The following is a 128496-nucleotide window of genomic DNA, read 5'->3' on the forward strand; positions in this document are numbered from 1 at the left end:
AAACACTCAAAAAGCATTACGTGCAGGATATGACGGAAATCCTGCGTGACGCTGAAAATGTGCAATGTTTAATTTTGGGGCTCCGTGAGCCCCAAAATTAAACATGCATGAGCAGTTATTACTCTTAAGTCACGCATGAGCATGAGCAGTTACTACTCTACAGTAACGCATATGCAGTTCTTTCTCTTAAGTAACGCATTAGCATGATTAGTTATTACTCTTGAGTAACACATGAGCATGAGCAATTATAACTCTAGAGTAACGCATGAACATATGCAGTTCTTTCTCTTAAGTAACGCATGAGCATGAGCAGTTCTTTCTCTTAAGTAACGCATTGGCATGAGCAGTGTTTACTCTTGAGTAGCGCATGAGCATGAGCAGTTCTTACTCTTGAGCAACGCATAAGCATGAGCAGCTCTTACTCTTGAGTAACGCATGAGCATGGGCAGTTCTTACTCTAGAGTAACGCATAAGCATCAGCAGTTTTTTCTCTTGAGGAACGCATTAGCATGAGCAGTTATTACTCTTGAGTAACGCATGAGCATGAGCAGTTCTTTCTCTTAAGTAACGCATTAGCATGAGCAGTTATTACTCTTGAGTAACGCATGAGCATGAGAAGTTATTACTCTTGAGTAACGCATGAGCATGAGAAGTTATTACTCTTGAGTAACGCATGAGCATGAGAAGTTATTACTCTTGAGTAACTCATTAGCATGAGCAGTTATTACTCTTTAGTAACGCATGAGCATCAGCAGTTATTACTCTTGAGTAACGCATTAGCATGAGCAGTTATTACTCTTGAGTAACGCATGAGCATCACCAGTTTTTTCTCTTTAGTAACGCATAAGCATGAGCAGTTTTTACTCTTAAGTAACGCATTAGCACGAGCAGTTCTTACTCTTGCGTAACACATGAGCATGAGAAGTCATTACTCCTCGGGGGGGTACTCCCCTATATAAGGTATATAGGTATGTGCCGCCCCGAAGGGTATGGTTTTTGAGCCGTTTTGGTCTGAAAACGGGTGTAGATTTTGACAATTACGGTCTGAAATCGGGTCGGGTTTTTGGGGCGGGGAACATTTACGAAAGCTTACAAACATATTTTTCTTCTCAGTACGTAACTGGAACGACTAACTGATAGCGAGAAAAAGAAATAGATAAACTATGTCATTCCAGCTTACTTTCACTCCTTGCGTCAACTTCCGTTCGGCACTGATGCATAATTATCAGGTCTGAAAACGGGTATGAATTTCAGAGGTCAGGTCTGAAAACGGGTGTGGGAAATGGCATTTTTAGGTCTGAAATAGGGTCGGGATTTGAAGACCCGGGCGGCACACCCCCACCAAGAATTCCGAGGAGTACCCTCCCCCCCCCGGGTCATTACTCTAGAGTAACGCAAAAGCATGAGCAGTTTTTTCTCTGGAGTAACGCATTAGCACGAGCAGTTATTGCTCTTGAGTAACGCATGAGCACGAGAAGTTATTACTCTAGAGTAACGCATAATCATGAGCAGTTTTTTCTCTTGAGTAACGCATTAGCATGAGCAGTTCTTACTCTTGAGTAGCGCAGTAGCATGAGCAGTTCTTATACTTGAGTAGCTTATTTTTATGAGCAGTTCTTACTCTAGAGTAGCGCATGAGCATGAGCAGTTCTTACTCTTGAGTAACGTATGAGCATGATCAGTTCTTACTCTTGAGTAGCGCATGAGTATGAGCAATTATAACACTACAGTAACGCATGAGCATATGCAGTTCTTTCTCTTAAGTAACTCATTAGCATGAGCAGTTATTACTCTAGATTAACGTATGAGCAGGAGCAGTTATTACTCTTGAGTAACGCATGAGCATGAGCAATTATAACTCTAGAGTAACGCATGAGCATATGCAGTTCTTTCTCTTAAGTAACACATTAGCATGAGCAGTTCTTACTCTTGAGTAACACATGAGCATGAGCAGTTCTTTCTCTTGAGCAACGCATGAGCATGAGGAGTTTTTACTCTAGAGTAACGCATGACCAAGAGCAGTTCTTACTCTTAAGTAACGCATTAGCATGAGCAGTTCTTACTCTTGAGCAACGCATGAGCATGAGCAGTTTTTACTCTTGAGTAACGCATGAGCATGAGCAGTTCTTACTCTTGAGCAACGCATGAGCATGAGCAGTTCTTACTCTTGAGTAACGCATGAGCACGAGCAGTTCTTACTCTTGAGTAACGCATGAGCATGAGCAGTTCTTACTCTTGAGCAACGCATGAGCATGAGCAGGTTTTACTCTTGAGTAACGCATGAGCATGAGCAGTTCTTACTCTTGAACAACGCATGAGCATGAGCAGTTCTTACTCTTGAGTAACGCATGAGCATGAGCAGTTCTTTCTCTTGAGCAACGCATGAGCATGAGCAGTTCTTTCTTTTGAGTAACGCATGACCATGAGCAGTTCTTACTCTTGAGCAACGCATGAGCATGAGCAGTTCTTACTCTTGAGTAACGCATGAGCATGAGCAGTTTTTACTTTCGAGTAACGCATGAGCATGAGCAGTTCTTACTCTTTAGTAGCGCTTGATCATGAGCAGTTATTACTCTTGAGTAACGCATGAGCATGAGAAGTTATTACTCTTGAGTAACGCATTAGCATGAGCAGTTATTACTCTTGAGTAACGCATGAGCATGAGCAGTTTTTTCTCTTAAGTAACGCATTAGCATGAGCAGTTATTACTCTTGAGTAACGCATGAGCATGAGAAGTTATTACTCTTGAGTAACGCATGAGCATGAAAAGTTATTACTCTTGAGTAACGCATGAGCATGAGCAGTTATTACTCTTGAGTAACGCATGAGCATGAGCAGTTTTTACTCTTGAGTAACGCATGAGCATGAGAAGTTATTACTCTTGAGAAACGCATGAGCATGAGAAGTTTACTCTTGAGTAATGCATTAGCATGAGCAGTTATCACTCTTGAGTAACGCATGAGCATGAGAAGTTATTACTCTTGAGTTACGCATTAGCGTGAGCAGTTATTACTCTAGAGTAGCGCATGAGCATGAGCAGTTATTACTCTTGAGTAACGCATTAGCATGAGCAGTTATCACTCTTGAGTAATGCATGAGCATGAGAAGTTATTACTCTTGAGTTACGCATGAGCATGAGAAGTTATTACTCTTGAGTAACGCATTAGCATGAGGAGTTATCACTCTTGAGTAACGCATGACCAAGAGCAGTTATCACTCTTGAGTAACGCATGAGCATGAGAAGTTATTACTCTTGAGTGATGCATGAGCATGAGCAGTTATTACTCTTGAGTAACGCATGAGCATGAGCAGTTCATACTCTTGAGTAACTTTTAAGAACCGCGCGTCTGAATTTCGCAAAGGCGTTTAAACAGGTCACTGCAGAAGATTGGGAGGATTTCCTATATTCAGATGAATGCCCTAATTACCTCGTTCAACTTCCAAACCCCAAAAATGACATCGTATGGGGCTCACAAGAGGACAAAGTACCGCCAGCTTACCAAGTTAAGAACAGCTCAACATTTATGATCTGGGGTGGAATTACCGGACGTGGCTTGACTGCTCTTCATTTTGTACCCCAAGGGAGAACTGTAACAGTCGATTATTACATCGAAAACATCCTTAAGAAAGAAGTAAAGCCTCTGCGATGACGCAGAAGTACAACAGAAGCTGTAGACAAGCGAAAACTGTTCAGCTCTAACAAGCAGATGACGCTGGTACAGGACAGAGCACCAGCCCACACGGCAAAGGCTACCCAAGCATGGTGTGGTAAAAACCTGCCGAATTTAGTCGCTAAGACAGAATGGCCAGCCAATTCGCCAGATCTTAACCCTGTAGAGAACCTTTGGAGCATCATGGATAGCGAAGTCTACAAGGACCCTTCTCCTAAGAACATGGATCACCTAAAAAGACGCCTGAGACAAGCCTGGAAGAACATCAAGCCATCTACGCTGCGCGATTTATCGCATTCAATGCCACGCAGGGTTTGTGATAAAAAATAAGGGGGTGGTGGCACTCAGGATATTAAATTTGGAAGACTTGTACTTAGTTGAAATATAATTGCTTTGTTTCAATTGTGTATAGAAATAAAGCTGCGTTCTTGAGATATAACCATTTAAAATAGAGGAACGAACTTTTGGGACACCCTGTAAATGAATACAAAACGTTTGTGATCCTTCATTCGAAATGTAAATTACATTTATTGATCGCAAAGAAATGAGATCTTATCCTTTGCACATAAAGGCAGGAACAAAATCTCCAGGTGTTTCCTTACGTACTTACAATAAACCGAAATAAAATAAATTTGCCAGATTCTAATCTGTTGGCCACCATGAACATGACCACTATGTGCACTTAATGATAAATTGTCTGCTAATTCATTGTTGTCAAAACTGGACGAAGATAAAAAATTACAAACTTAATTGCTAAACGATGAATGTGTAAACCATGCAGGTAATTCACCGAATATTTACTGTAATAGTTGTCACATTTGTATCTTGTGGTGAGTGGTAAAAAAAGTGAGATCCTTTCCCTGCAGCATGTTTAAGAGAAGGAGCATTTTCTTTTCATTAACAGCCTTATTTTCTGGGTTTAAAGTCGTAAGGAAGCATACATTTGTTGTTAAAATTTGTTTGTGGGAACTTTCTGATGCAGGGTTTGCAAAACCACCAAACATTTCACCATTTTGAACAAAGTGGCCTCAGTTTCCATAGCGTATCAAAAACACCTACGGCTGAAACTACAATGGCTACGTCTGCAATACTGAATAATTTTTAGTTACTGATTAAACTTTTCAAACCATCGTTTGAATTTTCTTCTATCAAACTTGTCACAAACACTACATTCTAATTCGTCTTCCTAGCAGTTAGCCTGCATATACAGCCGAGGATAAGCGGCTGCAATTGCAGAGTATTTCCAGTCTATGAAGTGAACAGTTGATTACAAACCTGGACAATTCAATAATACAGAATTTTAACACCACTATCGAATTTTTGGCAAAAAGAAATTAATACAGAGAGTAGATTTCGAGTAACTTGACATCATTAGCCCTCAACTACATAACTCAAAGTCCTATTACGAAAAATAAAGGAGCAAAAAAAATGTCTCAGCGCAAGATTTGGTCGCTGAAAGAGAAGTACCTTTTTTTACCCTTTAAGGCTACCACACAGTTCTCTCACAAGAAGTAGCATTTGGACAGGTGTTTACGAATTTGAAGAAAGTTTCAGCAAATTCTCCAAACTAAGTCTCGTGAAAAACAACGCAAAATTAGAGTGTCGTTAAGACAAAAGCTTCAGAATGGATAGCCGAATAGTTATGTCTAGTGAAGTAGTTCGTAAATTTTAATACCCTACCCTGTAACCCCAAAATACTAATTGCAATTTTGTTTAAAGTCATTCTCCCTTCCTGTGAAAAATGGATAAGAGAGAGGAAGTGCGGTGTCAGCTCTTACAGCTTCTCCTTTTCTTCGTTTGCTCCTGGAAAACGAAACTGTTCCAAGCTGTGCTGAACTGTACGCACAATCCTCTCAGTTTCAAGGCGGCCAAGGTTTTTTTTCCTGATTTGGCGCAGTCTTCAGAAGTACGTTACAATTCTTGAATCCAGAAATGTAAGATCAGAATAGTTTCCTTCGCTTTTTAAGCTACACTGTGTCCTGTACTGAAACTCATTGAGATTTTCCTTAATAAAGCAGATCCTTCCCTGAAACAGTAACAACAAAACAACAAAAAGTTACCATAGGCCTGAAATTATCTCAACACAAAACGTGCACGTTGCTAAGCAAGTGTTCTAGACAGTTGGCCGTCGGAGGAATTTACCCTACGCAAAAAAGAGCGCAATATTGCTAGCATTCCCTTTCTTGATAGCCTAGAGGGATAAGGAATCACTTGGAGGAGCAAAACACACTCAACGAGGCCCGAGTTCTCTCTCGAGATTTCTTTCTCCTTTATTTCTTAAGCTCGCTGTCCAGACTATCAAGAAAGGCAATAGCTACGAAAAGAGCATCTGATCACAGATGGCACCACTCCCAACTGTGGCCAAGCTCAGAACTAAAAATTCTTACATTTCTCCTCGATAAACAGTCATAGTAGCACAAGTTCAGGGAAGTACTGCTCGATAGCTCTCATGGGTACACTTCAGGCCCCAGTTGTTCAAACAGTGGATAATTTTATCCACTGGATACGTTGCTATCCGGCCGATAAAATGCGTGTAAACGTTTCCCCAATAGTCCTATACTTTATGAATAGAGTAGAAGCATATGTCAAATTTAAGTATGGGATTGGGTGTAAAAGTTGCCAAAAGCGTTGGTTGGAGTACGTTTGCTCCTCTGGATAGCGACTTATCCAGTGGATAAAGTTATCTGCTCTTTGAACAATGGGGACCAGAATTGAATCCAAACTAAAAATTAGAACCACATTGTGCAGCGCATACCGCTCTGTAGAAAAATAAAAAACAGCTGCTCAATAGCACTCGTTTGAATGGCCAGAACCACTTTGTAGGGCGAAGGACATTATCACAGGAAAGTACTGCTTATAAAAATCTATGAAATATTTTTGCTTGCCTGCGATTGGTTGAAATCCGTCACGTGAGGCAATATGCGCCCACTTAAATTGGCAATACAAGATGATATTCCCCCGTTTTTAAAAGCTAGAGTTACTTCAGTGCAACAAAGCTGTTGGAACAGACAAGGAGAGCAAACTCCTCTAAAGTGTTTCTGGAAAACTCCAAAACGTTAGTGCAGTGGTTCAAGAGGTTCGTTATCTAAACATCAAGACTGAAAACCACTGAACAAATAAGAACTCTGATACCTAAAAGTACACCCAATGCGCTTTCAGCCAAAATATTGAAGTATAATAAATACAATAGCTCTCATACATGTATGGTATTGAAAATTAAAACTTTTGCGTAATTCTTTCGCTTTGGAAAAACTGTTTGCTTCTCGGAACAGATAATGTGCGGGGACAAATACATGTGATATCTTCGTGCCAAATAAAGGTTGCTTTTTAGTCTCCGTTTCAATGGGAGAAAACAATACTGCACTTTTGTCTCATGGATCCTCGCAGAGTGCCAAACTTGTTCTTCAGGAGAGGTTCAAGCTGTTCTGTTAATTTTGTGTAATTCCTTTCCAACTCTTTCTGATAGGCACGCTGATCAACAGTAATCAGATGTTTGTTCTTCTGCAGTGCATCTCCGCATCTGAAATGAACGATCAACAAAAGTACACTAAGAGAACATTTTGGATTAAGAGCAATTAGGTGATACACTTGGATATGTGTTTGCACTGCTTTCATTAAGGACGGTAGCTCCTACTCAAAGGTATTATTGCGGGGAAAGCTTAGTCACAAACCGACAAAGGGCTATTGGAACCCAAAACAGAAATTTGGGGGGAACCACGCGATATGTAACGTTTAGCCGGAATAAGCCTCAGTTACCCCAATTTTCGTTTTGGACTCCACTAGCCCTTGTTGAGCTCTGTTTTCCCAGTGAAGTCATAAACCATCCTCAAATAGCTCAAGTTTGTCAGACTATCCAGTGATGCGCAGAACGTACGCACAATAACAAGTGGAGGTACCAGTTCAATAGTAATTTTTCCATGTCTTTTCTTAAGCGTAGAACATGTTTGACAAACGCTCATTCGTCAAACAACTGCGATCTTGTTAACATGACGTTATTGCTAAAAAGAAGTTAGCGAGATTCCGCGAGACCAGCTGTCATTTCTCGCCAATAGTTTGTCAACATGTTACCACGTTTGATGTTTTTCGGTGTCCACACAACGGAATTCTCAACACGTGCTTGCAAACTATTATTTGTGTATGAAACACCCTTCTTATTTCAACAATAAGTGTATGTGCAGTGTGTGTGTGTGCTGAGTATGTATGTAGATGTCTACATTTAAAACGTAACTAAACAAGACTAGTGTCTAACTAGGAAACTATATGGTTAACTTAAGCACTACGACAATAAAATACCCATAAAACTTTAAATTAACTAAATATACATATATAATATTAATATGCTTTAAGGAAATGTGAAATAACTTCCCAACTATCGTTTATAAACTTGGCTCAAATCATGGACCCTTATGCAACAAACTGCCTATGTGTAGAGTAATATTAACCTTTTGACAAACTCTTTGAAGCAGAGTCTCAGTCTGTGATGGTGTCTGGTGAACATCTGAGATTCGCCTTCTTCGCTAGAATCCTGACTGTGACAAAGAAACACCAGAGCTATCTCCAATGGACCCTGCCGCCGAGAAACACAATCAAATATTGCAACCAGACTATAAATTGACACCATGAAAATGTTACCAATTGTCTTAATTCTTGCGAATATGCTGGACATCATTGGTACTGACAATGAAGTGCTATTAGGACAGGGAAATGCTATGTAAGACAAATCGGCAATTGCAACTGTGACATGTTAGACGGGGGGGGGGGGGGGGGGGGATGGAGTTTCAAAAGCAACCTAAGGAGAACAAAGACTATAAATATTTAAGGTAAATTAACCGTCAGCAAGATGAAGGCCTGAGTGGGACTCAGGATGAGAGGGAGAGCGGGTACCCATGGAGAACGACCACGAATAGTAAGATCAAGGAAGCTGGTAACGGTTGGGAAGCCGGGACAAAAATAATGACTCCGAAAAGAGTAGCCTACAGGAATATGTACTAGGCATGAGTGTGGGAGCGACGAAACGAGCTACTAAACTTCTGAGTAAATGAGTAAATAAAAGTTGAGGTGAAAAAGAAAAGTAAATTCACCCTTACAGAGTGAACAAGTAACACACACCTGGTTAACTGTAGTACCAATAGAGCCCTGTAGTACCATCTGTAGCATCTTAGGATCAGGAGGCTCCTGTTGTATTGCACTCAGAAGCTCTTTGGTTCGTAACTCCATATCTTCAATGGCAACTTCAATTGGACTAAGCACAATCTACAAAACATAAAACAAGCGATATAGAGCAGTCAAGTTTGAGAACAAGAGGAGAAGAGGCATGACTGAGTTGGTTACGGAGAAGACTGACGAAAAGCCAGTTTAGCCAGAAAACTGACAAGCACACATCTGATAAATTAATACGCAAACTATGTCAAAGGGTGATAAACGTTAACAGCTCTGATCCAACCACGATGACAAATGTTACGCCTCGCTGTAAAACGATTCTCGTCGGTGGAGTCATGAACCCATTCCTCATTCCCACAGAATATCGTCAGTCAGTCCCCCCCCCCCCCCCCCCAACCTTCAACCACTACTCTTTGCCATGGCGCACGCCCCCTTTCTTAGAAAAAAAAAAACAAGTTAGCAACTACCAACCTGTTCACGATGTACAACATTGACTCGGGTCTTGACATAAGGGAATGAATTGGCAGCTGTCAAGATGGTCTTTCTCTTGTACTGGGTTACTAACTCGCCATGCGCCTTACCGCTTGGTGTGAATGGTGTTTCGTACACGAACCTCCCTAGCAATACAACAACAACAACGTATTTCATTTCATCAGAACGTAAATTTTTTAACTTATCACAGCTGTCATCAAATTTAGACAGTAACGAAAGGGAAGTATAGGGAGTACAGGAAACAAGCAAATTAAATTTGGCCAAAGCGTGACTAAGATGCAGTTTATGTGACTTAAATTAACAAATTAAACATTGATGAAGATACGACAGTGTAGCACTCACTTTCTCCATATCCGCAGTGGGTTCGGAGACAATTGTTGGACTTTTACAATTCGCATGTCGCATTCTCACAACTCACATGCCGGAGAACACCTACAAGCGTCCATACTAATGTTGCAGGGATTGACTGTAAGTTAATCACACAGTAGCCTTTACACAGCCGGCCGCTCTCTGAACAAAAATTGGTTGAGAAGAGCGGAATATTGAGCACAGGCTGAGCACACAGGCAAAAATTTAATTAATATTTCACCACAGCATAAGAAACGTACAAATTCAGTTCACTCGCTCCATTACCTAACAGCAAGTTAGCATAATTTCTACACTAGAACTATGCTACTATAACCTATCCCGTTAAGTACCTAGTGCACAATAAAAAGAACATACTTAAGTTGAAGTTCTTGTCAAAGTATGTAATACGGTCCTTCAGTTCATATTCGTCGAAGTAAGGATCCACAAATGTTAGCTGAATATACGCTTTATCTGGATCAAGCTTGTCCTGTTCAACAGCATTGGAATCTTTTATCACTTCAACGACATCTGGTCCAAACTTTTCTCCGTAAAAAGCCTGAAAACAAAAAGTTGAAAATTGACAGTTGCAAGGATAAGCGCAAAGGCAATGGAACAATTTCATTCCCAACCGTGCTCCAAATGTTGCAAAAACAAACAGCAGCATTTGACTGGTGCTTCCTACACAGAATGAAAAGTAAGAACCATCTTAAACAGCATAGGTGCTGTTATACCAATTACATCACATGTGTAATGAGAATCTGAGAATTTAAATTGGTTTGACTGTCATATGTGAGATACAAGCATCAGGTCTGAACGCCAGGGAATCAGAGTAGACTGGCGGTTAGTTAAATTCTGGATGCCCCAAGTTGAAATCTTACCCTGACCACTAGCCGAATAGGCCATTTCCGAGTTGCTGTGAGCCTCATTATGAAAGGGAGGCTAAGTGCAAAAGCTTTTCATGTGAAACTGATTATTTTTGTTTTCATATGGATGACAACTAATTTTTATAACAAAAACTTTGCACTTAGCCTCGCTTTCATAATGAGGTTCACAGCAACTCGGAAATGGCCTATTGTTTCATGGCAAACACGTGTTCAACTCTTCAGTCACACTTGGGAATAGTTGTCAAACGGCCAACGTGATATTTGCATTTGTGTTTTCTTGAGAAAAGGAGTACGTAGATTAGAATTGTACAAAATAATTCTGGCCTTTGATGATTACCCAAACTACTCCATTTTACTGAGAAACTGGAAACAGCGGGCGGCAAATATAGGACAAACATGTTCACATGGCCATTTCTGCAATTTGCCGTTTGGCGCAAACGTAATTCTAAATCTTTCTATTACGTTTTTCTTGGAATAATTTAAGGATTTACAATTGAGTCACCCCAAAAAGTATTTTTGGTAGACTCTTGTTTTGTTTTTTCTTAAGTTCTAGCTACAGACCGTAAGCAAACCTGCAAACGATGTGAAATTTCTGGCAGCTTTGTGATGGCCGGTTCTTTGTAAATGTACTCTTCACCATCCAAGTCACCAAATCTTGATCCGTAAAATCCAACTCTGAAATATGTCCCTAACATGCGCTTTCCTTCCTATGAAGTCATACAAAAACAGTCTACATAAATGAAACTACTTTACATGGAGGGAAAACTCTCCTGGCTTACAGTGGTCTAAGGAACTTCAACAGTTGCATCACATTCAACAGTATTTATCAAATCGAGATAACATGTAAACTCAATGCGAGGATTTGATTTCTATACTCTACAGTCTCTACACATTAGCATATTAACAATGGATCACAGAACTATTTTGGAAAAATTAAATGTGATTGTTGTATAGATCTAGATATAGTTCTTAGTCGAGAGATTTTAACATGAGCCTCCGGTTTGGGAGACTGGGCGACCACTCCTTATGTTTTTTTGACTTTAAAATAAAGTTACTCTGATTACTATTAGTTCCCACATATCACCATTCCATACATTCACATTTAACGCAACTGCTTCTGTTACCAGACACGCTCCTTCAAATGCTCTTTGTATACACCTGTGATCCAAAAGCATGGTTTTCTCAAAGTTGTATATTTTAATACCAAGCTGAACTATAAAAGGTTTTACTTCCTTCAACTTTGTAACAATCTCGTTCTTATTTTCTATTTACACTTCGTAAAGCCAGAACATCTGCAAAACAAACACATTCCAACGCAAATTCAACTCCACTGGAGGTCTAAAACCATAGAACATGTCCTTCACAAAACATTCTCGCATGACCATACTTTGTCAGTTAATGAGATAAGTACTAATTTGAGGGAATCAACAGGGAAACAGCATTTGTAACAAAAGGTACGCAAATGTATAAATTGTGTGCTGGGGGTGGGGTGGGATGGGGAAGACCACTACAGAGGAGAGGGTATAGGTCAGATGAATTAGAATCCCTTACCGTTTGTATAATCTTACTGAAGGCTTCTGAAAGTTTCTGATGAACGTGTGTTAGCTTTTTGTAGTTACGTCTGGCCTCTAGTATAGGTATCAGCAGTTTGTAAACTTCATTTACACACTCAAACAGCTGAGCACGGAAAAATGTAGTAGCAGCCTTTTCCAGAAGGGACACCAAACCATTTTCACAAAAGTACTTTCCGGTACAAATGCCCTCCTCATCCTAAAAGAAAATTATACAAAAAGAGGGTAAGCACACTATGGAAAATTGAACAGAACTACAGTAAATATGGAGTATCATGAGCAATTTATTTTATACCATTGCACTCCCCGTGTTTCTCAAATAGGAGGTTTTGTAAGTAATTCTGGTTTAGGGAAAAACACTAGGCCCCTCGGAGGGGATGGGGGTACTCAGGTATATTGGTGGCGGGGATGTGTAAATGAGGGCAAATTGTTAGACGCAAAAAAGGTTCAATGGTCCAGAACGCAACCCAAAAAGTCCCTACTCTCTTTGCACAAAAAAGGTGAAACCATGAAAACCTTAACCAATTCTTTTTCCCAAAAAATTCACCACAAATTGTTCAAACCCCAAAAGACTTGACCTTCCCTCCACCCCCCAACACTTCTCTTGTCAGTCTAAACAAAATAATATAGATATTTTGGAATCAGCGTTGCTATCACTGCTCTCTTAAAGATTTGCGACAGCAAAGCTTATTTTTTAGTGACAAGTGTGCATACTACGGGGAAGAAAGTTTGCATGAATTTGGGGGATGCCACCTCAGAATTAGAATTTGGGTGCCCTTTGACAGGTCAGAGAGTGGTCACTACGCAATGAAAACATAACGAAACTTGGTAAACTTACTAAATTTTATGTGATATTTCTGGCGATGGGGTTCATTTCTTCATGACGCAATTTGAACAATGTGTAAACTAGAGCCCAGTCCCTTTATGAACTTTGAAACAGGCAATACACTACTCTTCCCTGTTTAGTCAAATTTAACTTTAATATTCTTTTGCCGCTCCAAATTCCAAATTGTCACTAATGGCAAATGCAATCAAATACACAGGTTTTCACCCTTAAGCGTGATATCTGAGCTGCAAGTATACTCTGTACTCGTGCTGCTAATTTTAGGAATCGGTTTAACGCAAATGACAGATGAAACCAGTTAAGTAATTTGAAAGAAATGTTTCTAAGTTAAGACAAAGGACGCTAAGCATCATTCTTGGATTGGTGGAAGATTGCATTATGTACCTGAGTAACTGCGTGGAAAGAACATTCCTAAAGCGTGCATGAGATGTGTACAACATAAGGAACTATATTTGCCCCCACCATTGGAATGCCCTTCCACTGGAGCTAAGGATGTGCGATTCCGTAGGTAGTTTTAAGAGAAGCCTGAAGACTTTCCTTTTTAGAAAGGCTTATTGTTGAGATTAATTAGGAAAAAGTTTTTAAACACTGAGAATTGATTTTCAGTTTCTATTCATTTTTGTTATATTTTAATTTTTAAAGCAATTTTGATGTGAAGCGCTTGTGGACCTTTTAGGAATGAGCGCTATAGAAATAAATTATTATTATTATTATTATACGGATACTCACAGGCGACACAACATCATCTGAAATAGCGCTCTCCTCCAAAACATTCGGTGAAATCTTCTCAAATGAGACACATCCAATAGGAAGCTCTGGTTTGTCCTCCAACATACTCAGATATTCAGACACCAGACCAGCGGTATGAACCAAACACATGGCTGCTTCAACATGGTTATTAAGCTACCAAACAGAGTAAACAACAACAAATCAACTCTCGTCACTCAAAACCAATGCATGCAAGACTCACCCACAATGTTGTTTTCATATCTTGAATTTTTCAAACTTGTCTTGACATATCAGTTCACAATGGCGAAGGAGAGGAAGTCTCATGATTGGCACTTCTTACTTGTTTAAACCTGTTCTCTCCTGTCCTGTTCTTTTTACTAAACAAGAAACTTTGTTCCATAACTTGGACCTGACAAAAACCAGTTGAAGCCCACCTTGGGACTCATTTTAGCCTTAAGGTGCGTTTTAAGGTCATTTTGGCCCTTTTTTACTGAAGACAAATTAGATCCCAAAATAGTATTGTTTTTATCGTAGGGGAGTGGGGGGAGGTATGAATGCTTTAAGTCGCTTTATAATTCAGGAACTTCAGTTCCTAATGGATGATAACGGAAAATAAATAATAATAATAATAATAATAATAATAATAATAATAATAATAATAATAATAATAATAATAATAATAATAATAATAATGAACCAATCAATCCTAGTGTTTCTGGCGCACTGCTGACTTTATGGCTAATGTTCAGCAAAAACTGTACCTCGCCATGCTTGGCAGCCATGTTGTATAGCCAAGTGAGTCGTAAATCTGGCGAGTTTTGATATCTGCAAGGTATAAACATCATTTAGAAAACATAAGTATTGTTCGAAAATCACGACTCAAAACAGCAGCGCATCTCACCTTCATTCACACTCTTAAAGATTGCATCCAAAGCAAGCACACTCAATCTTAGGCGCTTTCCAATTGTCAGGTCTGGATGGCCAGACCGGTCAGTTTACAGAGGGGGCTGCTTATATGCCACTCCTTTGAATTACGCGGTGCATGCTATTTTGGAACGTATCATTTTGAAGAATGTTTTGAGCCAGTCCTTCACAAATGACACATTTTATTAACAGACTGGCCAGCCCTACCAGGTCTGATGACAAAAATGGAAAGCGTCTGTAGAATGACCTTAATTGTACAGCATTACAATAAATAAATAAATAAATAAATAAATAAATAAATAAATAAATAAAGCAGCATTCAAAAACCTACTTTCAATGGTCAGACATTAGGATTTTGTCGTAAGATTAAAACTTAGAACTACCTTGTGCAACAAAACAAACAGTACCACTGGAGAGTACTTACCCCAGTTCCTCAAGGAGAAGGTACGCTTATCAAGCGGATAAGTCGCTAAAAAACGAAGAAAATGTACTCCAACTAATGCATTTTATCCGCTGGATAAAGATGTCCACTCTTTGAACAACTGAGGAAAGTTCAATAAGAGTTCCAAACCAGAGTGGTTGGGGTAGGGAGGGTGAAGCATATAATGACTAAATACTGCACACCCAGGATACCCACCCTTTGGCAATCCTGTACATCAGATCAATCAACATTTCTGGATCCTGCATGAATACAAAAGTTAAAAAGAGTACCACTTAATATCCTTATATAATTTAATTTAATTTAATTTAATTCTATTCAACTTGATTTAACTCTATTCCATTCATTTTTTCTGTAATCAAGATAAAGGAAATACAACGCAAATTAAACTTGTCATTTGAGCTCATTTTAATAGCAACACGATAAATAAACAATACCTCCTGATATTCCTTCATCTTCACTGTATCTGACAGAATCATGTGCAGGTTGAACACCAACTCTCTGACCTGTGTGGGTCACATTCAAGAAAAAAACAATGCCGTTCGTTACACAAGATTGATGATTATTGCACAACTGAATCCAAACGAAACACAACTGGCCAATACCAAATAATGGACACAAAAATATTAAGTGGTCACAGCTTACCAACTAAGCAACTTGGAAAGCACTTTTGATTTTGGTAGATATGTTTTTATCAGTTATTGACACAGGTCAACTCGGGACTCTCGCAACAGGTGTCGACCCTATACCTTTCCGAGTAGTCGATTACTAGTTCGGATGCTCTACCGCTGAGCTACAGGAGACTTGTGTGAGCTAGTGCAATTAAACTACGTTAATAGGTTGATAAAGTATGTTCACCAGTCACAGTATTCACCAAGCCTAAACATAACATCACATTTCTTTCACAAATACCACTCACCAACATTCAAATTTTAGTTTTTCAAATCCTAGCAGTATGCAAGATGTTTGTCACATGAACCTAGTTTAATGGCCTAGAGCTGTATGCAAACCATTCACATGCTGTTTCTGTACCTGATCCGAGAAAGTACTTGTTCTCAGCTCCTGATCAGATTCAGCATAAGTTATGATCGTCTTCAGTGACCGCCGGAGATGTTCTTCACTAAATGTCTGTAACATTAAGTCAACATTCAGTCAACCTTCACTGTAGTTTGTATAAACGCACGTGGTGATGCAGGTTTTATGATTTGAATAATTTGCAGACAATAACTGACGAAAATTACAAAAACCACGAAAATAACCAGCTCAGGCTCTGCTCTTTCATTTTGCGATATCTAAAGAAATAACATCACTCAATTTAGATCTCTTATAACGAACAATATGGTATATTTTCAAGGGGTAATTTTTCAGTTGTAACAGTGTTTCTACAAACAGTCCCTAAAGGTTTGCGAGAACAGCAGCGGAAATGTGAAATTTGTTTTTGGTTCAAAAATTTTCAGTTTAACTAGCTAGTTCAATTTTAATTTCTTCGTCTCAGGTTCATTATGAAAGAGAAAAAAAATGAGGGGGGGGGGGGGGGAAGAAAGATAAAATCAGACTGGTTTATAATACTTGAAAGAAAAAACAACCTTAAATTACAAGAGAAACATCAGGCTACGGTTTGTGTTTCAACAACTCGTCACTCGAGCCAAACTCTACAAGTACAGAGTGCTGCTACTACAATTGAGCCTGTGGTCAAATATTCTTTTGTTTAAATAAGAATACAAACGAGGCACACAGTAATTCAAGCAAAGTAGAATGATCTAACTGCCTCGTTTGCACATCTAACGGCTAAAAACTGTAATGACAGTTATTTGATATCAAGATATAGTACAAACTAACGTGTGAAGTTCCAACAAGTGTAGACAGCGACATTGTAACCTGCATCTTGACACGAGCAAAGTTCTAAATAACATAAAAAAAAGAAAGGAAACTTTAGTACAGAAAATTTAAAGTTCAACAGCTCTTTACACAAACTTGAGCCCTCAAGTAAAGGCCGGTTTCCATATGATCGCGGATCGCAGATCGCAATAAGGTCTGCGATCGTCTGCGATCCTACGATCGCAGAAGATAGAACCATGTTCTATCTAAAGGCTGGTTTCCATATGATCGCAGACGATCGCAGACCTTATTGCGATCTGCGATCTGCGATCCGCGATCATATGGAAACCAGCCTTAAGTTTTATGCAACTAAATTATATGAATCTGTGTTAAACCTTGGAAAAATACCTTAGCATTTAAATTAATTAAACTCTTTTGTTTTTTTTTTAATAAATACAGTTTATTTAAAGAACACGGACGCTACAAAATAACATTGGAAGAAACTCAGTGGAAGAAATGTCTGTCAAACCAACTCGTTTCTCATTGACAGTGACGAATGCAAAAGTTCGGATCACTTTATGAAGAAACTTCAAATGCTTATCGCGACATTAGGTTGTTTTTTTTTTTGCGTGAGAGGGCATGCTTTGATTCAATCGGTGATACTTATTTCCACTTATAATTTTACTGCAGACTTACATTTCCAATTTCAAAGTTCTGTCTCATCAGAAGATAAAGAGATGCGCTGGCCTGGGCTCGAATACTGCTGATGGCCGAGCTGCAGTGGTTCAGGAGCCTGGAACACAAGTCTGCACAGAGCTCTGTGTCATCTTCAAACAGCAGTTCAGGGAACTACAAAGAACAATCACTGGCTGTAAATATTTCACTTAAACAGTTGTGATACACCTTGGAATGACATATGCACCAACATAGAGCACTCTGCTATTCAACAGCTGATAAAATTTGATGTTCCACGCACTTCAGACAGAGCGAATTTATTTATTTTTAATTCATATCCGTTCAATAATTTTATGATAACTAAAGCTTTATCTACATGTATTTGAACATCAATTTTATTGTAAACAGAAGCTGTAACTTTTATTCTTACAGCTTTTGCGTTAACCTTAACCTCTATTTTATAAACAGGCCCCCATAAGCTTTGTAACATTTATCGTGTTTAGATAAAGGTCACAATCATTCATCCATTCAATATGTAACTTGTGACACAGTTGAAACAACCTGTTTTGACGTTTGGATCTTTATTAAAGAGATGCTGTTATCGCATGTTCTGATTTTTAAGGGCCGGCCGGTATCACCTAACCTGTGAAAATAGGGATTGAAAATACAGTAGGCACCCACTTATCTGGAACATTGGAGGAAGACAAAAATTTATGGGAGAAAAGAGAAGTTTATGATAGGAAACTAGTTCTGTTCGAGGGCTCAGATAACAAGCTCACCAGATAATGAATAACAACCTCATCAATATTAAAAAAATGGGTGTCCAGATATATGGTATTATGACCCACTGATTAGTTTATGAGTTTATAAACTGACTGTTGTACATAAATAAATAAATAAATAAATAAATAAATAAATAAATAAATAAATAAATAAATAAATAAATATGGTAATTTTGTAAATAAATCTGTCAACTATATATCATTTCGTGCTTACCTTGTACACAATGGATCTCTGTGTTGCAAACATGTTTTGTAGCACTCTTTCACTTTGGTTGCAGTTTAAACAGTGTAGCAGCACTCGGAGAATTCCACTTAGAACCACACGCAAAGAATCCGATGTTGCCACCGTCTACAGGACACAAAAAAATGAAATAACAATCACTTATTCACTGACACTGAGGTGAATACTTGTTTTAGTACATACCAAACCAGTGGATAACCAGCCCCAATGAACCACTTCAAAGAAACTGTCAAGGGCATTAAGCAGGGTAGTCTCCAGTAAAGGAGTTTTTACTGATCCCTATATTCATGGATCCATAAAGCGAGTCATGGTACATGTGCCTCTATCATTTACTGAAATCTGTGGATGAAAACCTTTACTGTGAACACTAAAAAGTTGTTCATGATGGTGATGGTGCTTTTCTCCTAGTGAAAAGTTAACAAAAATGTGAAAAAAGGAAAAGTGAACTTTGCTAAATGCACCAGCAAGTAATCATGAGTCACACACCTGGACCAAGTGCTCCAATGAATCAAGAACAACTGAGTTGACTTCAGCTGCAAGAGCACCTTCAACCTGTGCATTCACCTCTGCCTCGGGACGAAGTCTACCAAGAAGGTAAAGGAAATACAGACTTAGGTCAGTATTACATTGTTTTATTTAATCTCTCCACGTTCAGTCTAACATGCCGGTTTACTGTTACATGATTCAGCGTGAAGATAAGCGCAAAATATTTATTCTTGTCCATTGTAATTTTATACTAACACATAAAGTCTACCCACAGCTTGCAAGCCCACACAAGCAACCAGCACACAGCTGGGTAGAATATTTATAATGCATTCTTACTGTGCATAACTCCCTGCATCATCGGTGTGCACTTAGAGCGCACATGATGAGTTTCCTTGATGTTAAGCCCAGCCAATTAATAGATAATAATTTCCTCCTAAATGAGCATGGTGACCTATCTTTTTTTATCTCGTTATTTCAACATAGTTATTACCCTCTTTATGTTTAAAGATTTTTAGAAAAAATTTACGACAGAAAAATGATGAGTTATCGCCAGAGATACTAGTTTGCCCACCACTCGAGGGCAGAAATTAAAATAGAGCTTTTTTGTTGCATATGTAGAGTTGTGTAGAATAATCACACATGCACCGTTTATGTCGGAATCAAACCCTACCTGTCTTGTTGTTCAGTTGCCTGTCTCCATTGTGTTTGATCTTTACGCCATCTTAATCTGGATTCTGTGCCTGGTGACTGGCCTTTTTCTGTTTTTATCACAGTAATGGTTGTTTATCAGGTAGAAATACTTTATTTCAGGTATCTACTCTGTTCATCAATGCCTTAGTGTTAAATCTCCCAGGGAACGTGAACGTAAAGAGTCAAGGCTACCGACAGGAAATTTGGAAAGGAACTCCTAACAGATACCGGCAGGGTTACCAATTCAGGAACAATCTTTATTATTTCATCAGTAAGTGTACACAATTGCAGTTCCTCTGTGCTTGGCCGCATTTTCGTTCCTTAGAGGTGTCGCTAGCACATAAACATTGCGTGGTTGCGGGGATTTTGAAATCAATGCGATAAATTTTCAGCTTACTTACGGCACTAAATGCTAACGCACACAATCACCCATAAGACGTACAAGAAGCACCCTTGTTTGGGGAGTCCATACTTCATCATACAAAACTACGCTGAAAGACTGCTTTGAGCCAATACCTATGACGACCGTAATGCCTGTACAGTCCACAGCTCTAGGGCACATTTCTCCTTGGTGACAATATTACTAATCTTTTCATCACATTAACTTTAAACTTTGATACGGGCCAGCTAACAAAACTCAACTGACACTGCTGGCCAATTTTGAGAGTCTTGTCTTAAAAAAGTGAAGATATACTTCAGACAAGATTGAGAATTTTACAGACTTTTGTGTGTGCTGTTCTTCGCACAAGTTTATGAATTGACGGAACTACGTCTTCGCTATTTTATTGACATGAATCTTGGATGATTTCTCGCAGTGTCATCGGCTTTTTGTTACCTGGCCTACACAAAACTGATAAATTATTCTGATAAAGGTCTATTGGATAGTGAGAAGAGGAATACATTACCTAGCATGACTCTGCTGTGACGCTGCATCATTTCCTTTGCAGCTCCCTTGTTTCCAAGCATCATCTCCTCTAGTTTGGCTTTCATCTCTTGTTGTGCTTTTGGCCTTGGTGCAGTTGGATACTGTGAGGACTTTTGAATCTTGCCGCCATACTCAAACAGAGTAACACACAGCCGAAGAACATCCAGTAACAAGCCCAATCTAGATAAAAACAGATAGCTTTAGACTTAATGAAACTAGATTTCGCTGTTCCAGTTTTCAATGTTGTCTTGTCGAAAATGGTTTATCAAAGCCACTGCAACGCATTTACTTTTCATGGGGTTTAGAACTCACCCAAACAGTCCAAAATTGACCGGTTAAATTTCCGAAGAATTTCAAGATCCGCAAAACTAAAACTGAGAAACTTCAAAACGTCAAGTACAGAAATTAAAAGTTAGTTTGATTGCGAAAAAAGTCAATGATAAAAAAACCCAACAACTATTGGCTAAGTGTGGGGCACATTACTACTCTAAATTTGTGTTATGGCTTGTGTTCTCAGTAAGACCGTTTAAATATGTTTTCTGTGGATTAATTTGCAGATGTAATTTAACAATACGTTACACAGTCAACTCCCTTTATTTCAGACACCCTCGGGACCGTGACTTAGTGTCCTTAATAGTGAGAGTCCGTAATAGCGGGAATTGATTCCAGTCAAACGTCTGTAATCTATTCTTGCCGGGGATTTAGCCACTGTCTGTATTATCGGGGGATCCGTAATAGGAGGTGTCTCCAAGGCGATAGTTGACTGTGATAGGTAACCGAAGAAAAATTAAAAGGCATCAAATATCACCTTAAAGTTAAGGTGAAATTCAGTTCAGTAATGTTATTCTAATCATGCCTTGAACACCCAACCTACAGACATGCTGAGCACCTCACAACAGAATAAATAACTGTCTCAAGATGAATTGCAAAGGACAAGGATTGAATAAAGGAGGTTAGACTACACCAGGATTGAAATAATGCCGAGAGACTTGGAAAAACCCCCAAAAATTACCGGGAGCTACCAAGCAATTTAATGTACTCAGGAAGTAATCAAAAGTAAGAAACAGGCCTTGGGATGCCTTAAGCTGACTCAGCCCTTAGTTAAACAGACCTTGAGGATGGCTGGTCTGCCCACCAATCCTTCAACACTTCACTGTCCACGTTCTTCAGCACCCATAACAGGCACACCAGAAGGTTCCTTGTAGTCTCCAGACTTAACTGCTGTGGTTTACTCTTCTGGGGATATGCAAAAGAGAAAAGCTGTTTAATGCTTTTTTTTTCCTCCACTGTTGCAGAAATTGCTCTTAACATCGCACTGTCTGCATGCTTCCTGAGCAGCGAGAAGGCTGCAAACCAAATGTTAGCTTACACACACCCTTGACATACGGACACATCGTTTATACAGATTTTCCTTTAAATTACCTCGCTAAATACAAACAACAAACACTTTTCAGTTCTTGTTTAGACGTAGAAAATCACATACAATGGTATCCTTATTACTAATTTCAGGCACTGAAATTTGTGCAATGCGCCCTGTCAATTAGCTACACAATATATATTATTAGTGTACCTTAAAGAAGTTGAGGGGATTTTGTCAAGTCGCTATTTGTTATTGATTTGAAGGGATTATACGTAGTACGGTAGGGAACTTACCTAAGGCGCCTACATTGAGTAAAAAATAAGAACCTACTCAATAGCAACATCCATTAATATTAACAATCTATGTGGTTCCTATGGGGTATAACAAGGGCGTCAAGCCAAAAACAGCATTAACACTCTGACCAGTCTCAGCAGACATAAACAACAGAACGAACCAATCAGATCTCGAAGCAAATACATGCACACGGCACCAAACGCAGGAAAACGTGTGCAAGCAAATCACGAGTGGTTTGGTTTGACTTCTCATTGGTTGAAAAAGTGGCGCGAATTTTTAAACCAATCACAGAACGAGGTATAGCAAGACCAAAATAAATGCAAAATAACTTTTCACAACCAGTTGAAAACTACTCTAGAAGGCAAGTGATCAAGTAGTATCAAGCTACAGACCTGTGAAGCCATGTCACCCTTGCTCTCCTCGGTCGCCATGACACCTGTTATGCTGGAAGTAGCTATGGCCATTGCCACATCTGGAGTGATGCTGGAGTTTTCCTCGCTGCCATAGCCATGCAGTTGCTGTAACGCTCCAACAACTAAACCAATTATGGGCAGGTAAAGTGCAGCCACAGCAGAACGACACGACAAATCATCATAACGAGTGTCTGAGTCGTGACAGGCAATCAGGTCTCTTGTGGTGTCTGTGGCTTGGTTTATCAAAGTCATGTCCCTAAAATAAAAACAATGAATTGTCATGCACTGTATTACCAGCTTATTAAATGCCATTCCATTCATTCTAAAAGTTGCAAACAGTGCATAAAATGAATATTTAATGATTTCCAGAATGAAGTTTACGTTCCTACATGTGTTGCATTTGTACCCTGCTAACAGAGCGTTTCTTTCTTTCTTTCAGCACGTACGAAGTAGTTCGCTTCTCTGGTATTTCGCATAATTGGCTTGTTTAGCGTTCCAGAGAAAAACGATAAAAGACTTGTCAAAAAGAAACGCTCTGCTAGTAGGGTACTACATTTGGAAGTTGACAGCAAAAAACTGTCAGGAGACACACAGGAAAAAATACCAGGAAATTAAAGTAAAGTTGTCATTTAACCAGGGATTAAACCTTTCAAGAACTGCTTTTAACGGCACTGTTTAAACCAGTTTTGCAGCCGTTTTTGGATTCATTTTTCATCAATCAATGTACTATATTATATGGCATGACATACCATTATATTATATATTATTATAAATAATATTAATTATTATACCAATCGCAACAGTCTTCTGCGTCTGTTGGGAAATAAATTGCAAGAAATTGACTATTGACTATTGACTATCCTACATATTTGGATTTTCCAAATTAGGAACAAAAAGGTCTACCTTAGTAGATTGTTAAATCTTACCCTCCTTCCAAAGCCAAAGCCAGTTCAGATAAGACCAAGCCAGCCATGAAGTGCTGCTGTCTAAAGGCAGTAGACAGCTCCGCCATGCTGTTACCAATGATCACTGTGTACGTAGAGGCCGCAGAGCCAATCGACGAGACTGAATTTGTAGGGGAGGGGGGTGGGGATGGGTACAATGGAGATGGGAAAGGCAGATTAAGAGTTACATAATGTTCATGACTACAAACAATCCTCAGGAACTCGAGTCTGAGTTGCGATGCTTCTGGATCAATGGTACCTTGGTAAAGCATCTGAAAGGGAAGAAAATACACCAGTTTGATTTAGATTACAGCACAGCCAAACCCTGTTCTACAGACACAGCCGGGACCAGAAAAGGTCTCTCTATTAAGAGTGGTGCCTACTTTTGCTACTATGCATACGTTCTGCGCATCTCGAGATGGCCCGAGAAAGTCGGGTTTCTTAACAGCGATGCCTCCTAAAAAAGACAAATTTTTGCGCAGTTTATAACTACAGCTGTATACAGGAAAGGCAGATCTTGGCAAGGGTTATTGGAATCCGAAAAGAAAATTAGGGGTAACCATGCATTTTTCAGAGATAATTAAGCTCCAAATTTTCGTTTTGGAGTTAAGTAGCCCCCATTAAGATTTTCTTATTCTCATAGTCAAAAACAGCCCAACAATGCCTCTGATTTAGGAATCATCATCCTTAATGATCCGTTTTTGGTGACCCTTACACCGTGGAGCTTTATATATACTGATAATTATTTGAGTAAAATGAAGCATTTTTCGTTCTAAATGGTCTCATAAAACACAAAGGTCTTGGAACTACTGTACTTTTGTTATAGATTTATGTGGATCTGCACTTGAATAAGAATACATTCTTTAACACTGATTGCCACAGCACGAATACTATGATATTAAAGGGAATGCTAAAAGGTTTTTTACATAAATCTAAGTCAATGTTCATTCCATCTTGGTGTGTGGCATTTACCATATCTTTAATTTAATTTACACTTTTTTGATGCGCATTTTGCCGAGCCTCATGTTTCTATCACACATGAGCCCTGAAGTTTAATACTTAACCAGTGGTTCCGTTTTTCATTGCCGTCAGTGAGTCAGTACAGAAAAAGACTGACAAAACAAAGACGTTAACCTGAATGGGTTTAAAGGTCGCACTTGCACCCTGTGATTGGTAGATACGGATCCGCACTGTCAGTTTCTGCTTTTCATGCTCCACTAGTTGATGATTTACTTACGACTTTGGAAGGGTTTGAGGTTCAGAGTTCACATATTGTTGAAAGGCTTTGTTTCATACCTCTTTACAGTAATGTCTGACAAGTTCGAAAACAAAGCCTCTGTCAATCAGTGAAAACAGGTCATACAAGAAGAAGGCAAGACTGGAGTTTAACCTCTGAGCAAGAACAAAATCCTGAAAAAACAACATTGAAAATATCCGTTAGTACTTACACTTTATTGTCCAACTCTGGAAACGAGTACAAATATATAAACAATAGCCGCCATTTGGCGCAAAAATATGCTGAGATGTTTGTCCGCAGACATTATATGTTCCGAGAAGTGAACAGTTTTCCGAGAGCGAAGCTCGAGGAAAACTGTGAGCTTCGAGGAGCAGATAATGTCCAAGGACAAATATCTGAGCATATTTTTAAAGCCAAATGGAGGCTATTGTGGTTATTATCCTTCAAATATTTTTCGCAACATGTAGCAACGAGCTTGAGTATTTGAACATTTCGTTTAAGAATAGTTTACCGTCAAAAACGTTAGAGCGTATGTTGTTTTCTGATACTGCTTTATCGACCATCAGGTTTATCTCTCCTTCTGTCACAAAAGCAAACCGTTCCCCCATCTTGACATTAATTTTAATTGTAAACTTGACGCTCCTTGAAGTTTTTGAAATTGGGGCATATCACTTGGGGAATATCCTCGGATATTCCCCAGTTTTAGCTGGGGTATATTTGGTCACGTGAGGCGTTTAGACAAATCGCGCGCGAGCGAAAATATTTGATGGATTATAAGACGCGATATTTGTGCAGTCAGTTAGTTGTACTGTAAAAAACCGGTTTGGTTCTTAGTACTGTAAAAAAGAAAAACGGTTTTGCAACGCATGCACGCGCGCACTCATTTTGGTTCTTATAGTTTTCTTTGCTACTTATCAGAAAAAAAACTTAAGTTGAATAATAAATCTCTTAAAAATATACAGCGATCAGAGTTTAAAAGTGTTGACGGGCCTGCACGACTCCTGCAGTTCGCTAAAAGATTGGTCTTAAAGCCTTTATAGCGTATCTCTGCTTAATGAGATGTTAATCTTGATCATGAAGGGAAAAACTCAAATATACTGAATGGAGATTTTCTTTATGATCATTCTGAGCCGTTAGGAGAAGTTCTTCATATGCCATTGGATATGCTAGCTCTGTGGCATTTGTTTAGGTTCACCGGCTCGGATTATTAAAACTGCAAGATATCAGATAGCGCTAAATAAATGCTATCTATGAAGACATAGGATCCGGGGATTTCTTAACTGACTCGTGATTTCATGCTTATCTGCAGTGAGATTGCAGGCTGTTCGTTTATCACGTATATGAGAGTCTAATAGATCCGTGTCTTTAGGAGACAGCGCTAAATATATGTCATCTATGAGGACATAGGATCCGTGGAATGCGTTACTCGTGATTTCATGTTGATGCTATTAACTGCAGGGTGTTCGTTTATCACGTATATGAGAGTCTATCGGATCCACGTCTAGCCAGGGGCACCCAACGACAGTTTTCTCTCAGATCCTCTGAAACGCAATTTTAGGCTATCTGGAGTGCCTTTAAAGGTCTGTAGGTTCAATTCAAGCCGCGCTATAACATTTTTATCTGTTCGGTCATTCTAGGGGAACTTGAGTCTTTTCGAAATTATTAGGGCATTTTTGTCCATTTTCCGAAAACCTTAGGTCTTATTTCGTTCCGAAAATCTTAGCTGACCTTTTTTCGGTGTCCAAAACGACATTTTTATGAATTCGAAAACATTAGGCCGTAAATATCCCGTATCACGAACATTCGAGGTGAAAATTCCCTTCAGAAAATTGTAGGGGATTGAGGACCTTGCGAACAGATAATTTACCGAAAAGATCCGTTGGGTGCCCCTGCTTAGCTCCCGCGAGTCTCCCGTGGCTCAGTGGTAGAGCATCCGAACTAGTAATCGAAAGTCATTCGGTCAACTCCTGTTGGGAGCACTCGGATAATTTTTCCGAGTATGCTTGTGTCACTGACTAAATAGTACATCATTCTCAAAATAAATAATTTTTTCATAAAAGAAATAGTCGGCTGGCACTTTGGATATGCTTAATTGTTAATTATCTACAATTGTAAGATGTCATAACTTAAGAAAAAATAGAAATTGGCCAAACTTCACCTACTTAACTGAGGTGAATAATTGTTTTAGTATATACCACACAAGCTGAGTAACTAGTGGACCAAAAACTATTTTATTTCTGACAATATACTGACAAATGGTACAAAACTTTAAATCTCGCGTGCCACGCAGTAAGCAATTTCTTAGGGACGGACCATTAGAAAAGTGATGGGGGGGGTGGGGGATTTTCAGTTTGCAGGAATTTTTTTTTTCGCTCAGTGCTTGTGCAGGAATTTTTTTTTCGGTTGATACCCTCTGCACGAATTTTTTTTTGTTGTTGTTGTTTTCCAGAAAAAAAAACTTTAACTAAAGGATTTTTTAAAAAAGTTGTACATTGTGGGCTTGGAATGATTACCTTTAACCCATAAGTGACATGGACAAATAAGTGTACTCTTAATTATACATAAGTCATTTTCTTAATACGTATGTGTATGTGTTAGCCATTTCTATAAACTGAATAACAGTGCCATCATGTAACGCCCCACCATTATAAAAATAAAATGTCAATAATCTATTTCAATAGCCCTTTTCACGGTTGAGTTTTTCATTTGCATTACAATGTTAATTATCCAACGTGGATGCGAGGCAATTTTGGGCTAAAACTACAAAATAGCCCGAAATTGCCTCACGTATATGTTAGATTTCATTGTAATACAAATGAGCCGTGAAAATACAAATAACCGTGAAAAGGCTATTCCAGGTTATCCAGATCTCTGTTTCTTCTTATACGTTTCAGTTATAGTCGCCCAACTATGTTCCCTAAATTAACTTTGAAGGACTGAATTTTATTAGAACATACTTTTGCCATTCTTTTTCGTTGTATCATATATAATTGTATAAAGCAATTCCAGAGTACCGATTGCCTTAGCTGCCATGGTCTATGAACTATTGTACATGCTCCGCAAAAATGGCCAACGTATGCCCCAGCAAGAAAAAAAGTGCGAGCCAGATTAGGCAACATTTCGTGTTTGCTTTTAATAAAACTATTACTATAGAGCACTTGTGCGGATGTTAGATATAATGAGATGATTGTGCACCTCAAAAACTATCTAACATCTCATCTCAAACCCACGCTCTAAGAAATTTTTATAATAATATGTTGCAATTTTATATTGTGCATGTGCATGTACATTTTAATTAACTTTATATTTTATTAAGCTTGTTAAAAAAATGTATGTTATATGATAATTGACATGATATGATTTGATATGTTATAAAATTAAGAGAATATTATAATTGTCTTCTTTAATTTAGTTAATCACTTATTATCACGTGCAGCTGCCTGAAAACTCGAAACGTACATGTGGCATGCATGGTCATGGTGAATAAAACCATCGGTTCGTTTCCTTCTTATAAAGGCTGGTTTCCATATGATCGCAGACCTTATTGCGATCTGCGATCATATGGAAACCAGCCTTAAGATTAAAGGTTCTTCGCAAAAGAACTGGTTATTCTTCTCAAAAGATTTCTGGTCATGACTATTCTTCCCAGAAGATTTGCATGTAATCTATTCTTGCTTGAAGAATTCATTCTCGTCGCAAGAATTTTCATTCTTTTAACAAGAATAGCATTCTACTCTATTCTTCTGATAAGAATTACGTTTCTTGAGCGAAGAACATTTGAAAAAGGCAAATTAAGAGTGCCATGAGACAATATCTAAAAATTACAGCATAATGGTCAAAACTAAACAAAAACAACGAAATTAGTGTCTAAGTAGTATACACAGCAACTGATGAGATTCCAAGGATTCTAACGGCTCAGAATGATCAGTAAGAAACCCTCCATTCAGTATATATGAGAATTCCCCCTCACGATCAAGATAAACACCATTAAGCAGAGCGGTAGCATCACGTTTTGATCAAAAGGGAAGAATCTCTTATACAAAAGGAAAATCGCTTAAAGACATGCTTGTAAAAGCAAAACTGAAAAGGCTTTTATCAAAACAACGGACACACAGTGGGAGACGCCAGACAGTTGGAGTCGGTCCCGACGATGTGCGTCTTTAATAGAAAGGGTTCACCGTACTATATTCAAAGCAAATTTGTCCTACATCCTGATTTTTGCAGTAAAAGCTTTAAACATAAATTATTTTAAAACTATGTCGATTATTGACCGCCTTAATCCTTCAGTAAACAGCAAGTCATTCACAAGATACAAGGTACTTTCGATCACCAGATCACAAAGCACTTTGTGCGGTTTTAATTTGCCTACAGGGCACTTTGTGGTATTGACAATGAGCCACAAAGCATTTTGTGGTGAATAAAGTGAACACTTGCCCTTCAATCTAGATGCTCCTACAAGCGTTTAACAGGACTTCTTGAAAATGACTCAGTTTTTTAAATTTTGTAACCATGAAGCACTCTGTGGCCCAACGAATAAAACTACAAAGCGCTTTATGGATAAGCAGATATGCTGGAAGCGTTTTACTGACAAAATCGTTTTTCTTCAAAACTAATTGACCTATTGCTCGTGATTATTGGGTTTACTACCAGTTACAAACACAAAACAAAATACTGAGTTGTAGTAAGGGTAAATTCCAGCCACGACACAAAATGTGGGGTTGGTTTGTTGTTCATACAAAACAAACTTCCACAAAAAAATTTAGATTTTCAAAACATTAAAAAGGCCATTTTGGGGCATTCTGGAAGAAATTTTCTGTCATTAAAACACTAAAAGGTATTTTCTATAATAATTCCTTAATCTCCTTCTGCAAGAATTTTTTTTTCTTCCGTCTCGGCTTGCAAGAATTTTTTTTTCGGGCATTTTGGCTTGCACGAATTTTTTTTTTGTATTTTCCCCACCCCCCCCCCCCCCCCCCCATCACTTTTCTAATGGTCCGTCCCTTATTGTAGAAAGTTCCGACTCGCTCTCTTGCAGACAAATAAAACTTTTGGAGACACTTGTTTAGTTCCTACAACGTCATTTCTTCATTTTTTTTTTTGTAAAATTCGTCTTGTTGTTGAAACCATGCTGAAAATTATTAGATGTTTAATTGCTTTCATTGTAATTTTAGTGCTCGCCAGTTTTCGTAAACAAGGGATTGTATTTTCATTTTCACCTTGAAATATGAGGTTGAAAAGATTAAATAACTTACCATTTGATGCCGTCAAACCAAACTTTGTTGCCATTTATGTATTTTTTTTAACAGCCGGCTCGTTTATCGAAATAATTTCCTCTTAACTAACAGTAGCGAGACGGGAAGCCATCTTGTTTTTCTTCGGCTGCTCGGAGGTGAATAGTACTTGACTAATCACCTCCGAGCTAGCCAATCAACGCGCGCGAAAAGTACTATTCACTTGTGTGGTATATACTAATTGTGGATAATCACTGTATCTACAGGTGTCTAACGTACCCACCTCAAGTTTAGTGGTGATTTCATAGACTGTGGAGTTAACCATGGCTCGTATGTCACCCAAGAATTGATCAGGAAAACGACTCTTTCTTGTCCAGAAGAACTTGTCTGTGTTCTCAAGGTGCTGGGCCATACTTTTAAACTGTGAAGCAACAATTCAAATTTAAAAGAGCATTTAATATCGGATGCCTTCCAACTGCAACAAAAGTCTGAAACCTGCTCCTCACAAATAAGATGTTTATACCTTACCGAGTCAATCAGGGTACGCTTACTTGGGGGAAATTTTTTTTAAACTTTTCAAGGACGTTTCAGGACAAAAGTACAATTTTAAAGGGTACAACAATGTTTATTTTGTCTTTTTAACTCGAATTTGGCCATGGAGTTAGATTTTCATATTAAAGAACTTTCAAGGTACACTCCAACCCTGATCAACACATACCGATCCAGTTTTTCCGGAAAATAAAATTACAGTTGAACAAAATAAAATTACTACTGTTTCTGGTCTTGCGGAGAGGTTTTCATTACGGAGAGGCTTTGTTAGTCACAGTGGTGGTTAGGATGTACTGTAATCACACTAAGTTGCCAGTAAATTTCAAATCTGAACCATTACCATGAGGTCAAAAAAGAACCAAGCATGTGCCATTGCTGTTTCTCTCAGAGGTCCACTGGCCACTGCCCACTGTAAAGCTAATTCCTCATGCACTAACTGAAAAAACAACAATACCATTGAAAGCTATACATACTGCATCTTTTCCCACACATTTTACCAACTACAGTACATGATCATAAATGCTTCAACTAATCTCGGAGATGGTCTATTAACTCTTGGACAACAAAGAAGTGCCCGACACCACCCCCAGCAAATGTAAATAAGAGGGAAAAATCAAGACACAATTTTCTGAAGTTGCTTAAGTAAGGGAGCGGGGACATGGACTTTGTACATACTAAAAAACTTGCCAAAAGAAACACTCTACTAACAGGGTGGGGGGGGGGGGGGGAGTCGGGAGACAAAGGGATGGGAAGTGTATGGGAAGCACTCCCAAGATGGGAGAAATGGAAAAACATTTTGCAGTAGTGTTTAATATTTAAAAGTGGTGCAAGCAGGCAACGAAAGATACGAAACGCGTAGGGGAATAAAACAAGTTTTACAGCTTCAGTTCGCAGAGTGCTGCTCACTAGTTTAGTTTATAAAAAAATAAAAAAAACAAAAAAAAGGGGTCATTTATATAACTGCAAGTGACAGCTACAAAGTCACTGTTCAAAAGATATCAATACCAGACCAAGACAATGGCTAACATTTTTTATTATAGTCGTTGTTGTTGTTGTTGTCGTTGTTTTTTTTTTTGTTTTTTTTTTCAAACGAATGCAATTGCTCACCAAATTCAGTGTACATGGAAACTGTATAACACTAAACTAGAGTGCATGTAATGAAAACAACATAAAAAGCATTGAATTGAAGAAAGAAAATTGTCATGCAATAAGTAATTTATCCACCAGAAATAATAATAATAATAATAATAATAATAATAATAATAATAATAATAATAATAATAATAATAATAATAATAATAATACAACTGGATGTTTTTGCTTGTTAGTTTTTTTTCTTGGGAACCCAAGAAACTGACATGAAAATACCCAAGTCATTTTGCATAACTTTCTGCTACATATTAACATCTTTTTTATTGGAATGAGTACCTTTCTACTGCTGCTGCTGCTATGGCCAAGACCAGGGACAGCAAGTGAGCTTGACCGTGCCTCTGCCATGCTGCTTCTATTGCCAGGCATGTTCAAACCCTCACATATCATAGGCTCATCATCACCATCAACCCATTTTCCAGACCCATGTGACTCTTGCTGTTGATCAGCCAATGGTGCGTTGAGTTGGGGATTACTGCTTGAAAGCTTCTGCCGAATTTTACCCTGCAGGCCTATTGGGATACTTGCTGAACGTCCTGTCTCTCCTAAAAAAGGTAGATTAAAAAAGTAAATCTCTATCCCTGAGAGTTTGGAGGCAAAATAACCTTTGGACTACAGTGACTTACTCTACCTAGGACACTTAATATAAGAAAATGAGCTCTGATAATTATTCTACCGTGTGGCATGAAATTTTGGGGGGAGTATAATTTTGTGCATTACCGATTTTTTTGTGTTTCGCGGGAACAAATTTTCATGAATTTGAATTTCAGACTTTAATAATGGGAATAAATTGAAGACTATTACAACTGTAAAGAATACAGGTTGTCGTCATTATATTGTTTGCAACCAATTAAATTGAAAGTAATGTAAACAAAAGGGGTGAATTTTTGATGACTTTTTTTGACAGGAGTTTATTTTCACGGAATCATGGAAAATCCACAAAAATTTCAAACTACAGGACAAGTATTAGTCATCTGCCTTGATTAGTCTTTGCTACTTGCAGATAACTGACTATAAGATCTTGTTGTGACACGAAATACAGTGTTGTTGTTGTTAATGTCACATCTTTACACTGCGGGTGAAAGTATTAATGAGAGGCCTACACAGTTATATAATTATGCAACCAAAGCCTGAAAAAAACCCAGGCTTGAATCAATCTCGTACCCAGAGTCCTCAGGCTCTTTGGACAGCGGTTAGTCTCCAGGAGAGACTCTGGGAACATCGAATTTTATTACTGCAGGATTTCTGTGGTAAAACAATGGAAACCATTACGGAACAGCCAATAAAAAAAATGGGAATTTTTTCGATGTCCCCAGAGTCTCTCCTGGCACCCACCCGCTGACCAAAAAGCCTGAGGACTCTGGGTACAAGATTGGGCTTGAATGGGATTCGATCTCATGACCTCTGTGATGCCGGTGCAGTGCTCTACCAACTGAGCTATCAAGCCAACTGGGAGCTGGTCATTCTTTGAGTTCATAATATACCAGTGAAGGATGAAGGGAAGGAAGTAAAATGTATGAAAAAATATGTATGAATTTCATGAAAGGTTGAAAAGTGCATAAGGCAGCTTAAAATGATTGAAACAAATCTAACCTGTAAAGTGTTCTGGTGACGCTGTTGGTGAGTGGTTATAAGGTGCAGCAAACACATAAGTGATGTAGGATGCCAGTAGCTGGTTACGGCCATGTTCATCCTGGCTGTTCTCCAGCATCTGATGAAGCCGGTGAACAATCTGTGTCAGTGACTCAAACGCTGCTTGGCCAATGTTCACTGTTAAAACAAGTACACTCTGTCACCTATTAAACATTCACTTATTTCTACCAAACTACCAATTTTCAGGAAGAAAATTGAAAAATGAACAGCACCACTAGAAAGCTATCAGCTTTTGAGTAGCTTACATTAGAAATATCACAACCCAGAATTTCCTTTACTGACTCTTACGATACAACCACATTGTACAGTGGTCATAAAAGGCAACAACACTGTGTACATGTAGTACTGATCAGTAGCTTTCATGTGTGTGAATGGTTGGCCAACATCTGTTGGACAACGGGATTAAAACAAAGGCATGCTGAAGACAGGGTGGGGGGGGGGGGTACTAAAGTGTATTAGTGATGGGGAGGTGCAAATGAAGTCAAGTTATTAGACACAAAAAATTCATTTTAGGGCTTAAACTGGACCTTCAAAAAGTCCCAATGGTTTAGAGTATAACATTATTATATTATTTTCTACAGGAAATCCATCAAAATGTCCCAGTCCTAATCCCTCCACCCAATAAAAAGTCCTACAGAATCTGTCTACCCTCAAAAAAGTCTCCTATCACTAATTTCAAACCTGTTTAAGGTCTTTGCACCACCCTGTCACTAATGTACCTGAGTAGAAAACTTCATCAAGTGGATACATCCTTATCCAACAGATAAATGGATGGCTTGGAAGACACTGTCTGCTGAATAGGGATGTAATCACTGGATTTACATGTAACTTGTCCTCTCTTCAAACAACAAAGCTCCAACCAAAAGACAATGGGAAATTTGCAAGATCAAAGAACTTCTTGAAATCTTATTTCAACTGGAATATCCAAATGCAAAAGTAATTTATGTGTGTTCCATCCCTTGCTATCACCAGCCATGGCCATGTACCAATCAGTCAGACGCGTGTAAAATGCAGACTGCAGGCTAAAACTATATTGGTCACTGGTAGTTAGAGATGTATTGGATCTACCTAGGCCTAATACCATTATATAGGCTTGTGCTGGGCCTAACAAGGTCTAAATCTAGTCCACTGCTTGTGAGCCACGGTTGGACTATTTGAACCAAGCAGCCAACCACCCTGTTTCCTGGCAAATAAAAAGTGACTCACAGCTTTCTCAAGGACTTGGCTGTTGACAAGACACCCAACCACCCAGTGAATGCATATGGAATATAACAAGGAAGATTAAACACATAACTTGAGGTCTATACCTACAGTTCCTGATATAATAGGTGGCCTAACTAGAAGCAAGATAAGCTTGTCCAAAACAAGGTACAGAAACCTCACAAGAGGCTCCTCCCGTGCCTTGGACAAGTCAACAATGCTTTTTCTCAATGCAGTCTCCAAATTTCCTTCAGTGCTACGGGTTGGTGATGATGTTATCCGCCCCTCAATTTGATGGCAAGTCTTCAGAAATTTGTGGATATGTAACTCCTGAAAGCAAGAAATAAAGGTTTATCTAGCTAATGTATTTTCTAGTAATGCAAGTTTTCTCTGCAGTTGGTTTTTAGCAGTTGTTTATTAATTTTCTTAGCAGATGAATGCTGGATTATTTTATTCAATCGTGTGTTTCAAAGACATCTTGGATTTGTCAATGTTTTATTGTTTGTTTCTGTACATGCCCTAAGTTCATCTGTTTTCGTAATCCATGGAAGACTAAATATCAACCCTTCATCCCCTAAGAATAAGTTCTCACAAAAAATAAGCCTTTGAAATCTTAGCCGAAGCAAGCAACTCCAACACTCCATGGGCTTGTATTGTATTATTTATTAGCCATTCATAAATAGAGGCAAGTCTTGATTCTAAGTCTTTCAGTCATTTTGACACCCTGTAGGCCAGTAAAAAATCCAGTTATCTTTGTGTTGATTGTGGTCCAGATAAGAGTGGGTCTAAGGTCAAAACTCTGACAAACTGAATAGTAAACTTGAGAAGATTTGGAGAGATCCATGTCTATTGACCCCTTAAAATGATTCATTGACTTCCTGACTTTGAAAGTTATCTGGAACACTGACTTCAGTGTGGTTGCCGGCTGTGATAGCCAGACCCTGATTGCTAATGACAGGTGTGGTGATTTTGTTATCTTGGGTTCTTTTGGTGTTTGTTAAAAGGATTGTAGTTATGTTGAGGGATGCATGGATTTCAAACTGGCACTCACTGTTTTTCAAGAGGCAAGTCTGGGGACTCAATGAAAGCAATAACAATAATTTTATTATCATTTGTAACAAAATCACTGTGACAGCTCTGTTTGAAGTGTACAATTCCCTCCAATAATTAACCCTCCCCTCAAAAATGAGCCTTTGAAATATACTTTCAAAAAAACATCAGAATTATAGGTGGTAAGAACAGCTAAATGTTTACCTGTGTATAAATGGAAGACACTGCCCTAACAGCAACATGGAAAACTCCTTTGTGGCCCTCCACCCATTTCATGCCAGGAAGTGGAACCTTTAAAGAATTAAAGAACAAAATAATGATACCACGTCTACACAGATGAAACCACAGGGTGAACTCAAACATGGCAATTATGAAGACTGCTGTTTTCTATCCCCATTCACATTTAGATTTGACGACTTGATAAGTAGAAGGAACCTGTACGAAAATTTACAGCTAGACATGGCAGAATCTGGCCGTATCCTAACCCATAGTAATTTTGGGGGCGTGAATTGAACAAGACAAAGTGAGACGCCAGATTTGTCTCAGTACAGCAGTAGACCAAGATGTTAAATTTGCAAGTATTAAGGATTTAATATTTGGAGTTCAATACACACAGAGTTAAGCTTTTTTACGACTAGATGATGATTTTTTTAATATGGATAATTTTTTTCCAAGATTTGAGTTGTTCTGTGAGTGTAGCTTTTCTGCTAGTGTTTCTTTCTTTTTTGTTTATAGTACCAAGATACAATCAGACAGAGTGAGTCCGTACGGTACCTCTGGGGAAAGCATACTATAACTTGGGGGTGGCTTCTCCAATGAAACAGGAAGATGAAATTCACCCAATGACAACCGGCCATCCTTCACAGCAGGGATCCACTGTAAAAAGGTTAAGAGCAGAATTTCATCACATGCTAACTCATGGTAACCTCATTACATAAAAACAAAAATTAAGGTTAGCAAACACAAGGACTGAATGTTCCACGCATAAAAATCAAGGCAGGTCACGACACAAACTCTTGAGATAAAAATATAATCAATGATTCTTGGAGGTTTATAATATATGGAATCCAACAGGGTTTATTCTAGAGCGTAGCTTTGTGGGATTTACGCAATTTGAAAAAAAAAGCTGCAAAAACTTTATGTTGGTGTGTCAAACTGGGTGCACAAAATTGTGCTCAAGGATAAGCATCATACTTATTTCTCAATAAAGTATTTAAAAACACCACTGACAATACAATTGACATGACCACTGCTCTATACTTAAAAAATTAACAGCCTCTTAATGTCTCTATTGCCTTTCTTTTCTTTCTTTGTTTCTATGTTCATATTCTGCACTTTCTTGAATTGCTTCTGAGTAACTCTTTTCCTATAATTATACATGTAGTCACTATTCCCATACAAATTCATCTTTAAACACCCAAACTTACCAGGGTGTCACATAATTTAAATGCATTATCAAAAATTGTGTGGGTCCAGAAAATATCCATACCCCCCCACCACGGAGGGAATTTCACACAGGTCCCCCCCCCCCCCCCCCACTCCCCAGGATTTTCCATTTTTCTAGGTAGTTTTCTAAGCAACACCCCCCACCCCCCTCCCCAACCCTTTTGGAAATTTGTCAAATATAAATACACCCGTCCTCCCTCTGGAAGATTTTCATTTGACGAAACAGCCCAAAACTTAATCCATTTTCTGCAAAGAGTTGCAAACCTTGAAAATCTGCATTATTGAAGAACCATTCAATTTCATTGGCAGAGTTTGTTTAATTAATACTCTTACATACTCTTGATACTTAATCAGAATTGTGTTTGATATTTACTCATGTTCACAGACATCAAACCCTACGTCTGTCAGTTATGCCAATTTTTTAGAGACCAAACTGACTGTCCCTTTAGCTCTTCTAATCAATGATTCTCAAGGTAATCACTCAATTTAGTTATTTTAGTCAATAGTTTTCACTTTGAATTGGAATACCTCAAGCAAAATCACCGTCTTCAAGTGCCTTCTTTTGTTTTTATCTATTTAAAGTATTGATATTAGTTTATTGGTGTCAGGCACTATTATGTATTACCATCATTAAATAAAGACTACTACTACTACTACTACTGTTAATACTACTACTACTACTACTACCATTACTACTATAAAGATCTACAAAGTTGTTTATAAATGTTACATTACCATTTAATAAGACATTGATTTCTCACTGAATAGACTGTACAAAGAAGTTCAAATATCTTTTTGGGGAGCCCCCTTTCTTGGGCCCCATTTCTTGAAAAGGGGCCCTCTTAAATTACAGAAGAGGGCCCACTGGGCCCTCACTGGCCAATCTCTACAGATGTAGAATGAACCCTTATCCAACCAAACATACCGTGTATCCAATGGGTGTTTCAATAGGTACTTTCTCATCAGGTTTCTTGCCTGTTGAACAGCTGATGTGATAAAATGTGAAAAGCAGATGGTGCTCAGCTGTCATGTTAACTGGTAGCTTCATCTTCACTTCTTCATAAAAGTCTGGAGCCCTAAAATCAAAGACAGCAACTCACTTAAATGACTGTTAAAAAATCAATACCTTAGTTTTCTGAAAACCACTTTAAGGGATAAGGCATTTTGTTTGGACCACAAATGGAGCAGAAAAATAGATAAATATCATTGTCCACAAACAGCAACATTTTTCTAGTTGTGCAATGGTTATGTTTCACAAATTAGATGATTAGTATTTGACTTAAGAAATTATATCCCTCCTTGCATACTGTCAGGATCAAAAGTCCAAAAATTAACCCAAAACAAAAATCCTTGATGGTACATAAATCACACAAACTTGAAAAATTTAATAATAACAAGTAAAGCACAAATAAAATAATCCAAACATGCCATACTTATTGTGATAAGTCACTGCAGACCAGACTTCTGACTGCATTGCAGCCGTACTTGATTTGCCAAACAAACACTGAAAACAAACACAACAAAGCCTGTCTCACAAGGTTTAAATTACTCTTTCAATATACTAAAAGGAGCACCCTTATTCCACATTAACTTTTACCACAAGGTCTCAGTAGCAGGAGACAAGAAATGATTCTCAGACTGATAAAAAGCACAATGCTTCTGAGATTTAAAGTTTTATATAAGTTTAAAATGAGACATGTTTTGGCTTGAACATAAGCCATCTTCAGTTAAATTACCTTTATATAGCCATTCATTTAGCTTTGTAATTTAACTGAAGATGGCTTGAACTCAAAAAGCGTTGTGCTTTTTATTAGAATCATTTATTCCACATTATTTTGATTCACATCAGAGAACTAATCAAAGCCATGGCATTAGATGTGAAGTTGAAGGTCCTCGGAAAAGCGCTGGTTGAGAATATAAAAGCAGTTCACTGATTGGACTGTTTTAAAGCCTTGTTGCTCCACAGTCTACTGTCATTCACAATACGCTAAACAACCCATTACACCAGAAGAGCCAGTTAACATTGCAGCTGCTGAATCCATTGTGGAGGACCATGCCAACATGGATTGTTAAATGGACCAAATGCATAAAGAAATGAACTTTCAACTTGAAGCTTGAGCTAGCTTTTCAAAAACTGTTGCATTGTCCCTCAGCAGCACCACCGACTAAGGTTTAAGACATTATATAATCAAGACCTTTAGATATTATATGTATTTTCAGTATATGCATGTCCAATCATTGCTTCTATATGCCTTCTTTTAACAGTAAACAATGTTTAACTATTTGGCTTGGCCACAATATATTATCATTTTAACCATAGCTTGCTAAACCCTGTCTGAACTTCATTTCAATAATTGGCTGAAAGTTTTCTTTTTATACTCTGACGAGGTGTAATTTATAATTTGGCATTCCCTTGAATTTGCCACACTGATAGGAGGCAAGTCCTCTCATTTTTCTTCCATTCCTACTCCCCTGGGAAGCTTTCCTAATTTCACTACAAGATATCCCTCAGTCCAGCACAGTTAATTTTTACTTTCTCGCTCAAAGATGGACCCTGACATTGGTCAACTGAGCTTACCTCAAGAGGAGCCATTTCTTCTCCAGCCAGAAACTGTACCTTCACTGCAATGTTCCTGGCTGATGAACTGCGGCTAGTGTAATTGACACTCAACGGGTACACATACAGCAAGTTCCTGAAAACACATTCATTTGCAGTTGTTAGCAATATTGGTAAATATCCATGACTGGCATTACCAAGAATTTCAAGATGATGAAGCCATGAAGAAGTTCTCCAAACATTTCAAGTCACTACCACCTATTTCTTCTCATGACATTATTTTTTGTTAACACGTTAACACACAGATGTCTTACTTGTACGTGAGGTAAGGTGTAAACACTTCTCTGGGGGCAAACTCTTCAATTTCTTTGGTTGGTCTACCCTGTCCATCAGGGTATGGGTTTACCTGAGGACAAATAAAAAAAAAAAAAAACTTTTATTTACCCTCGGCAGTGTCTATAGCACAAGTGCTAGTGGGGCCGAGCATTAAACTTCATAAAGAAATAATACAAATTGAAAATAACATGGTTAAAAATCCCAACTGGCAGGAGGCAGCACCAAGCGCGGCCGAGGAGTTGAACTTGGGGCTACCGAGAAACAAGTCCAGCTAGCAGTCAGAGCGGGACTTGAACCCAGGACCACCGGATTTCAAGTCCGGCGCCCTAACCACTCGACCACGCTGCCTCCCACCCAAAAAAATAATAATATTTTTTATGGCACTGATGTATATAATGAACACAATATATTTTAAATATTGCAGAGAATTCAGTAGTCACAAGCCCCCACAGCTACCAGAAACCTGCCATTCAAGATAATGTTAAAGGAGAAGTATCACACGGATTTTCAACTTTTGTGGTGAAAATGGTGCTAAAGCACCTTCACTTGGTTACAAAACAATTCTAGAACATCAAGAAAAAGAAATCAAGTGAATTTTTAATAGGAGCAACTCATGACCTGCTCTGGTGCATTTTGGGAACAAAATTTTGACATCTTGAAAACAGTTCGTCTAACTTTTTTCAAGTTACAGTCCACTCTAAACTCAGTCCATCTGTGGCCAGAGACACTCATTGATAGTCTTAGTACACTTGGGTGACAATCAACAACAAATTTGAGCGATACTTTTAGGTTCTGTTGATACTTCCCCTTCAAGAAAGCACTAAAACAAAAAAAATGAAAACTAGGAAGGAAAATCATACTACTTGACACACCAATACAAAATAAAAACATGGTAATTTGTAAAAGGCAATATTTTGATAACAAGATGTCCACAACATAGCAACAAACTTTGACGGTTTGGTGGACCATTTATCATATATTTTGCTTTATGTTAAGTGTACAATGCACATTTCAATAAAATCAGATAGTAGTATATATTGCAGGGAACAAGACTGTAAGGAACTTACAGTGCAACGCACCTTACTGGGCCACCCAATAAACTTTTTTTACAAGTTAGCCAATCATGTTGTTTTGTATTTTATGAACAAGGAGAAAGATGTCCTAATTGGCTAACTTGAAAAAAAAAATTTGTTGGGTGGCCATGCTAAGGTGCGTTGCACTGTAAATGCAGTTTCCATCTTCTGATCAGAAATACATTTATTTAATTTTTAATTAAATTTCAATATTGTTTTCTCTTCTTGTCAAAAAAAAAAAAGAGCAAATAAAACTTGATGAATACCTGGTGTAACTCAGAAGTTAAACAGTAAGGTGGTTTGTCTCCAGGAGGAGAAATGTCCAGCTTTAGTGTACCTGTAACATAACAAAGCTAATTGGTAAGACAATAATAACAAAACACAGTACACTCAAAATTAGCCAGCAAACTATACAGGCAGGAATACACTACATGTAGTTACTCCGGTTGGTGTACCATTTTAAACTTTTCCTTCTAACCTCTGAGGGTTCTTAAAATTAATTTTGGGATAAGTAACTAATCAGGTTAGTAGACAGACAAGTATCCAAAGCTTGATTTCTACATGCATCCATTTAATAATAATGTATTAAATAAATACAAAGAGAGACATTACATCTCTTACACAATTAAGACATTAAACAACAATTTTCCAAATATGTAGAAACTGATGATAAGGCACTAAGGGGCATGCACATCAATATTTGGTAGAAGTTAATGAAATACTTGTCTGGATAAAATACAATCATGTAGTTATCATTTTACGGAAACTCCGTTTACCATTTAGTTAGTGTTTGCTACCACTTGGATTGTTTAAAATTTAATTACCACTTTACGTACCCTGGTACCTTTTAGAACACAAACCAGAAAACAATATCTCTGGGTAGGAAGCAAAACTACTGTACTCATCAGAATTGGTAGCCATTAGAAGTGAAAATGAATTTGACTTACTTTGCCCACAAAACACAATAATGGTCTACTAGCTACAAGTAACTTCACCAAAAAAAAAAAGGTTCCAACAAGCACCCCAGACATTTTTATACGAATCTGAGGTCCACCCTGGTACTTGAAGGACTTTCTTAGTATTATCGTTGAGATGTTTCACTCAGTAAACAAAAATTACCTGGATTACACAACAAAAGGACTACAACACTAAACATAAAAATCACCTGGAATGCACTTGAGACGTTTTAATACAGATGACGGTCTTTTCAGGTCAGCTAAGAATTTGTACAGGTCATCATCTTTCAATTTATCTGATTCCTGAACAGAAGAAAAAGGATGATATAAGCAATGATTGCCTGAATTATTTTTACAAATTATACTACAGTTTAAATAAAAAAAGAAACATTAATTTAACAAAAGTCAGGTTTTCTTCATGAGACCTGTACCATAACTTGAAGCGTTATGGCAGAATGAGAGCTACAGTCAACTCCTGATAATGTGAACCTTCAATGGCAATTGAAAAAGGTTTGAGTTATCAGGAGTTGAGGACAAATGACCGAAAATAAGGAAAAACGGTGTTTACTGCTTCTTTCTATTCACACAGTGTACATTTTAATCAAATTTAATTGTAGAGAAGTCGAGTGAAAATGGAACAATATTTCTAGATTATAAATCAGAACGTAACCGAAATTCAATGTAACACAAAAAAAAGCAAAGCAGACTAAGTACCACGAAGTTTGCAGGTTTTAAAGAGAGCAACACGGGGCTACTGCTACAGAGTTCATCATTTAAAAGAAATATAGTCAGTTAATAAGCCCTGGCGCTTCTGAACTAATCTATTATTATTGATTGTCTTCGAGAAAGTTATAAACATAAACTACGCAACAACAAAGAATTAAGCCATGTTTTACTGGCGTAAAAAATCGACCATTTTAGAGCATTTTCCTATTTTTTTTTTCCAGATATAAATTTAGCAAAAGGATAAACAAGTAAAATAGCGAAGTGTTGTAAATAGCTGAACTAGAGTAGGCGACGTTGCCTCAATAACAAAACAATTGATCGTAATAGTGTGAGTCATCAATTTTCTTAGTCTAAATGGATTTTGTACTTCCGAGGGTTTCAGGGAGGAGGGTTTTAAAAACCTGGAAATTCCGCAGGGGTGGAGGGAGGGGGGTCATCATAAACCCTTTGGAACGGAAATTCCGAGGTAGTGGGGGGTTAAAATAAAAAACCTTCCGTGGGGAGGGTATGGATATTTTCTGGAACTGCACAATTTAAATTGGTTCAATTAATCGGGAGGTTCGAGTTATTGAGGGTTTGAGTTACAATTAAGTTTATTGAGATTAAAATTACAGTAAATGTATGATGCAAACCCCGGGGAAATCAATTTTGGCTAGAGTTAGCCGAGGTTCAAGTTAGTAAGGGTTTGAGTTATCGCGAGTTGAGTGTACTTCCTGTTGTACTGCTTATCATCTTGTACAAGGTGGTTTTAACTTTTTAAGGCTTTGGATGAAGTCCTAAGGCATGATCACTCAAATGAAGGCAACTGAGCATGGCGGTTCTTTTGTGTGATGCTGAGAAGCATACCTGTTTGAAGAAACTGCTGACTGTAAGTGTGACAGGTCTAAAATTTGTAAGATCAGGAACTATGTCTAATTCAGCACCATCACCCAGATGAACTGACTTCCGTGCTTCATAAATTGAACCTCTGCTGGAACGTAGCATTGCAGATGGTGCATCTACCATACCAGATTGCTGTTAAACAAAAAAGAAAAACTTAAACCCAGAAGTAACAAAATACACTAATTAAAATTAAATGTGTTCTTCCCTATGAAAGGTACTCTCAGATAATAATAATTATTAAGATATTAAGATCTAACTTTTAAGACTGTGGATTAGCTTAGTTGTAAGCTACACATAGCCATTAAAATGACAGCCACCATACAGCAGAGTTCTTTTCTGTGCAGGGTTGCAAATAATAAAGAACAAAAATCCTGAGAGAGTTATCCCTGGCTTTTTATGGATCAGCAACAAGTTTCCACTGACCTTGCATGATGAATCATTTGGCAATAAAGCCCAAAGAAAATATATTCATAGACATATTTCAATAACAATACCTTCCCAACAAAAAATATTAAACTTTATCAAAAGTGCATGCAACAGTAAGGAAAAACTGCAATATTGCCTGAGTTTTCACTGTCTTTGAGGTAGAATTTAGCTTGATACAAATTTCCCTGATCCAAAAAAAGAATTTGCTTTCCCAGACTGCAACCCTGTCATATTTGCTTTGAGTCTGGTCCTTGTGTTGTTTAATTTGTTGTAATTGGCTGGGGAGACTACAGAGGAACAGTTCAGGTAAAAATCAGGGATATTTTTCCAGGACAAGTAAATGGCATCAAGCAAAGAGAAACAAGCACAGGCAAGTCATCATTACTTTTGGCTTGACTCCAAATTGGTTAAAAAAGTGAAAAAGGTTTGTTTTTTAAAGCAATCCCAAAATATACAGGAAGCAAAACAACAGAGCCAAGGAGGGCATTGGGAGGACCCAGGTGCACAATTCTGCTAAAAAAAGTGGAAAAACCCAGTACCATAATTATCAAAATACTGACAATTCATTTACAAATACCAGGTTGAAACAGTATTAACTGTAACATCACAATTACTGAAAATACTGTAAGAAAAATGGCCCGATGCTGCAATGCTCATGTCCCCCTCACTACAGCCAACTCTCACCTTGCAGACACCTCGCTATTACGGACAACCCGATAATACGGACAGCAACTAAGTCCCTGGCGAAAATATATTACAGACACTTGACTGAAATAAATTTACGTGGTCCCAAGGGTGTCTGCAATAAAGGGAGTTGACTCTATATAGCAAACATGATTAATTCAAAACATCTTTATGTTAACCCTTTAAGCCCTAACAGTGATCAGCATCAAATTTCTCCTTGTAATATCACTGCTTATTCAAACCCTGAGGTCAAGAGAATTAAGGATATGATCACCCAAGGTGAATTTTCTTGATTTTTTTTAATTAATAAGTTCTCTCCAGTACTTTTAAAAGAAAAGTATTGGACCAAGATAGGAGAATTTGTTCTTTGGTATTAGGGGTTAAAGGGTTAACTGCATGTACCCTTCTATTAGGAGCAGTAGCTGCTGGACTGTCTTTCTCCTGAGCAGGTCCTGTGTCAGTGTTCTTCCCAGTGATAATGTCCACTAGATGTATAGCAGTCCATGCAAATGGCATGCGATACTTGCCAAGCCTGTCACAGTTTGACACAGCTGCTAAACGCATCTTGTCTCTATGCTAGTGATTAAAGACAGGGCAAAATAAGTTTACGAAACCAATGCAAATAGACGTGGGTGTCCATTTTGTGGGCCAAACTGAGTAATATATTGTATACATTTTGTATCTTTTCAGTTTACCTGTTTCAAATTCCAGCACCCTGACAAATTATTCTAACTGGTTCAGACATTCATGTTTTTTATTAAAATCATTGAGCTGCGTGATTTCTTTTGATGTAACCACCATCACATTCTCATAGTTTCACCAGGTTTTAAAATTCATTCTTTGGTTCACAATTTGCATGTGCACGTGTCCAAAATGTACACCAGAATGGCACCATTCAAAAATTTTTGATCACCATTGTAAAAGATAAACGAAACCCAAATCTTTCTTAATTTTTCAGGATTGTAACTAATGATGTGAAGTTTTTTATCACCAGCTATTAACCGAGACTAGTATTGTATTGTATTGTATTGCATTGCATTGCATTGCATTGTACCCCATCTTATCTTATCTTAAATTTAATATTGTCCTACTGTATTTTATTTTATTTTATTTTATTTAATATTTACTTACTTTACCCAAACTAACCTTAGGGTTTTCAGTATCCTTCAGGTATGGTTCAGCACATTCGCTGATGTCTCCTTGTTGCAAAACTTTTTCTAATTTTATGACAAGGAACACATCTGTTGAGGGGTATGTGATGGAAAATATTGCCGAGCGACTGAGAGTAGAGATGTCAGTGCGAGGATTGTGCTCCTTCACCAACTTTCTGCACCACTCACTATTCATGTCAAAGTAGAAGTTTTCTGAGATCTAATACACAGTAAATCAGAGAAAATTGATAATTAATAATAATTAATGATGATGACCATCTAAATTGAGCACAAAGAGAATAAATAACAATTTTATTTTCTTCTTTTATTTTTTTTATTTTCCCAAAAAAAGAACAAACATACATCTTGAAGACTTTACAGATCTAAAGATCACTTTTCACGTGTCTTTCAAATGAATCATACTTGTCTACATTCTCTCAATTGAAGGATTGGGAGTGTAAAGGGCCAATGTCAAATTAAGGTTGATTTTTGGCTTTTTATCTAATTTCAATTTCTCAAATGAACTGTTGTAGGTTGATTTTTTATTTTGTGAAAATTTCCAAATACTAAATTCTGTGAGAAGAATGGGTGTGAGTTTGTTAAATGAACTCTTGTAGGTTATGTGCCAAAAATGAGGGCAACCCGAAGACAACAGGAAACAAAAACACAAGATTTGACAGTAAGGGTAGTTTTATTTTCTTTGGATTGCCCTTAATTTTGATATGACCAGAACCTCAATTAAGCAACCACCTGTCATCATCAGCAACATCACCATGATAATCGTTACTTTAATCAGGGTGTCATAATCATGTGCAAGGTCTTACGATGAGCCCAGCTAATTACTTTTAGCTAATAAATATAACTTTAAAATTATTTTAAAATAGGCTACATGTCAATATAGGGCCAATCAAAAGATTGACTTGGTTAAACAGCCTCGCTTAACTAAGCACCACCATAATCAGTCTCCAGTGAGAAGAAGTTAGAAATTAAGTACACAAGGCAAGAGAAGGCTGAATTCACTCCATATTTTACTGCCAAGGCAATAAGGGTGTAAGCCAGTTTATTGCCAGCAAGGGTTTCAACATTTCTGGGGATTGGAAGTATGGCTCACCCAAACTTTGAAAGAAATGAGTTTGGGGAGGTGTTAACTTTGAAGGATGGTGAATTTCTTTTAATTCAAGGTCAATGTTCACTGCATCATAACTACTGGCTATAGCTGCATCACAACTACATGATTCTTTGTTATTTAACACTGTACAGGCGACCCATAGTGAGACAGAGTGAAATTGAAAATAATCAACATCAAGTGCACCTTTTTCTTCACTCTTCCATCATACAGAGCCATTGATGCAAATATTGGTTCCACTTCCAACTCAAGCCTGAAATTAAAAAACAGAAACTTGTCAGTTAATTAATATTTCATGACCATGTTTCATATGGTGGACTTTGGATACAACCACTTTTCTCCACACAGACCAACACGGGCCAGATAAAAAGGTCAAGCTAAGGAAAATAATCACTACGTTTTTATTTAATTAGTTTGATTTTGTTTGACAATAAAATATTAATTTTTGCTTTGTATGATGTCAAAATGCAACGAGACAACAGTCATATGTAGGTGAACAATCAAACTTACTTGAGTTGAAGACACTTGACCAAAATTCTCTGCCCAAAGTGTTCTTGAGGAATAGTAGCAGGAACTCTCTTTTCGATCCCTTCTTCCTGTACAAATATGACCATAAGAACATGAGGGATCAAAAGAACAAAGGGTCACACATGCCAGTGTTTATTTGCTATTAACTAAAGGTACATGTAGTAATTACTGTGTCAAATCTAACAGATTAAACATTTCACAAGTTACGTCATTAATTAATCTACAAATTTTGTATCCACGCTTATTTCTTTAACATGAAGCAAGTAGGAGTGATTTCTTGAACAGGATGCCAACCTATCTTTATTAAAATTTACTTATTTAATTTAATTTGTCGATACCAATAATATTTATACATCTTGCTGGAGAACTACAATGTGCAGTTAATTATTAAATTTAAAGCAACACTCAGCTCAGTAACAACACAGTAATGTTCATTTAATCTGGATTCCAAGCAAACAATGAAATTTAGCTTACTAGAGATAAATGACTTTGTGACCTTTTATCAACAAACTACTAACTAAAGCAAAATCATAATCCAGGAAGTCCACGATATTAACAACTACACTGCCGGCTCTGAGTCATCTTACCTGTTGAACAGAATAGATGGAAAATAGAGAGTGTATTCTGTGTTGTTGGCGATCCTCTTCATTTGCACGGTCCACCTCATCTCCAGGAGTGCGATCAAGAACAGCAGGAAGCAAGGGATCAGGGTTACAGGACTGCAGGTCAAAAATGCTAAAACAATAAAACAGCTCACTGTTATGAATGCATAATGATTGGAAAATTCTAATATCAACCAAAATCATGCCATAAAAATGGTTCACTCAAACAATAAGAGGAAATGAACTTGCCCAAGATATATATTAGACATTTCTTATAAGTTATTAAAGGTAAGCAGTAAATAAACCCCTTTTGGCATGTGCTAGAAGGTGTACCAAGGAACAAATGTCTGCAGAATACACAGCTACACCTGTAGCAATGACACAAAGTTTTGAGAGAAAATGTCAGATTTTGGAACAGTCTTGCAGCCAAAGGTATTATCATTCAATAAGCCAGCATGATGGAGCAAGGCAAATGTTTTTTATTGTATTTTACCCTCTAAGAAAACAGCTAGTGTTGGTCAAAGTGTGATTGTAGGAAAATTCAAATAATTTGATTTTTTTAGTTGATTTTCGTGTTCTCTAAGTAAAATGAAAAATAAAACCACAACAACACTAAAGAGAAATAGCCTGACTGTTGTATCCCAATTACATGTTCACTTACACTTCAAAGCCTCAGACTGTGAAATGTGAATGCCAATCGGTTATAACCCTGCTTCAAAGTCTTGCTTATTAACTGATATCTCACACAGACTCCACTGTACCAGTTCTGTAACTGAATGGAAAATTTAGAAGGAATATTACCTTGATGCCCAGCTGCCCCTGGGTAAACTGTCCTCCTTTTCTTTGCCTGTATGTGTTAATTTCTGCTGTGATGCACTCTTACCCTATCAATAAAAGTTTCTTTGTGATCCATCATTCTAAAGAAAACACTTTATTCCCAGTATCTTCTACTCCACTGTGTCCAGTTGTTAAGAATAGGGTTAAGCCAACACAGGATTAGCATCAGATTTTAATTTTGGTTTACACATACATGTACATTGTAGCTGTGCAATATGGGTCCCTGAAAAAATTTTTTTTGGCTTACATCTTACTGTGTTACTTAACTGTAAGTTGAAATTAACAACAGAAATGCTAAAATAAGAGAGGTGAAGGATGTTGGTTAACTTTTGATCCAAGTTAGATCAGAGTTAGCCAGCTTTCAAACAAGCTGGACCTTTTCTTTCTTTGCTTCTTTCTAAAATTAATAGAGGTAACAAATAATCCTAAAATTAATAGAGGTAACAAATAAAACAAGTGAAAGACCGGTGGCTGTTTCTATTTGGCCTATGCAAAAGAAAAGGAGTAGAAGAACACCACTCTGACAATATTTATGTTAAAAAACATCATGCAAAACCCTGAATTAAGCCTCACTCTGGACAGAGTAAAGACCAATTTAAACAGGTCATTCAACAATGTTGAAAGCTTGCTGAAAGCGTTTTGAATCAAATCTAAATCGTTTAAACTTTTACTCAACATCCATGCAACATTTCCTTTGTTCTCAAAATTGTTGAATGTTATTGGAGCTGTTTGAACACTCCGTTCAGCATTTGTTCAACATTTGCCCAACATCCGATCAACTTTTGTTAAACGAATGTGAGTCAAATGTTGAAACCATTTAAACGGACTTTAAGAAACTTGTACACAAGGTAACAATAAAAAACTGTATTTGACAACTTATATATATATAGAAAAAGTGTTTCCTGTACACATGTTGAATAATTTCATTCTCTTACCTGCTCTTGCAATTTTCCTTTTTCGTCTATTTCATAAACTTGACTGGAGAGCGATTTCACAAAACTGGGTGACCGCACTACCTTACGTCTTGAGTCTGGTCTCCCTTCATCAGAACAACGGAACTGATATCTGTTTTAACAGAAAAAAAACTGAGAGTGATGTATGATGTCTTAGTAGTAGAAGCTAGAATAATTTTGTAACAAAAACAAACATGTATTTTATTTGTCAGAATGGATACCTCTCAAAGTGAAAATGAATTGGACTCACACCCACAAAATGTGTCAATAATAACAGAAAAAAAGTCCATATCCCTTCCCCTCCCCCACAGAAGGGATCCAAATTCCTGGGGGTGGGGTTCGGAAAGGCCAAAAAATTTTAAAGGAAAGAATGAACGAGCTAAATTGGAATTTCCAGAGGGGTGGGGAAAAGAAACCCTTTCATGTGGAGGGGGGAGGAGAGAATTTGGATATTTTCAGGATTACATCATGATGACATTTTGATGTCTTTAAGGAAAATATATCATATGAAAGTAATGTGTGTGCTTGCCATCAAGTGGGCTTTTAGTCTCAGAAATTGAAAATTTTTATGTCCAAAAGGCATGTATCCCATAAAATCAAAATAAGGGTACAGTATCTATTTAACAAATAGATTCCATGTTGCCGTGCGTCTGTTGTTAGTAATAGATCACAGATGACGTCAAAATGCGGTAAGAACAAAAAAGTGGCGCCTCATGTATCACTGATGTTCTTACCACATTTTGACATCTTCTGTGATCTATTACTAACAACAGACGCACGGCAACATGGAATCTATTTGTTTTATGTAATAAAGAAGCAAAACTTGTTAATGGTGATATCATTGATGCGTCTGTCCTCCAATAGATCATAAGTAAGAACCAATCACAATGCATACAGAATTCAGCTTGTTATGTAAAGGACACTTGAATACCAGTTCTAACCAAAACCTGCCAACAAGCACCCCCATAACTTTCATATAGGAGTCTCTGCAGAGGGGGGTTCATTTCACACAGTCACTCACCCTTTTTAATAGGCTTTTTCAGTATATTAAAATTCAGCTTTATAATGAGGTTTAGAGGGCACAAACAAAGGAATAATGACGTTTATTCAGGTCTGTTGTTTGTGTCATTTAGGCCTGGCATGCAAGCTGAATTTTAATATTTCGAAAGGGCCCTATTATATAAACAACCTTGGAAGCATCTTTACAGTCCAGTCCACTTGTCTAGTACACAGTCTTGTCTAGTACACTTGTAACTTACCTGCGATTAACAATTGCCCAGTCTGCAGAGTAACAATGGATGCAGTCTTTAAGCTGAGGGTTATTTTCAATCCTGAGGAGAAATTAATGATTAAAATGAAAATCATAATTCATGTTATTGTAAACACTGGAGGACTAGCTTATCCAAAAGAACATCTAGAAATGTTTTGTAAACTTTCCAATTTAGGCAATCATCACTGTAAGAGCCCGGAGTTCATGAAGCAAAGAATTTAAAAAGTACAGTTTTTATTAATAATAATAATATTGAGAATGATGATTATTCAAGAAAGTGACGCAGGCATACTCGGAAAAAAGAAATCCGAGTGCTCCTATCAGGAGTCGAACCTAAGACCTTCCGATTACTAGTTCGGATGCTCTACCACTGAGCTACAGGAGACCTGTGGGTGCTAAGGTCATTAAACTAGGTTCATGGGACAAACATCCTGCATACTGCTAGGATTTGAATGTCGAACGTGTGGTATATGAGTATACAGGAGACTCGTGGGTGCTAAGGTCATCCTAGCAGTATGCAGGATGTTTGTCCCATGAACCTAGTTTAATGACCTTAGCACCCACGAGTCTCCTGTAGCTCAGTGGTAGAGCATCCGAACTAGTAATCAGAAGGTCTTAGGTTCGACTCCTGATAGGAGCACTCGGATTTCTTTTTTCCGAGTATGCCTGCGTCACTTTCTTGAATAATCATCATTCTCATTCATTCACCAGGCTGGAAATATACCATCACATTTCTCTCATATACCACACGTTCGACATTCAAATCCTAGCAGTATGCAGGATGTTTGTCCCATGAACCTAGTTTAATGACCTTAGCACCCACGAGTCTCCTGTAGCTCAGTGGTAGAGCATCCGAACTAGTAATCGGAAGGTCTTAGGTTCGACTCCTGATAGGAGCACTCGGATTTCTTTTTTCCGAGTATGCCTGCGTCACTTTCTTGAATAATCATCATTCTCATTCATTCACCAGGCTGGAAATATACCATCACATTTCTCTAATAATAATATTATTATTATGCCAGCTACAAAGCATCAATTGAGATATGCAAGTACGTTGGTAACAAATGAGGCTAATAAGAATTCATGTCCTACATCACATCTCTGTGTATACTTCAATGGTTAGAACATGAAACCAGTGTCCAGCCTGCAAATACAGCCGCCTCTCATCACCCTTGGCCCCAGTGTCTGGTGTATCAAGGATTCAATTCCAATCCAAAAGGAGAATTTGTACAAGAAGCCTAATTAGCCCACACAGCCAGGGCTTAACAAGATTTCTGTGACATGAAACAAATAGGAGTACCCATTTATACACCTGGGAGAAGAGAGACAATGTGGAGCAAAGTTCCTTGTCTCAGGAAACAACACAGCAATGCTGAAATCAGCCTGTCTTCGAATTAACGTCTGTCTGATCTTCCCACCGACAGTTTGATTAAACATTTGATGCACCAACGACTACCATGGTGATTTGATTCCAATCTGGATTCCAATTTTCTTTCTATGTAGCCCAACATAATCATGACAAACTGAATTTAACACTTTAATTAATTTGAGGTTCAGTAGTTACCCAGTATCCTTAGGAAAGCATGGATTGACTGTGCGACATTGTCTGGCTATTGTAGTGACTTCTATATCATCATCTGGAAATTCCAGCATTTTACTGTTTGGGTCATTCTCGTTAAAGGGTTGTTGTGCCAACACAATGTCTTCAAAATCTGGTGGTTCTACAACCTCATTAAGGGGGATCTGCAAAGAAATGCAAACTTACATATTAATTTAGCTTCAGTGAGCACTACTTGTTTTCTGCTCTTTGGCAGGGGCAAAAGCAAGTGATATTTTGGACAATAGACCCTTCTCCAAAATGGCTGTTGAAAATTCAAATAAGTAAAAATTAAAAACGTATACCAGCACTAGAAAGAGCACTTCTACTTTAGTAACCCTGCAAAGTTTCAGAAGAAGAAGAAGAAGAAGAAGAAGAAGAAGAAGAAGAAGAAAGGTCTATTGACGTATTTATATTGCAATTATCTCATGAAACCATAGAATTACATACAGTAATAGGCCATTTCCAAGTTGCTGTGAGCCTCATTATCAAAGCGAGGCTAAGTGCAAAGCTCTTGCATATTGTTTGCATAAGAATGACAACTAATTTTCATGATAAAAACTTTGCACTTAACCTCGCTTTTATAATGAGCTTCAACACAACTTGGAAATGGCCTATTATACTCATGAAATTTAATTTAATGTCCAGTTGTGTTTGAACACTTTGTAATGTTGGTTCAAGGTGGAGTTTGGCAAAAGTAATTAAACAGAAAATCATTGAAGATAGCAGCAAGTTTGAGAAAACCAAGTTCAAGATAGAAAATAAGTAATAAAGCAAGGGCAGATCTGAGGTAACAGGTTTGATTGCAAGATACATGTCTTATCCAGTTTAATAGAGTATTGACCACTGTGGCAATGTTTTTCTCTGTATAATGCCCACATTAAAATGAATATAAAAGAATTAAAACTTCAAAATGCAAGAAGCTGGAAAAATATCGGTCAGTCATGCAATGAGAAAAAAGCACTTTAATTTACTGAAGAAAATCTCGAGGACGAGTTTTAAACATGAATTTTTGAGGTCAAACTATCTTTTTTTTTCTTTGTAGGATTGAAAATATCTACAAGGAAAGCAAACAACAAAACCTGAAAAATTTTAATGAAAATTGATACGGAAATAGAGATGGTGGTGGGCCGCTTCCTGCACTCTCAATTATTTTCTCACTCAGTTACGGTTTCATAAAGGACCTCGTTGACGTTTTACATGCAATTAAACGGAATTATTGTATCTCCTTACTTCCCACTGCCTTGGAGCCTTATTCTGCTCCAATCGATCTCAGTTCATTCATAAAACAAACAATCAATACATCCTTGTTACGTACAAATGTATAACTCGCAAATTATGCGTCATTCACTATCGGAATTCCCCGACTGTTGAATTGTGTGTATTTGTGTATGTTACAACATGACACAGCAAAAAGACTTCTAAGGCTACCACTTCAAAAGATCTGAATATCCAACGCCTATGTTATGCCAGAACAAACATACCGTTCCCGTGGCGAAATGAAGGAAGGAGCTTGATGAAGACGGTGATTTAGGGAGACTTGTCTGAGTTCCAAAACTCGCCGATCCATTGCGCCGATATCTAAAAGACAATAGAAGTAGACGAGTGAACTACAATAAGCAACGAGTCCTACATATGTTTTAGCTCTAATTAAAGTATTAGGTGACTTACTTGTTAAGTTTTTGGGCAAATGCCCTTGTTGAGCCCGAACTTTGACTACCTGAGCTCTGGGCGGCCATTTTACTATCAACACAGCCTACTCGTCCCCAGTGTCTCTCTTTTCATATGGCTCTGCAGCCTTGGATGCTGTTCATGTAAGGGAACATCAGGTATATACTTCATGTAGCCTGCAGAACAGGAGTGATTTTCTTTTCTTTTTTTTGCGTTCTTCAGGCGAGCGGAGTCAAGCGCAAGTCACGCGCGACGGAAAGGGCGCAAAGGTCGCATGTGACTTCGCCTCGTGCTTGCCTCCGCTCGCCTGAAAAAAACGCAAAAAAATAACGCGTGTTCTCGGGCTATACTTCATGCTGCAATGACTGACTACAGAAAACTGAAAAAACGTTAACACAACGTTTATCAAAAACTTAGAAAAGAGCTTTGTGCTTTGTGCTTTGTGCTTTGAGCTTTGTGCTTTACAGACAAACAGTCTAGCCACTTACAGCAACTGGATAAAGCAAATTTTCCATCTTGGCACGGCAGAAGGCTGCAAGATAAATGTGTTTTACTGTAATGTATAAGGCTAAACTCAATTTGTGTTCCATGGCCAGGACAATCCATGATTTATTACAGGCTAGCAACCACATTTATCAATTAAGACAAACCGACTTTGTGCTACCCAGATTTAACACTGTCACTTCCGGCCAATACCTTGGTCCCGATAAACTGTGGACTAACCTCTCCTGTAAGAAGAGACTTGCGAGCAATTTAAAAGAAGAAGGCGTAACCTATCGAGCTTTCTACAAGATGGATGCAAGGACTGCCATCTATACAATTCTTAGTTTTTGTAACAGACATTGCAATATTTATCTCAATTTCTTACAAAAGTTTTTATGTAGTTATCTCAGTGACTCAGTCATAGTCACTTAATTGTTAGTTAGGTGTACCCTGTCAGAGGTCGGATCTCTGCTAGATACTTCAGTTTAGACACGTTACTAAAGTTCATACCCCTTATTCCAAAATGCCGCTACCACTGATTTTAACATTATTTTGTTTGCATTCAAATGAGCCCTTCTTTCCTCGTTCTTAAAAATCAAAAGAAAATTTTACTTTGAACGAGGCAGGAAGGGCCAATTTGAATGCAAACGAAAGCATTGTACAATGGGGGCCATTTTGGAATAAGATTTATTGATTCGGGGGGAGGGGGGGGGGGGTGGGTACTTCCCTATATAAGTTATATAGGTATGTGCGCCTCAAAGGGTATGGTTTTTTTTTTTTTTTTTGCCGCTTTGGTCAGAAAACGGGTATAAATTTTGACCATTATGGTGTTAAATCGGGCGTGGTTTTCAAGGGAATCACGAGAGTGTATAAACATATTTGTCTTTTCAACTCCAAATGAATAGTAGAGAAAGAGAAATATCCAAAATGTATCATTCGAGCTGAATTTTCGGATGAATTTTACCAATTATTGACTTCAGCACTGTTATGACGCTTAATTACGGTACAACAAAGGTCTGAAAACGGTTATGGATTTTAGAGGCCAGGTCTGAAAACGAGTGTGGAAAACGGGATGTTTTGGTCTGACATAGGGATCAGGATTTGGAGAACCGGGCGGCACTGACACCCCTACCGAGAATATCGAGGAGACCCCCCCTCACTCCCGGGGATTGATTGATTCATTCATTTCTTAAGGTCATATATGCGAGCTATTGTAAAGTCACACATGTTGTGTCTAATCTTTAATAAAGATTCAGAGTTGTTATTGTTATTACCACATACAGCTTGTGCAATTTCTGACAGTATCATGAGAAAACGATGCGGTTGTGACCCCGCAGCCGGATCATCACATGATAAAAAAGAAAACAGAAATTCAGTCCAATGTTCAGAGCAGGGAACAGTATTACGATCAAGAATGTAGCGAATATCGCATAATACGAAGAGATCCCCAACCTGACGAGCAAACCGGCTTCGCGCTCTCTTTTACAAGGCAAGAATTCTTCTGTAATAAAATATGCAATTCGACTAAGATGAATATAAACGTTTACGCAGAAATGGCTCATGAAAATGAAAATTAGAAACAACTAGTCGTATTAAAGCACTATCTAGCTTTTTAAAACACGCAATGCTTATCCTTCGTGTTCAATAGCAATTGTTTTGATTATAATGGTTGTTGCGAAACCTAAGATCCTCGAAAACTGAGACCCAATGGGGTCTTCAGGAGCAGACTTCAGGCCGGCATTCCAGCTGCATTTGACCCTCAAATTTAATTTTGAACAAGTTACCCATTGCAACTATTTGCTCTTTTCTTTCAGGACGAAATCGCAAATACTATTTGAGAATTATTTTGCAACTAGCAGTATTTTCTTTTGTCATAATTTCGGGAAAAACTTAGACGAGACAAGTGCCTGGTCTACGGAAGGCGGAAGCAAAGACACCTTTAATTTCTGTATTTTTTTACAGAAATCTAAGAGCTCTACTCAGCAGACGTTAAAGATGCTCTGATCCGTTCCTAAGCCTCCCTAATTTCTTCATTTTTCAACCAGGCTATCGGTTTTCGCAGACACAAAAACTTTCTAAAGACCTTCTAAGTATTTCATCTGTATGCCTTTCGTTGTTATATCCTTCAGTATCAGAATTTCACAGTAAGTCAAACCGCCATACGCCATTCGCTGGCGCCGTCTGCATTTCACACATTCCCGTCAAAATCCACCATTTACGTCAATATTATACCGCAATTGAAACAATGAGAAAAGAAATCCAATTAGAAGGAGCTTGAGCTCTAATTGATCTTGCCAACTGATACGCTTACAAGGGTAAAAATACGAGGCCGCTGTTTCCAGCCAAAAGGGAGAAATATAGAGTTTGGACAAAACGAAAGCTAACACTGCTTTATCATAGGCCAAAGAAATATAGTAATTATCGAAAAGGGAAAAGCACATGATATTTTACCTGATAAAATACTCTCTTCAACAAGAAAATTAGCGATAGTAAAACAGCATGACGTTTCGACGACTTCATATCGTCATTGTCAAATGAGTAAAAATGGAAATAACGGAAAGGCATATTTATAGGTATTGAAAGTGAGAAAATAAATTAGCATGAAAGCATTCAGGTAAAGAGTTTCGCGCGAATGGAATCCGCTTGCGTGTTCAGTTTCGGTCTTTTGTTCTTGATCCACAGCATTTCGTAAACGGTGAGGGTAAAAGGCAGAAAGAGTTTGCGGAATGGTATGTGGAATGGCGTGCGGAATGGCATAATTATGCAAAATACGATTTACGCGGGGAATAAATTAACTGAAGAGCGCATCCTGTTTTCGCGCCAACTTTATAAGAGCAGCAGTTTTTTCGATGTTGCGGACTATTAAACAACCAACCAACAGATCGAGGATTAGAAAATATACGCCTGGGATAGAACATGTCTGATCGCTGGTTAGGAAGTGACAGTGAAGAAATCGATGAAGTTTCGCATTCAAGGAACTAAGAATAAATTAAATTTCTAGTTGACAAAAAGAACGTGGCAGCGAGTAGCCTAGACAAAAAGCAACACCAGACTGGAGAAATAACATCCGTCCAAGGCCAAAACTATTATGTGAGAAATTTTAAATTTAAACTCGGTCATTTTATCAGACTCTTTGACGGTTACAATTTGTACAACTCGTGGGAAAAATATGTTCTACTTTTTCTCACCTTACATTTTCGTTGAGCGACGAGTACGCAAGTCACTGTTGAGCTGCTGAGCTAGCTACCTAGCTATTTAATACGGCGATTCAGGTAGCTATAGTTCAGTTACGCGTTATCGAACTAAACATATCCGTCTTCAATTAAGGTCTTTCCGGTCCCAGACGTCCCAACCTAAAATGAGATTTAAAAGCGAAAAAGCCCTAGAGCAAAAAAGCAGATGACATGTATGGTGTCTAATTATCGACACTGGTTGTTTGAAAGGTTGTGAAACTATACTTATCACAACTGCATTTTGGTCAAATTGTTGTTCATTTTCCCGCTCATGATAAATGAATCATCGAGCATACAGGGTATGAGAATTGATCTTTTACCGAGGGTTTAAAAAAAATGAAAAAAATGTTTATTATTTGCCCTCGGTAAAGGATCAATCTTTGTCCTGAGAAGACTTCACGCTGCCACGTTATTTTTGTCAACCGAAGTCGCATAGAGTAAAGTGAACATGAAATTTAATTTACTACGGATTTACTCATAGTTCCTTGAATGCGAAAACTATAAACAGTTTTCATCGCTTTCTTTACCCTCACTTCTTCCAAATCAACAATCAGACGATCAAATCCTCGAATTGTTGTTAATATTTAGCATCAAAAAAGCTGCTGCTCTTATAAAATTGGCGCGAAAACATGACGCGCTCTTCAGTTAATTTATTTCCCACGTAAATCGTATTTCGCATAATTATGCCATTCCGCACGCCATTCCACATACCATTCCACAAACTCTTTTCTCCTTTTACCCTCACCGATTTCTTTATGACTTTAAAGTTCTTAATTAAGTTGTTAGGTGTTAAACCATGCGCGTCCCTGAGATGTTTTCCGATCACAGAATGCTTTCATGCTAATTTATTTTCTCACTTTCAATACCTATAAATATGCCTTTCCGTTATTTCCATTGTTACTCATTTGACAATGACGATATGAAGTCGTCGAAACGTCATGCTGTTTTACTATCGTTAATTTTCTTGTTAAAATGTTTCCCTAAATCGTTTTTCATCAAAATACTCTCTGCTGTGAAAAGGAGCGATTATTTTTAATCCTGAAACGAAAAGACAAGTTCTGCTGAGGTTGATCCACTCCTTTATCATAAGCCACAGAAATTAAGAAATTAGGGAAAAGGAAATAGTACATGATCTTTCAACTGACAAAAGGTTCTTTATTTATTTATGCCAGAAATGGAAAACGCACTCTGTATGGAGGTGTATATTTAACCGGCTTTTTCGAAAGTCAAAGAAATAAAGTAATTAGGAAAAAGGGAAATTTACATGATCTTTTTTGTTAGAAAAAAAATAAACGGAGGGACGATTTTTATGCCAGAAAACAAAACGCACCATCTACGGAAGTTAATCCAACGCTTTTTCTAACGACGAAGAAATAAAGTAATTAGGGAAAAGTGCATAATCTTTTCACTGACAAAATGCTTTTTGCTCTTTAGCGGAAGGATTGTTTTTATGCCTGAAAAGCAAAATAAACGTTCAACGGCTTTTTCGAAAACCAAAGAAATATAGCAATTAGGAAAAATTAGCGAAATAAATTACGTTTATCAGCTTGTTTCGAAAAAATTTTTTTATTCCGCTTGTAAGCCGCCGCCCCCCCCCCCCTCCCCGGATATAAGGGCATCCAAAACCACTCATAAAATTGCATAAGTTAAGGCTTACTTATGAAATGATACCGCTTGAAACCTTACAAACATATTTGGAACAATCTACTGAAAAATTGCTTGAGTGCCCTGAAAATATCACCAGAAAGAAAATTCCACGGAAAAATATTACGACGTTGCTAACCAGTGAATGCACTCACGCGCAATGAACGAGTTCTAGCAATGGTGGTGTTTTCACTTGATTGGTTCGGTTGTTAACTTTCGGGCAAGATCAGTGAATGAGTTTTAAATTTAATTAGTGGAAAAAAACACGTTCAAGTTTTTTTTCACGCCGCATCAGAATAATGTTATTCAATCTGTAGAGCATAATTTGACGATCATTTAGTGCAAGAATGGAGATTTTTCGTTAAATCTGGGCAAAGTTATAACTTTTTTCGTTTTTCCACAAAGTGTGGTGTCTTAAATTCAATTAGTGAAGTGTCGGCATGGGCTTTGAATAAAAAAGACGCGTGAAAATTTTTTAATCAGCGCATCAAAATAACCTTATTCAATGAGTTTGCAATCATTTTTATAGTATAAGTATGGTCATTTCTCGTTACATGATAGGGCATATATAATTTATTTTAGCTTTGAAGGTAGTGTCGGTAGCCGTCTCAATTTCAAATGTGTCATCTGCATTCACAGGAGGCTTAGATTTTAGAATTGCAGTCATGGGCTCTTGTGGAGGTCGCGTGACATTTGGTCACGAACCCACCGCTGGTGAATTAAAAGCACTAAAATGAGTCCTCAGGTGAGACTCGGGGGGAATTGAATCTCGTCACTGTAAGACCCATATCCCAAAGATGACGCTATTTTGGCTGATCCTCGGAAGTCGTTGAATACAAAACCAGTAAGCAAAAGTCCATTTTATTAATTAACTATTACAGTCAAATTCATTACCACGCGACCTGGGCCCAGTTGATCGAAGCATGGTTAGCGCTAACCCGGGTTAAATGCCATGACAACCTATAGGTTTTAATACCTCTTAACCAATGGTTAGCGCTAACCATGCTTCGAGCAACTCAGCCCTGGTTTCAAACCTTGCAAAAGACGTCCGTCAATCAAGCATACACACGGGTTACCGCGGGGTAATGCATGTTTATCCGTTTGTCTTGGAGAGGAAAGTATGTTTTCCTATGGGTTTGCCATAAAACGCAAAGAACACCCTCCTTTGTAACAATGAACACCTCTTAAACTGGGTCCATTTTATATTAAAGTACCCTGTCGGTATCTGTATAGGAAAAATTTTCGCAGAACCCCATACATTAATTATTTAAACATTTTGCGACTTAAACTCTTATTAATACTGCCCATTTTTGGAAGAGGGTTTATACTGTGACAGCGATGCATATATAATTAATGTAGGGGGCTGTGCATAAATCTTACCTTCTTTTTTTTGCAAAACGCAAGGTCCACATTGATTGATGGAAGACAATATATTTTTATTATCATTCAAAGTAGCTTATAATTTTTTTCTCGTACTATTTAAGTCCTAAAAGAGCACAAAAACATTTTTTCTGATCATGCAGGCTTAATATAAAGTTATATATTACAAATCGGTTGCTATGACCTTATAATACTATGACAATATCTTGGCTTTCTGAAATGACTTGTAACACCACCATTGTTGGCAAATCATGTGCAAATTTACGACAATAACCTGCAGTTTTGATAGTTTTTCTTGAAATGTCACAAAATGCTGAGCACAAAAATCTGCAACTACTCTGACACTGAGCATGGCAAAACTTTAACCTATGGACATTTAGTTACATTGGAAAAAAGCAGCTTCTGTGGAAACACCATCAGTAACTATAGTAACAGTCATAATGCCTTTTACAGAAAATTCATTTGAGTAACTTTTTTATTTAAAGGAAGATATCAAATGTTGCATAGATGCGAAAGACCAAGACATATTGCCCATGGGAAACTCTGAGGCAAAAGCACAGGCTTTCATCTTTTGTCTGGTTAACTGTGCTTTTAAGTTAAAACGTACGCCTTTCTTAAGGCGCCATTTAGTACTCCAAACAGATCAAAAGAAAATTAAAAGCAAACAATATATAACCAAATAAAATTGTAATAAATGAACACATTGTTAAAATATGTTTCTGTGCTTGCTAAGCTTATTTGAAGCTTGCAAGGACTGTTTTACAAACTTGAAGCCGCATTTACATTGATATATTTCTATATTTCATGTTGTAAATCCATGTCACAAGCTCCAAATAAAGTTCAACTTTTTGTTTTTATTCCACAGTATTTTCATTTCATCTAGACCTGTTTAAAAAGCCCTAAATAATATTTCAGTAGTAAGGCTTTTTTGATAACTGAGACAGTCCACCACACAGTTGTTCAAAGCCCGATTAAGCTAATCCTGGGTTAACGTGAACTTTGATTCCAGTATATTTACTAATTCATAAAGATTCGTTCAAAAGATTTTGTCCCTAACTTTTGTCTTAGACGTTTCTTTACCATTGGCTTAAAATGAGCCTTTAAAATTATTTTAACGAGCGAAATGAAAACCTTGGTAAGTTTTAATCGTGGATTAGTGTTAATCGGCTTTCAAGCAACCCAGCGCTGATGAATATCATAATTCTGTAGTCTGCATATGGACATTCTCGACACTGCTTCCTTGGCCTCAAAAGGTAAGGTGATCAGCATTAATCTCCACCTCTCCTTCTGTGAAATCAGCCCATAGCAAGTGTTCACTTCAATTGTAACGTTTTGAAATCTTAATTACCGAAATTATTGTAAAGCAGTTTTATACTGTTTCAACACTGTATTGTAAAAAAAGGGTTCACTTTGCCAACACATGAAATCTGAGGTCTTTTAGGGAAGATTCGGTTATCACACACGAAATCAACCCCAATCCCAAAATTATATAATATGATACATCTTATCAAAATAAATGTTCTGGTTATTTTAAAGGCGCCAGACAGTCGCCTTCCGCCACTGTTGCTCGGCTGCTTATAAAAGCATTACCAGGGGCTACGAAATCGAGGACGTGCAACACGTGACTTCACTGGCAGAGCCTGTCTGAGACGGAAGGGCATTTCTCAGCAATTGTGAGGATAGCATTGCTATTCTCCCTGAGACCTTATTACCAGTGCTTTAAGCCCCCAAAACTATGTTTCATGGTGAACATGTACAGGTTGTTTTATGGGTGACACAATAAAATATTGCATGAGTCTGATAACTGTCTTGAGGCAACATGATGGCTAATCACACTATCAGTTTTACTCATGATTAAAGCCTTTAATTTTTCGGTTCCAAAGAGAGAATCTACACTCAAAGTCCCTTCTTCAATAAGCCAAGGTTCATAACTCTTATTTTCCAAACATTATATGCCTGTACATACAGTGAGTTTAGTACCTAGAGAGAAAACGGAAACGTTTGGCAAAAAAGGCCAGGGAAGAAAAAAAAAAAACAAGGTTCATAACTCTTATAAGTTTTTCAAACATTATATGCCTGTACATACAGTGAGTTTAGTACCTAGAGAGAAAACGGAAACGTTTGCAACAGATAAAAAAGGCCAGGGAAGACAAGAAGAAGGTATGAACATACAAGCTTTATAATTAATTGTACATGTACATCTTGTCCCATTTTATGGGGTGATACAGGCTGCAATCTTTAGATTTGGTATTTAACTTGCATTTGATGACCTGTTATATTTTCTTTGAACCTTTACCTTATTACCCTAATTAATAACAATATCATTCATTTTTTATACTGCATAAACATTAACATTACAGTAACTTTTAATCTTATTATGATCATCATGACCACGGCTTTTAATTGGAAGTTAATTAAAGTTGTAACAGTTCTTGTATCTCATAGATTCACTCAAACAGTAACAGTTTAATTTATTACAATTTTCGAATAAATTAAGTAGATTATCTTTTGTGAAAATTGTCTTAATGTTCAAAATCCTTCGTTTAAATTAATGGAAAATGGAGAAAGCAGTGTTGTAAAAATGCCATTAGTATGGCCACCAACCATATAGAATTTAATATGTTGGTAGTGACCACAATTCCAGTCTAGTTGTTGGGTTTTGGTTTTCACTTTGGTTGAGTAGTTGACTTAAATCAAATAGTGTTGGTCAGTGATTACCCACAATATTGTATGTAGGAGACACATTGTTGTAGTTCACCATGTTGAATGTTCAACAAAAGATCAACTTTTTCAGTTTGATGGGAAACTATATTAACAGATTAACGGTGTGGCAATGGGATCCCCCTTTGTCCTCTTATGGCAAACACGTTTATGAGCTCCATCAAAGAGAATCTTAAGCGCCAAGACAAGATGCCCTCCTTCTACAAAAGATACTTGGATGACACACTGAAAATTGTGCGAGATGTAACAGCTGCAACAGGTTTCCTAGAAACACTTAGCAATTGAAATTCTTCTGTCTCATTCACCATGTAACTGGAGTCTATTACTTTCAACAAACTACTGTTTCTTGGAATGCAAATATGAAAAAAGAAAGGCTGTAGATTAGAGACAAAAGTCTACAGAAAACCAACCAACACAGGTCTCCTTTAACAAAATCAACAACAGAAAAAAAATCATTAGTGGAAACAATGCTGAACTGTGCCTACCATCCCTCATCCTCTTGGCAATATTTCTCTGAGGAATGTGAACATTTGAAAACAATGTTTCGAAACTCAAATCTGATCCAGCAAACTTTGTCACCTCAACCATAACCCAGGTTATCACCTCAAAGGCCTCCCACGTGCAGATTACCCATAACAACAATTAATTAAATCTCACACAAATCAGATGACATACACTGCCAACTTAGAGATTTTAAGGAAGCAAAATCGGTAAAGAAATTGAGCCAGTCTTCACAAGCAGAAAAATCAAACATGATGTTAAGATACACAAACTGGAAGCCAGCAAACCGTACTGCCTCATTTATGAGATCCAGAGTGATCCTTGGGGTACGCCTGATGTGACAGAGGCCTCTCTGGAGGTGGCACTGCAAACGGTGACTCTTTGTTTGTGATGAAAATAAGTGCTGAATCAGTCATGTAAGCAGCCAGTAATGTTAAGTGGTGCATGCCTTGACAATTTTTTCATTACAGGAATGCAGCTAGAAGCTGTTGCACACCCTATGTGCACTGAGACCCGAAACTAATGTTGCATGTGCTAACACATACTGTTCCAGAAGAAGACCTGCTCACCTCAAAGACTGTGCATAGCTGGTGCTGATCTTTAAGGCTTTTTCTGGAAAGCTGTTTATATGCCAGTTTTTGTTTTTGTTTATACGATGTTTTGTTACATTTTCCACTTATTTAGAGGAGAAAGTATGTTACTAATTATCATTCTTGTGTCCAGGATCAGTTTTGGTTTACCATTGAACATGGCCTCAGTAGAGATTTTAGCTACTAACAGCTAAGTGGTCGGAACACTTTATTGTATCTATACAAACGTTCTTTAATTAAACTCCTCTATAAGGAGCAATGGTTTACTCCCACAAGTTCTAGCTGAACACTAGATAAACCGTAACTACAGATCTACTTTGAGACTGAAGCATGGACTCGTAGTTCCAGGTTTTGTTTGAAATACACGCGAACATTGTGGGAACAATGATTCTATTCAACAGTCTTGGAGGGGATGGTGTGGGATGATGGGTAGGACTTGTCGAAGTCTGGACTTTTCTGGAGCAAGAGTATCGACCATGATATCCAGAGAGTGACGGATGTGTTTAATGCATACATGAAAATTCGCAAAATTTGGGTTTACTATAAATACGGTAATAAAATTTGGACGAGTGCAGTGAGGCTTCAGGAGTAATAATAAAATTTATATGAAGAGTGAACAGGGGGCCCAGGAAAGGAAAGCCACCTGCTAAGATGAATGCTCATCTGATGTCTGGATGTTAAGCTGAAGTGACACGGGACTTCCTCGCTCTCGGTTCTGCGGCGAAGAAAACTAAATTGGAGTATCGACCACAACAGTTGAAAATACAGCAGATGAAAATACAGGTAAAAAATACAGGTAAAAAACACAAATTCTGCAAAACATCGCCGGCGTTATGTAACATGCCTGAAATGAACATGTCTCGCGTACGTGCAAACTCGCCTACGAACAAACTCGCCTACAACTAGTCACTACTACGTAGGCGACTTCTCTTCCTGACACAGGCGAGTTCACTCAACTAATGTATAGCTTGCGTCTTATCGGGGGCCTCGATCGATGGTAACGGTCGGTATGTCGGTCGAGTCACGGTCGACTGACGGTCGATATCTCGGTCGATGGGGTCTCTGTAAAACGCAGACCGGATGGCGGATGATAAAATGCGGATGACAAAATGCGGATAATAAAATGCGGATGACAAAAAAAATTAAAATAATAAATAAATAAATAAACAATTTCTTACGCCCAATTTCTTTTAGAAAGTTATGTAAAAATTACGTGAAAATTAAGTACCGATTCATGCCGAAAGACTTATGCTATGGCTTGACTTTTGTTACATGTTATGAAGTTGCACTAGGAAATAGCCGGAACAAATTTTTCTAACCGCTCTGCTTGCTATTTTCACACCGCTTAATATCGATTTAACAGAAATATCTCGTTCGCGTTTTAAGCAATACAAGAACCCTTAACTCATAACACAAATCAATGTTTGGGGGTATTTTATAAATTTTTTGGGGATTTTTAGGTATATTTGGGAGGAGATAGTTTTTCTCAAAAGAGTAGTAAAATTTGGAGAAATAAGAAATAGTTAAGATTTGATGTAGATTTAAAATTAGAATTTGAAGTTAAAAATTGATACAGTCGAACCTCCCTTTGCGACCACCTCTCGTAAGCGACCACTTTTCCAAAATACCAAAAGTTGTCCAGTCAAATCACTATAGATGGAACCTCTCGTAGGCGACCACCTCTCGTAAGCGACCACTTTTAGAGATGATTGTTAAAAATTTTCAATTGTTTTTAACCTCCCGTAGGCGACCACTTGACACACAATCCCCAGGAAGGAAATTGAAAAATGTGTCGCTGTAACATATTGGCCACATCATTTCAACGGACGCCGCAAATCTCACATTCGGAGCTACCGGAAGTGTCTCCCGATATGGCTTAGCAACGAAACAATTGATAAAATACACATGCACTACATTGTCTGACTGACTTTAATCAGATTGAATCCCTTGTAGGAAAGTCCAGCGTGTTGAGCTGTCGTGACGCACAAGTGTGGGATTGTTTTGACACCCGGCTACAAACTTGCTGGTGTTTTTAGAGTTTGTAACCACGTACACCACACGTTTTAAAAAGAGTTGTTAACTTTTTGCTTATGTTCCGTTCCCTGAAAAATTTAGAAAGCGCCACCTGCAGTAATATAAGAGTCAAGTTTCTTTCACAAGAATTGTCTCAATCGCTGTATTAATTAAGTAATTTGTGAGATGCAAACAATTATCACCATAAAGACTATTAAGATTTTTTGCCTAGAATAATTTTGGACCAGTCTTAATATACTTGTAGCTAGGAAAGGTTGTTACTATGGGTTTCGATAAGCACTGGCAAAAGGGTTAGGTCTCCACAATTACCATATGTAAATTACCTGAAATTTAGACCTCCTGTGGTCTGACCTCTGGTAAGCGACTGTCACAAAATTCATATTATTCATGTTTTTGTTGCTTTCATTTCATGTTTGCATTTTCACGTTTCGTGTTTGCATGTAGAAATTTAGTCGTTTCTTTTTCATTATCTAAATTCGTTAGGTTTATTGTTAATTATTTGTAGTCTTAATTCGTCGTATTTTTGTCAGTCAAAAAATGTCACTAGTATATTAGTAGTTATTGTCTTAGAAAATGGTGTGTATTATTGTAAATTTCAATGTTATCTGACTAACTATTATTATTCCCGTTACCGTATATTTTGTATCTTATTGTGTAATCAGCATTTATTGTATACCTTGTAGTTAGCGTTTTCTGGAATCTTCTTTGTAGTGTCGTAATTGTGTACAGTATTTAAATAGAGATCAAGGTTGTTGTTGTGCAGTTAGTTGTTATTCTTGGAAGGAGAAAAAGGACAGAGAAGTAAGAAGAAGTAAGGAGAAGCAAAAAAGTTTGTATTGCAAGGTCGAAGGCGAAATTGTTCAAGTCACTGTCAAGAGCCATTGGCAGGAGCCGGCCGTGTTTTCCTTGACATAAACCCTTTTGTCAGCGGCGGCGAGTGAACAAGATTTCAAGGCGTGTGCATAGAAATTAAAACTGAGTGCGGCGGAGTCAAACAAGACGGGAACAAAGAAGAGAAAAGGCGCCAGAAGAGAAGAAGCAGAGGTTTGTGTGAACGGTTGTTGGTGCGGTTTGTTTATGCGAGTGGTTGAAGTAGCAATTTGTTTGTGCCTGGAGAAGACTTCAAGAACAAGGAAGGACTGAACTGAACTGAAATAAGTAATTTAGTTTAAGATAATTAATTAGGTTAAGAAAGTTTTTTTTACGTTACCGTTTATTGTGTTTACTAAGCGTTTATGTATACTAAATTAATTAAATTTGTTCTATTACTTAGTCTTGTATTACTTAGTGGGTTTGCGGGAAGGGTTTTGTACAGTCCCCTTTTAAATCGTGCCTCACAAGGGAGAGATCCACGTCACAGCGACCACCTCCCGTAAGCGACCACATATCCTTGACATTATGGGTGGTCGCTTGGGGTGGGGGCAACTGTCTGTTGGTGTTCCAAATATAATTTTCTTTCTTTTATCCCTTCTTTAAACCTTTTAAAATTCCATCCAAATTCACGTTTACCTCCACCTTAAGAGAAGTAACCGAACTGGCAAATAGTCTCCTACGTAGACGTTCTTTGGGATCGTCACGCAATATTTCCTTCCCCACGAACGGAAATATGACGTGACGTGCCCAACGAACGTCTGCGTGGGAGGCTAACCGGCAAATCGAGTAAGTTATTTTGCTTACGATATACTGTCTACGTGCGGGTCTAGGGGTGAGCTACGCCTTCAGTGGCTGTAAAACAATGATAATAAGATTTACCTCGACAGAAACCGGAAGACATTGGTCAAAGCTATAACTAAAATGCTACTATCGCAATTTTGTAACATGCATTAAAGCGCAAAAGCTATAAATAATCCCTACCATCGTGGGCTGGACTAGCATTTTCACCAAATACATATGCATGTACAGTGAACACAAAAAAAGGTTAACAAAAATTGCCTGACATTAAAAAAAAGTTGAAGATCGATTGGGTTTAATCAATTCAATAACTTAACTCACCTCTTCCAAAAAAAAGTTGGCTGGCCCAAATCTGCGTCGCTTTCCGACAACTCAGACATCGGTTAACCCAGGTGCGCGGTTCATTCACTCGAGCTATTACTCACGCTAACAAGCCTTTCTACAGGTGCCGTGCACGTACAAACGCTCGGTGTAAAATTGACAACTATTTAGGGTGGGGTGGTGTGTCGATCAAGTACTGTAGTGGTAGTAGTATAGTTTTCCTTGTTAAATGTCAGTTACTAATAAAGATGGGGGAAAAAAGGACTGTAGCGGTGATTTAAGTTGAAAAGTATGGATGGATCCCGATGATAAAGTACGTCTTCTTCGATGAAAGTTCTTTCTTTTTTTCGGATCCGACGATACATAAAGAAAAAATGTGGGAAATCTGTGATTAATTAATTTATCAATTTATTTATTATTTTAATTTTTTGGTTATCCGCATTTTTCCATCCGCATTTTATTATCCGCATTTTATCATCCGCCATCCGCCATCCGGTCTGTGTTTTACAGAGACCCCGGTCGATGTATCCACCGAGTATCGGTCGGTCGAGTAGCAGGCAAGTATCGATCGAGCATCGGCCGCTATATAGGCGATGTATCGACTGATCATCGGATCACTTTCGGTCGAGAGATCGACCGACAGTCGGTCGCGATAGCATCAGTAGTGTGTCGGCAATATATCGGTGAACCGTCGGTCAAGTATCGGTAAAGTATCGGTCGATGCATCGGCCGATACTCGGTCGACACGAAAAAGGAACGAGGATTTTGCTTTGTTCTAAACCGGTTAAACCGGGACACTACAGTGTAATATGCTGGCATATTTTTGCGCGTTCTTTTGACCTAATATGATAAAATGATGCAATAGTGCAAGAATAAAATGAGATAACAGATTATCGACCGACTATCGGTCGTTATTATATTGGCCATCAACTGATATAGCGATGCGCTATGTATACGAATGTCGATCGAGATAAGGACGAAGTGTCGAAAAACATATTGATAGATTATTGACCGATATATCGGCAGATACTATCGGCCGGTAAGCGGTGAAATATCGATGAAGTATCGGTGATGTGGCGGTGAAGTGTCGGTGTATTGCTATCTATATCGGCCGACAACCACCTCGGTCGATACGACGACCGCCATAGCGGTACAACATCGACCGAGTCATCCCCAATTATCGACCGAGTAGCGACCGAGGGCTCGACCGAGATATCGACCGTCAGTCGACCGACATATCGACCGTCACCATCGCTCGAGGCCCCCTATAAGACACAAGATCCGAATACACTAGGTCGATCTCACGGATCTGTCTTCCGTTAAGTCTTTCATGAAATACATTGAAAAATGTCACTTTCAAGATTTTGACTTTAACATTAGCCCAGCAAACAGCTAACTATAGATATAAGAATTTTAAATATTTTAAACTTAGCTGTTTTATATGGCAATTCCTAGTTTTAAGGTAGATTATTCGCTTTTTACAGTAGATAATTTCTATAATTTTGGACTATTTCAGTCATTTTGTCACATTTTTCGTTTATACATTATCCCACAAGCTGTAGCTCTACTTTTTCTGTGCCCTCTTCTAGAAACCTTTCAAGAAAATTAGAAAATAGTTAAGAAAAAGTATGGAATACATTTAACAATAAAATACGAGATAATAATAGGATAGTATTTCTTTTACATGTCAGACAAAAGCTGGTCCTATTGTCGCTGCCATTCAAGAAACTCTGTGAAGACCAAATAAAAACCAAAAGAACATCACAGAATAATGTATGTGTGCATGTATCATTTTGGGACTGCCAATTTAAATACCTTGCTGTAATTTATGCACTTTTTCAACTCTATTCATTCAAATTTAGGACAGTTAAAACAGTTACAATGACATTGTTCCAGGATTGAGCCCTGTGAAAGTATAGGATGACATCTTTGGGACTATTGCCAGTAGATTGAAGCGCTGTTGCTCTTTAACATCTTGGTTTATCAGCCGCTTTCAAAACCATACATCAATGGATAAGAATTACATGACTACCACATAATGTACTGAATTAATTGATGATGTAATGATGTTATATGATTCATGTAATATGATAGCTTGATTTAACACAATAAACCATTCTAACAACTCCGGTAAAAGGCAAAGGAAACCAAGGAAGACCTCTACCTAACAGTCCTGGCCCTACAAACATTCCCACTGAATCAATGGATACCAGTCCAGCCAAGCTGCTGTAAGGTTGACAGTGCAAAACACAACCTCCTTCTACCAAAGAATTGCTGAAGTAGTCAAGGAGACACGGGCACGACAAGCAGAATAAGCCAAGCACTACAACAAAGGTTCCCAATTCTTACCTACCTACAACTTAACAATAAGCCCTCAATGTACATGTAGTTCAAATTATAATTAATTGAAGTCAATTTGTTTTCATGAACAGTTATTACCAGTTACTGTTATTCTCACTTAATGTCTGGAGTGCCCCTTGGAATTGTTCTTCAGGTCTTGTTTTGCAGTTGTTGTACAGGTCTACACTTGGTAAAATTGTTAGAAGGAACCACATTAACTAGCATTTTTAAGCAGAAAAATTCACAGATTTGTTTCTTTTTAAAATCTTGTTTAACTATCTTTCATCATACTGTCAATCTGTTTTTCCCTCTTTGGATGGTGTTGTTGTTGACAACAAGCCTGAGATAAATGGTGACAAGACAAAACCCTTAAGTTGTGGATTGCAGCATCTATTGCTGTTTCCATTTATTATCTTTGTTTTCTATGATATTGTTTCCTATTTGTTGAACTATTCCTTTTTCAAATAATTTAACAATAAATTTATAATTTATACCTTAAAAAAGCCCACTTGGCAGCTAGCGCAGTAATAAGCTATTTTGTAGATTTAAGCCAGAAAAGTATTGTTCTGGCCTCATGAGATTATGGCTTTCATTCATTCAACCTTAAATTACTTTGCAGTTCACAAATGATCACTTCATATATGCACTTTCAGAAATGATCTTAGGTCTTCATTTGCCTCACCACTATGATATTCCAAGCAATATATTATACTTGTATCATAATTTGTTTGATTATTATACTTTTGCAAGTTCCTAAGAATACAAAAACCATCATCTAGTCTTAGGGTTATCTTTTCTCATAAGATACAAATATGGCCCTTTTATAGTATTATACTCTAAACAAGAGCAAGGAACTTCCAAGTGTCATTGACATGTGCATGACTGTATATTATTTGAAGCCACAAAGTCTCATACAATACGAACAGTAACAGAGAGTATGCTTCTTTTACAAAGAATTAACTATATACATACATATATTATTGTATGTAAACCACATAAATGCACAACAACTGCAGGCAGCATGTAAAAGCATTTTAAGAGTGTTTAATGTTTAAAGGAGTCCCATAGATTTTATTTGTTGGTAATGTAATATGTTAAGTTAATTGAGTGACCGTATAGTTTTATCCATTTACCTATTTTTCCCCTTGGAATTATTGAATCATGTTTGTAGTTAAAAGAATTTTAAAATTATCTGGATGATGAGGAAACAAAAAGAGGATAAGTCCATGCTAAAATTGAAAGCACCCATTGCACCCCTCTGCCAACTAATGCAGGTGGAGGGGCATGCATTTTGAAGACCAACTCCATTCCAAGGGCTACTTTACCTGGCATTTAGTAGCATTATTTGCATTAGTAAGCCATACATGTGTTAGGAGTTGAAATGTTCGGGGGGGGGGGGGGGGGAATTAAAATTAAATCCACCAGGTGGACGTTTTTACCTGGTAATAAGAAACATTCAAGTTAGTTGCACATGCATGGTTATTGGCATAAAAACGATGCAAATGACTACTCATGGTTGCAGTGGCTTGTCTTGGTGCAATAAATACTTCATACTGTTTGTCCCACTCCTGTAGCTTAGTAGTAGAGCATCTGAACTAGTAATCAGAAGGTCAGGTATGACTCCTGATAGGAGAACTCGGATTTTGCGAGTATTCAGGTGAACTGAATAATACATCATTCTCATCTATTTACCCGGCTAAAATATGGCATCACAGTTATTATTTTATTGCGCATATGCCACACGACATTCCAACCGTAGCAGTATGCAGGATGTTTGTCCCATGAACCTAGTTCAATGGCCTTGCCAGATTTCCTGTATTTAAAAAATAAAAAAATAAAAAAAAAAGGTCCAACAAGTCTCCTGTAGCTAAGTGGTAGAGCATCCGAAGGTCTTAGGTTTGACTCCTTATATCTAACAGTATGTAGGGACGCTCGGTGTAAAATGATATCTATGGACGCAGGGTGTACATTGAAATCCAAAGATATGCATGGTGTATAAGGGTCTGCATGGTACAAATGAGGTATATAGGGGTACAGTGTGCCTTACAAAATGGTATATTGTATACAACAGAAGGGTCCACAGGTTATGTTATGTCCTCAGGGGCACATAAGGTATACCAGACAAATGGAAATGTATGTAGGGAGTATTGCCCAAGGACAACAACTGTACTTTTTTCTCTGGGTTATATCGATTACAGTGTGCTGACATCGATATGTATGTCATTTACCTTGTAAGAAATAATGTGTTCAATCACCATAAAAACCAGAGACTCAGAGCATCTGCAGGGAATATAACCAGACAGGTATACGAGTTTTGGTGCAGATTCTGGTTTCTATGCCGCACCTCTCGTCAAAGGCTACAACATATTTTTATAAGTGATTAAGCTTTCAGTCACACATATATGTAGACAGCAGTTTTATCCGGCGAGGTTTACATTTGCAGTTATACTGGGCATTCAATAGTCATACTCTGACATTTAGACAGTGATGCTTACCATGCAAAGTGGCAACAAATCAGATGACATACACTGCCAACCTACAAGTACCAGCAACCCATATTCCCGAGAATGTGCCGAATCTGCAACCAACCAAGATACCAAAAGGGGGCAATGGGAAAACCAGTAAATGTCGATCAAGCAGGATACCAAAACCAAAATTAAATAAAAACCCAGCAGAGCAACTGACACGTTCGCAACCGCGCTTCCGTTTCAGTGGAGCGGGAAACACACTTCCGGTCAGTATTCCAAGAAACGCGGTTGCTCAGCTCAAGATGGCAGATAATCATGGTAGGACCACAGGAGGGAATTAAATTTCACTTGAGGTATGAAACAATGTATTTTTTTGCTATTTTATTTTTTGTACTTATACTTGAAAAATTTTGGGGGTCTTCGTTTTAGAGTTGTCGGGGTTTTCGTTTTAGAAGACTGTTTTCGAGAAACCCTCATAATTCTGTAGTCTACATATGAATATTTTTGACACTGCTTCCTTGGCCTCAAAAAGTAAGGTGATCAGCATTAATCTCCACCTCTCCTTCTGTGAAATCAGCTGAAATCGTACTGCCTCATTTATGAGATCCAGAGTGATCCTTCGAGTAGGCCTGATGTGACAGAGGCCTCTCTGGAGGTGGCAGTCAGCAAACGGTGACTCTTTGTTTGTGATAAAAATAAATAAGTGCTGAATCAGTCATGTAAGCAGCCAGTAATGTTACAGTGGTGCATGCCTTGACAATTTTTTTCATTACAGGAATGCAGCTACAAGTACCAGCAACCCATCTTCCCGAGAATGTGCCGAAACTGCAATCAACCATTGAACATGCCCTCAGTAGAGATTTTAGCTACTAAAAGCTAAGTGGAACACCTTATTGTATCTATACAAACGTTCTTTAATTAAAATCCTCTATAAGGAGCAATGGTTTACATAAGGTAAGACAAATGGAAATGTATGTAGGGAGTATTTCCCAAGGACAACAACTGTACTTTTTTCTCTGGGTTATAGCGATTACAGTGTGCTGACATCGATATATATGTATGTCATTTACCTTGTATGAAATAATGTGTTCAATCACCATAAAAACCAGAGACTCAAAAGAGCATCTGCAGGGAATATAACCAGACAGGTATACCAGTTTTGGTGCGGATTCTGGTTTCTATGCCGCACCTCTCGTCAAAGGCTACAACATATTTTTATAAGTGATTAAGCTTTCAGTCACACATATATGTAGACAGCAGTTTTATCCTGCGAGGTTTACATTTGCAGTTATACTTGGCATTCAATAGTCACACTGACATAATTTTAGACAGTGATGCTTACCATGCAAAGTGGCAACAAATCAGATGACATACAGTGCCAACCTACAAGTACCAGCAATCCATCTTCCCGAGAATGTGCCGAAACTGCAATCAACCAAGATACCAAAGGGGGCTATGGGAAAACCAGTAAATGTCAATCAAGCAGGATACCAAAACCAAAATTAAATAAGAACCCAGCAGTGCAACTGAGACGTTCGGAAACGCGCTTTCGTTTCAGTTGAGCGGGAAACACACTTCCGGTCAGTATTTCAAGAAACGTGGTTGCTCAGCTCAAGATGGCGGATAACCATGGTAGGACCACGGGAGGGAATTAAATTTCACTTTAGGTATGAAATAATGTATTTTTTGCTATTTTATTTTTTTGTAAAACGAGTTGTCGGGGTCTTAGGGTCTGAGGGTCTTCGTTTTAGAGGTCTTCGTTTTCGAGACGCTCTCATAATTCTGTAGTCTACATATGAATATTTTCGACACTGCTTCCTTGGCCTCAAAAGGTAAGGTGATCAGCATTAATCTCCACCTCTCCTTCTGTAAAATCAGCTGAAATCGTACTGCCTCATTTATGAGATCCAGAGTGATCCTTAGGGTACGCCTGATGTGACAGTTGCCTCTCTGGAGGTGGCACTGCAAACGGTGACTCTTTGTTTGTGATGAAAATAAGTGCTGAATCAGTCATGTAAGCAGTTAGTAATGTTAAGTGGTGCATGCCTTGACAATTTTTTTCATTACAGGAATGCAGCTACAAGTACCAGCAACCCATCTTCCCGAGAATGTGCCAAAACTGCGATCAACCATTGAACATGCCCTCAGTAGAGATTGTAGCTACTAACAGCTAAGTGGAACACCTTATTGTATCTATACAAACGTTCTTTAATTAAACTCCTCGATAAAAAGCAATGGTTTACTCCCACAAGTTCTAGCTGAACACTAGATAAACCGTAACTACAGATCTACTTTGAGACTGAAGCATGGACTCATAGTTCCAGGTTTTGTTTGAAATACATGCTCTATTGCGTATAGAGGAACTGTTCTCTAGAATACGCTAGGTCAATCTGACGGATCTGTCTCCCCTGTACAGACATTAAGCCTTTTATGAAATACATTGAAAAATGCCACTTTGAAGATTTTGACTTTAACATTTTAGCCCTGCAGCAAACAACTAACTATAGGTATAAGAATTCTAAATATTTTAAACTTAGCTGTTTTCTATGGCAATTCCTAGTTTAAGGTAGATTATTCGCTTTTTACAGTAGATAATTTGTATAATTTTGGACTATTTCAGTCATTTTGTTACATTTTTAGTTTGTACATGATCCCACAAGCTGTAGCTTTAATTTTTTCTGTGCCCTCTTCTAGAAACTTTTCAAGAAAATTTAAGAATTGGTTCATGCTTAGCATGCGTATATCGAGTTATGGATGCACGCGTAGGAGTTGCTCGAGGCGTAGCCAAGAGCAACTCTAGCTTCTTGAGTTCCAGAAGGTTGACCAGATGCACCAGAACACGTTCATACATCAACGGATAAGAATTACATGACTACTACATATGTACTGAATTAATTGATGATGTAATGATGTTATATGATACATGTAATATGATAGCTTGATTTAACACAATAAACGATTCTAACAACTCCACGAAAAGGCAAAGGAAACCAACAGAGACATCTACCTAACAGTCCTGGCCCTACAAACACTCCCACTGAATCAATGGATACCAGTCCAGCCCAGCCAAGCACTACAACAAAGGTTCCCAATCCTTACCTACTTACAACTTAACAATAAGCCCTCAATGTACACGTAGTTCAAATTATAATTAATTGAAGTCAATTTGTTTTCATGAACAGTTAGTACCAGTTACTGTTACTCTCACTTAATGTCTGGAGTGCCCCTTGGAATTGTTCTTCAGGTCTTGTTTTGCAGTTGTTGTACAGGTCTACACTTGGTGAAATTGTTAAAAGGAACCACATGAACTAGCATTTTTATGCAGAAAAATTCACAGATTTGTTTCTTTTTAAAATCTTGTTGAACTCTCTTTCATCATACTGTCAATCTGTAATTCCCTCTTTGGATGGTGTTGTTGTTGACAACAAGCCTGAGATAAATGGTGACAAGACAAAACCCTTAAGTTGTGGATTGCAGCATCTATTGCTGTTTCCATTTATTATCTTTGTTTTCTATGATATTGTTTCCTATTTGTTGAACTATTCCTTTTTCAAATAATTTAACAATAAATTTATAATTTATACCTTAAAAAAGCCCACTTGGCAGTTATAAGCTATTTTGTAGATTTAAGCCAGAAAAGTATTGTTCTGGCCTCATGAGATTATGGCTTTCATTCAATCAACCTTAAATTACTTTGCAGTTCACAAATGATCACTTCATATATGCACTTTCAGAAATGATCTTAGGTCTTCATTTGCCTCACCACTATGATATTCCAAGCAATATATTATACTTGTATCATAATTTGTTTGATTATTATACTTTTGCAAGTTCCTAAGAATACAAAAACCATCAACTAGTCTTAGGGTTATCTTTTCTCACAAGATACAATGGCCCTTTTATAGTATTATACTCTAAACAAGAGCAAGGAACTTTCAAGTGTCATTGACATGTGCATGTGCATGTATATTATTAATTTGAAGCCACAAAGTCTCATACAATACGAACAGTAACAAAGAGTATGCTTCTTTTACAAAGAATTAACTATATACATACTACATTTAGCCAATTCGCCAGAGGCCTGGAAAAATCAATATTATTGAATATGTATGTAAACCACATACATGCACAACAACTGCAAGCAGCATGTAAAAGCATTTTAAGAGTGTTTAATGTTTACAGGAGTCCCATAGATTTTATTTGTTGTTAACGTAACATGTTAAGTTAATTGAGTGACTGTATAGTTTTATCCATTTACCTATTTTTCACCTTTGAATCATTGAAACATGTTTGCAGTTAAAACAATTTTAAAATTATCTGGTGAATCATAAAGCAGAAGAAGGGCGAAGGCCCAAATTAGTGCAAGATTTTGGAGACAAAATCAAAGATTCAACTTTCTTGAATCAGCTGCAGCATGGCGTAAACAGGTGGATCAATGAAATTCAAAACGTTTGTAATAATTGGTCCAGTGGTCTGTTTTTACTATGTTGTACTTGTTAGTATACCAAATCAGAGCTTATTTTTGAGAAATTTGGATGTTAAGGCCGAATCATCACTTACACCATTTTAAGTGGAACCTTCAAGACTTGTTGTTCTATGAGAAAAGAAAAGCCCACAAGAAATTTTCTAACCTTAAAAAAGTTAAGCCCTGAAGTTCTCTCCACCCCCCCCCCCTTCAGTAATATACATTGTACCTAAGTACCCCCCTCCCCCATGTTTTAAGAGTTGAAATTGTTCGGGGGAGGGGGGGGAGTTAAAATTAAATCCACCAGGTGGACGTTTTTACCTGGTAATGAGAAACATTCAAGTTAGTTGCACATGCATGGTTATTGGCATAAAAACGATGCAAATGACTACTCATGGTTGCAGTGGCTTGTCTTGGTGCAATAAATACTTCATGCTGTTTGTCCCACTCCTGTAGCTTAGTAGTAGAGCATCTGAACTAGTAATCAGAAGGTCAGGTTTGACTCCTGATAGGAGAACTCGGATTTTGCGAGTATTCAGGTGACACATGGCATCACAGTTATTATTTTATTGCGCATATGCCACACGACATTCCAACCCTAGCAGTATGCAGGATGTTTGCCCCATGAACCTAGTGTAATGGCCTTACCAGATTTCCTGTAGTTAAAAAATAAAAAAAATTAAAAAAAAGCTCCCACAAGTCTCCTGTAGCTAAGTGGTAGAGCATCCGAAGGTCTTGGTTTGACTCCTTATATCAGATTTTTTTCTGAGTATGCCCGTTTCACTTACTTGAATAACACATCATTCTCAAGATGTATATATTTAGAGAGCAAGTCACAGAAAAATGAGGTGACTTTCCATTACATTGTTTAACATCATATTGTAAGTTGTCCAGGGTGATGTTTTTACTGAATTAAACCTGGAGGTCTGGGATAGGTGTGTTTGATCTCCAAATCCAACACACATTAAACACACCGTTTCCTTCCGTTGTCTCACGTTTATTTCGCCCGATCTAAAACGTTTCCAGCACGAAACAAGTACAACTTTGACGGCTACTACAAACTCTAGCTCTGATGAAAACACTCTCGTCCTACAAGCACATGCTACAATTCTACTCTCGCTAGAGGGGGATACAACAATTCATGATAATGTCAACGTCACTTCCGGTTTCCTATTCGAGACTAATAACAACACGATTAAACTAAATTGTTCAGCTTTCGACATCCTCCACCTCGCAACTTGCGGTAGTAAGTTGCGACTCAGTCTCTAAAGCGACTTGGATGGACAATCTCTCTTCCACTCCGAGTCCTTTGTGGCATGGGGACTTCATGTTCAGCTTCTTCTTCACCGTCTGTCATATCGGCCTCACTGTCTAATATCTCGTTATCCTTATCAGTATCCTCTGGTAGCCTTGTGATGGGCGGGAGATTGTCACATTCAGCACAAATCTCCAATTTGTACAGTTTGCGAACTGGTCGCGTCAGCATACCCGATTTCACCTGTACAATAGCAGCACGACATCTTCCATCTCGACCAATAATGAGCTGTCGAACAACCCCCATCTTCCAATTAAGACGCTTTTCTCTGTCGTCAGCTACAAGGACAACCTCTCCGACTTTCAAAGGATTCGGTAGAGTCTTCCAAACTTCTCCTTGTGAACCCAGCACTTGATGCAAGTATTCTTTCCTCCAAAGGTTATTCATGGAGGACAGCCACTTTCTTCTTTGTCGAAATTCGTCAGAGAGGTTCAGTTCTCTTTCTTCTTCCTCGAAGTCTCCTCGGGGTGGCAACAGGAACTGTTCAGGGCACAAAGGGATAGGAACACCACCATCAGGATTAGCTGACTCCCACAAGTAAGTGATAGGCCGGCAGTTGATGACTTTCTCTACTTCAGTTAGAGCAGTTACTAGTTCCTCCCAGGAAAGAACGGTGTGACCTAACGAGCGACGTAGGAGTCCTTTGACAATGCCCACTAACCTCTCCCAGGCTCCTCCCCACCAAGGTCCACGTTCAACCACAAACTGCCACTTCATGTCAAGATTTTTCTCTCACCCACTTAGCCGCCGCCACAAAGTTTGATCCATGATCACTTATGCATAACTGAGGGACACCTCGTCTGTTCATAAATCTCTGCAGTGCCTGTATCAATGCTTCTGTAGACAACGACGTCACAAGTTCTAAATGGATGGCTCTTACTGACATGCAGGTGAACAAAACGAACCAGACCTTGCTGTTATCTTTCAAGTATAGGGGTCCTCCTAGATCCATACCAGTAGTTTCAAAGGGACGCTTGCAGGTCACACGACATCAAGGGAGCGGGGGCGTCTGCTCAGATGCCGGAGCAGCTAAAAACCTGCTGCATTTCCTACACTTCCGTATAACTGATGAGACCGACTTCTTTGAGCGCAAGATCCTAATCCCTTGGCGTCTCAGTTCCGAGATAACTGTTGCAGAGCCCGCATGTTGCATTTGTTCATGAATGTGAAGTACTAACTGGTCGATGACACCACACTTCTTTACAAGGACAGGATGAAGCTCATCAAAGGTTGCGTCCACTTGTTGCAAACGGCCACCCATCCTTATCAATCCACCTTCCAAGAACGGATGTAAGGATATTAGACAAGACTGACGCTGAACAGGTTGGCCATTTTCCAGCGACTTTAACTCCCTCGAGAAAAATTTTCTCTGCACTTGCTTCAAAATAACCGTTTTAGCACAGTCCAACTCCTCTAAGGATAGCATGGCTTGACTGTTTCCAGTAGACCTGTGCCAACGTAGCATCCATGCCACGCTTCTCAATGTTCGAAGGTACTTGCTTGTCCTGGGGGTATCAACAATGTCCTCAACATACATAGGTTCCTCATTGTCCGTTACGGCCATCATCAGCAATGCTTTCCCTGTTTCATTCTTCGAATGCTTTGGCCACTCTGTCTCAGGTCGTTTCAACCATTCGGGGCCATTCTACCAAATCTTAGAACCAGACAACTGGGTGACTGTCATACCTCGAGTAGGTAAGTCTGCAGGATTTTCATTTGTGGGAACCCATGACCACACTCCACCAACAGCCGTAATCTCCTCCACTCGGTTAGCCACAAACACTCCATCCACACGCGGTCCCTGGTTAATCCATGCAAGAGCAACACTAGAATCTGTCCAAAGGAATTCATCATCTATCTTGAGCACCTCATTGTACTCTAATCTTAGTGAATTGAGAAGTCGAGCTCCTAGTAAGGCACCAAGAAGTTCAAGACGAGGTATCGTGTCTCCATCCGGTGGAGCAAGTCGGTACTTCGAAGCCACAAGATTCACTGTTACGTTTCCTTTAATGTCTGCTACACGAAGATAGGCTGCTGCTGCATAGGCTCTGGAGGAGGCGTCAGTGAAAACGTGAAGCGACACTCTTGTGTCCTGGTACTGAGAGGGTGTGATTCCTAACCATCGGCTAACTCTGAGATGATTTCCACCAGAGAATCCTTTCAACACTTCTTCAACACGCCTTCGGAGATCGAGACTGACTTCCTCATCCCATCCGAGCTTCTCTTTCCAACAGTCCTGGACAATTATCTTTAGGGGCGTGACAACCGGGCTCACCAGCCCACACGGATCGTAAATCTTAGACAGACAGGACAATACTTCTCTCTTCGTAAGTTTCTTGGGCACAATACCTTCCACGTCAACAAGTGGGAGAAGTTCATCAGAGTTTAAGTCCCAGCTTACCCCAAGTACTTTGTGTATTTGTTGTACTTGGCTGTCTGAAAACTCACGGAGGAGATCTCCATCATTGGACTGAAATTTTCGTAGGTTGAAGCCACCATCTTTAAAGATGCGCACCGCCTCATGCAAGAACTCCCTTGCCTTTTCAGTGTTCTCCATAGAGTTCACCGGGTCATCCATGTAAAGATTGCGAAGAAGTTGGGAAGCCATTTCTGATTTGCTGATGAAACTCTCGCGATGCTGTTTCAGGACTACTTGAAGCAGAAATGGTGAGGATTTGGCACCGAAGAAAACCTTCTTGTATCTATACTCCTCAATCTCTCCTTGCGGATTAAGCCACAAGAAACAACAAACATTCCGGTCTTTATCATGGAGCGACAGCTGTAGAAAAGCCTTTTCGAGATCACCCACAACGCCAACCTTGCCAATACGGAAACGGAGAAGTATGCCCCACAACAGTGGTAAAAGGTTTGGTCCTTTCTCAAGGGCATCGTTGAGAGAAAGGCCACCCTCAGACTTAGCTGAGGCATCATGTACAATGCGCAGTTTAGTTGTCTCCCGATCAAGCTTAACAACTCCTCTATGTGGAAGATATGACTGGGGAACGCAGTCGTTTGGCAATGGCTCGATATGCTCCTCTTCGAGGAGAGTTTTTAACTGATTGTCATATGCTGTGTACTCTTCAGGTGTCATCTTTTTAACCATGCGACGAAGCCTTGTTTCACAGAGGGCCTTGTTAAGTGCTAAATTCTTTCGGGCTTTAGGTTTCCAAGGCCACGACACAACATACTTCCCAGATTCGGCGCGCTGAACAGCATTCTTCACCTCCAGCTCTAAGTCTGGTTCCAACACCTCCTCTTGCACAACACCAAGGTGGTCCAAAGTCCAGAAGTTCTGCAATTGTTCATGAACAGTGGCTCTAAATGCATGGGCATTAGCTCTCACTACCACACCTGCAGCAGGATGAGATCCGCTGCCAGCATGAAGAATCCACCCGAAGATTGTCGGTGTTCCCTTGAGACCATTTCTCAATTTCCACGTCATTCCTGTAACAATGGTATCATAGCAATCTTCTCCAAACACAATACCAATATCATCTGCACCAGGACCAGCGAGATCAGCAAGGATTGGACAACCACCAACAACCTCTTGAAGAGCTTGATAACACTCAGGCTCTACCCTCTTGAAGACACCAGACAACTCATCCATTACAACAGCTTTAAAGGTGAAGGTACTCGCAATGTTCCCTCCTCTCGCAGTCACCTCAACAACATCAAACTCACCTTCCAACACATCCCCAAGCGTCTCAATCCGCAAATGACGTTTTCCAACAACTCTCTTCGGCACACTTGCAGCCAACTGAGATGACATCATCATAAAAGTTGCCCCAGTATCACATAGAGCTCTTACAACCACATTCCCAATAACAACACACACAGTTCTCATCATAACTCCTGTTGTTTTAAAATCAGCATTCCTTGCAAATGACATCATCGCCTCTTGTGGAGGTCGGGACGAAGGTGGCACTTGACTCTGGGTACCGGTTGAGGGTACATAGGGAGGGGCAACTGGATTCCAACTTGGGTGACTTGGTGTGTTGCTTGGTGGGGTCACTGTAGGCTGTCTCTGGGTGTCTTGAACCTTTACTCCACCAGTCTTACACAGCTGTGGGATGTGTGATCCACGTCCACACTGGCAAGGTTTTCTAAACCTACATGCACTCATTCGATGTCCACTTCTACCACAACGAAAACAGGCTCTCGCTTCTCTCAGCTTTTTGAATCGGTCCTCTACTGACATAGGTATAGTACACTGTTTAGGGGTGTGTGGACCCTTGCAGAAGGTACAAGTTACAGGTTTAGCCATTAAACCAGAAGCAGTTGAAAACACAGGTTTTTCTTTTTCCACAGGGGGGTGATGTTTGAAAGGCAGCTCTCTCTCCACAGATGGGTCTGCACTCTCTCGAATGTCCAATTCCCGCTCCAGAAACTCTAGCATTTTCGAGAATCCTACATTTTCCTTTGCTAAACCAGCTTTTTCTCGGGCCCACTCCAATCTCCAATCCCTGGGGAGTTTTGATTCAATCAACGGCATCAAAAGAGCTCCATATTGTTCAGTAGTCACTCCTTGAACTTCAAGTGCTCTCACAGTTGCACAAAGTTCATCCACTGCATCCCTCATAGCCTTGTTTGACTGATCAAGTGATTTCATGTCTGCCAGCTTGGTCATAAGTCGGTTTCTTTGTACTTCATCTTTGCCATAACGTGATTTCAGGCGTTCCACAGCAACTTCATAGTTCGCCTCTTCAGTCTTAATGTTTGCAACATATCCCGCTGCTTCATCGGTCAGCAGGGACTTCAAGTACACAAACTTCTGGACAGTAGGTATTTCAGGGTTGTCATGTATGTATACCCTGGAAATGTCCCAGAATTCTGGCCAATCCAACACCTCGCCCGAGAATTTTCTGAGGTCAGTTTTCGGTAATTTCATTTTAGGCGTACATGAAGTATGTTTTGTCTCTGGCATGACGTACTCGAACTTTTCAGGCTTTTCACTTGTATTTGGCTTTTGTCTTTCTTTTAACCACAATTTTAAAATATGAATGCGATCTGTTACCATGTCGAACCAAGGTCCTTGAGCGTCAACTTTTTCCCGGACATCAGAGTCATCGTTCAAGAGTTTTTCAATCTCCATCTGAAGATCCTCTGCTTTGTGCAGTCTCGTAGTTATCGAATCGAGCTTTTCCTCCACTCTAGTGACATCAGGCGAGTTGGAGTCAATGATGTTCCTAACAGCATCCAAATCTCTGGTCATCCAGCCTCTCAACCCACTGCGAGCTCTTTTCAGCTGGTCAATTTGTTTCGGCTTCATTTTGATCCAGCGATGGCGTCAAACGGCAACGAACAACACTCTAGGAAAACGGTAAGGTCGCGTCGCGGGTCACCATGTTTGATCTCCAAATCCAACACATTAAACACACCGTTTCCTTCCGTTGTCTCACGTTTATTTCGCCCGATCTAAAATGTTTCCAGCACGAAACAAGTACAACTTTGACGGCTACTACAAACTCTAGCTCTGATGAAAACACTCTCGTCCTACAAGCACATGCTACAATTCTACTCTCGCTAGAGGGGGGTACAACAGTTCATGATAATGTCAACGTCACTTTCGGTTTCCTATTCGAGACTAATAACAAAACGATTAAACTAAATTGTTCAGCTTTCAACAAGGTGATCAACACCTATGATTAACATCATTCTAAAACAGCTAAATGTGGTGTTGTCAGGTGGGCCAAGCAAGCATTTCCGCACCACACATACACTCAATACCTGGAACAAGTTAATGTTTTTTCCGCTCAGGTAAAGTGTTGCAAACAGGGTACAAAAGGGTATGTAAGGGTAAGTAGGTATGTAGGGTACACAGGGTGCAGAACGGTATGTATGGTACAAAGGGTGTGCAACAGTATGTAGGCTTCACGGGGTGTACAGGGTACCTAGGATGTCCAATGGTATGTGGGTGTTCACAGGGTGTCCAATGGTATGTAGGGTGTAAAAAAGTATGTCAATACACAGGGTATACAACGATATGCATGATGCACAGGATGTGCAAGTAGGGTGCACAAGGTGCAGAATGGTATGTACGGTACAGAGGGTGTGCAACTATATGCATAATGCAATGGTATGAGGGGGTTCACAAGGTATCTAATGGTACAGCATGTAGGGTGTACTACAGCATGTACAGTACAGAGGAATGGTATGTAGGATACACAGGGTATACAACGATATGCATGATGCACAGGGTGTGCAACAGTACGTAGACTACACAGGGTGTATAGGGTACCCAATGGTACGTGGGGTTCACAGGGTATCTAATGGTATGTAGGGTTCACAGGATATCCAACAGTATGTAGGGACGCTCGGTGTAAAATGATATCTATGGACGCAGGGTGTACATTGATATCCAAATATATGCATGGTGCATAAGGGTCTGCATGGTACAAATGAGGCATACAGGGGTACAGTGTGCCTTATAAAATAATATATTGTATACAACAGAAGGGTCCACAGGTTATGTTATGTCCCCAGGGGCACATAAGCTATACCAGACAAATGGAAATGTATGTCGGGAGTATTGCCCAAGGACAACAACTGTACTTTTTTCTCTGGGTTATATCGATTACAGTGTGCTGACATCGATATGTATGTCATTTACCTTGTATGAAATAATGTGTTCAATCACCATAAAAACCAGAGACTCATAAGAGCATCTGCAGGGAATATAACCAGACAGGTATACGAGTTTTGGTGCAGATTCTGGTTTCTATGCCGCACCTCTCGTTAAAGGCTACAACATATTTTTATAAGTGATTAAGCTTTCAGTCACACATATATGTAGACAGCAGTTTTATCCTGCGAGGTTTACATTTGCAGTTATACTGGGCATTCAATAGTCATACTGACATTTAGACAGTGATGCTTACCATGCAAAGTGGCACCATTTATTCTAAAACACTCTGAATAAAATCATAAAAAATATGAAAAATTAAAAAAAGAATAAAAATGTTATAAAAAAGCTGTTTACAGCATTTACCCCTGTTCTTTGAGTAAAGTTAAGTAAGGAGTTTTGTGCTAGTCAGTGACTGTTATGTTACGCTGCCCTTTTTTCTTTATATGCAGACAAAATGTCCAGTTACCATGTGTTGGCATATAAAATATGTCACTCTGTGTACTCACTTAGTGATATTCAACGGAATCCTGTACCAACTTAGCACATAAAAGAGATCATTCCTTTTGTAAGATTAAGGAGTGTCTCATAGATAGTGATGGTAATATTTGATGCCAACAGGCTATTTCTTTATTTGCAATATTACGGAGATAAAATACCCTGTCACCATGCTTAAGATTTCATTCCTTTATTTCTATGATTAAGAAGTGTCATGTAGTCAGTCAGCTATGGTTATGGTGGATGCAATCCCTCCTTTTGTAAGATTATGGAGTGGCATGCAATCAGTGACAGTTATGTTTGATGCCAGTAGGCTGGCTTAATTTGTTATAAGCACTCCCAGATAAAATACCATGCAATCACATTCCATCTTGGCATATTAAGCCTGTACCAACTTAGCATATTAATGATTTCATTACTTTTCTAAGATTAAGGAGCGTCACATAGTCAGATAGTGATGGTAATGTTTGATACCAACAGGCTACTCCTTTATTTACAATATTACCGAGATAAAATACCCTCTCACAATATGCCACGTTGGCATGCTAAATAAATAATAAAATAAAACAAAAGACGCTGTATCGCTTATTTGGGACACTATAAAGCAGTGAAATAAATATGCAACTTTATTTCTACAATTAAGGATTGTCATGTAGTCAGTCAGTGATGGTTTTGTAAGATTACGAAGTTTCATGTAATCAGTTAGTGACCATTGTGTTTGATGCCAATAGGTATGCCTCTATTTCTTATAAGCACTCCCAGACAAAATACCCTGCATACATCACATAGTCAAGGGTTGTGATTGTCCCTCACAGGCTGCCAGCTATTTCTATATAAGTAGATAAGACACCTTATGTTCGTGTGCCACATTTCCATATACCCTATACGAAATCACTCACTCATTTCTAAGGAGTCATGTATTCAGTCTGTGGAAGTGATAATTGCTGACAAATAGGTTACCCCTTTATTTGCTATATTAAGTACTCTGAGATAAAATACTCTACAATCATATGCCATCATAAAAACTTTAACTTAATCATTTTGAACAACCAAGAATTCATGTGGTCTGGCACTGACGGCCATTTTTGACACTCACAGGCCTCCCTCTGTTTATATAAAAAAACCCTCAATAATTATGATGTATAAATAATTGGGTTTATGTGAGACAACAAAGGTGTTGTGTTCTCGGTATTTGGTTGGTCTTTATCAGGTGTATCAGGTTATTATAAAATAGCAAAGATAGGACTTATCTTTGAAGACATGCTTCCTAACCGCTCTGGGATAAACGTCAACTTAGCTTCTAGCAGCCTTAAAATCAAACCCTTCTCTGTTCCCCATTTCACCACTGTGGCTTTTTAACTTGTGAATGAGAGCATGCGCAATAAACAAGTTATAGCAATGAGTGGAGCTTAAACTTGGTTGGCTTTAACTTGGTTGGTTGGTTGTTAACTTTCAGGCATGTGCAGTGAATGAGTGGCGCTGATTGGAATTAGCGAATTTTGCGCTTTCGAAAGGGAAACACACCTCTTGGAAACGGTGAATCAAAAGAGCAACTTCCAAGGATGCTTGACAGTTTCAAAATCGGAAATCAAGCAATAACGGCGAAGAAATTTTTGTTTGATTTGCAGTTTTATTCAGTTTTGAAAGAACTGCAGTGTTTTAAATGCAATTAGCGGAAAAAACAGGAGAAAATTTTTTCACAGCGCATCACAATAATCTTATTCAATCTGTAGAGAATAATTTGAAGTGTCGGCATGAACTTTGAACAAAAAAACACGAGAAAGTTTTTTAATCAGCACATCAGAATAACCATATTTAATGTGTAGGGATTAAGTTTACAATCATTTTAGTACAAGAATGGTTATTTTTTGTTTAATTCGGGCAAAGATATCATTTCTTTAGCTTTCAAGGTATTGTTGTGTCTTAATTTCAATTACTGAGGTGTTATCTGCATTTATAAGTTGGCTCACAGGAGCCTTTGATATTAACTCATCCCCGCAATGAACACGTTATTGTTATGTGGGGAAAATGCCATTTGGTCAGTCGATCTGTCGTAAACTTTCAAGCATGTGCCATGAACGAGTTATCATAAATTATGTGGGAAAATTTAACATTGGTTGCTGGTCATAAACTTTAAAATGTTGCATACTCTGATGGCTAACTTTAGGTTCCTCCTTCAAATATAAAAGTTCAAGTATTTTGGAGTTCGAAAGAACACTCGTCCAATGTATAAAGCCTTCATGTTTTTATTTTGGTGATTGAAAGCACCACCTTGAAAGACATTCAAGGCCAAGGTTGTTATACCAAGTCAACACGGATTTAGCGCAAAACGGAAGGAGAAAATACGATGGAGAAACGTCTTATGATGTTTCCTGCTCATTTGCATATTCGTTTTTGCCGGTCCGAAGTAATCAGACCGTTAACATCGTAGCGCCATGGGTGCCAGATAGTTTGACACCCACAACAACTTATAAATACAAAAATTAATCTCTCCTTCAGGAGTCATGGACATGTTGTGTAGTGACATAGTGCACTGAAGTAGAAGCAAGGGGTAACGGGTTCAATTCCCAAAATAACAGAAATTTTTTTTCTTTTTTGCCTTTAAAAGCCAACCACTTCAAATGCTCCAAACGATTTTTAAAAATTAAAACTTTCTTGAAAAAAACAAAACTATTCAAAGAACTCAATCTTGCTGAGAGGTTAGGGTCAGTGTTTGTGGGTCAATAGTGACCATGCACCATTTTGGCATATTCAACCTTTTAAGCTCCAATATCAACATAGATTTTCTCCTCACTATTCTCTGTATTTTTGTCATGACATTAGGAGTATTTGTCAAAAGATCAAGACCGTTGTCTTTGGTGGCCATTTCTGTTTTTTCTCGTAAGCTGAATCCTTGAACAATTTGTGAGGATATTGTGAGGAGAATTTGCATGCTTGTCACTATCTCGTCATAAATGGTGAAGGGAACCATCCCAAAATGCTAGAAGTAACCTTAAGATAAATAGACACTCTGCTCAAGGGAGTCAGCAGATATAATCCCGGTTGCTTCATGCTAACTGCACAGGAGTTGGCACCCAGTGGTTTATGCAAAAGGTAAGTGTGACTATTTCTTTTCACCAATTTAGGAACCCGTTATAAAGATATGGAGTGTTTTCATTCACGCGACTACTGGCTATATTGGTTTAATGAAACAAAAGAAAGTATTTGCATAAAAATAGAGTTCAATTCCCAGAGGTTTAGGTTGGGACACCAACATGGCCGCCATTTCTTTGTTTTGGGACACCAACATGGCCGCCGTGACGTCATGTGAAAACACTCTATATGGTAAAATACTACGATAATTATTAATCTTCCATCGAAAATCAAGGCTGCTGGCTACAGAAAACTTTAAAGGAGCCCCAAAAGGCCAGCAGCTGAGAATTTCAGAGTCCAACCTCTGAAATGTTAGAAGTAAGCAACCTGACACTGGTAAGCTAATAGCCTTGATCATCAGAAAGCCACTGGACAAAATAATATACTTTTCACATGCAGAATATTTTCTTGAGACACTTTTGGCTGTTGAGGCCTCATAAACAACCAAAAGTGTCAACAAATTTCTTTGCTGTAGTTAAAAAATACCCGAAGCCTTGTCTGCCATCTCAAATGCACTACATCCAGCTCTTCACGAGTTGATTGAGGTTCAGCTCAAGCTATGAGAGCGCAGTCGTATCCAGGAGTGGCATTCTCTACCTCAGTTACTACATGTAAAAGCGGTTAGCTGCCAGGGCATAGATGATGCAGTCCTCATTTGGTATACCTTTTCTCTTTCCACTCAATCATAAATGTTTTGGTTGGCCCTCCAAATATCTGTCCTGCAGAAAATCAGGAAATAACAAGAATGCAATCAACTGTGACAAGATTTAAATCCACTTGTTTATCCAAATAAGGTTGTGGTTATTGTGGTGTCTGTTTCCTGAGAGCATGTTTTCCATTTTTTATAACCTTACAATGTCTGGATTAACCTAGAAAAACAAGATCAAAAGACAAACTTGAACTTTGGACAAATATTACTGTGCTTGGTGATACAAATGAACTTTTCCCTACCACATGCTTTCCACTGACTGGTTATCATTCATGAAAGAGCATCTGACAACTGTTCCTGGTTTCTGTTGGTGGCTATGAAAAAAGCACAAGAATTTAAGGTATATAGCAGCCATAAAACATTGGGTTGAAAGAAGGGAAAATGTACAAGTATTCACAACTCCCGCTATAAAGCTTATTATCTTCATGACGGCTTGGGCATCTTTATGACATTTCTGGGACTTTGTAGGTTTTATTTTAACACGGGACAACTAGTTAACTGGAGTCTGTCTACAAAATCAGGTATCCACAAGCACAAGAATGACACTCTCCATAGAGGGAAAATTTTGTAAAGTTATTAAATATTCAGAATCATACTTGGTCTCAAACTCTAGATCACGAACATTTGACAAGTAATGGTATTTATTGTGGAGGTTGAAGGATGTTTCTCATTCATCTTAGTTTAGTGATACATAAAATAGAGGGCAAGCTGTGAAAATTCCTTTGTGCAAGCAACAAAGGAAAAGTAATTTTGCACACTTCCTCAAAAGATGGCTTAACCTACTTCCTGGTCCATACAGCATCCTTTAGAACGGTCTATTTTACAGTTATGACAGCCACAAGGAAGTCAAAGGTCACTTACATGCATGTGCAATTTTCTTTCTTTCTGGGTGATCCCCTTTTGGGCCTCTTCTTTGGATTTCTTGACCTTCTTAACTTCTCCATTCTCTAGTTTGTGCTAGCTGAGAGACAAAACTTAAGCGCACTTATAAGTGAACACAATAAACTTAACACACCTCAACAGCAAAACAAAAACACTTGGCAATGCTGAAATTAAAGAAAATAAACATATTCCACTCAAAATACAATCAAATGCTCCTGTTAGCCAACTCATTTGTGTATGACATGCCACATTGTGGGAATGCATTATGTATAAACATTTACACCATTAAATTACACACACACTCCGATTCCTTCCGATAACATAAGCAACGCAAAAGAGGACATGTGCATTCTCTGGTGGTTTTCCGTTGTTGCCATTCGACAAAGAGGCATCCTGTTTTTCTTCCAAGAACCTCCATATTTACGAGTTAAAAAGGAGATTAACTCCTATATGGGGTCTATCATTTTAAAGATCTAATTGATACTAATAAAATTTATTATTAATTTGATACCTGAATCTATATTGCCCCTGTTCAAAATTTCTGCGCATACATCACTGTATCTTTTATCCCAAACATAAACAATGCAATTCTCCTGACTCAACACTATTGTATTTCATGTTACCACCGAAAATTTGGCGGTTTTGCGTGGTTGGCAATCGACGAAAAGGCGTCCTGTTTTTCTTCCAAGGACCTCCATATTCACGAGTTAAAAAAGAGATTAACTCCTATATGGGGTCTATCGTTTTAATTTTAATCCCTGTGACAGATTTTGTTCAGTACAAGGCCAGTATAAAACTCTCTGTTCCTGTATGAAGGGCATTCATTCAGTTCTCACAGGCCAATTTCTACATTAAACACTGCATACTGAATAACTGGAAAAGTTTTACTGCCCGAGGTAAGGGATGTTTAAAAAAATGACCTAAGCCCAGAGTTGGGTAGAATGGCCCATAGCATTTACCACTCTTGTTGTAATGTATGGACTCGTCCAAAGCGGGAATAGATGCACAATGAGAAATATTCTCTATTCTTTAACATCACAAACCACAGACAGTAAAAGGAATAAGATGCACAATGAGAAGCAATCTCTATTCTTTAGCATCCCAATTTGCAGCCAGTAAAAAGGCTCTGACTCGTTTCCTGTATAAGGGGCATTCATTCAGTTCTCACAGGCCAATTTCTACATTAAACACTGCATACTAAATAACTGGAAAAGTTTTACTGCCTGAGGAAAGGGATGTTTAAAAAAAGGACCTAAACCCAGAGTTGGGTAGAATGGCCCACAGCATTCACAACTCTTGTTGTGATGTATGGACTCGTCCAAAGCGGGAATAGATGCACAATGAGAAATATTCTCTATTCTTTAACATCACAAACCACAGACAGTAAAAGGCCCTCTGGTCCTGCAAACAGTGGTCAGACATTTGGTATGCTATATGATACAACTCTTGGAAAAAACACTCACATATTGTAGGCAAACGCCTTCTTGTACATGTATTTGAGGTTTCCCTCTGGAGATCTTCATTGTACGTCTCAAATTTCTGGCAACTTGTCTCCTGGTATTTCTATTTTCTGGCAACTGTTCTCCTAATTTTTCTAGTTTGAGAAAAGCCTGTGGTGCACTTATGAGTTGAGGCATGTAAACAAATGAGGCCTTAAACAGGAATGTAAACACATGACAATGCTAAACTGTTCTTGTAATGCATAATATTAGGTTTACAATGCACTTTCACTTAGTTGTTGCAATGCCTTGTTTGCAGGGCAGACATTGCCATTATCAAAGTGAAAGATCTGATTGACAACTAATTGATACATGAATCTATATTGCTTCTGTTCGACATTTCTGTGCATAGATCACTATATCTTTAATCCCAAAGATCAACAATGTTATTCTCCTGCCTCGTCATTAGAATGTTTTCCATAACAAATTTAGGTCCTAACTTGTGTTTGACAATGTTACATATGTTGGGCAAAGCAATCTAAACTTCTTGTCTTAAATTTTAAATTTATTCAGTGAAATTCATAAAAATCAAACTGTTGCTCCCTGTATTCTCACTGCCAAGACATTTGCCAGTTAATTATTACTTTTCAAAACAGACCATGCACTTGCCAAAAATATTTTGAGGTTGTTTTGATTCAATTGGAAAATGTTTCGCCACAAATTTCATCAGTTATTGCAAAACATCTCATTGTTTTACCTTCAATGTTATACAAAAAGTTCAATATCTCTTTTTTTCCAATATTCTCATTCAAAACTAGTCTAACAAAGCAAACTAAACTTCTTGTATGAAATCCTAACTTTATTAGGGAAATTCAAAACAATTAAAATATTGCTTCCTGTATTCTCACTGCCAAGACATTTGCCAGTTAATTATCACTTTCTGAAAAAGACCATGCACGTGCCGACTATTTTGAGGTTGTTTTCCTTCAAACTGGCAAATGTTTCAAAGCAAATTTTATCAGCTATTGAAAAAATCTCCGTGTTTTACCTGTATGAAGGGAATTCATTCAGTTCTCACAGGGCAATTTCCAGACTAAACACTGAATATTGAAAAAGTGGAAAAGTGGAAAGGGATGTTTAAAAAAAAATCAAAGCACCCAACCCAAAATTGGGAAGAATAACCCACAGCACTACAACTGTTGTTGTAAACTATGGACTAGCCAAAGTGGGAATAGATGCGCAATGAGACATTAATTATCTCTTCATTAACATCACAAACCACAGACAGTAAAAGGCTCTCTGGTCTTGCAAACAGTAATCAGACATTTGGCATGCCATACAATACTCCTTTAAGGAACAATTCTGTGGAGGTGCGGTGGTGTGGTGGTTAGCAAGTCGGACTTTCAACAAGAGGGTCGGTGGTTCGTATCTTCGTTGCTGTGTTGTTTCCTTAGACAAGAAACTTTGCTCCACATTGTTTCTCTTCGCCCGGGTGTATAAATGGGTACTGGAGACATACTGCTGGTGGTAACCCTATGATGAACTAGCATCCCATCCAGGGAGGAGTAGCAATACTCCTAGTACTCCTAGTTGCTTCATGCTACATAAACCGGGCTAAGCTCCGGCCGTGTGGGCCACTTGGGCGTGTAGTGCGACTTTACCTACCTTTAACTGTGACACAAAACACTCACATATTGTAGGCAAACTCCTTCTTGTATTTGTGGTTTCCTTCTAGAGGTCTTCATTGTATATCTCAAATTTCTGGCAACTGCACAGTTTTGGGTTTTTTTCTATGTTTTGGCAACTGATCTACTGATTTTTCTAGTTTGAGAAAAGCTTTTGGTGCACTTATGAGAGGGGGCATGTAAACAAATGAGGCCTTAAACAGCAAAGTAAACACATGGCAATCCTGAAAACTGAACTAACTGTACTTCTAATGCATAATTACTTAGTTGTTCCAATGCCTTGTTTGCAAGGCAGTCGTTGGCATTATCAAGGTGAAAGATCTAATTGACACTAATTATTAATTTGATACCTGAATCTATATTGCCCCTGTTCAACATTTCTGTGCATACATCACTGTATCTTTTATCCCAAACATAAACAATGCAATTCTCCTGACTCAACACTATTGTATTTCATGTTACCTCTGAAAATTTGGCGGTTTTGCGTGGTTGGCAATCGACAAAAAGGCGTCCTGTTTTTCTTCCAAGGACCTCCATATTCACAAGTTAAAAAGGAGATTAACTCCTTTATGGGGTCTATCGTTTTAATTTTAATCCCTGTGACAGATTTTGTTCAGTATAAGGCCAGTATAAAACTCTCTGTTCCTGTATAAAGGGCATTCATTCAGTTCTCACAGGCCAATTTCTACATTAAACACTGCATACTAAATAACTGGAAAAGTTTTACTGCCTGAGGAAAGGGATGTTTAAAAAAAGGACCTAAACCCAGAGTTGGGTAGAATGGCCCACAGCATTCACAACTCTTGTTGTGATGTATGGACTCGTCCAAAGCGGGAATAGATGCACAATGAGAAATATTCTCTATTCTTTAACATCACAAACCACAGACAGTAAAAGGCCCTCTGGTCCTGCAAACAGTGGTCAGACATTTGGTATGCTATATGATACAACTCTTGGGAAAAAACACTCACATATTGTAGGCAAACGCCTTCTTGTATTTGAGGTTTCCCTCTGGAGATCTTCATTGTACGTCTTAAATTTCTGGCAACTTGTCTTCTAGTATTTCTATTTTCTGGCAACTGTTCTCCTAATTTTTCTAGTTTGAGAAAAGCCTGTGGTGCACTTATGAGTTGAGGCATGTAAACAAATGAGGCCTTAAACAGGAATGTAAACACATGACAATGCTGAAAACTGAACTAACTGTTCTTGTAATGCATAATATTAGGTTTACAATGCACTTTCACTTAGTTGTTCCAATGCCTTGTTTACAGGGCAGACATTGCCATTATCAAAGTGAAAGATCTGATTGACAACTAATTTGATACCTGAATCTATATTGCTTCTGTTCGACATTTCTGCGCATACATCGCTATATCTTTTATCCCAAAGATCAAAAATGTAATTCTCCTGTCTCGTCACTAGAAGGTTTTCTATGACAAATTTAGGTCCTAACTTGTGTTCAAGAATGTTACATATGTTGGGCCCCATTCGTGAAATAAAGCCCTTGTTACAAACTTTGGAAGAACCACCCTCCATCTTTCATAATTATATCCACAACAGCTTGAATACCTTTTGTATTGCAAAATTTGAACCTCTCATTATTCAGGCTCTCCTTCTGCCTTAGATTGATTGTACTCCATTCGAAAATGGTCTTCTCCAGGGCACACAACCCATTCTGCCAGTAAGGGATGCCATATGGAAATGTTTACAGGTGTTCAAATTGATCGCATTCAAAGTTGATCTGTTATTAATATGATTATTTTAGTGTGACCCTATCATATCTCTAAAATCCAATGGGAATTGGTGGAGAATTTTTATTGCAAATGCTGATGCCCTCTGAAGATGGAAGGACTGGCCAGGCCATAGATGACAGACCGTGAAGTGAGTTCATGTAATCTCTAGCAGATGCTTAAATATTGAGGACTGACATGACACCTTATGTTGAGGATTTAACATCATGGTGTGGTTTAGCCGATTGGTAATAGCTAGAAACGGTGTACAGAACGTCACTGGTTTGATTCCCATTAGAAACCCAGACTTTTGTGGCTACTGTCTTTGCGCAAAATAGACACAATGTCATCATATGTATCATATCATGCATTTAAGTATGTAGTGTGGCCAGTCATAACTTTTGGGGATCAGAAAACTAAGATATTGCTTTTCTCTTGGTTTAACATGACCGATATGAACATATTGGTTTTATTATAAAATTAAGCACCAGGAGAATGTCTAAATTGTCGAGACATTTATTTTTTTACTTTTACGATAATTAAGATATGTCTCTGTTGAACCCAGAGTGGAGAGACATTCCAGAGGAATGACAAACCACTGAAAATACATTTTGGGACGGGATAAACAGTCTAAATTCTGCTCAAAACTTGAAACCAAACGTTGGACTTCAAATGGATTTTTACAAGACTTGGGAAAAGACTACAGTATGGTAATTTTTGGGGTTTCAATTGTTGATATCTTTTTTAACGGCATTGGATGTGATCTGATCATTTTTGAGCCAAAATTTTTTAAAATCTGTAATCTGCCTCACAAAACAATCTGAGCGATCACTTTGAACAGAGACAAAGGATTTGCAAAAATTAAACTTGTGTTGCCATGCAAGCAATTAAATCCCAAGTTGTTTTTACTTCTGAAAGCATAGCTATTGATTATTTGAATAAAATTTTTTTAATTATTCTTTTCTTATTCATATTTGTGTTTGGGAAAGTGACGCTTCAACATTGACAATTTCCATACTTTTAGGACTGAAGTTGTTCTAGATTTTCTTGATTAGTTTTATATTTTTAGATTGCTCATTGTATTTTCTTGAGATGCAAAGATTCAATTCAAGTTCACCTAGTTCAGAAATCTGGGATAAACATCAGGAGCAAGTGAATGTATAGTTTTGATTTCTGAGAATTTTTTTGTCCAAAATGGCTTAAAAGATGCCTCCAAACGTCAAGCACTATAGACAAAATGGGGATTGAGGCTCCAGAGACAGGTGGAAAGACCGCCAGGAGGAGAGAATCACGCTCACAGCCCAAAAAGAATGAAAGCTGCAACATGGCCGACCTTATAGAAGAGATGAATCAAAACTTGACCTGGTTCTTACTCGGATGGCAGAAATTGACAAAATTAAAGAGAAGCAAAAGCAGTTGGAGAGAGTTAATGTTGACCTGGAAAAAAAGCCTTGAGTTTGCTCACAGGTCCATCAAAGCTTTGTCTGAATGAGATGATGCTCAAGCCAAGACGATTTCTTGAGTACTCAACAATGTCTTACTGTAGTAACAGTAATAAGCAGTAATGTGATGCAATGTTTTTAATAAGTGTTGTTAAGCATTTTTGTACTGCAATAAAAAATGAAATAAATAAATAACAAATCTAGTTTGCAAGTTACTTTTGCAAGTCACAGTTGTTGCAATTTCTTTTTATCACTAATTTTCTTACCATATTTTGAATTTCTGTAAGTTATCAACCGCCCATGGCAAAAAAAAAATATTTGTTTCATATAATAACCAAGACATTTGAACACATTTTATGTAAGCCAGTATCACATTGACCGACCTTTTAAACCACACACACACAAATTGTTATCCTTTTAAGTTGTGTAATCCAAAAGGATTTCACTGACAATATTTTCAAAACTAGCCTTTATTCCAGGAGGAATTTCCGATCCCATATTACAGCATGTGAATCACTTCTTTTTTTCTTTTGTCTTTTTTTAATTCACTTCCTAAGAAAATACAATACAAGACTTATATAAGCTTTAAAATTAAATAGAAAGTAAAAAGATGTTTGTTTAAATTTACAATACACAAAGTGCAGCTTCATTTAATTGGTAGGTTTTAGTTCTACGGCATTTAAAGATTAATTTGTAATTTTGAATTGTGTTTTTCTATGTCAAGTTTGCTTCTCAGAAGAGCAAGGAAGGTATCAAAGAAACAAGGGTCTTCTTCTCTCGAGGGAATGTAAATGTAATATTTTGCAATTATTAAACTGAGGTTCAGGCCAAGTTGCAGCACGATACTGTTAGTGAAGCCATAGATAATATTTTCTTCGTTGAGCTCGATAGAATCGTCCTTTTTCGTATTCCACCAATTTGTAAATTCTGTCCAAAAGCTTTTGACAAATTAACAAGATATAAATCAGTGGGTTAGTGGTTGTTCGCAAAGATAGCATTTATTTTTCTCTTTAATTTTATCTCTAAATAAAGTTGTGTCAGTTGGCAGAATATGGTGCCCGACTTTGTATTGAAAGATGGCGAGTTTAAGATCTTTAGTGACATTAAATGGAATATTGTAGATTTTTTGAATTGCATTAGCATCTAAGTTTGCTTGCCTCATCCTTCTTTCAGCAGTTGGAGGTTGAAATTTTTTGCCGATTAAACTCTGGGTCGCTATTGTGCAAGAAAGCTTATTTATTGATATCGTGTTGACAGTGTCTGGAACCGGAACAGAGGTTTCGTGGGTGTTTTTCAACATTCGAATCCAATCTCGGAGGATTGGGCTACACAATGAGAGATATTTCAGAAAGTTGGAAGATTTCAAAGAAAACTTGTTACTAAACACGTCAGGGGCAAGGGAATTGATTTGGTTGAAGATACAGTCGACTCCTGATAACTCGAACCTTCAAGGGAAATTGGAAAAGGTTTGAGTTATCGGGAGTTTGAGTTATCGGGGGTAAAATTATATAGAAAGGAGAAGAAAATTGGTTTGAGTTAGCGCAAGGTTCGAGTTATCGGGAGTCGACTGTGTCTTCAACTCTAGTGATTCCAGCATCGTGCCATTCTCTGCAATATACATGTAAAGCACTTCACTGCGATTTGTGATCCATTACACGTATTATGGGATTTACATCGATGACATAATTAGCAGAAATATTCCCTTACTTTTCTCATCACAACAATGTTCTAGCTTTTGTAGCCTGGCTGAAGTCACTTCCAATGTTCTTTGTCCAATTTTTTATCGAGCAGTTCTGCTTTCCTCATTTCATTCCATACGTTAGCACGCTACTCACCAATACAGATTACAAAATTGTCGACCAGTCACTCTGTCTTACCTACAGACTGAGATCGTGGCGCCAATCACCCAACTCAATGACATCATTATTTTGTGTGTCTATACTCTGATCACAAACTCTGCCACACCAATGAAAATATGAGTTTTACAGTGTTCATTACATAATTTAACATAGGTAACAAAAAGTTATACTTATAGAAAACATGAGAATAAACACTGAAAATGGCATTCTCAGGTTGTTTCACTGACTGGCTGTTATAATAATTGGTACATTATTGAAAATAGTATTAAATATATATTGAAATTGGTGACCACAGAGCACCATCAGCCTATGAAATTTGAGCTAGATCTTCAAAATGCTCATTGGTAATTCCCAGAAGAAGAACATATGTTCACCTAGCTATATCAATATGGCAAGAGAGGCAACTCCAGGTCTATAAAGCCTGCTTTAGTTGGGACGCCTCCCAACCTCCCCCACACCCCGTGCTGCCTGAAAGAATGAGTGATCTTGGGGTGCCAAGGGTAGCCACAGTATGCCACGTCCTACCTTGCTTCCCTACCCCACCCTACAGGCCGCAGGTTTCAAAGTACCCGAGTCTTTGACAAATCTCTCCTGACTTGGATCAATCCTAACTTAGAGTCCTGGTACAGTCCCTGAAATGGGAAATCAATTTGTGTCATGTGCATACAGAAAGCAAGGATTAGGATTAGTGCATGAACATGAACATAAGAGGTTAGGATGAGCATTACAAAAAGAGAAGGCCTAGGCATGTTTAAGTCGGCATTAGCGATAGCATGAGAACAAGATTATAGAAAGGTTTACAGTCGACTCCCAATAACTCAAACCCTCACTAACTCGAACCTAGCGCTAACTTGAACCAATTTTCCTTTCCCTTCAGATCAATTTCTATGTAATTTTACCCTCAATAACTCGAACTCCCGGTAACTCGAACCTATTTTCAATTTCCCTTGAAGGTTTGAGTTATCAGGCGTTGACTGTAGTATTATGGTGAAGGTTAGCACACAAATTGATCACTTCAGGAGCTGTACAACTTCTTAGAATGATATCAATATTGGATTTCTACATTGGATTTGAGAAACATTTACTCTTGCTCTGCTCAACAACACAACAACAACAATTTATAACATAAGCACAAACGTTTTTGTGTCACAGTCAGTAAACGAGAAGTGATCTCCAGTAGACTTTACGAACATTGTACAGATTGCTTGATACACAGGACAGAAGAAAAGGATTCTGTGAGGTTCCGGGTACTACTCAGTGTCTGTGTGACCTGCTCCAGGGTGGTACTGCCACTGAATGAGGAGAACAGCAAGTTCTTCATGTGTGATGTGATAATGAACTGTTCCATGACCAATGAATCCTTTTGTCCAACAGAGCTCTGGACAATCTTCCAGATCTTGATGCACTGCAGAAGGTGAGTAGTAAGATGAACAATGACTGAGTCAGAACTCCAGCAGTTCCAGACTGTGATGCTCAACATTAACATTAGTAACCATCCCCAGAGTGGTTAGACATTCACAACAGCACTTACTCGATTCTGTCACAGTCATCAGCAGCCTTTCCTGAGAGGAGAGTAGAAACTTCTAAAGGACTCCCCGAAAGGAGGACACTGAACTTTGCGACTGTTCTGGTCATTTCCATTTTGAAGTAAAGGATGGGGTTGTGGTTAGTGGGGATTACAATTCGGATGTTAATGTTAGAAGTTATGGTCAATATTATGGCTATTGTTAGGTTATTGGGTACCCATGGTTAGATCATCTTATCTAAAGGTTAATGGTCCTAACTGTAATCCTTACTAACTTCACTCCCACCCTCAACTGCAGAATGGAGAGGACTAGAATGGTCACAAAGTTCAGTGTTCTCCTTTCAGGATGTCCTCAAGAAGCCTCTTCTGTCCTCTCAGGAGAGGCTGTTGGTGACTATGACAGGATCAAGCAAGTGCTGATGTGAACGCCTCTCAACAGCACTGGGAATGGTAACTGATGCAAAATGTTCAGCATCAAAGTCTGGAACTGCTAGAGTCATGACTTGGTCATTGTTCAGCTGACTGCTCGCCTCCTGCAGTGCATCAATATGTGGAAGATTGACCAGAGCTTTGCTGGACAGGAGGATTCATGGGTAATGGAACAGCTCATCATCACAATCCATACAAGGAACTTACTGTTCTCTTCATCAGCTGGCAGCACGACTCGTGGAACAGATCACAAAGACAATGCGCAGTTACCAGATCCTCACAGAATCTTTTTGTCCAATCCTGTGTGACAGGCAATCTGTCTAGTGTTTGTGAAGTCTGCCAGAGATTGTTGAGTGGTGAAGAGTCGTTTCGTTGCTACAAGTGGAAGGAAGTGAAGCCAAGAAGGCTGGAGAGCATACTCATTGGGAAGCCAGCAGTTTAGAAAGTGTTGTTGTTAGCAGAGCTAAGATTATCAAGATGAGGTTAGCTAAAGGACTAGAACTGAAAGACATGCTTCTGACAGGCCAGAGAGTAACCTTTCTTTAAAATTAAGTGCATGGTACCCAAGCTTCAGACAGAAGACCAAAGCAGGCCAGAGGAAATATTTTTCAACTTTCCAATGAAAGAAATGTCAACAGTGATACCATCCCTTGGGACCCTTGGCCAGAACTGAGCCAAGCCAAAGAGAGGTTGGTCAGAGACTTGGGTGCTTCGAGACCTAAGGTCTGTGGGGAAGGGCAGAGAAGTGAGGAAGGACGTGGCACATTGCAGTTTCCCATGACAACCCAGGATCGCTCATTCTTCCAGGAGGCACGCCCATCCCCCACCCCTCCCCACCCAACTGAAGCAGGTTTCATAGATAATGGATTTGCCTTTGTAAGCCATTCATGCATTTGTTGCCATATTCTCAGAGAAGTGGACCCAGGCTACGTGTGGAGAAATTGGTGGCCTTTTAGCATATTTCTGTAGGAGCAGAGGGAGGAAATAAAGGGCTGGTGGCATAATATACTTCAGGTTCCAGAAAAATATTCGGCAACATTCAATTGGAGCTGGTTTGCTATGACAGTTGAAAGGATTAAGTCTTCCAAAAAAAGGATAATATTTGCACCTTCATTTGCCACCCATAAGGCTCTAATTCATATCTTAAAGCATAAGCATCTTTGGCAGAATTAACCCTTTATCAAGTAACCTTTCACAATCAAGTGTAGGTTTCCCTCTGTCATTTGGACTTTAGTCTAGAGTTTCCTAATTTTTTTCTTGTTGTTTCTTCCCCTTCCCCCTATAGAGAAGCCAATAACAAATGCATTATACAATAGCTGAGTGAACAAATGCTCCTCTTTCCTCCAACCTCCACATGGAAATCACCCATGAGCATCATGATGAAACAAATGTTCATATCAGATGCAATTATGCAAGTTGTGTAATGGTGCCTGGAAAATGCATTTCTTTGATTACCATTAAGCCGCCAGTAAGGGTCACAACCATTTACACCTATTGTAGCTGAATGTTCATTATAGAACCTTGATGTTGCAGGTGATAGTGTCTGTACACTGTACATGGTTGAATTTACCAACAAGGTTTGAAGTGTTAAGCTCAATCCAACATGCAGCTCCAAACTTCAAGAGAGCCCTGATAGGCAATCAGCTGGCCTTACAGTTCTTCACCTCTTACTTTTCAAAATGATATGAGGTCAGAAAAATGTACCAGTACCAGAGGTAAAACTTTAAGTTAGTAGCAACAAGAATAAATGAATAAATTTTCCAATCTTAAAATTTGCAATCATTCTTTCTTCACCAGCATCTTGCACTTTAACTTTTAACACTACTGATCCTAGTTGTATGCAGGATGCATGTGATCTATACATACATGATTTTCATCTGTCTATGTTAGTCAACAGAACGCATGCTGATTCTCACATGGGATATAATGAATAATAACTATTAATAATTGGACTAATTATGTAAAAATTATTTCCATGACTGATTGGGCACAAACGGCCTGGCTAGTACATTTTATAACCTGATACCAGTGCTTGTTGTTTTATCCTTTTCAAGGTTGCAGCCTAGGAAAACTGAAAGTTAGGAGCCCAAGCCACGTTGCTGGGAGCCAGAATTAACTTTACGACCTGATGCAAACACAATAATACATGCTAATAGAAAAAAATCTATGTCATAGGTGTGTTTACAGTGGAGTGGAGTGGTAGCTGCATTAAGTAAAGCAGCCATGAAGAAATTCGGAGCTTGTTTTGTTGATGATGTTTATACTGGAGGTTGAAGAGGAGTCTATTTAATCAAATTTAGTTAAAAAGCTATTTGTATTGTTATTTGAAGACCATGGAAGGTTCTGATCTTTGACAATGCCCCTCAATGATTTTCGTAAAAGGGTTTGGCAGGAATAAAAATTTGTAGGGATTAACAGCATGGAGATGACACTATAATCAAAGAAGAAGTTCCTGAAAGCCCATATACCTCTTGATTTTTATAAAGAAGCCTTGGAAGCTTGGCAAAAACTAGTTTACTCTACTCCTGAATCCCAAGAACAAATACTAGATGACATTATCTGGAAAAATAGGTTTATTAAATTTAATGGATCCTCAGTTTATTACAAGCAGTGGCATGAAGCTGGCATTACTAAAGTCAGCGATATTTTCAAAGGCGACTCTTTCTTAACCTTTAATGACTTTGTATCCACATTTCAGTTAAAGAATAACTTTCTGAAGTATTGTGGCCTTTGCCACACGATCACCCAAGAATTGATTAATTTATCAACGGGTAAAAGCGGACCTATAACGAGTTCCAACTAATGCCACTCTTTTCATGGATTCGCTTGCTCAAAAAGAACAATGCCACCTTTGTAATAAGAAATAAACATTAGAACACCTTTTCGTAACTTGCCCTTTTGTACAGAGTTTTTGGACTCATTTTCCCTCTGGTGGAAGCTAGGGAAAAACCCTAAATTCAATCACCTTATCAGAACAAGAAATAATATACGAGTTCACTAGAGATCTCTCTCATTGTCTTGGCTTGAACTTCCCTTTAATTATCGCCAAATATTACATCTATACTGCGTCAAGAAGAGAAGAAGAGTATATCTGGGAAGCCTATTGTGCTATATTAAAGAGTCACCTTGAAATTGAAAAAAACACAAATCACAAATAAGTCTTTGAGCCTTTTAATTGTATTTCAATTTTCTGTATTTTTGCTATATTGCTTTGCAAGGTTGCCAAGCGCCAGCAAGTAATTGTGTAATTTGTTGCTTAAGTTTGTCGTTTAAAAAGTGTTGTGACATCGTTAGTACCGTATTGTACGTATGTAAGTATTGTAAGTAATTAGTATCGTATTGCAAGTAATGATATAATTGTTAGTGTCGGAGTTAGCTGTATTGTAAGTTATGTACTAATGCAGTGTCATATGGTAATATAATTAATGAAATGTACTGTTCTGAAGTACTCAATAAAGTGTTCTTAAAAAAAATTAAAATAATAATCAAAGAAGTCACTGTGGGAGCATGTACTTGGCTGTCATTTTATTAGGCGTATTTGACCATGCATGTTAGTTCAGTCTTTGATGACAGGTAAACTATAAAAGACTCGCTGAGAGTCCAAGGCATCACTTTGTATTTGCGATAAATGTGATGTAGTTCAACCGAAATACTCACGCAAAGGATGAATAAAAAAAATAAAACATAACATCGCTGAACATGTCAAGTTTTGTAACCATGAAGTACATTTCAGATGATGACGAATTTTGATGAAAAGCGAGCTTTGTGTGAACAATTTTCCACCCAAATACCCTTATTTCCTGGGCTTTCTGTGACAGACATTTCAGCTTTTTTACTGGTGACACGATCTGGATGCATCATTGCATTGAAACACACACCTGTGAAATCCAACACAATCATTTTTGCTAAACTACACGATTATATGTAAAAAAAAAGAGCATTAAAGTACGAAAGTGGAGCAACTGCTTTCCATTTTGCTTTGTTGACAATCTGTCAAGTTGTCCATTTGGTATCATTGAATATCTTTCTTTTCGTTTAAGTTTGCGCACAAATCCGTTCCGAAAACGTTCAATATCTTTTAGTGTGGGTCTACCACGAATGGCATGTGTATTTGTATGTGGAATTAGCATACTAGACGACATTTCTTGTCACTTTAGCTCAGTCACGCTTCTAAGCAAAAAAGCAATGCAATATTGACTCGCTTGAGCGTCAACAACCATCGTTTAGGCACCAATGAGATGCCTCTTCCAACCAAAAGGTAAACAAACAAATGATGTCTTGATTGTTATTACTCCAGAAATCATGCTTTAATCGCATTTTGTCTCACAAATTCAACTTACTTCAATGTTGTATTTTAGGTGTCCCTCACTGCAATGTGACTAGCTTAAATTCATGAAAACAAGCAAAGGCTTCCGTTTCATTCCGTATTTGACTGCTACATGCTTGCTCGCTGTTTTTAGAGGGCAAACATGAGATTCGCTGTTTTGTTTTCTACAAAAAAATTGGTACATGGAGAAGAATAGTGCGAAATAATTATCACCTTTGATGCTAACGAAACACGTCTGATAAACTGAAAACAGCAAATGAAGTATAAACATAGTCATGTGGTCATCTCAACTTAAACTTTGTCACATTCACAATCTATCAACAGATACTATAACTTGCCCAGACTTGCCCAACACCCTATTGCACTTTTAACACCTAAGAAAGCGGAATTAATAACTTGGGCTTCACAGAATGCCCAAGTTATTAGTTACAGTAAGGGAAGATTACAACAAGGCACAGAAAAAAAATGGACTTTTTTTTACAAATACACTTTCCATCTTTAACTACTTCACAAGCAATAACATTTTTCAGGTCAATAGTGACACAATTAATAACTGTGCGAGGAGGTCCTTCACCAGTCCCTTAGGTGTCAAGAAGGGCTGGTAAAAGAGAAATATGTAGGTGTTCTATTGAAAGAGACAGTTCCAAATCATTCATCAAAGATTGCAAGCCTGAAAATGTATGATCTGTACTAAAACACAAGAAAGAGTTGAATGCTCAATACTAAAAAAAAGGAAATGTCAAAGCAAGAATGCACTGGTCAACACTGCATTTGTAAATTTGGCAAAAGAATACAATAATTGAATGAACCTTCCAAGTAAGAGACCCACATGGATTGTTCTTTTGACTTCCTATTACAGTCGAACCAGGTCAAGCGTACCCCCCTAGATTCTATAAATGAATCTATTATTTGAAAATTGAACCCCTTAGTCGTTTCAAGTATTCAAATCAAAATTAGATTTCTGATTGGATTATACGAACCAGGGTACAAATAATGCATGAAACCAGAAAACCAGAAAGCCCGCGGGAAAAACTCCTCTCAATATATTCAGAGCGGCAATTCTTGATTTATATAACAGTGGATTTTCTAAAAAGCAGATTTCTCGTGATTTACAGCAGTCAACGCGTACTGTCAGAAAGAAAATTCGCCATTTTTATACCAGGCACGGTGGGTCCTGTCGCGTAAATTTAAACTCACTAATGATCGCTAAATGAACATTTTACGTTTGTACACTTGCGTTTTTTCCGTTAGTTATTCAAAAACAAAAATGAAAAAGGACTGGAAGCCGGCGTTTTATTATAATAAACGGTACTCTTTTTGAGGTATATGCAAATTAATTTAGCGAAAAGTATGCGAACTCACAATGGAAGATGTTCATTTCAGTTGACCTTCGACAATGGCAGCACATGTGTTGCGCTATTCGTCGACGTATAATGGACAGTCTGGTGAAATAATAATATATACCAAACTTTTTCATGCTACAAGGTAGGTAATGCTATACATGAAAGATAAATTGGAATTTTTCAGCCCGACTCATTTGCAAGCGCTTGACTTTGTGCTCTTGCCATGACAAAAATTTGCATAACGAATTATATGAATGTGTCAACAACATGCAGGAACAGTTTGAACGAACGAGCTGTTTCAAATGTACAGTAGTTTGAATTTTACAGGCTATTGCTTTTACTGTTAGCGCGGATCTATGTTCTGCGAATTTTAATTTGATCATTGATCCGCGTTCACAATGAATAAATGAATGCATTCTTTGAAACGACTAATGGGTTCAATTTTCATATAATCGATCCATTAATAGGGTCTAGGGGGGTACACTTGACCTGGTTCGACTGTAAGCAAAACTAGCTATGCCTTGATCTCTTAAGAGATTTGATATTGCAGTCTCCCTTTTTCTGGGAAAACAAATTGACAAGCAAACTGTGTCTGCAGCAGTGGCTCCCGCAAGATTCTTGAGTTTTCCCAAATTAACCAAAATACACAGTAAAGAAAGAAAAATCTTAGGCTTCTCAAATTAACTTCTTTTTACATTTGAATCGTTAGACAAACAATTTCCGATACAAAAAGTACAAGGCTACATGCATTTATCACGTATAACAAAAAATAACCTTGAAAAATGAAAATTGCTAAAATTCTGTGCATGTTGATGTAAACCGCTTGCATACCAAAATTTAATTTCAACCAGGTTATGGAAGTTAGTCAATGTTTACACGAAAGCACTTCCCAAACACAGCTACAAATTAGCAAAGAAAAAATAAATGACTAAAAGAAGCCCAGTCAAAAGATTTCTTGCATTTGCTTTTAGAAGCAAAAACTTTCAAACACACAATAAAATCTTCTTATCAAGTCCTTTTTTCAGCGGTTGAGTATTTTTCAGTGATGTTTCTTTTCATTTTGAACTCTAAAAAAATGTACGTTACATAGGCGAAAAAATATTTCTTGAAAATTTGTTACCAGTGTGACATGGTGCCATTTTCTGTTTGTAAAATCCAACCCCATAAAACTCACAAACATTCAGTCACACAGAAGACAGATTCTGATTTGTTTAACTGTCTTCTAAAGGACTGGTAGCTCAAAAGGACAAAAAGCACCTAGCAGGGGGTGTAGAAGATTCTGTGTTTTCCTTGCTGTACATGTGCATGGTGTATTAAATGGTATAATAATTTACTATGCTGTGCTTCCTCTCAAAAGCGCTTTTGAATATTTTTTTTGGAGGTTGGAGAATGCCGCTTACTTTTCTTATGCCAACTACATGTATGGGCTTTTCATTCACATATGTAATAACATCAAATTACCAATGGAATTTGTCCTGTGCTACAGCCCATATTGAACACCTGTAACATGTTCCAGTGACAACCCTTATCACATGTTACACGGGAAGTATGCATTACTTCTTTAAAATAATAATTATTATTGCTATAAAAAAAAATTATACTTGCTTAGCATTTGTTACGTCCATCATGTTAATGCTTGGTCTGCCAGTGAAGGAACACAATAAAATGCATAATGGTGGCAGCTTTCACTGAAAAAAAGAAAATAACAGGATTATGATTATTATTATACATGTATTATATGTTCTAGGAGGTTCAAAATAACACATCTAACCCCCCGGAATTTCCATAGCTATTTTATTTTGCTCTCCTTACAAATATTGAAACACAGCCGTAAAAATTTAATGTATAATGTGCAAAATTGTCTTCATTTCCCTATCACAGTTCCCACTCCACAGCAATTACAGTATCACTCAAATGTAAGTTTGATGCTCACGAGAATTAAGTATCGAGGAGTCGCGTCAATGTGATTCACTCAAACGTTGACTCGATCCTCAATACACGTGAGGATCACTGAACGAAACATTCATGATTACTCATAGTTATGAGAAAACAATTTATTTCTTGAGGAATGAACAATAGCAGAAACAAGCGCAGAAACTAAAAAGTCCATTGCAATGGATCAGGCACTCTGGCATCAATTTGTCTTTGAAATGCTTAATTACGAAAGAAACAATAACTTGGTCTCTTCTAGTCGCTGCTGCAAACAAGAAAACTTTCAGAGACTTACCCAAAAATCCCAGAAAATGCCACAAGTGAAAGAATTTAGGTAAAATAAGCAATTTTACAGAGTGGTATTATTAAAATTTCATGGATTCTGGGTAGAATGTTATCGATCAGATCACTACGAATGGAACAATTGAAAATTTGCATAACAAAACGCTTCAGGCAGGTTGATCGCCAGCCTTAAAAAATGTAAAGTTCAACTAATGTTTAAGGATCCAAGGCAATGCCTTGAGTATAAGTCTAAGGGTAAAATTAGGAACTGAACTTTGCAACAAATTTCATTCGGGGTCCAGTGTCAGCGAATAGATTGATTCCCCAAAACAATGAAAAACTATGTAATTTGCAAATGAAATGCAAAATGATAGCCAGAAACTGTTATAACGCTCAAAGCATTTCAATGCATTTCTGCATCAGATATCTGTTGGATTAAGGCAAAAAAGCAACTTAAGCAAAATTAATAGCCCCTTCCAATGCTATGAAATGATGACAGAAGCTTTTGTTTGAATGTAGAATTGGCATGTACAGTACCGCCTGGAACTATTGACACATCGCGACTAGGGCATACCTAGTCTTTACCGCGGGTAGTGGCTGCGCACCCGTACGAAAATGTTGGGCCTAACATTAACGTAACTTAGGCCTGAATTTTTAACCTGACAAAAGCCTAAATTTTTGTGGAATAACCTTAACCTTTTTAAGCGTCGTGTAAGGCTAAAAACAGGACCTTAACTTTTTAAGGCCTCGAGCCTGATTTTTGTAAGGCCTTCCGAGACTGCATTGCGGATGGAAGAATTACTCAAAAATGATTATATTTTAAGGCTTACAGTTCAAAAAATGTAAGGCTTAAAAATTAATTCGCAAGGCTTGAAATTTTAAGGCTTAAAATCGTAAAAAAGCATTGCTGATGGGTTAAATATCATCATGACTTCGTAACCTTCACACGGCTAATGTCGATAATAAGCAAATTATAGTAGTTGACACTTGAGCTACATTATTAAAACACAGCAGTCCGCAGTAAAGTTGTTTCGCAGTACATAAGTTTATTTATTGTTATGTGTACAGAATAAATTGGAACACCACACGGCGCAGTCTGTTGCGCAGTGGAATAAGCTAAAATAGTATACATTTTGACAAGTTGAGAACCACAAAGGTTAACGTGAACTAATTTATGGTTCAGAAGCTAGGATGCTAACCGGGAATCACTTTGACGACCTAAAATCGTAGTTTTTATATTATGTGATTGTGTTGCTCACCTCAATGATTGGAACGTTCTTCGATATTCTTTCCCTAATGTGGAAACGTGGACTAAAATACAACTTGCAAGAGTCATTTTGTTGTACAGCAGACCAAAGAAGCCCTCAGAGCTCTCGATCAGAGTACATTTATCGTGGCGAACTTCAAACGCAGTCGGAGACAATCCGAAGGAACAGGTGTTGTTTACAAAACGGCCGGATGCAGCTCTTTGCTTTAGAAAAACAAAACATAAAAACTGTTTCCCAAGCTGAGAAGATACCTCGCATTGAAAACGTTCCCGCTCTTCTAAGTCAAATTACCAACGGTCGAGTTTATTTTCAGGACAATTTTTGTAACGCGATCAGGTAAAGGTAATTCGAAACAGGTTCATGACCTTTGGCCAATGAGATTAAACCCGCAGATGTCTCAAGAGACCTTTTAGACAAAATTCCAACACGCACGCGACTGTCAGGGAATTGGGAGAAAAGGCGCCATACATTTCTCGAAATCGTATCTTGGAAATATTTTTCAGTGCTTCGTCGCGAACATTCAAAAAAGCAGCTTGATTTTTCACCTCGGATCGAGTAAGTGAAATGAATCAAGCATAGAAGGCAACATATGCTACAAAATATCAGGATTGAATTTGATCGTCTAAATAATGTTCATTTTTAGTCGATTAACAAGTTGCGATAAAAGGTTGTACAGGACTGATGAACGGAGAAAAAAAAACGCGTATATATTGCAGATTAAGCTTTTGATGCACAAAAAAGCGAACCATGAAACCTGTGTTAAAGACTGAACGACACGCAGTAAAGAAAGATTCAATAATGTCGCGAGTTTAGTGCGGTTAAGTGTGCCCGGCTAAAATGATTATGACTGTGAGTTTTACGTGAGTTTTCTACTTCGCGATTTAGGTTCTGTAAGGTTACTGTTAGGCTAGATAATTTGGTTAGTCACAGTTATTTATATACGGTAAATACATGTTAGGCTTTGTTGGGTAAATAATAAGGTTACGAAAACACTGGGCTGTCGACCAGAAAAAAATTGCGCGTTGTCAGGCTGCCGTTTAGTCTAATTCTAAACCTAACAAAACCTTATTATTTTGGGGTTTTAATCAATTAACCTAACAAATTCAGTGTTAGGCTTTTGTTAGTTTTGTGTAAGGTCTCGGTTCACTAAATCAGGCTGAGATCAGGCCTAAATATGGCTTTGTTAGGCCAGACATTTTCGTACGGGCGATCCACCTAGGTGAAAAAGCGGTTGTTCCACGGTGAAGACGAGGTACAGTTTGCCGCGGGAGAAAAGACCAGGCGTGCCGCGGGAAAGAACAATGGGGACTAGTTGCATTTCTAAAATAAGTGTTAGCATGAGTGAAGACATTTATACTGCAAGTGTTTGAGGTGCGAAGAGTTGGTGCTTAATCGAAGGAGTAATTTGAAGTCAAAATGGCGTTGGATAGTTTGCGTATTCAAATACTAAAATCCTGAATCTTTAACCCGGCAAATGTTTGTATTCAGTCTTTTCAGAGATAATAAAAGTAACTAACAATCCAACACTAGAAAGAAGCTTGTTATCTCCAAGGGTATGTTAAATACGCAGTAAAATACGTGTATGTTGATTTACATGCTTTTCAAAACACTCGGTGTACAGTGCAGGCCAGAATTAAGCGAACTATGCAGACGCGTTTTATACGCAGCAAAAACGCGCATGCGCGTATTTTTAGACGCGTCTAAATGTGCGCGTTTTCGCCATTGTCATTCATCGCCGTAAGTTCTCTTTGTGTGGTATTGTCAAACAAAACAAAAGACTTCAACGGGTTAACGACAAACACAAAATTAGCATTTTATGAAATCAACGAGCGACAGCTATCATATTTCGAATCTTATCCGCTTCGTAAACACTGGTGGCTTTAAAAACAACTCCCAGCCGTTATTGAATATTCACCGTGTTATAGAAAATATAAATCTAAGCTAATAAGTCGAATACTACTTGTTCGAAATCAAAGCGCTCTGTGCGCGAACTCGTGAATAATAGGTGAGTGTTTCGAGTTATGCCTTCACTTATTTTAAAAATGACACGCACATTGTGACTCGAAAGAGAGCGTTTCGAGGTTTCTTCGAAGGGGTGAAAATGGCACAAGTTGGCTATAATTGGAAAGGCACTGTGGCTCCCGTGTTGATTGAATAAAAAAGCATCCAGTTTTCCTCACAAGAACCTCCGTATAGATCGTGTTGTTGTCGAATGACTTTGATACATGTGCAGGAATTTGGTTGCCTAGCACGTGACTGAAATCTTCCCGATGATATCAGCGTGGCAATTTCTTTCTACGTCGAAACGACGGCTTCTGTCAGTGTTTTACAACATTAGAAGACGCTTTCAATCTTGCAAAAGTTGCTAATATGGCTTTATCCAAGTGAACGTAAATATAGTCATATAGGAATGCATCAAGCGTTGCGGTACTCAGTAGACACTCAGTGTTTTACGTTCAGTTTAGGCTTGTTCCGGGGAATCGATCTTATCGCTCACACTAGACCGGGATGAAATTTTGCAAAATTGAAGTTTCCTTCTTTACCCTAAGCCTTTAACCAACGGAATTGCCTTGGATCTTTAGCGTCAACTGAACGATTACATTTTGCGGCCGGAGATAGTAAATGCGTGAGGTAGAATGAGGGAAAGTTCACGGTAAGTCAGCAAATCTGAACCGAAGCGCGCGAGACGAGCGAAGTCGGTTGAAAATTATTTGGTGGATTGACTGATTTTATTCCGGGTCGTATAAATTTATTTGGTTACTCTACCCACAAATACTGTATTATTCTCGAACTATCCGAATCATCATTGCGGCAAGGAATAAATAAGAATAGCCTTTAGAAATATAAACAAACAAGTTAAATTCTTTCACGGTCTACGTACGCAGAGCTCGTTTCGCAAAGTACAGATCTTTAAATTTAGAAACACTGCATTCCCGGCGTTTTATTCCTCTTTTAGCTTGTCACACACAGCAGTCTGACTGTTGCAGTCTTGATATCTTCAATTCTTCAGATTTTATTCATCATTTCGTTTCGTTTCGCAAAATACAGTAAGCCTCGCGGCAAGTTTTTTTTTCTTTAAGTTCTTCCATGCGCTCAACAACATGAAGTTGTTCTTGCGCCGAGCCGGTTCTACAAGAAAGTCGACAAGTGTAGTCATACTTTGTCAAACCCTTCTGAAAGGCTTTTCCCAGGCAATTCAAAAGAACAATGAAAGATCAACAATATGAAAACAATGAGCTAGCTCATACATACTAATGCGTCTGACTAGACGCGCATCTGCAGATTTTTAGACCCGTATACGCGTCCGCAGCAGACGCGTTTTACGCGTATGTTTTGGTTCGCTTAATTCTGGCCTGCACTGTAACTTAACAATTGAGACTTCGCTGAATTGTCACAAAAAAATCCCTTTTTACGCGGGATGCCCTGAGGGGCATACCGTGTCTAAAAACGGGCTCCGTATCTTTTTTTTCATGGTAGCCACAAATCTGTGCATTAATTTATTCATTAAATTCTGCCCTCTCCTACTAGGGATGTATTTGTTGGCTTCACACTACAATCTAAGTTAGTTTCAAGTAAGCACTTGATTCAAGTACACTTGAAAATCTCAACTCTCACTTTAGAAAACTTGGCTTCATACCTGGTGACAAAGTATACACTTAAAGCACAAGCTGTCAATCATCTTTTGCGGTAAAATCAGAAACGCGATTGCTCGCCGGAAAATCATGGAGCCTTTGCAAGGGAAAAACGTTTTATGTAAAATTTTTTCTATATTTTAACTCAGAGAGTTTTAACATTACAGAAAATGCATAGGTACTTCATTGTTTACGGGTACTTGGCGACAACATAAAAGAACAGGCGTCGTCTTCTGCATTTGTCGAGAATGGTTCAGCAACGTGGTTTTCGGCAAAGAAATCGTCACAGGGTTTGGGCATGGCCTCGTCCACAACGTTCAACGCTTTGTGTGATTTCGTACGCGGAGTCCTCAAAGTGCGAGGCGTATCTCCAGCCATCCATTTTGATTTTTTTTGGATTGATTTTAGTTCACGGCAAAATGTTTATCTGTCCTGGCACCGCAGCACGTGACTTTCAGTTGGTTTCCCTTTTCTTATTGGTCAAGTACGTTCTCAAGTGTGGTGTTGGCCATACTTTGAACTACGAACGTTTCCATGGTCACTAAGTAAAGTTCAAGTTGGTAGGTTTTACCCCTTCACACTCAAAGTAGGTTTCAAGTGCACTTAGATTATACTTACAAGCTCTAGTGTGAAGCCAACTATTGTTCTGATTGTCTTCAACAAAAGCAGGCCAATCAAAATCCATTCTTTTCGCAAGGGAGGGGACCCACTCACCGCAACTTGTGTGACGTCAAAGCATCATTTGATTTATTCATTAATCTCAGATTAAATTTGTGTTGCCATATTGTTAACATGTCGTGGACTCAAGTGTGTCATTTTCAAACGGAAAATTAAACATTTTGAAGCGGTAAATCGAAAGAATAACTTCTGAGAAGCACTCGACATCTAAAATGGTGGGAATTGGAGAGTTCCTGGCGAAGGAATCGTGCTTTGTTTGACAGTCTTAGACCACGGTGGGAGAATGAAAAGAGGTCATTGAGCAGCTTACGTTATCGTAATGGAATTACCGAAATTTCCGGTGAAACCCTATGTAACGTAACACAAGGGAAACAACGTAACGCGATCTTCGTGACTCAAACTTTTCCATTAGTAAGGATAGTTTTATAAATCTGCAAAGCATACAGTTGGAATAAATGAATCAGCTGCAGCATCACGCATTTATGCCAGTATCTGCATCTTGTTTAATTTAGTTTTCTTAATTTGTTCATTTCGATACAAGTGACGGAGGGCAAACGTGTTGTAACATTTAGCCGTAATTTGCATAGGAGCAAATTTGATGTTTGTTTTGCACCTGTGGGAACCACCGCTGTCGGCTTTTTTTTATAAGTGTCCGACCGAACAGCTGCTAAAAACATCTCCTGAATTTTAGAGCAAGCAGTGTTCTAAAAGATTGGTTATTGAGAATGAATATTATTCTTGTTGCAGTGCCAAGTTCATTTTAAAAGAAAGAGGTTTAAAATAGACTGTAAACACAAGCGACAAAATTTGCTAAGCCGACACAAAGGTTTCAAGTTACAATAACATCGTCACGTGCGAACATGTTTTATAATCCGTAAATTTGGTAGGTCCGTTTTTGTTTTCTTTTGCTTCTCCCAACTCAAAATTGAAATTACTTGGCAAGAAACGCAAAGTAAAGCGCGGACTAACATTCTGGAACGTTGCTGTGTTGCATCAAACAGCTTGTCACGTCAGGAGTGACAATGTGTTGGAATTCCAATTATTATTCGTCGTTGAGCTGAGCGACACAAAACATGCTGAAATATTATTTGTTTTCAATTTATAAATGATTTTAAAATGTCCGGCAAACGGAACTCCACAGACTGTGTCGAAAATTCAAGTTTGCTCGTTTTTTCTTAAGCAAATCTGCACGCTTCGAAGCTTCGATAGTGAATACGCGCATTGTCCTCAAGAAGTCTTCAAGAATTTTGGGTATACCAAGGTTTGAGATATTAAATCAGAATCTTCCTCAAAGGATTTTTCAAATGTGGTCAGATACCCGAAAAGGGATTCTCATTTTCTTCAAATGGTTCAAGGGCCGAAAATGGTATGTGTATCGCACATGATCGTCCTCCCTAGTTAATGTTTTGCCATTAGAAGTTGACGAACCAAAACACAAAGGAGACAAAAGCGTATTCAAACTCTACCGCGTCTTTTCTTTACTGAGGTTTCACCTAGCTGAACTTTCCTGCGGCAACTTTGGAGCCATACCGCGACGGAACCTAGGCAAAAAAGCGTCCTACTGCAGGAAAACCGAGGGAAAGCCGCGAATAGGCCCCGCGGCAACGACGCGGCAAATGGGCCTATAGTTCTAGGCGGTACTGTATGAACACACAGGGAAAATTTTTAGTCACATGCTAGGCAACCAAGACTGTTCCTCGGCGCGCAATACATCTTGGGTGAATGTGGGCCTTTAAAACTTTTTTATTCAATCTTTAAAGGAGCCAAACCAGAAAAAAATGCACACTTTCATCTTTGCAGGACACAAATATTTTCTTCCATTTCACTCATCCATCAGAGTACTTTCCAGATTTCAGTTGTCCGAACAAAAAATTCTCTCACCCAAAATGTTTTATTAGTCAATATACTATCGAAACAATTGCAGTATATGGTTACACGTACTAAAACAAAAAACACTTTTGGTCATTAACGTTGTTATGGATAGACGTGGGTAACATCACGCATGTCACGTGAATTTTGAATTTTGAAGTTTGCATGATAGCTGTGGCTGACAGGCTGAAGAAAAATTTAAACCAACAAAATTTAATAACACCTTTTTCCAACAAAGAGAAAATCAGCCATTTTAAGACAAACAGCAGCCTGACATTTGCTTATTAATTTGGCATTGACCGTTTTAAACTGCAAAAATATGTAATTATCATTGACGTCAAATATGCAAATTTAGCAGTGAAATATGAGACACATGGAGAATTTTACATTTGTCACCAAAACAATGTTGCTAAAATATGAGATACATTACTGGTTAAAATGAGTTAATAATCTCGACTCCATCCTCACAAAAATCTATTATTGACGATCAGACTCCAAGCTGGGACTGGTTTGCTGACCAGAATCAGCAGAAAAAAAGGCGACTAAAATTGTCACAAAGGTTGCGAATTTGGCAAGTGTTGTGGTGTTGAAATAATGTAATGCTGAGAGGTCTCTACATTAATAATTATTATTAGATCCTGACAAAATGAAAAAGTTGGACAGCATACCCGAAACAATATTCATTAAACCAGTTTCCTTAGTTATTTCAGTTGCTCATGCCTTGATTTGTTAACAGACAACAACCACTCAAAAAATATAATGAAACTTAAAAACCAACTTACCACAGTTATAGGATTGATCCCATCCACAAATTGAAAATGTTTCGTATATGATATAAGCTCAAGTCTGGTTTCTTCAACAATAGCAGCAGTGCACACTCACTGTTAGCGTTCATGGGAAGTTCATCGTGATGTCACAAAGTTTGGTCTTTCTCTACAAACTAAATAATTATGGATTTAACACAAAAAGTGAGTTTCCAAATCGGCTTATATATGAACTTAAGCTCAAAACAAAAGAAAACAATATTACAGTATATGTGCCTATTTTGGACAATTTTCGCATTTATCACAATAACTTACCACACAAGGGCGGGACATTTCTAGTGTATTGTTCCTTCCTTACATAAACACATCCTAAAGATCAAGATTAGCTGATTGAATACCTGAGGTTTCTCAGTAACTGTGAAACCTATTGTAGAAGATGAGTGGCCTATTCTCGGACAGGTAGTCCCTATTCTTGGACGGTCATTCTTAGATGACTAACCCTTTAAGCCCTAACAGTGACGAGCATCAAATTTCTCCCGGTAATATCAATACTTATCCAACCTTCGAGGTCATGAAAATTAAGGATATAATCACCCAAGGTGAATTTTCTTGAAATTTTTCAAACTCATTAATAATTCATAAGCCCATTGACCTATCAAATGGTTGATAATACATCACACGCAGTGACTTTATATTGACAAACCTCCTCTTTATTAGTATGCGGTGTTTTATCAGCTGATAAAACACTGCCATTAGTATGCAGTGTTTTTCTCCTATGCTAATTTCCAACTCTATATTTCTATTGACACACGCTTTTCCAGGAATGTTTTTGAAGCTGTTCAAAAACCTTGCAGCACGTGTTTTATCAGGTCTGAAACCACTCTGCTGCGCTTCATGGTTTAAAACCAGATAAAACACTCCTGATCATTTTTAAACATTACTTAATAACTTCTCTTGGCTTGGGGACAAGATAGGAGAGTTTGTTCTTTGATATTAGGGGTTAATCAACTTTTCTGGAAAAAATCCTCTTCACCATGTTAATATACATCTTGTTAAAGAAAAACTAAGTAATATTGAAAGTATATGCTACCTTTTTTCCAGACTAAAAAAGCATTTTAAAGTCAGTTTGGGTGAGGCCTTCCTCAAGTATTAAAGCTAAACAATCTGTTATAGAAGGTTTTGTGAGAAAATTTTTTTGCCATGCATCGCATGTTATCTAATTCCAGATTATCCCAGAATTTTATTTCATACATAAAATGAGCCGTTCAATAAAACTTGTGGCTCATGAGGAAAAAAGCACCTCTACCATCCCCCTGTGGAGGGGTGGTGGTGTAGTGATAAGCGCGTCGACTTACAATGGGACGATCAGAGGGTCGTTGGTTCAAGGCCAGGTTGGTCTCTTCATTACTGTGTTGTTGGGTAGGATTAAGTTGTAAGAGTTAATGATTGTAATTAATAGCGCATGGTCATTGGCCACTCAGAACCGGTGACGTCATTAGGACATGTGCTCAAGTTCACTCTCGTGTCGGACAATCTCTGTTTAGTTAGGCCTTGAAACCCTACCCCCCAACCAAAAAGGTGAGGGTCAATATTAAGTTGTTAGTCTGTTCATCTTCTGTCAATAAATTGTTGAACCCCATCTTGGTGTGATAGTAATTTCCTTCGACAAGAAACTTTGCTCCACATTGTCTCTCTTCACCCAGGTGTATTGTTAGATGATAAAAATTGACAATGATGAAAAATATTTACAACGCAATTATTTGGGGTTAAAATAGTTAAAGGAATTTTATTTGGTGTTTGGACTTATTACAAATTATATTTCGGTGTTGGGAATATCACAGAAAAAGACCAGTTGACTCGTTATGCAGCTCTCTAGAAATAATACCTCGTGGTTCGACTTAGATGTTCTTAATGTGTGATTAATGTATAAATTCTCCTGTCATGAATTCGGTATGAGCAGCTGTATGTTTCCACGGAAGCACTTGTGTTCGTAAAAATATTTTCAATTAAGTTTCCTACAAAAGATAACACCTTGTTTACCTTACTTTTTATAAGTTTTTCCTCAACTTGACCTTTCGACGGTTTATTCCAGGAATTGTTACTGTTCTTATTTTTAGTCAATTTTGGTAGATTTTCTTGGGTTCTTTTACCGAATTCATGGTAGTTGATGTTCATTTTAAATATGAAGATATCTTAATAATAATGTCCGTAATATAAGGTGTTTTTGAAAGTAAATACTATGGTCTTAGAGTGATTGTGAAGATAAATATCTATTGTTGTAATTTTGCTATTAGCCACGTACTGAATATATAATTCGAACTCTAGATTTTGTTGACCATGTACTCATTTAATTTATGGAAACTTTTAACCAATCATCTTCGATGAAGAAGGCTAACACCTTCAACGCATCGACTTCTTGTACAATTTTTGAACAACAACTTTTAGTGTTTTTCAGATTATCTTTGTGAAACTTTATTGTATAAGTCTGAACCTTGTAATTTTTATATTGGTCTCCTTGTTTTGTATTGACTGGACAACCCAACCTTCGCGGTGATATTTCTCTAAAAAGATGTCTTTGACTTGACTAATAGATCGAAGGCACGGATGCAAATAAGTTTCTTGCAGCCAATCACAGAAGGCTTGCATAAGATTTAGTTTGCGTTAAGCAGATGGTTGTCGAGTCAGTATAAAAATGGGTGCCATCTAGTTTTAGTAGAGAAGTGATTGTTGAGCAGAGTAAGCTGAACTCTTGTCAGAGTAATAAAGAGAAACAACTGAAAAAGCTGTTGGATCGTTGTTGAAGTTAACCCAGCTAATCCTCCCCAAAAGTTCCTACAACAGTATAAATGGGTACCGGCGACATACTGCTGGGGGTAACCCTGTGATGGACTGGCATCCCATCCAGGGGGGAATAGCAATACTCCTAGTTGCTGCATGCTACAGAAACCGGGTTAACCTCCGGCTGTGTTGGCCACTTAGGCTCATAGTGCGACTTTTTTTTTTACCATCCCCCTGTCGGGCTCAATGAAACTTCATACAACTTGTACTTGCTTGGCGGAGTTTCAAATCACAAAACTTGAGAAAAAATATATAGCCAAGTTTTGAATTTATCAGTACAACTTGTTTACCGGTTGTATTCACTTAAGGGGATAAATGTTCCTCGAAACAAACAATGTTAAATTAAAATACAGTACCGCTTGAAACTATCGGACCATTTGCCGCCATTTTGCCTCCGCCGAATCGCAGTTTTGATGTGCAGTTTCACCTTGGCAATGAAAACCGGCGGTTTGGCATAGGTTTTTCCGGCTAATCTAAGCCGTGGTAAAGGACAGGATGCGGTCGGGTTTGAATAGGCTATTGTTCACTTTGTTTTCAAGTTCTTCGAGTGACAACAAGTTCTACAATATGCAAACTGTTGGGCTTACGGAAGCTCTCACTCGGAAGGGAAATAATCAAAGCACTATGTTCAAGTGAACTCATGAATTGAACTGGTAAATGTAACTTACAATATTTTGGATTATGCCTAAAGTTATTTGCTTAATGTACAAAATGATTAAACTTCATTCGCAAAGCAATGCAAAGGTCAGCCAGGCGTAGTCAATTGATATAAATAGATATCGGAAATCAATTGATACAATCGATATCAATCGGTGATTGATATCGATTGAAATCAGTAATCGATAACAATCGAACTCACAGAAAGAATTTATTATTGATTATTGTTGATTGAGATAATGGATAATAATTATTGATAGCAATTGACAGTAATTGATAACAATCACTAATCCCAAGGAGTCCTTTGAGGAGAATTTGTTTCAAACATATTAGATGGCGTTACTATCTAGTAAACAATAGAAGCCCCGCATTCAAATGGTAAAACATTTTATTATTTCAGCATCTAGTCCAGCCAGGGTCAGGACGAAAAACACTGAAAATTACTTATTTTACATGTGTTCTTCTTAGTCAATATTTATGGAGCAAAAGTGATTACTTTTGTGCTGTTGGATTATTTTTTATTTCTTGCTTAATCTGTGATTTATTATTACGCTTCTTTCTTATGCAATTAAGGACGGTGCCTACTTTTGCTACTGCGCAGAACGTTCTGCGCATCTTGAGATACTCAGGATTCCTATGGGTGATGCCTAGTAATACAGGAATATTTTTGCACGGTTTAAAATTATGCAGAGAAAGTAGAACTCAGCAAGAGTTCTTGGTATCCAAAGTAAAAATTGAGGGTAACCATGCATTTTTCAGAGATAACAAAGCTTCAATTTGGAAAAGAACACCATATATTGCTTTGTATTTTACGGCTTTTTAGAATAAATGTTGCTCGATTATCTTTGAAAATTGCACGGTTACCCCCAATTTTCTTTTTGGATTCCAATAGCCCTTGCTAAGATCTCCTTTTCCCACATAGTCATAAACTGCGCAAAAATAGTTCAGTATTAGTAGGCACCCTCCTTACTGAGATTATAAAAACACTGATTTTGTTGTTTATTTTGCTTTATATTTACGGTGTTGTTATAGCGCGACTAGAGGGTTGCACACCCCTACTTTGACCGCAACTTCCTCTTCTTCTTTGAACCACGTTGAAGCTTAACATTGATAAAAATATCAAATTACTTCTGTTATTGTTCTTGTTCTTCTAGTATCAGCTTGTTGACATTTGCATTGTATATATCCATGATTGAATGACTCAATAAAACCATAGAAAAAACATAGTTTCCGATAAAAATCAACACATATTTATTATTGATAACAATCAATAAACCAATCCTTATCAACTTCCAACTCACAACTTTTTTCTTTATCGATTCCTATCGAGTGGTATTAGAATTAGTATTGATTGTTATCGATTATCGTTTTATCGATTGACTATGCCTGGAGGTCAGTGAAAGGTGGAATGCTAATCCATGAAACAAAAAGAGAGCATTTCCAGGTCTTCTTCAGAAGGGCTTAAAATGGCACACGTTGGGCATAAGTGAAAAGGCACTACCACTCCCGTTGTGGCTGAAAAAACAAACTGCAAGCATCCAGTTTTCCTTCCAAGAATCGCAGTAAATTTTTTTCTTTGCGTCCTGTTGTTGCTGGATGAAATATGATACATGTGAAAGAATTTGAATGCCTAGCACATGACTGAAATGTTCACAGTGTTTTCAGCGTAACAGTTCCTTTCTACATCCAAACGACGGCTTCTCTCAAGGTTTTATAACTTCAGAAGGGGCTTTCAATTTTGCTCTTTATCTAAAGTAAATATAAAAATAAGTTAAGCGAGCGTTGCGGTACTCAACTTGCGTGGGCATTTTTCAGCATTTACGTCTGTTCCAAGTGAATCCATCTAAATATCGCTAACACATGATCCCAAATGAAATTTATTGCAAAGTTTTAGTTTTTCAAATTTGTATTAGATTGGTGATATTTGGAGAAATTTTCAGTTTGTTTTCGTCCACATCTGTGCCGTAATCCGACTGAATATTTTGAATGCAAATGGTGCAAACCTCGCGATCTCGATCAGTGTCACTCTTATATATGGCATTGCGCACTTTACATCAGGAGGCTAATTAAACAAAAATCTTTCTTGACTGTGTGGCATTAACAGCAAGAATTAGACTGAAACTATTTCTGTTGCTCCGTGATTATTGCCTGTAGCGTGACAAAAACTAAACAAGTTCCCAATATAGGAAAAGAAACTTCAGTCTACAAAAAAAACCTCAGTCCACAAAACAAATTGTTGGTCATTCGGCTTTCGATTTGGTGGGTCAATACCCTGACAATAGTAATTACAGTCAACTCTCTCATAGAGACAACTTCTCGTAAGCGATCACCTCCAGTAAGTGACCACATTGTAAACAACCGTTTTGTTTCTCGGTTAAATACTGTGTCAAGAGCTCTCTCCTAAGCGACCACCACTCAAATTTCTTAAGGGACTGCGACCACATTTAGGCCAGAAAATTGACATATTCTTCTGTTTTCTGTTTCTTGTAAGCAACCACCCAACCTAATCGCGTATGATCGTTAGTAAATAATTACTCAGAAGTGACAAAAGTTTAATTTTAAATGTTGCTACCCCAGACTGCTGACAGATAATTATAACAGTGGCCTGTTCCAAAATGTTATACAAAGTTTCATCAGAAGAATGAATAGATTGTCCAGGCACAATTCAACTTGAAATGTGCCAGTGGTTTCAATAAGGTCATTTTTTATGTAATTAATCAATCAATCTAGTATTAAGCTTGTTTTGTTGATCTTTTCCATAAGCGACCACTTTGTCGTGCCCCAAGGGTTGCCGCTTACGAGAGAGTTGACTGTAGTCCCTACTGTGTTTTTACCGAGGCATTGTCGTATCTAATTCATTGCGGCTTTTGGTTGCTTTCATCTTTGCTGCTGTCGTGGTTTGCGTCCCACCGCGGTGAATTCGCGGAAATCACGATAGGCAAAGACGAGGCTTTTACAGTGTGCAAATGGTCTAATAGTTTCAAGCGGTACTGTATTTTGCCGCTTATGAAACTGTCGTTGAACTTAAAAATGCGTTTGGCCTTCGCGCTGTCCAAGAATATAGGCATACCTCACAAAAATATAACAAGCTTTAATTTTCCCGTGTTCTTGCTCGAAAATGTGAAACAGTTAACCCTAAATTGGACGCAAACCTTGTTTTTTTGACTCAACGAAACCGGTCGCAAAGTTAGCGAAAGTAGACTATAAATCAATAACTCATTAGAACCTAAGCTTATCTTACGGGTTTTATTTAAGGTCTACGAGGAACAAACGAAACATAAATACGTAAAGTCCGAAGAGGTGCATCCGTGAGATAGGCACATACAGTGTAACCTACTGTACGGTAATCCGTTGTTCGAGCACACTTGTAAATATTTGAAGATAACCTGACTTATACGTACCTGTGGGTGTCCAAGAAGTCTTTGAAACAAACAACCGGCTGGTGATAGCTGGCGAATAACTGCCACTGTTTAGAGCCACCAGCTTCGGACTTGTTTCCCGCGTTCCCGCGTTTACTCAAGGCCAGTCTACTACCGCAGAGCTTGCTGGGCAATCTCGTCTCCAGAGCGCACGCGCGTTTCGGGCGCCTGTAAGTCGCCTGCAGAACAATGGAACCCGACAGGAAGTCAACCAAACCGAAAAGCCCTACAACCAACTTCTTTGTTTTGGAGGGAGATTTGAAATATCAAACTCGGGTTTTGTAATGTTTATGTGTGGCTGTGTGTGTGTGGTTTTATTTTATTGTTATTATTGAGTTTTTTTTCTATCACCTGTATCGCCTCCTTTTACCCTCAAGCACAACCTCGTTCCCAGGGCCTTTTCCCTACCAAGCTAAGGAAAAGGCCCTGGGAACGAGGTTGCCCTCACGCACACAAATTTAAAAAAAAAAAAAAAAAAAACTCCACTTCAAAGTATGTGTAACAGTTTCTATAGCCGAGTAAACATCATCCGTCTTAGCGTAGGAAGTTTACTATTACTGTCCGCATAGGACAGTAAAACACGGCAAATTGCAAGCAGGTTAAAAACTGATTTTAAAAGTACTGTCGCCGTTGGAAAAAATGATTTTAGGAAAAAAATCATTATATCAGTCAGTTTTTGGACAAAAAGATTAAGGAGAAGGGTATCGTTAAAGCTGTTTGCAACGTAAACGTAGTAGACACCGGAGGACATTGGTGTCGTTTCGACTTAGTCATGTCAAGCATGTTATTCACTGCCGGTGAGGGTAATCGTCTCAATAGCCAGATTTTGAGAATGATGTATTATTTAGTAAGTGATACAGGCATATTCGGAAAAAAATCCGAGTGCTCACTCAGATTTTTTTTCCGAGTATGCCTGGGTCACTTACTGAATAACACATCATTTTCATTTATTGACCATGCAGGCTTAAAATATTCCATCACATTTATCCATCGCGCATAGTCAGATTTTGTTCTCATTGTTCCATTCCATGCAAAAATGAGAACAATTAGTTAGTTTTCCCAAAAGATAACACTTTGAGAAATTCATTAAATTTATATTAAATAAGAAGTGTAAAAAAGTAGTGGTTGAGGTTACTTCAGAATGCGATGAACGCTTAATCTCAAATTTAATACTACATACAGCTTTGAAATTTACTTTTATGATTATAGAAGAGGTTTAAGAATAAAGACTTTTTCGCTATTATAATTAGTTGTAGCATTCTTCTCTGTAAGAAAGTTAACACAATGTGGCAGTGAAGAACCACCCAACTTTGACCAGTCAAAAAACAGGTGTAGAGATACTGAAGAAAGCTGGACTTCGAAATGCAGGGGTACGTTAAAATCTTTGCATTTAATCATTTCCCACACGTACTTAGAACATGGTCACACCCACTCAGCCAATCAGTGCCCAGCATTTGTGTGCTCTATGTCCAATAAACCCCATTCAAACCAAAAAAAAAAATGTTTAATTAAACCAGGTTTAACAAAATGAATTCGAAAATTGGAAACAGAAAGCTGAACCATTGGCTTAGATATAGTATTCAAGTAAACTTTAACTTAATGCTTTTAAGTGTGGTAAATCTGAAGTCAACAAGGATCCGAAAGCAGATTTTATGAAGGAAACAATTTTTTTAAAACTGTGTTTAACTAAACCAGGAGCCCATGACTAAACAGCTTTTAAACGTGTTTAAGCCTTGGTGTGAATGCGGCATTAAATTACGTAAAGAGGCGTGGGCCGTTGAAGCACAGGGAAATTGTGGGGTAGAATAACTACTCATTAGTATCCTCTATATAGAGCATACTAATGCGTATATAGAGCACGTGTACAGGTACGACTTGCCATCACCTCTCATGACTTCCAATATGAATCTTGTAAGCCAGTAATTTACCTCTTCCACGGGGGTGGTGCCCAAATCAACTGGCACGGACCATACTCATCTCAGTCCAAGGGTTTCAATTTGTATGTTCGGTTTTCTGCCCAGGCTCGATAGACGTTTACCGACCACGCGGTACCTTGTCGAGTTTTCTTTGGAATTCTGTCTCTTTCTCTTTGCTCAATTTCGTTCACTGTGGTAGGCTTTTGGAAACTTGCACTTTTATCAAATCCATCCCCCAAGCACTCGGATATGTCTACGCTCTTAAAAGCAAGTAATTCTTGAGTTGTAAGGAAGGCCTCAAGTTCCTCGAGCTCTGTATACTGGCTCATAGCCGGAGCAAATGAGCCCGGCCAGCAAAACAACAAAGAATAAACAAAGCTCCAAAAAAAAGAAAAGCATTGTTATGCATAAAATTCTACCAACATTACGGTGATATCCAAAACAAAGTAACAACGTGATTCCCAAGTGTGATTGACACAATTAAAAAAAAAAACGCTTATAAATAGAATCTGCTTAAAATATGGTTTCTTCGCCGAAATGACCGTGTTCTGAGACGGTTAGACAATAAACGCTCGTGTCCTATTGGACTGAAAAGCGCCTCTCGCATTAGATAGAAGTTGGCTCGTAGCGCGGGTATGAGTATACTCGAGGCACTAGGGAGTTTGAGAAACGAGGACGGCGCTGGCAACGAGAACGCCACAAAACAATGGGATTAATGAGCGAAAACAATCGCTTTGCACGTGCGTTTTACATTTTGGTACATTGTTTTACCGTCCTCTGCAAAACAACAACGCGGAGTGAAATGACCAAATTTTATGTTTTCTGGAGAACGGGAGCGTATGACGCAAAATCTTCTTTATTTTTCCTTACTTTGACATCGTTCATACTAATTTAGTTCCTGGAGAGTTCGCCAGCATTTTCCAAGTTAAACAAATTTTAATGATTGCGAAAGAGTTACAAAAACGAGAAGTTACATTTTTAAATGACGTTCTCGTTACCGTTGCCGTCCTCGTTTCTTAAACTCCCTACTATCTCCCATAGAACACTCTCGTTCATTACATAAACCCTTACATAGAACACTCCGTTCATTTTCTAGCCTTTACATGCATATACTGGAAAAATGCACTGAAGTATTGGAGAGGAAGCCTAAAAAAAAAAGGGCTTATGAATAGTTATGAATAGCTATGAATATTTATTCAATCATAAAGTACAGACGTTATGCTTGGAGTTTTCATCATGATAACCAAACATACTGTACACTGAGATTAAATACTCTGTTAATATCATTTTTCCCTTCAGCTGACAAAACATGCAAATACTCCATCGAAGAAGGATAAGATAAGGAAACTGTGGGTCCCCTTTCTGTTGAGATTTCCAAAGCAATTATGCTATTGCAAAGTTTCATCATGTTAAGGAAGGCGAGGTGGTGGATGTAATTCCCTACCAAGTCTTGTTGATCTACCTCATACTAGAGAAAGCTTGAATGCTGCTCTCTTTTTCTAGTGAAATTTCGCAATTTCGCCCTGCGGGTTGGCAGATAAATGCGTACCTACGGCCTGTTATAAAATAGGATGATCCATCCCTCCCCCCCGCCCCCCGCCCCCCAACCAATGAGTACCAGAAAATTGATCGACCCACCCCTTATCAAGGGCTCAAAAACTGATGACCCACCGTACCCCGACTCTGCTCCGCCCACCCCACCCTCTACATGTATCTTTCAACCAGTCCTTTCATATTTTGGTAATTTTGTTGAATTTCTCACTTATAATGAGCAGGATCAGTTTCGAAACAGGTTTGACATTGAAAATGATTTATACACAGTGGAAAAATGCTATGAAATGAAGTGGGCTCCTGGTGTTATATATTTTCTTCA

At 38.2% G+C, this 128496-nt stretch overlaps 1 protein-coding gene and 2 long non-coding RNA genes across 6 annotated transcripts; 1 reads left to right on the forward strand and 2 right to left on the reverse strand.

Moving 5' to 3' along the window:
* Positions 1–4175: 4175 nt before the first annotated feature.
* On the reverse strand, positions 4176–54728 carry LOC146474290 (dedicator of cytokinesis protein 7-like). Of its 2 annotated transcripts, none has more exons than XM_085117179.1 (48): positions 54581–54728; positions 54394–54490; positions 52877–53055; positions 51302–51373; positions 50025–50154; positions 49054–49136; positions 48238–48385; positions 47633–47718; positions 47309–47375; positions 45992–46216; positions 45248–45421; positions 43700–43867; positions 42337–42430; positions 41438–41508; positions 40077–40168; positions 39784–39898; positions 38639–38709; positions 38131–38281; positions 36534–36635; positions 35964–36050; positions 34817–35039; positions 33450–33626; positions 32136–32401; positions 31048–31143; positions 30442–30579; positions 24987–25100; positions 23673–23962; positions 22726–23002; positions 21791–21912; positions 20660–20859; positions 19735–19822; positions 19065–19161; positions 18552–18686; positions 17577–17729; positions 16902–16964; positions 16095–16190; positions 15500–15568; positions 15261–15304; positions 14461–14524; positions 13700–13873; positions 12107–12325; positions 11128–11262; positions 10047–10227; positions 9303–9448; positions 8781–8924; positions 8114–8238; positions 7036–7191; positions 4176–5697 (listed from the first exon to the last, which is right to left on the reverse strand). In XM_085117179.1, exons 1-48 carry the CDS (start codon positions 54646–54648, stop codon positions 5634–5636), a joined length of 6336 nt encoding a protein of 2111 aa, XP_084973305.1. In that variant the 5' UTR covers positions 54649–54728; the 3' UTR covers positions 4176–5633. The 2 variants fall into 2 exon arrangements, with proteins under 2 accessions (XP_084973305.1, XP_084973304.1); XM_085117178.1 differs by having other exon boundaries at positions 21791–21915; positions 54581–54727.
* Positions 54729–73777: 19049 nt separating this feature from the next.
* LOC146474291 (uncharacterized) lies at positions 73778–105195 on the forward strand. 3 transcript variants are annotated; one of them, XR_014866194.1, is made up of 5 exons: positions 73778–74319; positions 74742–75633; positions 76036–77050; positions 103232–103413; positions 103753–105195. It is a non-coding gene; the product is annotated as an uncharacterized LOC146474291 (long non-coding RNA). The 3 variants fall into 3 exon arrangements; XR_014866192.1 differs by having other exon boundaries at positions 74742–77050; XR_014866193.1 differs by lacking the exons at positions 103232–103413; positions 103753–105195 and adding an exon at positions 88323–88427 and having other exon boundaries at positions 74742–77050.
* Positions 105196–108537: 3342 nt separating this feature from the next.
* Positions 108538–124790, reverse strand: LOC146474292 (uncharacterized). Its single transcript, XR_014866180.1, has 3 exons — positions 124690–124790; positions 117812–117969; positions 108538–109056 (listed from the first exon to the last, which is right to left on the reverse strand). It is a non-coding gene; the product is annotated as an uncharacterized LOC146474292 (long non-coding RNA).
* Between the last annotated feature and the right edge of the window lie 3706 nt (positions 124791–128496).

This window comes from Pavona decussata, unplaced genomic scaffold (genome assembly GCF_977016875.1).
Source record: "Pavona decussata unplaced genomic scaffold, jaPavDecu1.1 SCAFFOLD_90, whole genome shotgun sequence".
NCBI classification, from domain to species: domain Eukaryota; kingdom Metazoa; phylum Cnidaria; class Anthozoa; order Scleractinia; family Agariciidae; genus Pavona; species Pavona decussata.

Excerpts from the sequence above, each read along its gene's own strand:
- LOC146474290 (XM_085117178.1), bottom strand. The coding sequence starts at position 54,648 with ATGGCCGCCCAGAGCTCAGGTAGTCAAAGTTCGGGCTCAACAAGGGCA. Across the intron at positions 53,056-54,393 it reads TTCATTTCGCCACGGGAACG|ATCCCCCTTAATGAGGTTGT; the intron begins GTATGTTTGTTC and ends ATTTCTTTGCAG. Across the intron at positions 40,169-41,437 it reads TAACTTCTGAGTTACACCAG|GTAAACCCATACCCTGATGG; the intron begins GTATTCATCAAG and ends ATTTGTCCTCAG.